This window comes from Colius striatus, chromosome 1 (genome assembly GCF_028858725.1).
Source record: "Colius striatus isolate bColStr4 chromosome 1, bColStr4.1.hap1, whole genome shotgun sequence".
Classification (NCBI taxonomy): domain Eukaryota; kingdom Metazoa; phylum Chordata; class Aves; order Coliiformes; family Coliidae; genus Colius; species Colius striatus.
Window position 1 is genome coordinate 152,781,231 of NC_084759.1, and position 116,929 is coordinate 152,898,159.

The 116,929-nt window shown below is 50.9% G+C and overlaps 7 protein-coding genes across 15 annotated transcripts; 2 read left to right on the top strand and 5 right to left on the bottom strand.

Moving 5' to 3' along the window:
* The first annotated feature begins 283 nt into the window (after nucleotides 1–283).
* On the top strand, nucleotides 284–12,093 carry PICK1 (protein interacting with PRKCA 1). 3 transcript variants are annotated; one of them, XM_061988946.1, is made up of 14 exons: nucleotides 284–352; nucleotides 873–1,002; nucleotides 1,826–1,917; nucleotides 2,823–2,934; nucleotides 3,552–3,680; nucleotides 3,804–3,870; nucleotides 4,003–4,092; nucleotides 4,523–4,576; nucleotides 4,679–4,741; nucleotides 5,310–5,443; nucleotides 6,480–6,572; nucleotides 7,553–7,603; nucleotides 10,010–10,154; nucleotides 10,390–12,093. In XM_061988946.1, exons 3-14 carry the CDS (start codon nucleotides 1,877–1,879, stop codon nucleotides 10,650–10,652), a joined length of 1,242 nt encoding a protein of 413 aa, XP_061844930.1. In that variant the 5' UTR covers nucleotides 284–352; nucleotides 873–1,002; nucleotides 1,826–1,876; the 3' UTR covers nucleotides 10,653–12,093. The 3 variants fall into 3 exon arrangements, with proteins under 3 accessions (XP_061844930.1, XP_061844929.1, XP_061844928.1); XM_061988945.1 differs by lacking the exon at nucleotides 873–1,002 and having other exon boundaries at nucleotides 285–352; XM_061988944.1 differs by lacking the exon at nucleotides 284–352 and having other exon boundaries at nucleotides 443–1,002.
* A 2,512-nt stretch (nucleotides 12,094–14,605) lies between these two features.
* Nucleotides 14,606–20,299, bottom strand: SLC16A8 (solute carrier family 16 member 8). The gene is made up of 4 exons (XM_010195655.2): nucleotides 20,071–20,299; nucleotides 19,439–19,582; nucleotides 18,008–18,871; nucleotides 14,606–15,000 (listed from the first exon to the last, which is right to left on the bottom strand). The coding sequence occupies exons 1-4, from the start codon at nucleotides 20,297–20,299 to the stop codon at nucleotides 14,606–14,608; spliced, it is 1,632 nt and encodes a 543-aa protein (XP_010193957.1).
* Nucleotides 20,300–25,934: 5,635 nt separating this feature from the next.
* On the bottom strand, nucleotides 25,935–38,902 carry BAIAP2L2 (BAR/IMD domain containing adaptor protein 2 like 2). Its single transcript, XM_061988948.1, has 15 exons — nucleotides 38,823–38,902; nucleotides 37,504–37,660; nucleotides 36,679–36,754; nucleotides 36,277–36,363; nucleotides 34,489–34,550; nucleotides 33,869–33,940; nucleotides 32,581–32,697; nucleotides 32,046–32,192; nucleotides 31,517–31,669; nucleotides 31,140–31,278; nucleotides 29,880–30,105; nucleotides 28,948–29,019; nucleotides 28,647–28,827; nucleotides 26,857–26,897; nucleotides 25,935–26,081 (listed from the first exon to the last, which is right to left on the bottom strand). Exons 1-15 carry the CDS (start codon nucleotides 38,825–38,827, stop codon nucleotides 26,006–26,008), a joined length of 1,611 nt encoding a protein of 536 aa, XP_061844932.1. The 5' UTR covers nucleotides 38,828–38,902; the 3' UTR covers nucleotides 25,935–26,005.
* Nucleotides 38,903–39,143: 241 nt separating this feature from the next.
* On the bottom strand, nucleotides 39,144–58,931 carry PLA2G6 (phospholipase A2 group VI). 5 transcript variants are annotated; one of them, XR_009820118.1, is made up of 17 exons: nucleotides 58,308–58,931; nucleotides 57,238–57,453; nucleotides 55,181–55,361; nucleotides 53,118–53,305; nucleotides 51,829–51,925; nucleotides 50,692–50,874; nucleotides 50,276–50,384; nucleotides 49,535–49,687; nucleotides 47,271–47,361; nucleotides 45,922–46,085; nucleotides 45,271–45,421; nucleotides 44,958–45,094; nucleotides 43,499–43,653; nucleotides 41,939–42,106; nucleotides 40,844–40,917; nucleotides 40,185–40,399; nucleotides 39,144–39,422 (listed from the first exon to the last, which is right to left on the bottom strand). XR_009820118.1 is itself a non-coding variant. In XM_062012436.1 (16 exons), exons 1-16 carry the CDS (start codon nucleotides 58,514–58,516, stop codon nucleotides 40,258–40,260), a joined length of 2,418 nt encoding a protein of 805 aa, XP_061868420.1. In that variant the 5' UTR covers nucleotides 58,517–58,931; the 3' UTR covers nucleotides 39,144–40,257. The 5 variants fall into 5 exon arrangements, 4 of the variants coding, with proteins under 4 accessions (XP_061868420.1, XP_061868440.1, XP_061868433.1 ...); XM_062012436.1 differs by having other exon boundaries at nucleotides 39,144–40,399; XM_062012449.1 differs by lacking the exon at nucleotides 39,144–39,422 and having other exon boundaries at nucleotides 40,309–40,399; nucleotides 40,844–40,973.
* A 463-nt stretch (nucleotides 58,932–59,394) lies between these two features.
* On the top strand, nucleotides 59,395–62,815 carry MAFF (MAF bZIP transcription factor F). 2 transcript variants are annotated; one of them, XM_062012477.1, is made up of 3 exons: nucleotides 59,395–59,503; nucleotides 60,586–60,639; nucleotides 60,725–62,815. In XM_062012477.1, exons 2-3 carry the CDS (start codon nucleotides 60,604–60,606, stop codon nucleotides 61,136–61,138), a joined length of 450 nt encoding a protein of 149 aa, XP_061868461.1. In that variant the 5' UTR covers nucleotides 59,395–59,503; nucleotides 60,586–60,603; the 3' UTR covers nucleotides 61,139–62,815. The 2 variants fall into 2 exon arrangements, with proteins under 2 accessions (XP_061868461.1, XP_061868468.1); XM_062012484.1 differs by lacking the exon at nucleotides 59,395–59,503 and adding an exon at nucleotides 59,650–60,013.
* A 1,046-nt stretch (nucleotides 62,816–63,861) lies between these two features.
* Nucleotides 63,862–94,008, bottom strand: TMEM184B (transmembrane protein 184B). Of its 2 annotated transcripts, none has more exons than XM_062012493.1 (9): nucleotides 93,817–94,008; nucleotides 80,731–80,989; nucleotides 78,119–78,284; nucleotides 74,735–74,825; nucleotides 74,108–74,183; nucleotides 71,079–71,170; nucleotides 70,619–70,788; nucleotides 69,181–69,375; nucleotides 63,862–67,218 (listed from the first exon to the last, which is right to left on the bottom strand). In XM_062012493.1, exons 2-9 carry the CDS (start codon nucleotides 80,929–80,931, stop codon nucleotides 66,977–66,979), a joined length of 1,233 nt encoding a protein of 410 aa, XP_061868477.1. In that variant the 5' UTR covers nucleotides 80,932–80,989; nucleotides 93,817–94,008; the 3' UTR covers nucleotides 63,862–66,976. The 2 variants fall into 2 exon arrangements, with proteins under 2 accessions (XP_061868477.1, XP_061868485.1); XM_062012501.1 differs by lacking the exon at nucleotides 93,817–94,008 and adding an exon at nucleotides 93,652–93,671.
* A 3,137-nt stretch (nucleotides 94,009–97,145) lies between these two features.
* Nucleotides 97,146–114,659, bottom strand: CSNK1E (casein kinase 1 epsilon). Its single transcript, XM_010207911.2, has 10 exons — nucleotides 114,576–114,659; nucleotides 108,532–108,642; nucleotides 108,221–108,369; nucleotides 107,270–107,498; nucleotides 100,713–100,883; nucleotides 99,065–99,213; nucleotides 98,378–98,570; nucleotides 98,135–98,274; nucleotides 97,721–97,786; nucleotides 97,146–97,208 (listed from the first exon to the last, which is right to left on the bottom strand). Exons 1-9 carry the CDS (start codon nucleotides 114,649–114,651, stop codon nucleotides 97,754–97,756), a joined length of 1,251 nt encoding a protein of 416 aa, XP_010206213.1. The 5' UTR covers nucleotides 114,652–114,659; the 3' UTR covers nucleotides 97,146–97,208; nucleotides 97,721–97,753.
* Between the last annotated feature and the right edge of the window lie 2,270 nt (nucleotides 114,660–116,929).

Below are 116,929 nucleotides of genomic sequence, written 5' to 3' on the forward strand. Positions count from 1 at the left end.
ACACCACGCGGGATGCACGCCCAGCGCTGCAATGAAGAATGCCCGCCTTCTAACGCTTGCAGCAAAGCGCTGCGGGGCTCCTTCATCTACCCACTCTGACGGTAACGTTGAAATCACCGAGCTGACCCCCCAGCTCCACCGCCTCGCCGCTACCAGGACGGCAGCAGCAACGAGCCGCTGCCCGCGCCGCGCCGCGGGTGCCCGTCGCCACGGCAACGCGGCGCGAGCGGAGGGGGCGGGGCCGCGCCGGGCGCTTCCGGGCGGGCGCGGGAGGTGGCGGTGACGTGTCGGCGGGCGGACGGCGCCGGGGCGGTGGGTGCGGCGGGGGCCGCGCGCCAGGCGGGCGCTTCCGGTGAGCCGCGGGGCACCCCCCCGCACCCCCACCCCTCCCTCCCTGCCCCCTCACGGCCGCCCCGGCGCCGGTTTCCGTGGGAGTGGGGGCCGGGAGCTCCTCCGCGCCTCCCGTCGCCACCCCCACGGTCCTTGATTTGGGGACACCTCCTTGCCCCCCTCCTTGTCCAGCCCCGCCGCAAACGTGCTGGTCGGTGCCCAGTGGCGCTCGCCTATGCCGGGTCGGGAGCTGGGGCTGAGGCCTCAGGCCGCCGGGAGACCCCGCCGGCGGGGCCCAGCGACGAGTTCCCCCCCACTCCGCGCTGGGCCCTCGCCCCGTGGTCCTCGGGCCCAGCCCGGTGAGAGGGCAGGGAGTGGCGGCCACGCTCGCACAGGGCAGTGGCAAAGGGCTGTGCCTGACCTGCGAGGAAGGTCACGGCACTGGGAGCTATCAGCAAAGCCCTGGCCCGTTGGTGTTGGATACATTTTGGGCTCCTCACTACATAAAGCACACTGAGGTGCTGGAGTGTGTCTGGAGACAGGCAATGGAGCTGGTGAAGGGTCTGGAGCGCAAGTCTGATGAGACATGGCTGAGGGACCTGTGCATGTTTAGCCTGGAGAAGAGGAGACTGAGAGGAGACATGGTCCCACTCTACAACTACCTGAAAAAAGGTTGTAGTGAGGTGGAGGTCAATCTCTACACTAATGAATGACGTGACATGAGGAAACAACCTCAAGTTGCACCAGGGGAGGTTTAGTTTAGAAATTAGGAAGAACTTTTTCACCGAGGGGCTTGTTAGACACTGACACAGGCTGTCCAGGGAGGTGGTGGAGTCGTCATACCATAGAGATGCATTGCTGAGGTGCTGAGGGACATGATTGAGTGATGTGCTTGGCAATGTGAGGTTAGTGAATGGACTTAATGATCTTAAAAGGTCTTTTCCAACTGTAATGATTCTAAGATTCTATGATTCTGTGTTGGTGACCATCATAATGAGATCTCATTAGTATTTACACATATCTAAATGGTGTGTCAGGAGGTTGAGACATCCCTTTCTTCTGTGGTGTCTAGCAACAGGACAAGGGGTAATAGGATGAAGCTGGAACACAAAAAGTTCCATTTAAACATAGGAAAAAATTATTTCACTGTTGAGGTGAGGGAGCCCTGGCACAGGCTGCCCAGGGAGGGTGTGGAGTCTCCTTCCTTGGAGGTCTTCAGGACCCACCTGGACATGTTCCTATGTGACCTGATCTAGGTGAACCTGCTTCTGCAGGGGGGTTGGACTAGATGATCTCTAAAGGTCCTTTCCAACCTCTACCATTCTATGGGTCTATGATTCTATGACATGATTTTCATCTTTGATACACAAAACAATGTTACATGCAAAAAAAAAAACCCAGGAAGAGGAGGTTAACAAAGATGACATGTTGATTTTCTGCAATTGTCCATCAAAGTCACTGGTTTATTGGTGTTCATTTTGTTATTTCTACCCAGGGACTTTGGAATAAGCAGTTTCAAGCCAAGAGGTTCCACTCAACCAAAACAATGTTTGCAGACTTGGACTATGATATCGAGGAAGATAAACTGTGAGTATTTTGCTTGTCTTTTCCTGGATCTTGCTAACAATAGAAACAGTCTTCATGGCCTAGACCTAATGGGAGTGGATGAATTCACCTGCTCCTGAAGAGTCAGGCGTGCTGGTCAGCTTTGCTTGCTTGCTCCCTCTGGGAACTGGGGATGAGGCATCACTGAGCTAAGGAGGACACTTTCTGTTCCTCAGCAATGACTACCCCATGTTTGTAATTGCAAAGCAGTGGTGACAGATCTTCTCTAAGTTAGTGACCTTAACCAGAGGCAAAGGTATTTATAATGGAGGAAAGATAGTAAGAGGCAAGAAGAAGTGGAGAGGAACTCTGGACTTCTTAGGTCCATAAGGAAGATAATGCAGGCGTTTCTGGAGCAAGTAAAAGATTTGATGAGATTAACAATTAATTTGACCTGGAGCACTTGTCTTGCACCTCATTTATGCTGTACAAGTTTTCCCCTCACTCCAGCATTAAGAACAAATGAGACACTCTTTAAAACATGATAGTTTTTCCTCAGTTCCTAGTGATGGATGAGGGTTTCTGTCCCCCCTCTAGTCACTGAAGCATTTATGTTGCAAAAGACCTTTAAGATTATTGTGTCCAGCCATTAAGTCAGCACTGCCACCACTGAACCATGTTTCTCAGCATCACATCTGCACATCTTTTAAGCCCCTCCGCGGATGATGACTCCACCACTTGCTTGGGCAGCCTGTGCCAGTGCTTCACAAGCTTCTTGGTGAAGAAGTTTTTCCTAATATCCAATCCAAACCTCCCCTGTTACAACTTGAGGATGTTTCCTCTTGTTCTATCCTTGCGTGGGGTCTCACGTAACCCAGAATATGAATATTGAATATGAAAAACTAATGACTCATGCTGGGTTATTCATTCCCCCTTTCTCATTCTAGGGGGATTCCCACTGTACCTGGGACAGTGACCCTAAAAAAGGATTCTCAGAACCTGATTGGCATCAGCATCGGGGGAGGAGCACAGTACTGCCCCTGTCTCTACATTGTCCAGGTGAGCATTCAAGGAGGAAAAAATAAACCATCTCTGTAAAACAGTGTTGGCCAAAGAGATGGGAATGGTAGAGAGCCCTATGGTATTTGTTTGTCCCAAAGTGGGAGATAATCGTCTCACTTTCCAGTGAGTAAGATTTCCTGACTCTAGTACCTAATGGATGTGGAAGAATTAAACAAGAGTTGAGAAATACATTAAGACTTCTGAAATGTATTAGAATTCACAGGGGAACAATGTGACATTCTCAACATCAAGAAGTCCTTTACTTCAGGAGGTACATCCTGGTGGAGGCAAGAACCTCCTGAGAGAATGAGATGATTGTCCCAACCCAGGGAGGGTGAGTTGTCTCCTTCATTGGAGGTCTTCAAAACCCACCTGGACACGTTCCTGTGCAACCTGACCTAGGTGGATCTGCTTCTGCAGGGGGATTGGACTAGATGATCTCTAATGGTCTCTTCCAACCCCTAAACATTCTATGGTTCTATGAATGACCCTGAGCAAAATCCAGCTGAGTTAAAAGGGGGGACTCTCGTGGTCCCTTTATTGTTCTTTAGCCCTGTGTTCACCTTTTTCCTCCTCTGGATTCCACACTGCCTGTGCTCTTTCTCCTCTGCCAGGTATTTGATAACACTCCAGCAGCCTTAGATGGCACCGTGGCCGCTGGTGATGAAATCACAGGGGTGAACGGGAAGTCTGTCAAAGGGAAGACCAAGGTGGAGGTGGCCAAGATGATACAGATGGTAAAGGTGAGAGGTAGGAGGGGGTCATGGGAGCTTCTGGGTCGTAGTTTACAAATAGTTGTCAGTTGCTGAAGGAAGCCACTGCTACTTGCTTCCAGCACAGCAGTTTTGGATGTGCTTTTTCTACAGGGAGAAGTGACGATTCACTACAACAAGCTGCAGGCTGACCCAAAGCAGGGCAAGTCATTGGATATCGGTAAGACTGCTTTCTTTCCCCCTAGAGTGATAAAGTGACAAGGAGTGGGGAAAGATTTTAGCTCCCAGCTAAAATCAAAGTGCTCACAGAAATAACCCTCATCCTGTTTGCCAACTCTCTTTTGGCCTTTAGTATTGAAGAAGGTGAAGCATCGACTGGTAGAGAACATGAGCTCGGGGACAGCAGATGCCCTGGGATTAAGCCGAGCCATCCTTTGCAATGGTAAGCATTGTCCAGGAGGACGTTTTCTAAAGGGAACACTCACTCTTCTTGTGCTTACCAGCTTTTTTATAGTTACTTGCATATTCCACATTATTCCTTCGTACCTCCTTCCTTCTGCTTTACCTCACTGTTGTGATTGCTTTTGCCCTTCCCGAGTGATATATCCTGTCATCTGGATCACTTCAGTGCTAGCTAAGGTCAGAGTAATCTAAAGTGTGGAGCTGCTTAGGGAATGGTGATGGGAGATGATGCCACACTGTAAAACTATTTGGCACTAATTTGAAAAGCTTCCCATGTTGGACCAGGAAACAGGTTTTAGAGGTGAGAGAAATTTGAAACAAAAATGTGAAACTGGTGTTTTTCTGGTTTTAACCGTGACCTGGATTTGGCTGATTCGAAATTCTGTGTTCTGATTCCTGTTTCTGTTTAGATGGACTAGTGAAGAGATTAGAGGAGCTGGAGAGGACTGCGGAGTTATACAAAGGTAAACTGTGTCTTCCATCGGACACCAGATGGGAGAGAAGGACATCTCCACCATTATGTTTCAGTGAAATGACTGCAATGTTTTTTCTGTCTTCCATCACAGGCTTGACAGAGCACACAAAGAGTCTTCTCAGGGCTTTCTTTGAGCTATCCCAAACACACAGAGGTAAAGAATCTTGAGTGAAGGAAGCAGAAATCTTTGACCTGCAGTTTCAGGAGTTTTAGTCAGCACTTTGAGTGATTGTCTCACTCCAGGAAAACGAAGTGTTCCTAAACTGAGCTGGGAAGGGCGTTAGTGGTCCTGGTGCTAACATGGACCCACTGAAGGAATGCCCTGCCAACCTCTCGTCTTCAAGGGAATATGTAGCCTCATTCCCCAACCAGTTGCAAGGTTATGGGAAGGAGTTACTACAGGAAAGATGGATTATAGGAAAAGAGGAGATGGGCTGAGGTTACACCGGGGGAGGTTTAGATTGGAGATTAGGAAGAACTTTTTCAGTGTCAGACACTGGCACAGGCTTCCCAGGGAGGTGGTGGAGTCCCCATCCCTGGAGATATTTAAAAGGTGCATGCATAGGGTGCTGAGGGACATGGTTTAGTGTTGGGCTTGGCAGTGTGAGGTGAGTGGTTGGACTTGATAACCTTAAAGGTCTTTTCCAACCATAATGATCGTATGATTCGTCTCTGGAATCATCCTCTTCCTTTATCTGTTTGTATTTGTTCCCCTCATGCAGCATTTGGAGACGTTTTCTCTGTGATTGGGGTTCGGGAGCCACAACCAACTGCCAGCGAAGCCTTTGTGAAGTTTGCTGACGCCCATCGCAGCATTGAGAAGTTTGGGATTCACCTTCTGAAAACTATTAAACCGGTAAAGAATTGAACCGTGCAGGTTCAGGGTCTGGAGGAGAAGCTGGAAAGGCAGAAGCCTGTAGTTGGAGGTGTGATCTTAAAGATAACTCACAGTGGGAAGAGCTATCTTTTTCTGCCTTCCTTCAGGGAGCTCTTTTCTTGAGGTTGGGACATCCCTTTTTTCTATTGTAGCTAGCAACAGGAGAAGGGGTAATGGGATGAAGCTGGAACACTTAAACATAAGAAAAAACTATTTCACTGTGAGGGTGATGGAGCCCTGGCACAGGCTGCCCAGAGGGGTTGTGGAGTCTCCTTCCTTGGAGGTCTTCAAGACCCACCTGGACATGTTCCTATGTGACCTGATCTAGGTGAACCTGCTTCTGCAGGGGGGTTGGACTAGATGATCTCTAAAGGTCCCTTCCAACCCCTACCCTTCTATGATTCTTTTCATAAAGAACCTAAGAGCAGTGAACAAGCACTTGAGTATATTCCTCTCTTTTTCTTTTGGGCATGAGGGGGTGGTTTCATCAGTGCAGTCCCTGGAACCTTTTCTCTGATGTCAGTGTCCATAATTAAAAGATGTCACTAAATTTAAAAGAGCTTAGATACGCAGTCCAGGAACAATTTGAGGATTCCAATCAATGTATCTGAGTGACAGTCTCCAGGGGATCTGTCCACTTAGTTTAACAAGGAGAAGATTAAATGCTGATTAGAGCACCTCTGTCAGTGCTGTGTTGGGTAGTGGTCCTTTGAATCGGGGATAAGGATTTCCAGGACTAGTTGAAAATGAAACAGGGTTATCTGAAAGAAGACATGTTGAGTCTAGAGGTGAGGATGCACTTCTAACGCTGGAGCCACTTGCCAGTGCCTGCCATGGATGCTCTAACTGTTTCACTTTGGAGTCAAGATCAAGTACTTTCTTTCAGGTACACTCTAGTTAAATGGAGTGAACTAGAGGCAGCCTCATGGCCCGTGCTGGGGAGAGGGTTGCACTACATGGGTTGTACTCGTGCTTTTTGGCTTTGTGTTCAGCAGCAGGTCATTTCCCCTTGCAGATGCTGACTGACTTGAATACCTATCTGAATAAAGCCATTCCTGACACAAGACTGACTATCAAGAAATACCTGGATGTCAAGTTTGAATATTTGGTGAGACACTTTCTCTTTATGTTGTTGTGGATTTTTTCTTTTAATTGGTGCTGGTTGAAATGATGTTTCATCACATCAGAGCCTGAAAGTCACGGATAGCTTATGTGATCACATATCCATCCTTCCACAGTCCGTGGGAGAGTGCATTATTTTTGACAGTTCTTTGTCTACTGCCAGATCACTCAGACACTTACTTTTAACCTAATAACTCTCACTGGTAAGAAAGGTCTCTCAGAATCCAGTTGGCTTCTACGTGACCAAATTGATTTTCTGCTTTATTTGTAAAGAGTTGCTGTGCAGCTTTCACTCTTGAACTCCCCTAAGTAGCTCTTCAGTACATATTTTTCAGGTAGTTTTGGATAGTCTGTCTTCAGCTGAATTAAGCAGCTGTCAAGTCCTATGTGTTTGCAATTAGACCATGCCTGTTTTCTTTTACTCTTCCATTCCACTCCCCCTTTGTTTTTGACACCTAAAAGAATAGGATTGTTAAGTGCATCTGGTCTGTAGCAGTAGGAATCTATTTCATTTTACCAGTTGAGACAGATATTTCGTGCAGCAGCCCTAAGGCAGGTGGTTATGTCAGCAGCTTTTCCCACGTTGGTCTTTACCCCAATTAATCTCTTTTTTCACTCCTCTTATCACCTCCTCGTGCTTTTATGGTGCTGTGTTTTCCCAAACAGTAGGTGAACACTGGATTTTTATCTTCCTAGGTTATATTTACCTGAAGTATTTGCTCCTGTAATATAAAGTCTAAGCAGCTTCTCTCTCCCCCTGTCTTTCTTTAAATAGATTTTCTTTCCACCTGGGATGTTTAATACACTCTGATCCCACTGTGCATTCCCCAATGTACCTAGCTGCAGTGCTCAGGAAAGGTTTGAAGTGGCACAACCCTTGTGCCTATGGCTGATGATGAAATTGCTTCTGACTCTTAATACTTCCTTCTTGTTTTTGCCTTTTTTTTAATTTTAAATTCTGTGAAGTCTTACTGCCTGAAGGTCAAAGAGATGGATGATGAAGAGTACAGCTGCATTGTGAGTACCAGTACCGTGGCAATGAGTAACAAGTGACAGGACAAGAGGAAACGGCCCCAAGTTCTACCAGGAGAGGGTTAGACTGGATATTAGGAATTTTTTTTTCACTGAAAGGGTTGTCAAGCACTGACACAGGCTGCCTAGGGACGTGGTGGAGTCCCCATCCCTGGCCAGTTTAAAAGACGTGCAGATGTGGTGCTGAGGGACGTGGTTTAGTGGTGGATGTGGCAGTGGCAAGTTAGTGGTTGGACTCAAATGACTTTAAAGTTCTTTTCCAACCAAAATGATGCTATGGCAACTGCATACCCCATTTCTGCAGCTTCCCTGAGAGTTCTGATTGCCAAAGCGCTCCTCTGCCTGTATGCCTCAAGCTAGCAAACACATCCCAAGAATTACATTTCTTCTTGAGAGATTAGGAACTGGAGATCCTTAAATGCTTCCTCGGAGACACTGCCAAGAACTGTCATGGATCACCAGTGCTGTGGAACAGTAGAGGGAGCAGACACCTCCTCTGCAGCTTGTTTGCTCGATGGTTGCCTGTCTCAGTGTTTAAGTAGTACTTACTGCCTTGTGTAAGGAGGATTAAGGTGTTATCTCCACAGATTCCATTAGTGTGTAGCATACAGCTTAGCATTAATTTGGGACTCGTTTCTGAGAAAGGAAGGTTTAGCTTCTCTGCGGCAAAACACACATGAAACTTGCATTTGTGGTTGAGGGAAATTCATCAAAGGATCCCTCTTAGCAGTAGGAGTTTTTGGTTAAACATAGTGATTTGAAATCAGAAGACTTCCCTCGAAATCCTGGCAACTTTCTCCAGCAAGAGTTTGCCACCCATGTTAGAGATTTACAGCTGTAATCCTTGGCTGCTCTCTTTAAGATAGCTAGCTACTGGTGTTCCCCCACCTGCTGAATTTCACTTTTGCATAACAATAAGATCTGATTTTGTCCTAGCTATCAATCTCAGAGCAGGGATTTGAATTTTTGGAGTACCCATTTCCCACTGCCAGGAAAGGAAAAAGCCTTCCTCATGCAGCATTTAATTCTATCTTTCCTACTAAATAGGAAGGAAAGAGTCCTAGTCTTTCCCAAGAGAGGGCAAGACTAGTTTTAGCACATGCAGTGTGCCATAGTCAGTAACAGGGATTTTTAGATAGGTTGTGTTTTCAGGTGCAAGAGAATAATGCTGTTTTGCTGACAGACCTAACCCCTTTCTCTCAAAACTATTTTGGGGGACAATGTATAGGTCCCTCCCACCTGGCCTGAAGCATTGTGTCTGTCCGGTTGTAGATACCAGAAGGTTCCCTGTCACAGAATCACAAAGTGAGAGGGGTTGGAAGGGCCCTTCAGAGATCATCCAATCCAAGCCCCTGCTAAAGCAGGTTCCCCTCCATCAGGTCACACAGGAATGTGTCCAGGTGGGTTTGGAAACCTCCGGAGCAGGAGACTCTCCACACCTTCCCTGGGCAGCCTGTGCTAGCGTTCCCTCACCTGAACACTAGAGAATTTTCAAGTGGAACACTGTGTGTTCCAGTTTGTGCCTATTACCCCTTGTCCTGTCACTGGAGACAACAGAAAAATGTGTCGCCCCATCCTCTCAACACCTACCCTTTAGGTACTTGTGTTGATAAGGTTCTTCCTCAGTCTTCTCCATGCTGAACAGCCCCAGTTCCCACAGCCTTTCCTCATAAGGAAGATGCTCCAGTCCTCTGATCATCTTGGTGGCCCTGTGCTGGACTCTCTCCAGCATTTCTCTGTCCCTCTTGAGTTGGGGAGCCCAGAACTGGACACAGGACTCCAGATGAGGCCTCACCAGGGCAGAGTAGAGGAGGAGAAGAACCTCTCTCAACCTGCTGGACATGCTCTTCTTAATACACCCCAGAATGCCATTGGTCTCTTTGGCCACGAGGGCACATTGCCAGGTCATGTTTTGTTTGCCACCCACCAGAACTGCCAGGTCCCTCTCCCAGCTCTACAGAGCTGCTCACTGTGCAGATAAATAATATGTCACTGCAGTCTCATCTAGGGTGAAGCTTCCAGAGGAGGGCAGAATTTTGTTGTGTGATTAATAGAAGTTGATACATCACTCAGCCCCTAGACATGTTTATTCATAGTGTCCTAATAGCTGAGAGCAGAAGCCCTTCCACTTCTCCATGCTGGGCTGAAAGGGGCCTGTCTTTTTGTGTTTGCTTGTTAGTGATACCTTCAGAATGGCCCCAGAATGTCACTGTGCCTTCAGAATGGCCCCAGTGCCTGCCACTTGATGTCGTGGCTCAGCTTTCCTCCTGTTTCCTGCACCCTGGCTGCAGATGCAGTGAGCCTGAGAGGGCTGTAATAACCCAAGGTCCGCAAATGGTGTGTCCAAGCAGTGTCATGGGAGTCCCTAAAACATGACTGTGTTTTTGGCAGGCTCTGGGTGAGCCCCTGTACCGGGTGAGCACTGGGAACTACGAGTACCGCCTTATCCTGCGTTGCCGACAGGAGGCTCGCACGCGCTTCGCCAAGATGAGGAAGGACGTGCTGGAGAAAATAGAGCTCCTGGACCAGAAACACGGTGAGCACCTCTGCTGTGGGCAGCACCTGGAGGGGTCAGGCAGGATGGGGCTTTGGCCTTCATGCTTCACTCCCCACGTCTTTGCTGAAGAACCCTTCCGTGGCTGTGCCCGGGACATCTGCCCAAGGGGGATTAATGCATAAAGACCGTATCTGTTGGTGGTGGAGGAGGCTTCGTGCTCTGCTCATGAAGGAGGTTTTTCACCTGCTTTCTTCCCAACTTGTCTCCACTACAGTGCAGGACATCGTGTTCCAGCTCCAGCGTTTTGTCTCCACGATGTCCAAGTACTACGACGACTGCTACGCCGTGCTGCGAGACGCTGACGTCTTCCCCATTGAGGTGGACCTTGCCCGCACTACTCTCAGCTGTGGGCAGAAGGACACGTACACGGACGGGGCAGAGGAAGAAGAAGAAGAAGGAGGAGGAGGAGGAGCAAGTGAGAGAGATGGTAGCGGGAAGGAAGATGCAAACGGTGAGAAGCTCATTGATGATGCCTGAATGTGTTACCGTGGCCAGAGGAAAGACTTTGCAGACTGTTACCAAGAAACCTGTATTTCACATGGTGATTCATCCTCCTGGTGATTTCTGTGTTATGTCCAGCCTGGGATTCCTCCTCTGCTTTGGGTGGGGATTGCTGGTTGGATTGGGACCAACCTCTGCTTTCCCCTCTCTTCCCTTGCTTGTTTGCCTGGATCGTCCTTTTTCTCCCAGAGACTTTTTGTCCCCAACTCAGGTACTGAGGCATGGGGACGAGAGTCCCTGCTGTGTGACTGCAGGGATGGGACGCTGCTGAGCGTCTCCTCTGATACCTGGAAGCCGCTTAAAACATCTGGACATGGTTACCAACGGTGAGAACAGCCCCTTTGTGTCCTCCCCTTGTGCTGTGGGAAAGTGTTAGCACCAGCATTGTTCTCCTCACCCCACTGCTCCCTCTCACCAAGCCTCCCATTCTCTGGCCTACTTTAAGCTTCCTTCATCTGCTCCAACTGTCCTCAGGGCTGTAAGACAGGTTTGGGTCAGAGGATCTCTCCCAGCTCTCAATCCCAGCAGGGGCTGTTGCAGTAGGCTGCTGCCATCCCACCTCGGGCATGCAGAAGTCTTTTTCCCCTGGCTGCCATCCTCCCCACAGTCTATGAGCTCCTGCACAGCTACACCCCAGGGCTAGAATCCTGTGGGAAGGAGCCCTCCCTCTCGGCAGAGAGTAGGATGGCTGTGCCAGGCAGGTGCCTGGGAGCAGCAGCACAGCTGCACACGTTTCCTTGCCATCATTCTCCTCTCTTGGGGCTCCTTGCAATGGACAGTGGCCAGAGGTGCCTCTAAAGGATGGACAGACAGTCCTGCACCCTTGTGCAGCTGAGCCTCTCTGAGAACCACAAAGGAAATAGCCTGTCCTTAAACTAAAGAGGAGAGACAGGAAGCCATCTGGGGAGAGGCAGACGTGTCCTGTGGGCAGGGGCTTTCAGATTTTCTAGTGCAAAGTGTGGATAATGGCATTGCCACCCCCTGATCTCCTCTCTTTACAACCATTTTGTGCTGCCTCTGGGCCAGCCAGCAGCAGCAGCTAATGTCTTGTTCCCCAGCACAAGGGAAGTGGGTAGTGGAAAGGGAAAACCAAGGTAAGTGAGGCTGCTTCTCTCCTTCCTTTCCCCTTTCCCTGTGGGCTGATCCCAGATCCAGATGGCACTTTCCCTTGGTGCCAGGAGTGCCGTGCCTCTCAGAGGCAAGGGTTTTGGCTGCTCTGTCGTTACATTTTAGTGGTAGTGAGAGGAGTTATTGAAGGGCATTAATTTATGATCAAGATGTTTTGATTCTTTTTGATTTGTTTTTTTGAGTTTTGTTGTCTCTGTGGGTGCCTGGAAGCCATCCATGGCCAGGCTGCCCTGGAAGATTTAAACAGACTCTGATGTGCTGACTGTTGTCTCTAATATAAAGAAAAAATGTGGCATTTTGTTTCCTGTCCTTCGTGGGTTTTCTTTAGAGATCTGTTGATTTTAATCATGAAGCATAGTTGATGGGAAGATGTGTGTCATTGTTTGTTCTTAAGGAAAAGCTCTGACAGATCAGCTCTGTCCCAAGCTGTGTTGGTCACTGCAGCACAGGCTTCCTGAGGAGGACTCTTGTAAATGCTGTAACGAGGCCAGTCCTCCACGTCACAGCAGCTTCTCAGCCTCTTGGCTTCCTCAAGCCCCCACTTGCCTCAGCCCTGCCTGGTGTCGTTTGTGCACCCCTCCAGGACCAACTTCTCCACACAGCTCAAGCTGTTGCATCACAAGCTTGAGCTGATGCTTAAGTCCCTGATCCTCTTTTAGAGCTGCTTGTTGTGCCAAAATGCAGAGCAGAGGAAACAGAGAGGAACGGAGAAAAGGCTTCATTGGGGCATCTCTCTCACCCTCTGGTGTGGAGTCTTCTGCCCTGAGGGCTTTGGTGTGCTTTGGGGAAAGGCTTTGTGGGAAATGTTGGCTTGGGATGGGGAAACAGAGGGGACCTTGTTCTAGTGACCTGCCCAGTGCTGACCACAGCAGTTGTTTTCACACTGTGAGCCTTGGGAAGTTGTGAGCTGTTTCTTGGCGGGGGTATTGGTGAATGAAGAAAACTCATCCTGAGGGACAGGGATGTTGGGGTTGCTGGAGAAAAAGCTGTGGAGCAACTTGGTGGAGCAGAGCAAAAAGAGGAAGGGATCTTACCTTGTGGGGATGGGAGAAAAGCCATCAGAACAGTGAATGAAGGCCTATGGAGCTCCATCAACCTTGCTGCTGCTTCTGATTCTCACAGAGGTTTGCATCTGGGGTTTGTTGTGCTTGGTCTGATTTGGGATGTTTCCATGTGGGTTTGAATAAGAAGCCCAAAGTCACTGCTCTGAGTGGCTCACAGTCAGAGCTGAAACAGTGGTGTTTGCCGTGGTGGAACAGGGCACAGCTCCAGGGGATTTACCTTCTCCCTTCCAATTTCCAGTTCTCACATCTGTCCTTAAACCAACAGCCCTCAGCAGCTTTATTTTGCTCACTATTTCCTGCTCCTTGCTTGGGAGCATCCAGAATCCTCTTCCTTTGCATCCCCACCCTCTCTCTGGGTTTAGATAGCTTTACAGGTCCTGGGTCTCACCCATTACCCCTGAATTTGCAGTCAGTCTGGTCTGGAATGAAACTCTTGTTTTAACAGGCCTTTGAGCTGCCTTTTCTGTAGCCCTGTGCTTAGTTTATGATCCCTCACAGGTTGCCCTGGGGCCTCTGAGGTGAAGCAGTTCAGGAAACCGGAAGAAAGGGCTTTGCCCAGGGGTGTTTATAAAAGATCCAGTCCTAAAGCAGATTAGGAGTGGTTTAAGCATGCCAGGGAAGGTTGTCCTCCCTCGATCTAGAAATCCACGGCCGCAGAGGGGATGAGGGGGTCATGTCTGCCTTACCACGTGCTCCAGCACCCTCATCACTGGCACCTGGGGGCCATGACTTGTCCTTCTGCCCTCCCTTTGAGTCCTTTACATAAGGGGGTTTTCTCTATTTAAACAAACGCACACACACACACACAGACACATGCCTGGGGCTGTTCCTCCTGAGTGAATAATCGCTTGGGACACAGTCATTTACCTGCCCTCAGATCCCCACCTGCCGCAGGGGCCAAGTTGGTGCCTTCACATGTCAGCAGGCCTCACTTCAGCCTAGATAAAGCTGGCTCGCTGCTATTCCTGCTGGCGAGGCTCTGTCTCCTGGCTGCTCACCTAAATGGCATTACCCTTTCTTAGATGGCTTCCTCTTGCTCCTCACCAACAGCCTCTAACCCTTCCTGGCACTTCTCTACTTGGAAAAGCAGCATCACGTGTCACCGCCCCAGCTTTGCCACCCACAAACGGTGCTCCAGACAGAGGTGGTGTGAGGTGAGTCCTTTGGCAGTGCCCAAGGGAGCTGTTGCAGGGAACACAGTGCCTACCCCCATGCTGGCTGCAGCAGGAGGTGGCCCGGATGATAGTTATGAATGAAACCATCTCCTAAACCTCCAGCCAGCCTGGCCCGAACCCGATGGGGAAAGTGGGGCAGAGGAGGCACTGACACCAGACCGAAGCATAGTGAATCTGATGACAAAAGAGTCTGTAATGGTTTGTGTTCTGTATTGTGACAATGCAGAGGGGAAAGGAGAGTCCTTGGCAGCCTCTTCAAAAGGCTTTCTCCAAGGCTGGTTTGGAAATGAGGAAAGAAGATTGTTAATTACTTTAGTTTTTGGTGTTTGGGCTGCTCTGAGCCTGTGTTGTACCAGCACGGGTGCAGGACGCAAGTGGATGTATCACTGGGTACGGATGTGGAAATATGTACATAAGGACTGTCTATTCTCAGACCTTTCTCTCTTGATTTCTGACACCTGCTTCTGTCTCAACTTTCTCCACCCCATATCCCACCTCCGCTCCCACGCTGCGGTGCCTGCAAACAAGGCCAGTTTCGTACAACCCCGTTCCTCCGTCCTGCCTAGAAACTGTCCCTCTCCACCGTCTGGTCGGCATTGCAGCCATCTCGTGCCAACACCTCCCCGTCCCCCTCGGGACACCCGCCTCCCTCCCCGCTCTGCTCGTCTGCCACGTGGTTGGCCTCCTCGCTGGCCGTCACCACGGCGTTGTCGGTGTTGTGGGCCGGCTGGTGGTTGTCGCTGCTGTGCTCCTCGGCTTCCTGCACGTCGGACTCTGCTTCCTCGGTGTCGCTCCCGCCGCCCGCCGAGGGGTTTCTCTCCACCGGAGCCTCCTTCTTCTTCCCTCGGTTCAGGCAGCAGTAGGTGGCCATGGCCAGGAAGAGAGCGGAGAGCACCACCTCCGAGCCCGCCAGGTAGAAAATCACCTCGTAGTTCTTGAGAGCGTCGACCAAACGGCCTGATGGTCGGAGAAGAAATGAGACAAGGAAGAATTTCTTCACTGGTCAGGTGAGGGAGAACTGGCACAGGCTGCCCAGGTGGGTTGTGGAGTCTCCTGCTCTGGGGACATTCAAACTCACCTGCATGAGTTCCTGTGTGACCTACTCTAGGTGGTCCTGCTCTGGCAGGGGGGTTGGACTAGATGATCTTTCGAGGTCCCTTCCAACCCTTAAGATTCTGTGAGACACTTGATCTCAGCCTACCTGCTCCTGCACAGGCAGCCCAGCGCAGGCAGACATCACCTGCATTTGGCCAAGGACACGCTTCTCAAGAGCAGAGCAAGAAGCCCAAATAAATACCACCCCTGCGCCAAGCAAGAGCCACACTGTGCCCCCAGGGAAAGTAACAAAGTGGGGCTGGTGTTTTCTCTTGTTTGGACAAGGGTTAATAATTGTGGCACACTGATGTTATGCTTTTGTGTTGTGGTGGACCATTTTCTTCTTGCCAAGGTGCAATGGGCTTTGATGACTTGGCTTGCCCAGTCTCAGAAATGAAGTAAAATCTGAGAGGTGTTGCTATTTCTTAAGCCACCATGGCAGGAAAACAGGCAGAGGGAATGTTGAAACGTCTCTTTGGCAGAGAAATCCCTTTGGCTGGCCCAGACCTGATGGTTTCTCTGTCAAAAGAGATGTTCTCAGCGCATCACCCGAATGCACTGGGGCTGGCAACGCAGGGAGAGATCCCAGCTCTTGGTGCTGGGGAGCCTGGGCAGTCACCCCATTATGCTCAGGATGGCGCCCACTGAACTGGGACAGGGCCATGGCGACCAGAGGCTTCATCCCAGTGCCGTGTGTTCCCGCCTGCACGTGACCGCCCCCCACCCCCGGTCCCTGCTGCTCTATGGTACATGGGCTGAAAGCAGCCCCAGGGCACGCTGAGGTGGCTCCTGGAGTTGTCAGGCAGCGCATTCCTCGGGGGGTGAATGTGCCCCTGTTCGCCCCGGCCGCATGGCGAGCGAGGGGTCTGTGTGCACTCACGCGCACGCGTGCGGCTTATCCTGTGCCAAACGCCCTCAGCCCCACGGAGCGGGAAGCAGCTCAGGAGGATTACACCAAACAAAGCCCCTTTGTTCAGCCCCCTGCTCCCAGCTCCTCTGGCTCTGCGCCGAGGGGTTTGCCTGCACGCTCCAGCTTTCCGTACCGGGGGGCTCCTACAGCAGCCGATCGCCACGGGGGAAGGTATGAACCACCATGTGGCTCTCCACAACACTGTTCCTCGGTGGCCCTGCACTGTCTGTGTCCCATTACATGTGGACACATACCAAGGCAGAGCTGAACTGAGGCAGGATGGCTAGGGGATGTCCTCCATCACCATCCACTGGTGCAATGTGCTGTTACATCTCCCTCTCCCCACCATGATCTCTCTGAAACTCCCTCCAGTACGTGTGTTTCTCAACCTCCTCTGGCCAGGGACCAACGCCTGCCCCACAGGCTGTAAGATGGGACATGAATTGTTGTTAGCATCAGGAGGTCCTTCTCTTGGCCACCAGTGTTTACCTGAGAGATGGGTGGAGTTACTGAGGGCAGGGTTTGCTCCTAAGCAGTGGTATGTGCTGGGGAAAAGGTCACTCCCACAGAGGTCTCCAGTGGTGGGCCACAGGTTGCAGCTGAAGGGAGGGAGTACAGGAAGCAGTGGAATGGTCCCTGCCCAAGGGGTTGCTCATGGTTTGCCCCCGACCCTTCCTCACAAATCACATATGCAGGAAACTGTGCTTCATCTGGAAATCATCCTTTAGAATGATTTGGCTTCCTCAGAGGTGATGAGACCCTTACAGAAACCTCTTGGGTGAAGGGTGTCTCTGCATTGAACAGGCTATTTACGGCCTGTTGGTGAGGCATGGACCTTACCAGGGACTGTGGCCTTGATAAGACTGGAAGAGAAGCTGACAGTGTCTTAATCCTCTTCAAAAATGTCACAGCAAATGCCTCAGGTGGCTTGGACAAACTGTTTCAGATTGACACCAAAATGGCTGTGCGTTGGCGTTGGGGCCAACCCAACAGCAGCAATCAAAAGGCCACAGACACTAAGAAGAAATTGAAATATCCTTACCTTGTCCCACTGAAGACTCTCAGGGTTTTTCCTGCAACACGTAGCTCACCCTACCAATAACATGTTTTTATTCACAGTGAAGGCAGAGATTTGGCTCCCAGTGTGGAAAAGGGGGAAGTGCCACTGACTGGAACTGAGGGACATTGGAAGTCCTTCCATGCTGGATAGCTCTCTCTGACTGCTACTGCTCAGGTCTCTGAGCAAACCAGAGAGAGAAATATCATTTGCTATCTTCTGCCTCTGCTCAGATGCAGCATTGTGGCGTGTGGAGTGGGAATGCAAGCTCCCACTTCAAATCTGTGTTCCGTTTTGGGCCTGTCACTACATGAAAGACATTGAGCTGCTGGAGCGTGTCTGGAGATGGGCAACGAAACTGGTGAAGGGTCTGGAGCACAAATCTGATGACACATGGCTGAGGGAGCTGGGGTTCTTTAGCCTGGAGAAGAGGAAGCTGAGGGGAAACATGGTCACTCTCTACAACTACCTGAAAGGAGGTTGTAGTGAGGTGGGGGTCAGTCTCAACTCTCGAGTAATAAATGACCGGTCAAGAGGAAATGACCTCAAGTGTCACCAGGGGAGGTTTAGATGGGACATTAGGAAGGACCTTTTCACTTGAGAGGGTTGTCAGACACTGGCCCAGGCTGCCCAGGGAGATGGTGGAGTCCCCATCCCTGGAGATATTTAAAAGCCGTGTAGCTGAGGTGCTGAAGGACATGGTTCAGTGGTGGGCTTGGCACTGTGAGGTGAATGGTTGGACTCGGTGACCTTAAAAGGCTTTTTCCAACCAAAATGATTCTGTGATTCTATCTCAGCATCCAGAGGAAATGTGATGTTGAGAAATAGTGTTTTCCTTCAAGTACTGTGCCCACGCCCAAATCCCCACAACACCATGGAGGCACCCGTGTTTAGAGACCTACCTGCGGAGGGTGGGCCGATGAGCACAGCGAAAGCCTCGATAAGCAGGACCAGCCCGATGGCGCTGGAGAACTTTTGTGAGCCGACGATGGCCATCAGCACTTCAAACTGCAGCGCCCCCACCATGCCGTAAGAGATGCCGAAGAAGACGCAGAAGATGACGAGGCCGGTGTAGTTGCTGGCCCTGGCGCTGCAGATGTCTGTCAGGCCGTTGAAGAGCATGGAGAAGCTGAAGAGGTAGGCCACGTGAGGCCGGACCCACTTCAGCCCCGCCACCATGCCGCAGGCCGGGCGGGCAAAGATGTCTATGAAGCCGATGATGGAGAGCAAGAACGCGGCCTCTGTGTCTGGGACGCCCGTGTCCTTGGCGTAGTTGACCAGCAATATTGGGGGTACGAAGAGACCCAAGACCAGGATGAACTTCGAAATGGTGTAAATGATAAACCCTCGGTTGGAAAAGATACTGAAATCCAGAAGCTTCTTTCCTTTCTTGGGCTTCTTCTTGGCTTTCTTGGCTTTCTTGGTTCCATCAGTGGTGCTGATCCCCTCCTCGGATTTGCCTCCCATGGGCAGCATCTCCTTGGCTTCGTACTTGTCCTGAGCTTTCTCCGTTTTCCGCTTCATGCCCATATCCAGAGGCCTCATGACTGCCCCACAAGTGCAGCAGTTAAGCAAGAGGCCTCCCATGATAAGGAACCCTCCTCGCCACCCGAACTTCTCCAGCAGCACTTGCCCAAGTGGCGAGAGGGAGGAAAGGAAGACGGGGCTCCCAGCAGCAGCCAGTCCATTGGCGAGAGGCCGACGCTTGTCAAAGTAGGTGCCCAGCATGATCAGTGAGGGCTGGAAGTTCAGCGCCATACCCAGACCTACATGAGGGCGAGAGCCAGCAGTGAGACATGGAGTGCAACAGCATGAGAACAGACGATCCCAAGTCCTGCAGTCCCGTGGTGGGATTCACGTGTTCCTCACAAGCCTCTGCTCCTTCATGTTGGTGGGTTGCCCCTGCAGAAGATGGGCTAAAAACAGCCTGTCTACCTGAGGAAGTCTCTGAACCAAGTCACCGTGGCAATGTTTAGACAGGACCTGTGTCTTACACAGGAGCTTTGTCTCACTCTCCTATCACTACGTACCGATGCCACCTCAGTTGCTACAACCAATGGGCATCACTTATGTTCCCACTATATACAGATGCCACCGCAGTTGCCATGATGACTCGTGTTTCTTCTACCCTCTCCCCTCACCCACAGGCCCTGCCTGTTTAGATCCAGCAGATGCATCTCCCAGAAGTGCAATGTTTGGGACTAGATGCCTCCGGTGAGCAGCTGCGAAGAGACCTGTTGCTAAATACGGCAATGCTAAGGGGGAGATACAATGTGATCTTGGCCCTTCCCCAGGTAAGTCTGTGTCCCTCCCCCAAGTCCCTGGGTTCTCACCCGTCAGGACGCCAGCCGTCAGGTAAAGCTCGATGATATTGGTGGTAAAAGATGCCAGGATCATCCCAGAGGAAGCCAGCAGCCCACCGATGAGCATCACGGGCCGGCAGCCAAACTGATTCACCATGATGCTGCATACCGGTCCTGGGAGGAAGCAGAGGAGACAGAGTAGGAGGCCAGAAGGAGACAGGACAATGGGGAAGGGGCAGCCAGCCCAAGCAGGGCATCTGGGTAGGAGGAAACACTCAGGAGGAAGAGCACTACTCAGCTGCTTAGATACACAGCTGTTGAGCCTGGCCAAGGGCTGTGGTGTGGAGATCTCCGCTTTGCCCTGTCTTCAGCCCTCCTGCTCCCTGGGAGCAAGAAGGGCTTGGTGAGATAGGGGCAGCAGGAGCAAACTCTGTGTCAGCTCTCTGAGAGGCAGCTGGGGTGACCCCTGAGGTCTCTTGGGGCAAACAGAGACATGAAATGCAGCACGCTTCTAGAAGAGGAGCAGTGGGGCAATTGTATTCTGCATGTTGGCTCATGACCAGGCCAGTGAGCATGAGAAGAGCCCATGGGCACATGGTCTGGGACCATAGCAGAGTGGGGAAGGCACAAGTTGGGAAGGGGAAAGTGTGTCCAAGCATCACCTGTCCCATAGAGCATGGCCAGCATGATGGAGGAGATCCAGGCTGTGTCACTGTAGCCCACATGGAAATCTTTCATGAGCTCTTTGAAGTAGACACTGACGGCTTTGGGGAAGGCATAGGAGAAGCCGGTGATCACAAAGCAGCCGAAGAGCACGATCCAGCCCCAGCCACCATCCGGGGGCTTCACGGGAGCTGCGAGCTGCCCTTCCTCTGGGTCAGGTCTCCCCATCGTCTAGCCTGAGGAGGGAAAGGCAGGCCAAAGGTGGTAGGGCAACAGAGAAAGAGACAGAAATCTCCAGGCGCTGCAAGAAGAGAAGAGCAGAGCAGGCAAACGTTTACTACTAGGTTTCTCTCCATGCCTGCCATCTCCAAGCGCTCTTCAAGACAAGACTGGTTCAGGGTGTGAGGTCAAGCCACATCTGAGCAGAGGTGGGAAGGTCCACCTGAGCCCGGGGCAGCCCACAGCTCCGTAACCTCTGGTCAGGTGCAGCCAAGAAGAGTCACAGCTCCCAGCTGGGACTGGAGAACTGCATCTGATGTGGTGGGGCATCAGGATCTGCAGCGCTCCACTGACTGCATGTCCAGCCTTGCCTGCAGGCTGGTGCAAGACAAGAGCCAGCACGAGCCTTTTGGCTCCCAAAATCTTTGTCTGAGCCTCTCCTGCTCTGTTCTGCTCCACCTGGGAGCCCTCCAGGACCTGCCCTGCTGCAGAAGCCATCAGTGAGGCACAGGAGATCCATTCAGCCCGCTGTGCTTTCCTCTGGGGGGCCCCGGCGCACGGTCCTCACCCTCCCTTCCCTGCCATGAGGGGACAGATTTGGGATATGGGTGAAGGGGGAGAGCACTGCAAACCGGTGGGTATTTGCATGCCAGAGAGATTAGGGCCCCGTACCTCCATGGAGGGACCGGAACAAAGCCTAAGGGGGGAGAAGGAGGGAATTAGAGGGGATATCTTGTGAGTTGCTCTCGGGGCTCTTAAGCTGCCCAGGAATTTTGCTCCAGTTGGCTGCTGTGAGTATGTTTTTCTCATTTCCCCTCTAGGCACCAGGTCTCTGCCATAAGCCCCTTCCAGCACTATTGGCCTCAATTTCTTGGTCAGATATGCTTATTTTCACACCTGCAAGATGGAGTTTGATTACAGATGCTCCCAAGTAGCGTTAGAAAGAAGGGGGTCCTGAACAGGCTGCCCAGAGGCATTGTGGAGTCTCCTTCCTTGGAGGTCAAGACCCGCCTGGACATGTTCCTGTGCGACCTGATGTAGGTTGACCTGCTTCTGCAGGGAGGTTGGACTAGATGATCTCTAAAGGTCCCTTCCAACCCTACCATTCTGTGATTCTATGATTCTCCATACCTGAGCTGGGCTTTGTTGGAATGAGTTTGTCCCATTAGGGTCCTGCTGCCAGTACTCTCCCAATGTGTGGTCCTCCCCAGCTCCCTCCGGCTGAAGGACTATGAGATGGCAGCAGTGTCCCTTGGCACCAGCAGTGGTGTGAAATGCCAGCAGTCACACACTCACTGGAGACTGTGGAGGGGACAAGGACACTCCTATGGATGGGGCACAGCGGGATAGCACCTGGGAGTTTTGGCTCTGGGTGCAATGGGGAAGACTTTGACCTAATTCCCACAGCTGCTCTTGATCTGCAAGTTAAACGAGCACAAATCCTTTAGGCAAAAGTATGGATGGCACAAGTTGGGGCAGAGCCTAGGTAAAGAGCCCTTGCTTGGCAAGAGGTGGTCCTACCCCGTGACACCCCTAAATCTTGAAGGAAAGGAGAGAGACTGGTCTTTCTCAGGCTACAAGAGGTTCACCATGCAGAGCCAAGGCAAGAAACAGAGCGGAGAGTTGCTCTGAGAGGGGTCTGCAACTGTAGTTTAGGGGATGCTGGAGAAGGGATTTGCAAGATAAGACGACCAGGTCTGCTCTAGACCCCTCAGCAAAGGACTGTCAGAAGGGACAAAATGGTCTCGGCTGGTTGATTTTGGTTGGGTGCCCGAGCCAAGGCTGATCTGTGGAGGGAAGGGTGAGGTAAGAGTCACCAGCCACCCTCATCAGCAGTACTCCTCCTTCCCTTCTTTGGGGGTTGTTCAGTGCAGCACCTGCATGTCTGCCACAGGCCCCTGCAGCAGAGCTCCCCAGACCTTCAGGACCCCATCAGCCATGAAAAAAGGGGGAGCAGGATCTGGCTCTAGCATGGGTTGGGGCAGCTCTTCTGGATGGCCATATCCTAACAGCTCTCCGTCTGAAGCACAGGAGCTACGCCAGTCTCTCTCCTAATCCCAGGTCTCAGGGACTGTGCCAACAGGCAGAGGCAACTGAGAACAGGGTGCTATAAAGATATGTTCATTGCAAGGAAGAAAAGATTAGTTATACGCTCTCCAGACACCCATACCCACCCTCTCACATCCTTTCTAACAGACAGACTGAACAGTCTCACTTAGCTTCTGCCATCACCCTCCTGCTGCTCCTCTCCCGGCTCCAACTGACAGACCAGGTACAGCTGAACAAAAGGTGACCTGCTGCAAAACCACAGCCATGTCATGCCTTGCTACTTGAAATAAGAGTGACTGCCACCAAATACACCCTGAGCCTTTTTAGCCAGGTCCCTCTCCCAGCCTCACTCTCCTCGATCTCGTCCTGCACCACGTGTGAAATCAATCAGAACACTGCAATTCATCTTCCCTCCCCCCAGCCTCCTGCTCAAGGAAATAACGTGTCCTTCTGTGGCATACTCTTCAGAGGCTTCTGTAGCATTCTGTGAACAATTAATCAACAGCATCTGATTCTGAAGAGCACGTTAGACAAATACCCATCAGTACCATTTGAGCTAGGAGCTGGATGGATATCTCTGCGGGAGCCACTTGCTCGGTGCTACAGAACCGTTCAGTAAAACATGAAAGGGCTTTTACCTGCCTGCAGCTAGAGGCTGGCTGGAGAAGAAACAGATGAGGTGAACCAGAGGAGCTCAGCTGGGGAAATGCCTCCAAGGCCAATATGTTAGAGCACAGCTCTGCTGGAGGTTTATCCCAGTTCAGAGCTGAGCTGCCTTGTTCCCAACCCTGCAGCACACAGGTGAGCTCCTCTGCTCACAGCGGTCACATCATGTACCCTGCACCTGCTTGTGGACACTCTACAGCTAGCTATTATTTCCTCCTCAGTTAAGGAGCTTTATTTGCAGGTAAAAATATATCACGTGTAAGTTCACATGCACCTAAAAGCTCATCAGCACAGGCTCCTGCCCTTCCCTATGCATCACAGGCAGGTGGGCTGGAGCAGGCACTGCACTGGAGAGAAGACTTGTGCCAGTGTGAGAAGTCACAAGCCCAAGCTGGGAGGGTGAAGGCTACAGCAGGCTCAGGTGCCGGTCCCTGGATGCACACAGAGCAACTGGTGCTGGAGGATGCCCAAGGAAAGCCCCATTGTGCCAGACAAGCTGCACCCAGGAGTGCCCACATAAACGCTAGAATGGTTCCTAGTGCTTCCACACAGTAAAGATGGGGGGTGGCACCAGCCTCCTCAACCCACAAACACCCTGGGAAAGCATTTGTTAGAGAATTTAAACGAGTGCAGGTCTGGGACAAGCTGTCTTGTTGGCAGCTGGTAGCAGGGTACAAACATCCCTCTGTGCCACTGACCTGTGCAATGAAGCGATGACCTCCTGGCCACGGGCTGAGACTTCGAGGGGGCTGAGCAGACCCCTCAGCAGCAATCCCTTCTCCCTCTGGCTGGCACTTCCCGGCTCTGGATGAGGGAACCCAGTTAGATGGTCCCGCTGGCTCTTTGCTCCATGGTCAGCCAGGCACGAGGCGATGCCTGCAGGAATCCAGTGCTCGACAAGCAGTCTCTTGTGCCCCACTCCTTCTTTTGGGGCAACTAGAGAGCTAATTCCCCTCTCAGCCTGCTTTCCTCTGGCTCCAGTGCTGCCCAGCAAAGCCACCCGTGGCCGATGTGGGGGGACACCCCACTCCTGGGACCCCTTTTCCTCCTGTGGGTGCAGCTGCCCCACGGCTCTCCCTGGGTGGATGTGGGTCAGCAGCTGCTTACGGCTGCAGGTCTGCAGAGCCCGGTGGGTGCTGAGTGGGCAGAAAGCCCTTCTCCACTTTTAAGAGGCTTTCCCAGCCAATGGGGAGGAGGTGGCTGCCTGCCGCGGCCCGAATCCACCGGTAATCCCACTGCCCGGGGGCTCCTCGCCTCTCCCCCAGCAACGAGGGGCAGGTTCGGAGGGACTGAGAGTGGGGGGCTGATGCTGCTGCTGGACCCAGCCAGGAGGGAGGGTACCAGGGAAGGGGGCAATGGAGAATGAGGGCACAGGTCCACGTTTCAGTAAGGGGCCCAGTGGGGGAAGCCCCCTGCCGCTTCCTCAGCTGCTGGCCATTAGGATGGCGAAGTGCTGGTGTGGTTGTGTGGGAAGGAAGACAAGGTGAACCAGCCACGGAATTGCCACCATCCAGGGCTCAAAGTGCTGGGTCCAGCCCATCCCCGGCAGCAAACTAGAACCCCTCCCCAAAACAGATCTCCTCCTTGGTGGCTGCCACTCAGAAGAGAGTCTGGCAGGCACAGGGGATGAGCCAGTCTCCAGTCTCATGTGAAGGGAACACTTTACTTCCAGGGAAGGGGCCTGGGCCCACCCCCCAAGTGGGGCTCTGGGGAGGGAAAGGCCTGGGTTGCAATCCCCCCTCAGCCTCCTGGCAGCGGGGAGGGGGGCCCGTGGCGGCTTTGCAGCGCTGGAAGCCGGGGTTTAATTTCTATTAATAAGGCTAATCAGCTAAAGCCCTGGCTGTCGCTCGTGCTCCCTCCCTCACCCGCACCGCCTCTCCCCGAGGGCTCTCCCAGCACACACAGGGCATCCCTGGCACTGGGGCCAGCCTGCTGGGGCCCTCACAAGCCCCAGGGGAGCGTTCTCCCCCAACCCCGAGTAGCAGCGGGGTGTCCCTGGGGCGCAGGACCCCGCAGTGGGTGAGAAGACAGCTGCCAGGCCATGTCCTTCCAGGCCCGGGCACGGCAGCTGGGAAGCAGGGGCTTGCTGCCCTCCTGTGGCAGGACAGCCCAGGGGCTGGCCAGCCCTCCTGCTGCCCTCCATGCCCACTCTGGCCCCCTGGGCTAGTGGCCGCCTCATCCACAGCCACAGCATTGCAGCCTTCAACGTCCCAAACCACGGGGAGCCATTAGAGCCTCAGTGTTGGCTGGGACGTCACATCCTCCTGCCCTTGTACTCTCTGACTGAGGTGATGGCTATGGAAGAGGTGCTCTCCATTTTATTTAGCAAAAAAACCCCCAATCTTTTCCCCAGGACAAGAGGCAAAGGAGGCACTGGGCACTGTCACCTGCCCCGGCTTGCCCCAGGGCCGTCCAGTGAGGGAAAGGGCTGCACTGTGGGTGAGGAGGGGCAGGTGCTGCTACAAGCAGACGTGGTTGCCAAAGGGGCTGAGGGCAGAAAGCTGCACACTGCAGACCCTGTCAGCTGGAGCCCCTTGCTGGAAGCCATCTTGTGGCCTTGGCCCTTTGGGGTTCGTTTTTCAGATGGCAAAGGGCGAGTGTCCTGCTCTGCCCGCAGCAGGACCAGCAAAGCTTCACCTTCATCCTCCTGCTGGCACTGTCCCATGCTGCAGATGATCTCACCCATCCATCCCTCTGCCTCTCCAGCCAGCAGCATCCCCCCCTCCCAGCCCACCAGCATCAGTGACACCAGCAACACCACACGGGGAGGGAGGACAGCAGGCAATCCAAACAGAGCATCAGGGATCTGCTGCTGGACAAAGTACGCTGGAGAGCCAGGTGAGATGGGCCCCCATGATCCAGAGGTAAGGGAAGGGAAAAGAGAGGTTATTGTCCGAGTGGCAGCACGAGGTTGCTGCCCAGCTGGGGCCACCACAGCCTGTCCCTCATCTGCCTCTCCCTTCCCTGCTGAAATCCTCCTCTGCCGTCCGCAGCCCCGCTTCATCGGATGACGGGCGCTGAGCGGTCGTTGGTGACTGTGGGACGCAGCTTGACTGTGGCAAAGGGGTTGGTGCCTCTGGAAGGGGAAAGGAAACAGGTAACCCTCAGGAAAGCTGCAAAGACCACATAGGGCTCCCACTGACCAAGCAAAGGCTGGTTAGCCCAGCCACCTCCATGCTGAGGAGGAGAGGGGGAAAGTTTGCTGGTGAGTATATTTTCACCCTCCTTTACACACACCAGGCTGCAGCTTCCCATGGGGCTCCTCCCTCAGGTTCTCCTCAGGGTTCCATAGGATGGAGAAGGGACACTAGCATAAAGCTGTCCCTTGCAGTAGCACCTAACCCCTCCAAGCCAGGAGTCAAGGATCAGAAAGAGGCCTCAGCACCACACCAGAACCATGGACACCCCAGCCCAGCTGCAAGGCAAGGAGAGCAGGGATTTACGCCATGTCTCATCTCCACAAACCTGATCCATCAGAGCTAAAAGCCATGTCCCTTACATCTCAGCCCTCTCCAAGCAGGCAGAGCTGCACAAATCATGTAGCTCCATGCTCAGACCGCAAGCTGCTATTGTGGTTCTTCCAGAATGGAAGGGAAGGAGCACACAGGTCTGGCCCTATGCTCAGGAGGCTCAGGTCCTACCTCATTTTACCAGAGGTAGGAGAGAGCCTTCCTAGTCAGCAAAGGCCATAATGGCCGACCTCTGCCTCCTGGTTTGGAGGATGGGTTTGTGCATAGCTTTCCTCCAGACACTTCCCCATTTGATAATCCAGAAGAGTAAATAACAATGGCATTGTAATAATTCCCGTCCCTGCCTGATGATACCAGGGTGGAGCTCCACACCTCACTCACCGTGGGAAGAGTTCGGGGGGCTGGTCGAATACTCCTGATTTCTGCAGTGGAAAGAAAGACGGCAGTGAGCGATCCTGGGCAGGCGATGGGGAGACAGAAGCAAGGCAGGGGACAGAACACACAAGGAGGAAGATTTCACAGAACACTTCAGGGGGTTAGGAGCCTGTGTCCTATTAACAGGGCTCTGGCTCCTTATTCATTCAAGGAAAGAAATCCCACAAACCCACCACAACAGAGAACATCCTGACTTCTGGGTGGGGTGGGGGGAGTTGTCCCAACACCACAGGTTCCCTGTTCCCCTAGGACACTTCCCTGTCTCAGGGAAGAAAGGAGATGCTTCAAATCCCCAAAGGGCCATGTCTGAAGAGCACAGCAAACAGGGACAGTCTGAGCTACGTTTCACCCTGCCAGCACAGCCAGAGATGCCCCCCTCATGTTGCCCATGCACGCTTGGCAGAGTTTATCAGTGGTGCCATCACATCCTACACCACACCACCTACTGCTTAAATGTGGACCAACCTGATGGGAGAAAGGAGGAGCCTGTGGCCCTTTTCTTGGCCAGTAGATAGGTAGTGAAGGATCAGTGACAACTGGCCAGCTTCTACAGCTGGTGTCAGACAAGGAAGCCACACATGGCTGCCCGTGTTCCAGTTGGGAAGTCAAACACACCCCCATCTGCTGCTGGCTCGACTGGAGGATGGCTTGGGCAGAAGTTTAGGGTGAGAGGGTATTTCTCTGTCATGGCATTCTAAACGTTCCACATGCTGCACTACTTGGTCCCAGGTCTATGACCCGGGACCAGATGGAAACCAGTGACTCAGAGGGGAGGGATAGGCTGCAGAGCCTGTGCCCCTCTGTGTTGTGCAGCCTGAGGCTCCCTGAAGCCACAGAGGAGGAGATGAGGGGAAAACAGAGCAATTAAATGTTACATTGTTCAGTTCCTTGAGATGTCCAGTCACCTGCAACCTCGCACTGGCCTGGAGCCAGAGACTAGAGATGAACTTTCCCACCCTCCTAAGAGGCCAAGTAAAAGCCCCACAGGCAGCACTGTCCTTCCCTTTCCCATGTCTCCCCACCTTTCACTATCCTCAGCTTTCACTTTGACTGACTTCACCAGCCAATTTCCCACAGCTGGAAGCAGTGCCAAGTGAGCCATGGGATGCTCACAGTTTGTCCTAAAGCTCTCCAAATTGGCTGTGCCCTCAGCCTTTGCCCCTAGCTTTTCCCCTACCCCAGCCGTGACTTTAACCCAACCCTTGCTTGAATTTAGAAGAGGAGCCCTATGAAACTCCTCTCCATTCTGTGAAGGGAGAAGGATGGCATCTCTGTTAGCTGGTCACCCACTCCCAGCCCAGCCTGATCACTCCATGGTCCTACTATTAGCAGCAAGAGGTGTTGCCCTGGAGCCACCAGAAATCAGGCTGGGAGGTCATGGAGAAAAGAACTGAACTGAAGGGTCCCTGGTGAGCAAAAAAGAGAGAGAAATGAGGAGGGCAGGGGCAGAAAAGCAGTCCCTCAAGGGAGCAAAGCCAGGCACTGAGGCTCTGCACATATAAGGCTGACTGTTAGAAGCCACCAGGACATGGTGGCAAGTGAGCAGACTGGGTGAGAACGGCCAGTGCTAACAAGTCTCCTTAGCTCAGGAAGTTAGGAGGGCACACACCAGCATCTGCGAGCTGTTCTTTCTCAACAGGCCAAGGCAGAAAAGGTATGCCTTGGAGGGTGAAAGTCAGCACCGCTAGGAAGATGCAGCCCGCCCCACACACACCAGCCTCCCCTCCTGCACTCACCCTGCAGACAGAGCTGCCTGTGGCGGCCACCCCACTCTGGTGACTGCTGGCACCCATCGAGAGGGAAGGTGGGCTCGGCGGAGCAGGCTGGGCAGCGGCAGGCCGGTAATTGCTGGAGGAAGGAGTGCTGGGACGGTCCAAGATGTCATCCATGCTGTGACTGCTTCTCAGTGGGAAGGACCTGAGCAAGAGGAGAAGACACAGGGGTGAGAGTCAAAGGGAAGGGAACAAGGAGCGGCGCAGGCACTGGCCACAACACGTAGCTATGGGGTGTCTCTGGAGAAAACTGCTCTGCTGTTACCTGGTGCCTGGCTCCTCCATATCTCTCACATCCTCCAGAGGCTTGACATAAGCTTCGGGGAACCAGCCGCATCTAGGGCACAGGTACAGAGAGGAGTGAGGTCCGGGCAACCGTGGCTTGCAGTTCTTCTGCTCCAGCTGCCCAGCGCTCCTGACCTCTACCCTCCCCACACATCAATCGAGCCGCTGCCACATGAGACATGGCTCCTGCACAACTTTCACCCCTTGGTGGGGCACGGGCAGTCCTTGAGCTTGAGGCTGGACTTGCTTATCTCAGAGGCTGTGTAAAATCCCTGCTCCTGGGAGCAAAGCTGGTGCAATCCAGGAAGAGACGCTCCGGCTGAGCGCGGTCATCAAAGGTCGGCACAGAAGAAGGGAGCTGTGGAAATCCCTTCTACTCAGGGCGAAGCAGCTCCACCCCAGAAACCCTCCCACAAGAAAAGAAAGGCTCTGCTTTTCCTCATCTCACACCCAGGCAGGAGCTTCCCTGTGGAGCCCGGTGCGGGGGTGCCCTGTGGAACGGGGCAGGCTTTGCACACAGGCAGTGCCACGGGCAGTAAGTAATTCAGTAAGCGCTGGGTGCAGCAGTTTCCATGTCCTGCCTGTGCCGGGAGGAGTGGTGTGAGATGAGAAATGCCAGGCCTCTCAGGTAACTCCAGCAGTTCACGGCCCTGAGCTGGCTCTCATGACAGCAGTCACTCAGCCACATAAGCAAGGAAGAGGTCACTGCATCTCTGGCTCTTCTGCCACGCTCACCCTGCCCTACCGCATCTCCTCCACGAGAGGTACAGCCAGGACTGAGGCCATGACTACATCCCAAACAGATGGCAGGAGACACACAGCCTCCAGGAGAGGAGGACAGGAGACAGTCGTGTGCTTGAGCCTCTCGAGTCCCTGCCCAACACCCCGATGTACAGTGGGGAAGCCACGTACGTGTCCGAGCCCTCCAGCTTGCCGTAGAGCCAGCCGTTCTGCGCGTCCGGCATCAGCACGGTGATGACGTCTCCGGGCTGGAAGCGCAGCAGGGTCCGGTTGGCGCCGGCCGCGTGGGCCGCGATGGCCTGCGCCCTCGTCACGCCGGCCCGCCGACGGGCCCCGCTCCCACTGCCCGCCTCGCCGAAGGAACCCGAGCGGGACACGCGGCCCGGCGGCACCAAACCTGCAGGGAGGCATCACGGGGGGGCCTGGCTCGACTCCAGCGTCCCCCTGCAAGGCACGCGCTGCCCCGGGCAACGGATTGTCCTAGAAGGGTAGACGGCCTTTGCTGGGAAAGGGTAAAACATTCATCTTGCAGGAGAAAAAGCTAGATGAAACCACTTGCTTTGCACCATGGGATCAGCCTCTTCTCTCCAGTAATGAATGACAGGGAGAGAGGAAACAGCCTCAAGACGTGCCATGGGAAGGTTAGATTGGAATTAGGAAGAACTTTTTCACTGAGAGGGTTGTTAAGCACTGGCACAGGCTGCCCAGGGAGCTGGTGGAGTCACCATCCCTGGAGGTATTTAAAGGATGAGGTGCTGAGGGACATGGTTCAGTGGTGGGTTTGCCAGTGTGAGGCGAGTGGACTCAATGATCTTAAAGGTCTTTTCCAACAGAAATGAGTCCATGATTCTGCTTCATTGTGGTTGGACTTGATGATCTTAAAGGACTTTTCCAACCAAAATGAAATGATTCTGTGTCCTCTCTGGCCAGATGTCTAGGGCATAGTCACTGCCTGCCCAATCCTGCTTCAGCAACTGAGAATCCAGGTTGTTTTCCTCTCCCCCTGCCCCTTTTAAAAAAACATAATGAAACCAAACCACTATAAGCTCAGTTTTTTCAGGAAGGAAAAGCAGGTGAGACATGAGGTAACTGGTTGGGTTTTCCAGGGCAGGGTAACATCTAATCTGGTGTCACAAAAGAAGGCACGTTGACAAAATGGCAACTCTGCTAAGAACCAGCCCTTGTGGTTCAAGGAGCCTTGAAAATTGCACATCAGCCAGGAAACTTGGCTTTGTCCTAGAAGGACCCTGCTCTGAAGGTTGTGCTCACCCCCTGCCTCATTCAGCCCTGTCTTCTCGCCGTGCCCAGGACTGCAGCTGGGGATCGGTGGTGTGACAGAGTGGTGGTCCCTCCCCAAACCCAATCCCATTCCCCAGAGAGGCCCCACCGCTGTGTACCCCCCCCAGCACTGCTCCCAGACAGGGTTCCTACTGGCTGATGGTGTCCTCCGCAGCGGCCTCCTGGGGGACTCTGGTTGAGGAGACAGTCTCATTTCCGGAGGGTCTGGAGAGAAGACGCTGGATCTACTCCCAGTCATGGAAGGAACAAAGTCCCCGAGGGGTCTCTGGGGCTGTTGGAAGGAAAGGAGCCTGAATCCACAGGAGTTTCTCTGAGAGATATCCAGTCCTTCTCAGAAAGCCAAACCCAGCACGTGCCCCCCTCACAGCCCCCACACGCGCTTCCCTTCCTCTCGGCCAGGGAAGGCCACGGGAGCTGGACAAGGCAGCAGGTACCAGGGTCGGCCATGGGCTGCCATTGCCCCGCAGCCTGGCCACCGCCAAGGCAGAGGCTGCTGGTGGGCTGCTCACCATGTCGAGGTGTGTGGGGGTGTGCCGGCCCGACGGGTATCCCTGGCCATGGGAGGCTGCCAGGAGCCCCTGCGAGTGGCTGTTGGCGGGGTTGCGGGTGGCCTCCAGCTGCTCCTTCCACCGCGGTGCCTTGGTCTGGATCATGCCCCGGGCCTGGGCAGAGAGGGAAGAGGAGGAGGTGATGGACAGGGCAGAGCAGCTACAGAGGGAGCAGAAGGCTGCTGTGCATATTAGGTTAGGGAACGGGATTCTCCCCAAATTAGGTTTGTGGGAATTGGCCCAACAGCTCCCCGGGAGTGAATTTCTCTGCAGAAGACACCCTGTGGTCCCAAAGGCCCTGCTACGAACCACCTTCCCTCTCCCATCGCTCCCACCCCCAACTAACCCCTCGTCGGCACCATCCCCAGCCCCAGCCGTGCTCTCCCAGCCTGCTGCAGCCAGACTGTACGCTACGACAAGAAGGGAACTACAGTTTTTCCTGTCCACTCCTGCATGCCCTCCCCTCCAGCCATGCCACCCAGGGCCGTACCCTGCTGTAAAACTGAAGGAGAGTGTTGTAGAGCATCTGGTGCTTTTCAGCCAGGAAGCGGTAGCGGCGTTTCTCCTCCAGCTCAGCCTCCCTCTGGCTCTCAGAGACAAACGCCTGCATCTCCGAGCGCAGGCGCATCACGTTCTCCTGGCCCACGGGGGAAGGAGGGGGAAAGGGAACGGTGTAAATCCAGCCAAGCAGGGTCACTCACCCATGGCAGGGGAAGGGTTGAAATGGGTTGTCTCCGGGCTCCCCAGTGCGCTCAAAGCGCTGAAGCAGCACAGAGGAGCTGGAGCAGAGTGCCAGCGATTAAGTCCTTGCCAAATGAGGAAAGGGTTTGGCAGGAGAGGGCACCACAGGGCAGCAGCAGCCCGTAGAAAAGTTTCCTCCTTTCCAAATAAGTCTGCTGCCTTTGGAACACCAGGGCCAACCCCTTGGCTTCTGAGGAAGGATGATGCTGCTGAGAAATCAGCGCTGGCTCCAGAGGCATCATCCAGTTCTTTTTCCAACTCCTCTTCCCGGAATCACAGCTCACCTTCATCTCCCGGACATTTTTATCTCGGGCCCTCTCCATTCTCCACAGCTCTGCCATGCACTTATCCAGGTGGGTGGCTCTGCGCTGGTACTCCAGTTCATAATGCTTCTGGCTCTCCTGCCAGGAGGAAACCAGGCTTGGTGAGGAACCAGAGACACAGCCAGGCTGTGCTGCAGGGAAGGTCCTGCTCTGATGGGTGCGTGAGCATCTGAGTCCCCCTGAAAGCAGGCTTCAGATGGACCTCTTACAAAAAGGTCTTTACCTTTCTCTTTGTTTTGAAGGTTTTGATGAACCTCAAGATCTTGGGAGCAAGAGCTGGAACTCAGCTCCCCTGGTACGAGGAGCAAGTCCCCAGTGCTCTGTCTCCCTCCGTGGCACTACTCCACCAGCATGGTCAGCTGGGCTACATCAGCATGGGACCCACAGCCATGCAGAGACTGTGGTTTGGGGAAGCTAGTAACTCTGCCAAGTCTCCATCCCATAGAAGCATTTGAATCATTGAATCATAGAATAGTAGGGGTTGGAAGGGGCCTCTGGAGATCATCCAGTCCAACCCCCTGGTTCCCATTGATCAGATCACACAGAAATATGTCCAGGCAGGTCTGGAAACCTCCAGAGCAGGAGATGCCACACCCTCCCTGGGCAGCCCAGGCCAGGGCTCCCTCACCCTCATGGGTAAGAAGTTTTTCCTTGGGTTTCAGTGGAACTTTTTGTGTTCCAGCTTATGCCCATTACCCCTCGTCCTGTCACTGGGCACTGCAGAAAAAAGTCCTCCTAACATCCACCCTTTAGGTACTTAGAAGTGTTGATGAGGCCCCCCCTCCACCTTCTCCATGCTGAACAGCCCCAGATTCCACAGCCATTTCTCATAAGAGAGATGCTCCAGTTCCCTGATCATCTTGGTGGCCCTGTGCTGGACTCTCTCCAGCAGTTCCCTGTCTCTCTTGAGCTGGAGAACCCCGAACTGGACACAGGACTCCAGATGAGGCTTCAGCAGGGCATAGCAGAGGGAAAGAAGAACCTCCCTCAACCTGCTGCCCACACTCTTCTGTCCACTACCCCAGAACGCTGAATTTGGCAGGTCCCACTGCACAAAGAGCAGCCACCTGCCCCTTTAGCCCTTCATCATTGGCCAGATTAGGGGAGGGGTTTGCTCCACGGTGGGGGAAGATAAGCTCCCCTAACTCCTGCTGAAGAATGCCAGGGAAATGGCTCAAGTGCTCAGGAAAAAGCCCTTGGGTGGCAGGGAGAGGGAAACAGGGAGGGTTGAAGAAGGGGGTTCACTCACACTGATGAACTGCACGTCCATTTTGGTGTTCTTCTCCATGTGCTGCAGCAGGTCCACGTGGAAGGTCTGAGCCTGGAAGAGGTGACAGAGTCATTACCCTCATCCCTTCCCCATATGGGGTGTTACCTGCACCGTGGCGAGGGGCAGCTCATAAAACCTGTGGAGACAGTGACTCTCTTGCCACCTGGAACCTCTCCAAGAAGCCAGAAATGGGCACATCAGGGCTCTCATGAAGCAGTCCTGCAGCCTGGGGGCCAGCACTCAGCACCTAGCCTGACCGTTAACCCTCCAGCTTCAGCACGGGCACTACCAGCGGTATGTGGAAGGGTTGTCATCCCCTCCACTCCTGTCCCATCACTGCCACCCACGGAAAGAGGGGATGGCCATCTTCAGAGACAGGCACTGCTGGTCTACTGCACACCAGCCACCGTGCTGGGAAAAGGCAGGGGCAGTCCCCTAGCCATGGAGCAGCAGCCAGGCTCTGTGCCAGGCAGCAGGGAGGGCACGGGACGCGAGAGGGCAGGAGACTGGGATCGCTGGGCAAATGCTGGCAAGCTGTGGTAAAGGAAATCCCTTTTTCCCTTGCCCCACATGCACCAGCCCTCGGGAAAACCACTCACCACGACTTCCAGATCGGAGCTCAGGAGCCTCTGCGTGTCAGACATCTGCACCAGAATCTCACCTTTGGGGAAGGAGGCGGCAGAGGGTGAGGAAATCCCGCGGCCATTTCCTGGCGCTCCCGGGGAGGCAGAGCAGCAGCATGCCGCTCGGGCTGGCAGCACAGGGGTGCAAAAGTCCAACGAGCACCGCAGCACGCTGCTCCCTGCACCCTGACACAGCCTTCCTCCCCAGGGCTCAGCTCCACCGCCACGTGCTCCAAGGGCACTGCCAACGCAGGGCTGTGCCACACCAACACTGCTACCTCCCCCGCAGGCAGCCTTCCACTGCCAGGGGCTCTGGGCTTCACTCTGCTACAAGACCCATTTCTAACCCTTCCAGACACAGGTTCTGGCTGTCCTACAGGAAAGCAGCTCCAGCACCCGCTGCTGATGCTGTGCACAGTCCCACCCCACTAGTGTTGGTATTATAAACCAGGAAAGAAAGAGACAGATGACAGGGAACAGAGGAGTAAGCTGTGTCATGCAGAGGACAACAGGAGTCTGTAGAATCAAAGAATTGTTTTGGTTGGAAAAGACCTTTAAGATCATCAGTTCCAACCACTCACCTCACACTGCCAAGCCAAACACTGGACCATGTCCCTCAGCACCTTATCTCTGCATCTTTTAAATGCCTCCAGGGATGGGGACTCCACCACCTCCCTGGGCAGCCTGTGCCAATGTCTGACAACCCTCTCACTGAAAAAGTTCTTCCTAATCTCCAATCTAAACCTCCCCTGGTGCAACTTGAAGGCATTTCCTCTTGTCCTATCACTTGTTACTGGAGAGAAGAGACTGACCCCAACTCCACTACAACCTCCTTTCAGGTATCTGTAGAGAGTGATCATGTCTCCCCCCAGCCTCCTCTTCTCCGGGCTAAACACCCCCAGCTCCCTCAGCTGCTCTTCATCAGATTTGTGCTCTCAGACCCTTCACCAGCTCCGTTGCCCATCTCTGGACACTCATCAGCACCTCAGTGTCCCTCTTGTAGTGGAGAGGCCCAGAACTGAACACAGCACTCGAGGTGCAGCCTCACCAGTACAGGGGGACAATCACTTCCCTGGTCCTGCTGGCCACACTATTTCTGACCCAAGCCAGGATGCCACTGGCCTCCTTGGCCACCTGGGCACGCTGCTGGCTCATATTCAGTTGCCTGTCGATTAACAGCCCCAGGTCCTTTTCCAGTCACTCTGCCTCAAGCCTATAGCATTGCCTGGGGTGGTTGTTGTGAAGGGATACACCTGTTGGAAGTTTTTAACTCAAATGTTTAGCAGTAGATCAGTTCTCTGAATGTATTTTCAGCTGCTGATATTAGGCTGCAGAATTATTTGTGCTGCTGAGTGTGAGCCCCTCAACTCTAAGATGCCATCTCAGCCGGCTGCAGGGTCAGGACAACACCCCATCGCCTGTTGTCAGTCTGTGCTCTCCAGCTTTTCCTTCACATCTGGCAAGGAAGAGCAAAATGGTTTCTCCAAGATTAAAAGCTTCAGCTCTTAGGGCAGGATGCCTCAGCAAGAAGCGGTTTCCATGAGAGCTCTTTTGCTGGAGGTGCATCACAGGAGCTGGGCTCAGCCACTGAACTCAGAGAGAGATAAGGCCTTGGGGATATTCCATAAATGTGACTCACTGCCTGGACAGGGCCTGGTGCTGTGAGACACCATTTAGAGCACTTTTCTAGAAAGGAACCAGCTAAGGGGGAAGGCCAAACAATGTCCCTGTGGCTCATGAGAGGACAGAGGAGGAGAGCCTTACCCAGCATGTGCGAGTTGGAGCTTTGCAGCGCTTGCTCCCCAATCTTCTCGATTGCCTTAAAATACACTTCAGCTGCTTTGGATAATGCTGTGAGGAGAGCAGAGCAGAGGAGAGGGGAGGTAAGGATCTGGCCTGCCTTCCCACCCACACCACCAAGCAGTGCACAGGACAGCCACTCCCTGGGACCTCGCTCGCCTATAGGCAAGGGCACCCCAACTCTCCCCACGTCTGCCCGCTGACAGCCGTGGCTCCTGGAGGAGGAGAGGGCTTAAGAGCAGCTCAGGACACATCAGAGGGGGACAGGCACCAGCAACCCTGTGCTGGGTGGCGGCTCAGGGGCCGCCAGGGAGGGATGCAGCAGCAGCAGGGTGCAGAGCCCCGGGTGTGTGGGCCCCATCTCACCGTGGAAGGCGCGCAGGTAGTTGTTGCCCAGGTACACCAGGTTCTCCAGCGCGGGGTTGAACTGCTCCAGGATACTCTGTGGCCAGGCAGAAGCACATTAATGCCGCCCTTCCCCATGCCCCAGAGACCTCAGCAGCCACTGCCACCACCTGAAGATGGCTTTCTCTTGAGGGCCTCATGCACTGCACACAGGGGAGTAGCTACAAGGGGATCTGAGCAGCCCAAGCCCATTGGGGTGAGGGAGGGGACACTGCTTTTTTATCCAGGCATGAACATGGCTTTTTCCTGGCCGGGATCTGCAGAGTCAGCAGCTTGCTCAGAGAAGGGATGGACTGCTTCAGGCCAGCCTCTCCACTCCTACCTGCTGCGTGGATTTAAGGTGTTTGTTGCCCACAGCAGAGAAATCCAGAGGCTGGAATAAGCCATTCCCTCTTCTGCCAGTGCTCACCACCTTGGTGGAGCACCAGTGTGCGTGGGGAAGCGTTTGTGAGACCGGGCTGCTCTTTCCAGCAAAAGGGAGAGCAGCTGACTGAGCTCCAGCTTCCCACCAGCAACAAAGGTGCGTTGTTCCTCACACTCTCCATGTCCAAACCACCCTGCTTGCCCAGTTCCCTCCCGGATTTGCCTGAAGACCCACACCAGTCACCCCTCCTGCCTGTCACCTGCTCTCAAACAGCACCCAGAGCCCCACAGGAGCTGCTGCAGCTCAGCCCAAGGATGGATCCAGCCCTGAGCCGTGTCCAAGGGAGCCTTTGGCAGAAAACAGCTCTTTCCCTCCCACCCTCACGTCTCTCCCGAGGAGCAGCCTTCGGTGTTGGCACTTACCTTATAGATGGAGATGGTGGATCTGTAGGACAGGTCCATCTCTGGAGCTTTTATCCCTCCCCCACAGGAAAGCAAACAGCAAAGGAGAGCACAAGGTGCTGTACTAGCCTGGAGGACTCTGCTTCTGCACAGCCAGCTGGATGGCAAGAGCCCGTCACTGGGGGAGAAGGAAGGAAGGAAGGAAGGACGGACAGCAGGAAGACACAGACGTGGTACAAAGGGAATGGAGCGCTGCTAGAGTTTAATAATTCACCAGCCAAGAGGCTGGAACTTGATCTCTGGAAGTAACCAGACTCTGGGGAGAGAGGAATCCTGTGACAGCCAGCGAGGGCATGTGACTACCTCCTTGCATTATTGATTGCCAGGTCGGTACCCAGCTCTCCCTGCCCGACACCTGCCGAGCCAGCCACCTGCCAGAGCAACTGCCTCAGGGCTCGCTGCCTCCAGCACTGCCACCTGCCAGAGTAACTGCCTCAGGGCTCTCTACCTCTGCTACCTGCCAGAGCAACTTCCTTGGGGCTCACTGCCTCTGCCGCTGCTCCACTCACAGAGCATCGCCAGGTGTCTCTCAGCAGGCACCTCTCAAGACAGCAGATCCCTATCAGCAAAGAGCAGCGGACAGTGGGAAAGGTAAGGAAAGCTCAGGATGGGTTTCACCTTTTCCTTGCCTGCTATTTCTCCACCCCAGGGCTCTCTGGCCCTTGGCCTCCCTCCCACCCCATCTCAGCGAGACTCCCCAAAGGCAGGCAGGAGCTTGTGTCTGAACCCCTGCTCTCCTTGCTGCGTGGAAGGAGCCTGAAGGCAACATCACCTCGAGAAGACCCTGCAGGTTGGTGCAGGCTTAGAAAAAGGGGCAGGAAGAGCGCAAAGCAGAGACAAAAAACACAGAAAGGAGCTCACATTCTCTCTATCTTGAGAGGTGGTGTGGGATTTTTTCCACAGGAAGGTAAGTCCCTCCATTAGGTAGGAAAAAGAAAACCTTTATACTAAAAGCCTCTTAATTCCACAATTTCAGGCCCAGGCTGCCCAGGGAGGGTGCGGAGTCTCCTGCTCTGGAGGTTTCCAAACCTGCCTGGACACGTTCCGGTGTGACCTGATTGAGGGGAACCTGCTTTAGCAGGGGGTTGGGCTGGATGATTTCTAGAGGCCCCTTCCAGCCCTGACCATTGTGTGATTCATGATTCTATGAACTTCATTTGTGAAAGTGAAGCAGAAGGCAGATACTATATTTTTAGCCCTACTGATGACTGTGGCCCAGCCTGCTGCCAGTACCATCCCTGCCCAGTGGGCACCAGGTCCAGCAGCCTTGCAGCAGTTACCTCATTCAGGAACCACCTGAGGATACCAAAGATAAAGCTCCATCTCCAGGCTTTTTTTTTTTCTGAGGGTATTCCTCTCTTTAGGAATCCCAAAGAATTGTCACATGGGAGCTGGTCCAAAGCCTCTCCACACACAGTTCCCGGGGCTGGCTGCAGGTCCAGGCCATTCACTCCTCACTGTACAGGTACAGTCCTGGGCCTCAAGCAGATCAATTCCTGGTTTTCTACCAGTAAGAAATTCCAAAGCTGCAAGCACAGAAGCCCTGTGGGACTCTGGAGGGTGGAGAGAGGGAAAAAGACAAACCACAGACCGCACGACAGTGGAACCAAACACAAAGCTCTCTTTATTTCATGTCGCGGTGGCAACAGCACAACGGCAGTCCACCCAGCCAAAAACAAATGAGAATGAATTCAGTTTTTCAGGCTACTCCTCCAAACACCTCCAAATAAATAGACACATTATTTCTAAACATGAAAACTTACCACAGAAACACTGAGTGGTGGAACATTCATTGTTTTCAGCAACAACAACAAAAGAAATCCAAAATGTCACAGGGTCAGTTGCTTTGGTGGGACTTATCCCAGAGCATTTCAGTTCCACTTTAAGAACAAAGAGAAACAAACTCACTACCAAGTCAAGGCTATTGTTCCTTGTCTGGAGCTTGCTGAGAGTGAAGACAGGCTTTCTCATCCCAGCCCTTGAGCAAAGAGGAGCACAGCAAGTCAGGTGGTACAAAACAGTCTCTGGGGGTGTCTGCTCTCCCCCTGGGCACAGTCTGTACCCACGCTGTCAGTCCATCTCAGAGGGGAAAAGGGAAAGTGTGATGGAACCGGTGCTCAGGAGAGGGTCCCCCTATCCTAAGGCCAGTCTCAACATTTGTGTCATAGCTACTGCAGAAAGTGGCAGTGTTTCTGCTCCCCTTCCAATGGGGCATGTTGAGGAAGGAAGAGAAACTCTTTCTCCTCCCACATTACACTCCAGAAGGCCTCAGCCCCAGTGGGCCAAGTAATCCCTGAAGCTTTACCCATCCTTGGCCTGTTCTGTGACACGGGAAGGTGCGTGGTGCTTTGTCAGTGGAGGTGCTGCCCAGCCAGGAGACAGACTCCAGCTGCTACAGCTCAGGACAGGTAGGTAGGGGCTCTGCCTTCTGGGAAGGGCTGTGTGTTCAGAGAGCAGAGCAACAAAACCCGGCACAGCACCAGGGATGGGGCTACAGCAGGAAAACAACCATCAGCATTTCACAGCTGTGTGGGAGTACACAGGTGTCTCCTGGGATACGTGTGTATGTGCACTGTTGTCTATTAAATATCATTAACTCCTCACTAGTAGTCGTAGCAGCCGTCCCTCCCCCACCTCAACACCTTGGTTAAGGGCAAATCCGAGGCACTTCAGGGGATGGATCACCACGGGGACGGACGGGAGCCTCCAGGTCAGTCACTGGCAGAGGTGTTGCACCAGCTGCTCGAACTGCTCCCGCTGCTGGTAGATGTAAAGCTGGGTGTCCCACAGAGCGTTCACCAGCACCGTGTCGTTCACCTCGTCCAGCATCACCTCCGTGTGCAGCTGAGGGCTAAGCCTGCACGCAGCAAGAGGGCACAGAAGATGGTGAGGCAGTGAGCCAGCCAAGCGTGAGGCCTGTGCCGAGCGGCTCCCGCTGCCCTGCCTGTCCCATTGCCCTTCTCCAGCAGGCTGCCGGGGCAGAGGCCTTCCCCCTCCTTCCCAACCACACTCCAGGCTGAGCCGCAGCTCAGCACCAGCACCACCAAAGGCAGGAGCCCCGGAACACACTGAGCATGAGGGAAACAGGGCGGGATGTGCATCCCCTGAGCCCCCACTGACTGCCCCCAGACACGGGGTGCATCACTTCCCACAGTGTCCTGCGTTACATGGGTCAGCAGCACAGGCTTGGGCAGGGATCGCACCAGAGGGGCCATTATTTGGGATGGCTCATGCCAGAGGCAGGTCTGAAGCAAGAGGGATAAAAACAGGTGGGTGCAGGGAGGGGAGAGGAAGCTCCTACCGGAAATAGGGGATGTCTGTCATCTCACACCAGGCCCGGGCCCGATCCACGGCGGGGCCGTCTGCGTCGGTGCACTGCGGGAGGAGCAGAGCCTCAGAGGGGCAGGCCGGGAGCAAGGGCCTGCATCCACCTCCGAGGGAAGGATGGCTTTTTAGCTGTTTATTTTCACGTAAGGACGGTGCTCCTGGCCCTTGGGACACAAGGAATTGCACCCTACAGATCCTCCATCCACCACAGCTCCGAGGGGATTCCCTTAAAGAAAGCCCCAGGATGATCTGAATCACATTCCCTCCCTGGGAACGTAGCCCTGCCCATTTCTGCCCAAGGCCAGCAGGGCCTCTGATTACTGCTGGATGGCCTCCCTGCGAGCCCTGCAGTAAGACAGCAGAAGCACGGGGACCTCTCTGGGCATTTTTTGGTTTTAGGAAGCTAAATGGAGCTAAAGCAACTGAATCAAGATGCCACCTGGAACCTCAGCTCTGATCTTTCTGGCTTTAGTACATTTGGAGCGTTTTTTTCACACACATTTCATGAGCTTCTTCCTGAAACGTGCAAGAACATATGGCTATTACACACTCCTAACCACAGCTCTAACTACTGTTACTAGTGATACTGCTTTTATTAGTGACACTTGCATTTCTCTACCATTTATCAATGTCCCCAGTGGGGATAACAAAGTCTTTCTAGGAAAAATGAATCACTGTTTTCTGAGGTGTGATTTGGGGTTCTTTTTTCATTCTTTGGCCCAGGTTGCTCAGATGATAATCAATGCTCCCTGGAGGGATACTGCGTTTCACCAACTCTTACCTACTATGAGTTCCTTAACATTCCTTAGGGTCACTGACCACCACCCTGTCCTCAGCTCCTCTCAGCTGCGAGAACCTCCCTTAGCCCTCAAAACCCCAAAGATGCAGACAAGGGCTTCAGACCTGCTGTGCTCCCACAGCCCTGAAGTCCCCCACCTCATCCACAGCTTGGGCTGCCCATGGCCGGAGCAGTTCCAAGGAAATACCATTTTCTTCCAAAAGGAAGAAGCTGAAGACTGGAAACCAGCCCCAGGTGTTTTCCCCATGCCCTCCTCCCCTCAATACTCACACAATCCACCACCATCTTGCCCAGCTCCCTGGCCCCAAAGACGGTCTTCGCCAGCTCCCAGGGGTTGGAGGGGCGGAAAACATCCACAGAGCTCACTGGGACCTGCGGGGGCTTCCCTGTTCCCAGGGACACCACCAGCCCCAACTTCCTTACTTTCTGCCTCTGACCCTGTGGACAAACACAACATTTATTCGCAAGGACTGACAAAGAAGGCTGAGCTTGTCTTTTACAGCAGTCTTGGGGAAGCTCTGAGAGTCAAGGTAAAAGGCTGAGGAACCTCTTCTCACCCTCGCCCTTTAGTTCTGCCTGGAGAAGACAGGAATAATCCACGTGACTTCAACAGTTGCACTGTTCTGTCCCTTTGAGCCCTGGCTGCAGCCAAATCCACAGGATCACCCCAAAGACCAGGTGACTGTGTAACAGTCCAGCTCTTTGGCAACACACCTCCCCTTTCCAGTAGTCAGTCATCTTTCTGAGGAACTTGCCACACCACAGAAGGCATTCATGCTTCAGCCTTGCAGAGTGCCCTGCCATCATCTTCTCCATTTATCTTACAGGGCAAAAAAGGCCCTGTAGAGCTGCATCAAGGGCCACACACAATCATCAACTGAACCATCCTTGCTTAAAGTAGCAAGGACAGGCTGATGGGGCTGCCTCCCTGTCTCACACCCTTGTCACAAGAGGTATTTCACCTCTCAGCCACCATTCCCAAAATATATACATACTTATACAACAAAATTATAGAATTGTTTTGGTTGGAAAAGTTTTTATCATCATCAACTAACCTCACACTGCCAAGCCCATCACTGAACCGTGTCCCTCAGCACCTCACCTACATGGCTTTCAAACACCTCCAGGGATGGGGACTCCACCACCTCCCTGGGCCAGTGTCTAACAACCCTCTCATTGAAAAAGTTCCTCCTAATCTCCAATCTAAACCTACCCTGGAGCAGCTTGAGCCCATTTCCTCTTGTCCTCTCATTCATTACTGGAGAGAAGAGACTGACCCCCACTTTGCCACAACCTCCTTTCAGGTAGCTGTAGACAGTGATCATGTCTCCCCTCAGCTTCCTCTTCTCCAGGCTAAACACCCCCAGTTCAATAAGACTCATAAGACTTGTCCTCCAGACCCTTCATCAGCTTCGTTGCCTGTCTCTGGACATGCTGGTCTTTGTTGTAGTGAGGGGCCCAGAACTGAACCCAGCACTCGAGGTGCAGCCTCTCCAGTGCTAACAGCAGGGGGACAATCACTTCCCTGCTCCTGCTGGCCACACTATTTCTGATCCGAGCCAGGATGCCACAGGTCTCCTTGGCCACCTGGGCACACTGCTGGCTCATGTCCAGTTGCCTGATGACCAACATCCCCATGTCCTTTTCTGCCAGACAGCTCTCCAGCCCCACATCTTACACATCACACACATCTTCCATACGCTCCCTTCTTGGCTGCTGCACTGACAACCTGTCTGCTAGAGAGGTCCCCACGCCCAAACCCTCTTCCCGTTGAAGGGAGGCTCAGCAGAACCGACAAAGCCCGGGTTACCGGCCAGGACGCGCCCTCACCTTCTTGAGGAGCGTCTTGTTGTAGTGGTGTATCTCGGCCATGGCATCGAGGGTGGGGTTGTTGGCCAGCAGCCCGCCGTCCAGGAAGCGCCCGATGGGCCTGAAGTAGGTGGGAGCGGCGCCGCTGCAGCGAGCCGCGCGCCACACCAGCTGCTCTGCGGGGACACAACGCGCACGAGCTCCCGCGGCTGCCTCCCGCCCACGGCCCCGCAACACCCTGCCCCACACACTCCTGCCTCTTCCTCCCAACGGGAGGGCTTCTGCTCAGACGCACGGGATTCTTTGGGGTGCATTAATAGACGTTTTGGCCGCTTTCTGCGTGTCCCGGGTCAAATTTGCTGTCTGCCAGCTTCCCTGCTGCTATTGTGACAGTGCACCCATTATGGTTGCAGATCTGGAGGGGGCTGTGTTTCAGTTAGGCAGCTTTTCCATCTTAATATGCTCCTGAGAGGCCAGGGAAAGGTACTGACTGTACCCCTAGCAGATCCCTTCCTCATGGACCTCAACAGCCAAAGGAGAAGGAGAGAGGAAGGAGAAAAGGGAATCATCACTAGGACCAAGCTACAAGTCAAGATCAGGGATGAGCCATTGTTGGGACACACTGATTTTCAGAGTGATGGGAGGAAGGAGAGGAAATGCAGAGTCCTGTATCTGGGAAGGAACAACCCCATGCAGCAGTACAGGCTGGGGGTTGAACTGCTGAAGAGCAGCTCTGCAGAGAGAGACCTGGGAGTCCTGATTGATAATAAGCTAAATATGAGCCAGCAATGTGCCCTCGTGGCCAAGAAGGCCAATGGCATCCTAGGATACATCAAGAAGAGTGTGGCCAGTAGGTCAAGGGAGGTTCTTCGCCCTCTCTACTCTGCCCTGCTAGGGCTTCATCTGGAGTCCTGTGTCCAGTTCTGGGCTCCTCAGCTTAAGAGGGACAGGGGAGTGCTAGAGAGAGTCCAGCGCAGGGCCACCAAGATGATCAGGGGACTGGAACATCTTTCATATGAGGAAAGGCTGCGGGAACTGGGGCTGTTTAGTCTGGAGGAGACTGGGGAAATCTTATTAACATTTACAAATATCTAAAGGGTGGGTGTCAGGAGGTTGGGACATCCCTTTTTTCTATTGTAGCTAGCAACAGGACAGGGGGTAATGGGATGAAGCTGGAACACAAAAAGTTCCACTTGAACATAAGAAAAAAAACTCTTTCACTGTTGAGGTGAGGGAGCCCTGGCACAGGCTGCCCGGGGAGGGTGTGGAGGCTCCTTCCTTGGAGGTCTTCAAGACCCACCTGGACATGTTCCTATGCGACCTGATCTAGGTGAACCTGCTTCTGCAGGCGGGTTGGACCAGATGATCTCTAAAGGTCCCTTCCAACCCCTACCATTCTATGATTCTATGAAATGTTCCATCTCTGAGAGACAGAGCCCGCCCTTATCAACCAGCTAGGCTGCTGTGTGCCAGTACTTACGCTCTGGCTGAGTGAGGGGTTTGAAAGATGCGCTTGTTTTATATTCAGTGGGGGTTTTTGTCTCCGGTACGGGGTAATTCCGGAACAGGTGGAGCTCAGCTGGCTGCCGGTCACACAGTGTCCCCGTCACCATGACCCTGGGGGAGAGGACATGACAGAGAAAGATGGACAAAAACCGCCATGCTTATGGCTTCAATACTCTGCACATCACACTCTTCCAGATCTGCTCTATGGAGAAGCTGAGCATTTCTGCTGAGAGGGGTCTGCAGCACACTCGGGACATCATCAATCACCAGCCCCAGGCAGGACTTACTTGGGTGTCTGGACATCTGTCATTTTGGTGTTTTCCCCAAATTCCTTCTTCAAGAACTCATCCAGGGGCTCTGACTCGTAGGGCCGAGAGCCCTGGAACACCATGTCCTTCATGCGGAAGTACAGGCAGCGCATGTAGTCCATGGACTTCCCTGAGGCGGGCAGGAGCAGGGGGTGGGAAGAAGGGCGAGGAAGGGCAGGTAGAACAAAGAGTACATCAGACCTGGGACTTCTCAGGACCAGCAGGAGACAAGGTGCTGGCATTCCCAAGCCCATCCCCTTCCCGAGCTGCCCGTCTCCTCTGCCCAGGCCTCAGCAGCGTGACTGGGAAGGATCAAAGAGGAAGGGCAAGCTTGGAGCAGAGCTTCCCGCTACCAGAAAGCGTGGATTGCCTTCCTGTAACACCCCCATGGGGAGAGCAGGAAGAACAGAGCATCTCCCTCTGCCACCACGTGCTTCCCGGGAAGCTGCTCAAGGCAGCTGATGGAAGAAGCAAGCACCAAGACAGGCTTGGACTCTCCTTCATGAACAAACATATCCTCCTCCTTTTTGCAGGGACTCCAAATCTCAGTCAGGACTCAGAGAGGCAGCTCCCACCCCGCACCTGCTTCCCACAGGGGCAAAAGGGGCCCGTTGTTTGCACTGCCCTCACCGTGTACAATAGCCAAGGCCAAGATCCCGCCGGTGCTGGTCCCCGCAATCCAGTCAAAAATCTCCCGGATGGGCCGGCCCGCGGCTTTCTCGATAGCCAGGAGGAGCTGGATGAGCACCAGGCCCCGGATGCCCCCTCCATCCAGGCACAGGAGGCGGTCGTGACTGGGGAGAGAGAGACACGGGTGACTGGGAGCTGTGGGACAGTTTATAAATCACCGTCAGCCACGTGGGAATGTGGACCTGGGGATGGAAAACTACGGCAGCGGCAAGCGGCCGGTGTAATCAGCGAGCAAATAAACCCAGCGGTGCTTCCTCAGCTGAAAACACAACTGGGCACAGCCAGATGAGCCTTGGCAGAGCTGGTGAGGCACCACCTGCGCTCCCAGCCATCTCTAACCTCCACACCAGAGAGGTGTTCACAAGCTGGAGAGGCACCCATGTCCCTTACTAGGCAGCAATGGGTATCGTGTCGTCAACAAAATGCTGACAGCCCCAAGACCCCGGTAGCAGTGTCTTGGTGCCAATCCTCCTACCCCTGCTCCTGGGGTAAACAGAGGTTGAGCCAGCAATGTGCCCTGGTGGCCAAGAAGGCCAATGGCATCCTGGGATGGATCAGGAAGAGTGTGGCCAGCAAGTCGAGGGAGGTTCTGCTCCCCCTCTCCTCTGCCCTGGTGAGGCCTCATCTGGAGTCCTGTGTCCAGCTCTGGGCTCCCCAGCTCAAGCGGGACACGGAACTGCTGGAGAGAGCCGAGCACTGGGCCACCAAGATGATCAGGGGACTGGAGCATCTTCCTTATGAGGAAAGGCTGCGGGAATTGGGGCTGTTTAGTCTGGAGAAGAGATTGAGGGGGAATCTCATTAATATTTATAAGTATCTAAATGGTGGGTGTCAGGAGGCTGGGGCATCTCTTTTTTCTATGGTATCTAGGAACAGGACAAGGGGTAATGGGATGAAGCTGGAACACAAAAAGTTCCATTTAAACATAGGAAAAAACTCTTTCACTGTTGAGGTGAGGGAGCCCTGGCACAGGTTGCCCAGGGAGGGTGTGGAGGCTCCTTCCTAGGAGGTCTTCAAGACCCGCCTGGACATGTTCCTATGTGACCTGATCTAGGTGACCCTGCTTCTGCAGGCGGGTTGGACTAGATGATCTCTAAAGGTCCCTTCCAATCCCTACCATTCTATGATTCTATGACAAGGTTCTGGTAAAAGCTGCTGCGTCAACAGACGTCAGATACCATCAGTTCTGAGGCTGCCATGCCCACAGGTGTGGGTGGGGAGAACTCACACGCGTGGGTTTTACCTTCAAGTTGCACAGGAGCCTGGACAGAAAGCGGTGCTCAACTTACTTTCTTCTGCCCTCACTGGGAGAGTCCAAAACATCTGGTGCCTTCAACAACTGTCCAAGTGTTGCAGAAACATACAGAAGGTCCTTGTACCCTAGAGGGCCAAGAACATCCAAAAGGAAAAGAGAAGTGAGATGCTGCTGTGCTACCTGAACCCTCAGAGACAGTGGTCAGCCAAATTATACTTGGTCAATCAGGAAACCTTCCATCATTCTTTTTCTTTCCCTCTGCCCCCAGGAAGTTTGATCAGGGCACCCAAACCTCTCACCAGCGTGGTAAGCAATTTCCATCATGATCACACAGGGACATCCAACTCCCTTCCCAACAACTATAGCTCCCTGCAGGAGACTGAAGCCATCTTACCCCCAGCCACCAGGCACCTTCCCCCCAAGCTTAAACTCTGCACCAAAGAGAGGAAACCCCATCCTTTAGAGCAGGCAGCTGGAGATGTGCTGGCAGAGACACAGGAGTTGTAGAAGCAGATGATGAGCACGGCAGGTGAGAGAGAAAGCGGAGCCTAGCACTGTGCCCACTATAAGCCATAAGAGAAAACCTAAATCTACTCCTGCAAGGTAACTTAGGCAGGAGGGCCATGGGGACAGGGTGGCTTGTCATTACCCCTTAGCTGATGTACACCCAGGCCACGCTGGGTGCAGGGCATGGATCCAGGCTAGGTGAGCAGCCAGCCTGCCAAACCAAAAGGAGAAAAAAGAGGGGGAGAAGAAGTTAAATACTTCTGCCAGCACCCAGGCTGGAATGTGGCTGCAGATGACAATGAATGTGGTGAGGAGTTTCTTCAAAGGCCAGAGTCCATGACGAACAAAGGGCCTTGCTCTGTCACTGCATCAGAGGTGAACCTGGGGGGTTGCCTTCACAAGGCTATGGTGAGAAGAAAGCCCTGGTACCACCAGCCAGTAAGACTAGTGGAGACGCACTCCAGGGCCTGGGAGGGTTTGTCCTCTAGCCCCAGAAGAGGGTCTCTGCAAAGGAAATCATCAAACTGACAGGGGAAGGGGACCACAAGTGGCTGTTATCTGCCTCCATGCCTCTAGAGCCTCCCTCAAAGCCAACTCATTCAATTCTCACTCCATAACCCCTCTCGCTGCCTCTCCCTGAGCTCTGGAGTTCCCCAGAGGAGGGAAGCCCAGCACCTGTGTTCTGGCTTCAGCTGGGACAGAGTTAATTTTCTTCCTAGGAGCTGCTAAGGGAGTGTTCTCAGCACTGGGCTGAGATCAGTTCTGATAACATGGGAATGTTTTGGTTACTTCTGCTTTTCACCCTGCCCTGCCAGTGAGGAGGCTGGGAGAGAGCATGGCCAGGACAGCTGACCCACACAAGCCACAGGGCTATTCCATGCCATATAAACTGGGAGGAGTTAGTGGGAAGGGGCAGATCACTGCTAGAGCATCAGTCAGTGGGTGGTGAGCGACTGATATTGGGCACCATTTGGTTTGGGTTTTTTTCCTGTTTTCCTTGGGTTTATTTCTCTATTTCTTTCCATCACTGTTATTACATAATATTATTATTGTTATTATGTTTTATTTTGTTTTAGTTACTAAACTGTTTTACTTTTTCTCCCCTGAATTCTCCTCCCCATCCCACCAAGGCACTGAGGTGGGGGGTGAGTGAGCAGATACGTGGTGCTCAGTTACTGGCTACAGTTAAACTACTACCACCCAAATTAGACCCAGAGGCTTATCCACACCATCTGGCCAGGACAGAGCATGAGCTAGGACACATTCATATGCCCTTAGGTACACTTTGCCTAAGCATAACATAAAATCAGTGACCAGGATTGTTTATTCTCAGGCTTCATCCCTTCTCTCTACCAGCTGCTGGCCTCTAGCACCTGTCTGCATGAGTGATGCTTCTAAGTTCCTTGTGCCCAGCACAACACTGGGAAGTCCTCAAGGCAGATTCACAAGTACCTTCCCTTCTGTAGGTGACCCAATGTATAAAGTACATGCAAGTAACCAAGTCCCATGCCTCTTCCAGAGGGGTGAGGGAATCGGCCTTCTCTTTTTACAGAACTGCATTGTGTCAGGTCTATAAAACAAATGTTTGGAGTACGAGAGTTTAGAGCACACACACAGAAAAAGCAGAGAAAAAGAGACAGGGTCCTGCAACAGCTGAATGAGGACAGAATCACCAGAAACTGAGAGACAGGAGACAGTCTCCAGAGGCACGGCCCATCTGCAGAAGAGATCTGAGACAGCACTGTGAAGCAAGAAGGGAGGAGAGCGAGGGAGGGCCAGGGAAGGCTTTACCTAAGCTGCTGGAGCTGCTCCACGTGGAAGGTTGGCCTTCCAGGAAGGAGGAGGCGGCAGATGGTGCCAGGCTTGGGGAGTCGGGGTTGGGTGGGTGGCAGCGTTCGGTCCCTACAGTTTGCAGCAGGTCTAAGAGCACTTTCCGGTTCGCACCTTCGGTGACCAAGGGGGAAGTCACAGATCAGAATCAGCGCACACCCATGCCAGGGGGAGGGCTCTGCAAATCCACAGCAGCCCTGACCCTCATCACAACCCTGGGATGCCCTGGAGAAGGGGAAAGCATGTCCAGGGCATCTCTCCCCAACCAGCAGGCAGCAGGACTCGGGCACAGTAGGGACACCCAACGCTGTGCAGCTTTGAGGGTGTGTGACACACATGCTCCTCGCCACCAAAAACCACCCGTGCCTGCTTACACTGGGGCAGCTCAGCAGCACTCAGCCATCCCCTTGTGAGCCTGCAGGGCCTGACATCCTGGCTTGAAAGAGGGGGAGTGTGTGCCAGCTTTTCCTCTTGCATCTCTGTCTCATAGAAGAGAAATTCATCACGGGCCATTAATACAAAGTGCACGCTGCTAGCTCAGGAAGCGCCTGCCCAGTGAGCCACTAGAAGCTGGGAAAGCATGTTGGAGAGGCATCACCCACACTTGGCATGTTTTCACCTCTCCCCAGGACACTGTTTTGGCCACCAAGAGGAGACAGGATGCTGGGTTCACCCTGTTAGGCTGCCAACATGCTCCCTCACCTTTGCTGCTCCTGGCTGCCAATAGCCCTGGTGTCTCCCCAAAATCATTTGGGACCTCAACATCTCCTCCAAACACGATGATGGCTTTGATCATATCCAGGTGGTCATGCTAGGGGACAAGACAGAAAGCTCAGTCAAAAGCCACACTCCCCACAGCTACAGGATTTCTCCTTCCCTTCATCCTCTTTTTATTAGCCAAAGCACCCACAAGGAATCACCCTGTGACATATCACAGAATCATAGAATCATGGCAGGGTTGGAAGGGACTTGTAGAGATCATCTAATGCAACCTCCCTGCAGAAGAAGGTCCACCTAGATCAGGTCACACAGGAACATGTCCAGGAGGGTCTTGGAAGACTGACCCTGCATTGACCCTCCAAAAAAATCCTGTCCCTCCTTCCCAGCAGAAAGCTCACCTTCATGGCCAGGTGCAGGGGCGTGTTGCCATCCTGGCCCCTGGCATTGGTGCTGGCGCCATGGGTGAGCAACACCATGGCGCAGTCGAGGCGGCCCCTCGCCACGGCGATGTGCAGAGCCTGGTCAGCCGTGCAGCTCCTCGCGTTCACCTCTGCGCCGTGCTCCAGCAGCAGCCGGGTCATCTGTGCACAAGGGCAAGAACAGAAAGAGAGACAGAGAAAGCAATAGTGAGGGCAACTGCCTGTGTGCTCAAACGAGCCAGGTCTCGCAGCAGGCAAAGCAGGGGAAGAGGCAAGACCCTTAGCCTGGACATGGCTGGTGGGTAGACGCCAATTGCACTGTTCCAGGCACTGGAGATGGCGTTCCTCTGTCTTTTAACACAGAACCAGTCAGTGGTTTCACAATCTGGCTAGAGCTTCTGGGCATTTGGGGACTTCTATGCAAGTGTAGCAACTGGCTGAGAGCAATGGAGAAAAAAAACCAGTTCCTCCTCAGGCCAAAATCCTTGCAGACTGGAGGGAGAAAGTCGCTTTTTGATCTTCTCCTTCTAAGCCAAGCAAAGTTTGTGTCTGCTCTGAAACTCCACAGGACATTTCTGAGAACAGTGTAACACTGCAGGAGGGAAAACAGCTCAACGAGCATCACTCAGGTGCTCCAGCACAGCATCTCCCACCATTGATCTGCCCAACTCTGGCAGGAGATGGACCACAACCCTCATGCCACCATCCTGTGCCTGCCTCACACTCTCTCTGAAGTTTTCAAGGCATTTATCTGCCTCCTTCTGTGAAACAGAAGAGCAACGAGAAGATAGGTCCCTTAGGGGTAACAGTGACACTCTGCCATTTGCCCAACAAAAAGGGCAAAGGGACAAGCTGGCAGTTTCATGGCCAAAGAGGACATAGTAGGGATGAGCCCGATGGTTTGTTTCACTGCAAGGCTCCACTGCTCTGTGCCCCTTGACAAACAGCACTGATCAGCACAGGGCAAAGGGGATCAAAGGCCATGCTGCTGGCTGGGCTCTGACACTCCCACGGCTCTGCACATGCACTCAGGAAAGGGAGAAGAGCAGCAGCAGGAGGGATTAACTGGGTGCTGGGTGGCAGCACAGGCCTTCACCACAGATCAGCTCCATTTACCTCTGCTTTCTTTGCCCAGTGCAGCGGAGTGGCTTCGTAGCGCGGGTCCTTGGAGCGCACCTGGCTGGCATCCGCCTCCAGGATGGCCTGGGCACACCTGGCAGGGACAGCAAGGCAAGGCATGTGGGGGGCTGCTGCCTCAGCTCAAGACCTCCAGCACCTGCCTCAGGAAGCCCTGCAGCAGCAGCAGGTTCTCTGCAACACCAGCTGCAGTTTTGGTTTGCTCTCTTTAGAATGGAAGGGCAGCACAGCATTCAGAGGAAGGAGGAGAATCCCATCCCTGTCCTGAGGTGTGAGGCAACAACCTCAGGGTGCTTCTCCAATACAGGAGCATGGCATTTCTACAAATGCCCAAGACATGAGGGGAAATTCTTCTGTTCTCTCCCTCTCTCCATGGTAAAGGGGGGATGAAACTGAAATAGTTAAGCACTTGCTGAAATGAAGGATCTGTGTACTTCCCTAAGAGTGAAAATTGACCCCTCTTGTGAAGAGACCAGTATCTAGTGCCTATAGATTGTGGGCAGGTAGAAACAAGTGTATGCTCTCCACTCTGAAACACCACCATGTACACAAGACTGAGCCCCACTGCAAACTGAGGGACCCAAGCACATTTTTGGCTCGCGAATGCATCTCAATGTCGGACAGCACTTTGCAAAAGGCTGAAAAATTAGGTAGCAGCAGCTAAGTGCTGACTCAAGAGCCCTATTTGCAGAGCTCGGACACTCTAGGAAAATTAAGCATTACAAAGCACATGCAAAGAGAATCTAATCTCTCCAGGGAACAGAAAACAGGGAGCAAATATCGTGTCTCTTTTGATTCGGTGCCAGAGTGTGTTATTAAGAGTGGAGAGTCCCTTTGGCCCATAGGAGATGGGAATAACCAAGCTTTGAAATGAAAGCTTATTAGGATCAGAGCACTCAAAGACAGAGGCAGAGCAATGACCATTACTATTTAAGCATCAGTAGATCATCTTCTCACAGTGCATCCTGAGGAAAAGCCTTTCACAAGCATTGTATTTACAAAAAAAACCCCCAGTATCTTTCTCCTGATATCTAATATTAAATAACATAGAGAGATAAAATCAGGGAGATCTTTTGTTTTCTGAAAGTGTTTCCTTCTCTTCCACACCAGCACTTCTCTGTTCTTTTGCCAACTCGGTAATTCAGCAGAGAACACAGGGCATCATCCAATAAGCAGTGTCCTGAAAGCCTCGGGCAACCCTGAGCAAGCAGAGAGGTCCCCAGACTGGAGGAAGAGCCCCTTTCTGGCAGCCCCAAGTGGTTACTTACCCCTTCTGGGAGAACTTCAGTGACACGTGGATGGGGTAGCCCAGCGTCCCCACAACACTGCAGCTGGCACGGACCTTCAGCAGAGCCTGTACCATGTCCTCTTTGCCCAGTTGACAAGCAAGATGCAGAGCAGTGAGCCCTTCGTGGCTCAGGTGGTCCAAGCCAGCAGTCGGGGTCCTGCCCAGGAGCTGAGAAGAGAAGACAATAATTAACAAGTCTTCCAGACCTGGTAAATCTCCTGAGCCCCAAAGATAGACCCTGGAGCATTGCACTCCTCAGGATGCTACAGCCTGTATACAGACACACTCCTTGTTTTCTCTGCCCCAAAGGGTTTATTGCTGCTCTTCCTCTGGCCCAGGTGCTTCTGAGCCAGTCCTCAGCTGAGAAGGGCTTGCAACACTTTGAATGACACAGCCCAGAAGACTCCCACTGCATAAGCCAAGCTCAGCCCAAACAACTAAGAGCACTGACTGAAAGCAGTAGTTTCTGCTTCTTAACAAAGCTGGTGAAGAGCCTAGAACACAAGTCTGATAAGGAGTGGCTGAGGGAGCTGGGGGTGTTCAGCCTGGAGGAGACTGAGGGGAGACATGATCACTCTCTACAACTACCTGGAGGGGTCTGTAGTAAGGTAGAACTGGTCTTTTCTCCCCAGTAGTGAATGACAGTACAAGAGGGAAAGGACTCAAGATGTACCAGGGGAGGTTTAAAATGGACATTAGGAAGAACTTTGTCACTGAGAGGGTTGTCAGACACTGGCACAGGCTGCCCAGGGAGGTGGTGGAGTCCCCATCCCTGGAGATATATAAAAGACACATAAGCTGAGGTGCTGAGGGACATGGTTTAGTGCTGGGCTTGGCAGTGTGAGGTGAGTGGTTGGATTCTGTAATCTTAAAGGTCTTTGCTAACTGAAATGGTTCTATGATTCTCTCCTGTTGCAACTCCATCTGTTACCACGGCCTGTCAGCAGGCAGGAGCTCAACCTCCCCTGCAACTCCATCATTGCTGCCAGACACTAACAGAGGCTATGCTTGAAGGAACTGTCTGATCCTCCCTATAAATTTTAGACGTGTTAGCTGCTGACTGGTTTGCTCCACACAAATACCCCACTCCTGTACTGGGGAAACCCTGCAAGCCTTGATGCACACGAGTGCAACAGGAATTTAGTTTCTTTTCTCTGGTTCAACAAGGAATCAACAGAGAAAAGAAACAAAGAGGATCAGACTCGGAAGTACTCCTGTAACAACAACTCAAGTTGCTGCCATGAAAGAGGCTATCGTTTTTAAGTCAAAGGTCCTGACAGCCTTGCTCCACAGGACATGTCATCCCTCCTCCAGCATTAGGAAAATCTGCCCATTCCATCATCAAGGAAAGCCCAGCACAGCCTGGCAAGGCAGCGGGAGAGAGCTGTCGCAACGGGTATTGGGTAAACACGAGGAGTGCAGCTGTCAGGGAGAGCAGGCCTTACACTGGGTGCTGGGGAGCTGACAGACCTGAGGAACCAAGGGGGAAGGCCACCTACACCCTTAGGAACCACACCACTCTGCCCAGCCCTTCTCAGCAATCAAGAACTCCTCTGGCTTCAGGCTGCCTCTCCCTCGGAGCCCTTGTGCAAGGCCACTCCATACAAACAACAGGTTCTGCGGCTCAGGGTGGCTCTGAACTGCCCTTCAGTCTGTGGTCAACACACACAACCCCCACGGCAGCCTAAACACACACTCCCCCACGGGAGCACTCTGCCCGGAACCACAGACCCTGCTCTGAGGAGGGACAGCCATGGGGCCTGAGGAAAGGCAGGGTGAAGCAAATAACGACGCAAATAACTGATGCAAATAACTACAAAGGATGCTTTCCAAGGACATTTGCTCAAAACTCTTGTTCTGGAGCCTGCTTACAGGAAACAGCACCAGGAAAAGGGGGAAGAGAGAGGCCAAAATCAGCCTCAAGCATTAACTTGATACAGCAGAGGGATCTTCCTCCTTCCTTGTCTGCAGCTCTCTCCCTCCCTGCAGCACAGAGAGGACCCACTCTAGTCACACCCCTCCCAGCTTGGACGCGGCTCCCACCTCGATGACATGGGGGCTGTTCCCTCGCACAGCGTAGTGGAAGACGGTCTCCCCGCTGTGGTCGGTGATGTCCACCCGCGCGTGGCACTCCAGCAGCTCCAGCAGACACTCCACGTCTCCCCGGCGGCACGCCAGGTGCAGCGGGGTGCAGCCGTCCTCGCTGTCCCTGCTGTTCACACAGCTGCAGGAGAGAAGCTGGTGTCAGGCCAGACAAGGGCTGTAAATGCAAAGGCACGCGTGGCTGCTCCTGGGAGCAGATACAAAAGAACTTGTCTAGGGTCCTGTGGCCGTTCTGGGCTCCTCAGTTCAAGAGACAGGGAACTGCTGGAGAGAATCCAGCACCGGGCCACCGAGATGATCAGGGGACTGGAACATCTTCCTTATGAGGAAAGGCTGCGGGAACTGGGGCTGTTCAGAACTAAAGAAGAAGCGACTGAGGGGCACCTCATCAACACTTAAAAGTACCTAAAGGACAGGTGTCAGGAGGATGGGGCAACACCTTTTTTCTGTAGTGTCCAGTGACAGGACAAGGGGCAATGGATATAAGCTGGAACACAAAAAGTTCCAGTGAAACACAAGGGAAAACTTTGGTGCTGGGGTGAGGGAGCCCTGGCCCAGGCTGCCCAGGGAGGGTGTGGACTCTCGTGCTGTGGAAGCTTTCAAAATCCACCCAGATGTGTTCCTGTGTGACCTGATGTAGGTGAACCTGCTTTAGCAGGGAGTTGCACTGGATGATTTCTAAAGATCCCTTCCAACCCCTGCCATTCTGTGATCCTATGGACGAATCTTCTACATCTGTGACGAGCCCAGCTGGTGCAAACCACGCAGCTCACAAAAGCCCAGCCTCCTGCCAGGGAAGGAAAAGCCACCAAACAGCCCTGCTGTGGGCCCCATCCCTGCCTCTGCCCCCCGTATGGGGGCAGCTCTCATTATCCAAAGGCAGGCAGGAGACAGTCAGCAACCTGGAGGAGGTGCTGTATCAGTCCTCCAACCCCCCTAACTCCCTGCTAGTCATCCCTGTCCTCAATGAACTTACCCATGGAATGAAGGTAAGGGCTTGTCACCAAAAACCGTTTCCAGAAAGCCACTCCTACTGTACCTCCTCTCTTGTGGTTCACAAAGACAGCCACAACCTACTCCAAAAAGCAACTCTACAAGAGTTGTAAGAATCTAACTAGTGCCTCTAGCAAAACACTTCCATCCTTTAGCCCAACCACAAGAGCTCCAGGTTTTAATGCCCACAGTAGCAGGGCAAAAGCCTGCCAATAAGCTGTCCTAGTTTCAGCTGAGACAGGGTTAATTTTCTTTCTAGTACCTGCTACAAGGCTGTGCTTTGGGTTTACATTGAAGAGAATGTTGATAACATGGGGATGTTTTGGTTATTGCTGAGCAGCGCTTGCAAGCATCAAGGCAGTTTCTGCTTTTTACACTATCCTGTCAGTGAGTGGGCTGGGGGGTAGGGAAGTAGAGGGTTGGGGGAGGCTGGTATGTACACAGAAGCTGGGAGGGAACATGGCCTGGACATCTGACCCAAACTAGCCACAGGGCCTTTCCATACCATAGACCATCGTGCCCAGTATAGAAACTGGGGGTGGTTGTCAGGGATGGGCAGACGGCTGCTCAGGCATCGGTCAGCGAGTGGTGAGCAACTGCACTGGGCATTGCTTGTCTTTTTCTTGGGTTTCGTTTCTCTTATTACTATTATTCTATTTTATTCTTCCTACTGTTATTGTATTTATTTTAACTTAGTTACTACACTTGTCCTTATCTTAACCCACGAGTTTTGATTGTCCTTTGCAATTCCCCTCCCCATCCAACGGGAGGTGTGGGGAGAGGGAGGGAGCAAGCGGCTGCGTTGCCCCCTGGGCTGGAACCACCACATAAGCTAACAGGGTGAGCCTTGGACCCCTTTTGCTACCACATCTGTCACTCTGGCAAGACACACCAAGGTCAGCACTTCTGAACTTGACCCCTGCAGCCAGCATCCCCCAGTCTATCCCAGCTTGCTGACCCCAGGCAGGTGCCCGGCCCCAGCAGCGAGCCCTCCCAGCCCTTGCCTCAGAACGTGGTTGTGTCGGAAGTTCTCACGACGGCCGATCTCCACCGCGACGTGCGCCGGGGTCCAGCTGGGGTGGTTGCGGAAGCAGTCGCTGAGCTGCTGGAGATCCTCCAGCGACAAGGGCTGGTGGGAGCTCTCGTAGAAAGGGCGCAGCTGCCCGGCGTACTGCTCGAAACGAGCCAGCGCTTCGGCTTCATTGTCCAGCTGGAAGAGCCTGAGGGAAAAGCAAACGCTGTGTTTGGTCCTGCTCAAAGGAACCAGCTCCATCCTGTGTACCTTGGAGAAACGGCTCTTCTCCAGATATTAGTGCTGATGTCACGCTCGTTCCAAGGAAAGAAGGGAGCCTACTTCATTAGCAGAGAGCATATTCTAGGTCCATTCACCTCATTAACACTTACAAGTACTTAAAAGGTGGATGTCAAGAGGATGAGGTGATGCTTTTTTTTTGTTGTCTGGAGTGACAGGACTAGGGGTAACAGGCATAAAAGTGGAGCACAAAAAGTTCCACCGAAACACAAGGAAAAACTTCTTTGGCGTTGAGGTGAGGGAGCCCTGGCACAGACTGCCCATGGAGGGTGTGGAGTCTCCTGCTCTGGAGGCTTTCAAAATCTGCCTGGACGTGTTCCTGTGTGACCTGATCTTGGTTGAACCTGCTATAGCAAGGGGGGTGAACTAGATGATTTCTAAAGATTCCTTCCATTCTACAATTCTATGGTCCTGTTTCTAAGGAACGTTAACTTTTGGGCTGAAGTATCGTGTGCTCCAGATGCTAAAGCAGCATTGAGCGTGAGTGGAAGTACAGGTACCAGCGGTTCTTTTGACCCGAGCGCCTATTTCGCAGCCACCTGCTTTTGCAACGGACTCTGTCCTGCCCTAGTCTCACAAGTTGTTTTGATGACAACTCCCCCATTAGCAAGAGCAAAGGCCTCCCCCTCCTGAGTCCCCTCACTGACTAAACGGGTCACCACACACTCACAGCCGCAAAGCACCGTGGTCCCGAGATTCCCACAGCGCAGATCTGCTGCTTTTGCACACACCAGTAGCGACTGCTGAAGGTGTGTCACTCACCGGAAAGCGACGTGGGGGCTCTGGGGATTCACCAGCAGGCAGTCCCATGACCGAGCAAGGCTGTTCTTATAGAGGGCCACCCTGCCGTCTTCCCTCAGGCAGATGTGAGCCGCATACTCTGCGGCCGGCACCTCCTTCACCCGGTAAGGATTGGTGAATATCTGGGTGACGCTATTGATGGTATTCACCAGGCGGCCAAAGAACTGCATCTTTCTGGAGCTTCAGGCGGCTTGTCCCGCGCGCCGCCCTGAGGGGCAAAAACCCGCTCACGGGCTCCGCCCGGCCCGGCCCTTCCCTCAACTCGGCGGCGCCGAGAAAGGCGAACCGAAACCCGCCGGCGTGACAACCCTGCGGTTTGCTCCCCGGCTCCTCCGGGAAGGGCACCGGGTTCTCCTCAGCGCCTCACGGCCACCGCCGACCTCTGACCCGCCCCCTCCTCGGCCTTACTCAGCGAGAAACAACTCCCCCGCCACGGCCACTCCTGGCCCCGCCTGCCAACCGCCTGGCCGCGCTGCAAGGAGCCGCCGGCCGCCGGGGGAGGCGGAGCGGGGCCCGGCGGGACGGGCGCGGGGGCCGGGGCAGGACCAGCGGGGGCGGGCGGACGGCGGGGCCCGAGCAGCTGACCGGGCTCCCGGCGTGCTCCGCGCCGCCAGCCACTCGGAGGCCACGCCCCCTGCGGGGCGGACCAATGAGCGGCGCCCGGCACGGGGAGGGGCGCTGAGGGCGGGGGCGCGGCGGCGAGCGGCGCTGCGTCACGGCCGGCGCCATGCCGGGGGCGGGCGGAACGGCGGGGGGCGCCATCTTTGTGAAGGGCGGAGGGGGGCGGGGCGCGGTGACGAACGGCCACGGTAACCCTTCTTAAAGAGGCGACGTCCCGTCGCGCCGGGGTTGGGTGAGGCCGCTCTGCTGCGGCGCAGGGCCGCGTCGGTCTGGGACTGGAGGGGGAAAAGCCCCCGACCCGTGGTGGGAGCGCGGTGCGACTCGCGGCGCGGCGCGTTGGCGGCGGCGGCTGCCGGGGCGGCGGCCGCTTTAAGAGCGGGGCCCGGCGCGCGCGGCGGCGGGAGGCGGGGTCGCGGTGACGTCACCGCATGACTGTGTTTTTATGAATGAAAAGAATCCGCGGGTGAGTAATCGCGCGCAGCGCGGCGGGAGGCGCCGCCCGACGGCCCGACCGGCAGCGGCCCCGCGGGGACCCGGTAAGCGCCCCACCGCCCGCCCGCCCGCCCGCGGCGCCGACAGCCGGACCCCTCCGGGGCCTCCCGCTCCGCATCTCCACCGCGGGGCCGCCGGGAGGGGGAGGCGGCGGCGGGGGTCCGGCGCCGGCCGGGGGCCGATCTGCCGCCGCCAAGCGCGGGGAGCGGCACCGGGAAGGGAGGCTGGGGGGAGAGTGGCCGCGCTCCGGGGCCGCCCGCGCGTCTCTCGGGAGTCCCAGCCACCGCCCCGAAGGGACCCACCGCCGGAGCCAGGGGAGCGGCGGCGGCTCCCCGGCCCGGATTGCATCAGCTTCCAGCCGCCCCGGCTCCACCTTTCCCGCCGCCCCTCTCCAGCCCCTCATCTACCGGCCCGGCCGCCCTCGCCCCCCGGGGGCTTTGCGAACGGGGAGGGGGCTCCCCGACGCGGGGAGAGCCTGCGGCCCGGCCTCCCGGCCCTCTCTCTCCCCTCCCCACCCAGGGACGGGGAGGGACCGGCCACCGGCGAGGGGACAGGCAAGTGCCGCTTCGGTGACTTTTCTTTCGGGGCTGCTGAATCACGGAGAGGCCACTTGTCGCCCGTCCACGCTGCGTGGCTGCGGCCCCGACCCTTCTCCTCCGGAGCCAGCAGACACCCGTCCGTCGGGCCGGGAGCTGGGCACGGGATGCGGTGGGGTGGCACTTCCGAGAGTCCCGGCTGAGTGGCTTCGCCAAGGTTTCGCCCCGTGGGGGCTGTTGCTTTTACTTTCCCTTCAGCCTGGGCGGACCTCACCCTGTCTTTTTCTCTTGGGGGGGAGCCGGGTCGGGGCGTTTTAGGTCCCCTGGGCACAGCAGCATCCAGACCACCGTGGGGTGGGATGAAGGAGAGATGAGAAGTCTAGCTTTCCCCCGTTATTAGTGCTTTTCGCAGTCATTATGCCTGTTCTTGTCACTACTACGTACTTTTTTTTAAAGGAGTAGGGATGAGTCACGTGGCTGGCAGCAGGACTGTGAGTGCTGGGCCCGGGGCCAGCACGGCTGGTGTCCTCTGTGCCCAGGTGAGGGGCACGGGCTGGCAGTAACTGATTTTCCTCTTGGCTGCTTGGCAGGGCCAGCGTGAGGCAAGGATGGCTGCGGATGGGCTCTCCAGCAAGGCTCTGAAGGTGAGCACTAATGGGACTAGGGGCTTGGGGACACACACACAGAGGGTTTTTGGGGGTTTCAAGTGACCATCTCTCTCTCTGTCAGGTGAAGCGGGAGCTGGGAGAGAACACACCACTGCTGTCAGATGAAGAGCTGATGGGGCTGTCAGTGCGGGAGCTCAACCACCACCTGCGAGGCCTCTCCAAGGAGGAGGTGGCGAGGCTGAAGCAGCGCCGGCGAACGCTGAAGAACCGGGGTTACGCCGCCAGTTGCCGGGTGAAGCGTGTCTGCCAGAAGGAAGAGCTACAGAAGCAGAAGATGGAGCTGGAGTGGGAGGTGGACAAGCTGGCCCGGGAGAATGCTGCCATGCGCCTGGAGCTCGACACCCTCCGTGGCAAGTACGAGGCCCTGCAGGGCTTTGCCCGCACCGTGGCCTCCCACGGGCCCTCTGCCAAGGTGGCCACCGCCAGCGTCATCACCATCGTCAAGTCCAGTGCCAACCAGGCCGCCTACTCCTAGTGCTGGCCTCTGTCCCCCGGCCGGGCACAGCCTTCCCGGGGTGTCTTCCCCCACAAATCTCCTCCCATACCCTCCCTGACCTCCTCTCTACTGGGACCCGTGCCCAGAATCCTCTTTCTCCCATCCCTTGACCTCCAGCTTGCCCACGTAGAGAGGGCTGCTGTAGCGTGGGTGCTGGGGCAGAAGACAGGACCTCACTGGTGGCTCCTGAAGCCCTGCAGCCCCTTCCCCTCATACCCAGCCCTATACCCTGCTGCAGTCCCCCTGGCTGGGCAGCCCTTGCCCTAGGAGGTGCCAGCAGGAGAGGGTGAGCCCACACAGATATCAGTGGGGAAGCATCCCATGGCTCCAAGCTGGCAGAAAACACCAGGCGCCTCTCTTTTTGGGGAGGGCGTGGGAGAGCCAAGCACAGGCAAGGCACACCCAGGAGCGTGTGCCAGGGAAGAAAAGGAAGGGAGACAGGTTTTGCAGCGAGGGGTAGAAAGGAGATGATGGAGAGAGGTGTCAGCATTGGCCCTGCAACTTGGTTGGAGCAGGGGAGGTAGCAGCGTGGCTGGAGTCTCTGTGTATGGAGATGGTGAGGGAAGGTGGCAGGTCAGAGGGGGAAGAGAAAGTAGCTGAAGGTTGTTGCCTGGTAAAGATGAGCGGGATGGGAATGTGCTGTGGCACTAGGGGAGCCCAGATGGAGGAAAAGGGTCCCTTGGAGAAGAGGAGGGCTTGGGGGATGTGAGCTGGTCAGCCCAGGCTGTTGCCTATGAAGGGGAGAATCAGTGGTGCTGTTTTATCTCTCTCCATCACACGCATCCTTCACGCCTCTTCCTGCCTACAGGACGCTCAGCCTGGCTGGCCAAGCGTCTCCAAAACAGCAGCACCAGCAGGAAGGAAGCGGAGGCAGCTGGAGCAGAGATAAACACTGTTTTGCTCAGCACAGGCCAGTTTGTACGGCCCCACCAAGCGCTCCCCAGAGCCCTACCGCCTACAAAGCTCACGGGAAGGTGCTCCTGGCCCCTGAGAATCTGGAGGCAGATAGAGGGGTGGAGGTGCAGGAGGTGGGAAGCAGGGGCGGAGAGCATCCTGGCTTCTGGGACCTGCCTGCCTGGCAGGCAGGTAGGCTCCTCCCTTTGGTTTTCCTCCAGCTTGGACACAGGTGTGGGACAGCCAGCTCTTCCGCAAGGTGAAAGGCCACAGAAGAGCTGCGTTTGCTAAATACAGGCACCATGGGGGAGGTAAGAGGAGGCAGACTCTTATTGGCATCTGCCGCTGTAGGTGACTTCCCCCAACTCCCGCCCCCTTTCTGCCCTCGCCTGGGTATTGCCACGCCAGCCACTCTCGGCTGCAGCCCCATCCCTCCCCGGAGAGGTGCCCGTCGTCGCTCGTGGAGGGGGCACCGTGGTTAGCATCCCCCCACCCCAGCTCCTCTTGGGTTTTATTTATTGCACGAACATAAGTTATTTTTCACGTCCTCTTTGCCATTCCGCCTCTCGGCACAGCCAGGATGTTGGTACAGAGCCGTACTTTATATTTTATATATGCAAATCACATTTTATCTTATATAGAGCAAAAAAAAAACTTATTTATTTTCTGACTTACGGTATGTGTCCTACCTGACTCCTCTTGTATTTTGTAGACTTTACAAATAAAGCAAGTTCTTTTTTGGTTTGTTTTTTTTTTTCCACAGCCGAGTGTGTGTTTGGTCAATTCTTGAGCTTCAGGACAGGGCTGTGTCTCAGGGAGACCGGGCTTTCTAGCTTTTGCTGCTGGATGTGGTCAAAAACGTGCCTCAAAAAGATGGGATGGGGGGACAGGTGTGTAGCCTCTTGGGGGGGAAAAAAAAGGCTCAGGAGTAAGCTAGCTTAATGCTGAATGTGACTCCCCCCCAAAGGGCTTGCTTGCAATTTGTCTGTGCTGCAGGAAAAGATGATGTTTTGAGCAAGGAAAAAAGATCCCTCTGGGCTGCCCTCAGCCCTGGTGTGGGAAGAGAGGCAGGTGCAATTGGGGCAGCTCTACCCAAAAACTTCCCTCCTGAGTGACCTCAGTGCCTGTCTCAGGCAGGGGAAGAAGGAAAGGAGGGAGCTCACATCTGTGAGTGGCAGGTGAAGTGGGGCAGGTGCTTTACCTGGAGGTGAAGCCCATCCTTCTCCCTGGGGGCAAAAGCCACCCTTCCTCAGAGTCACCAAGGTAGACACAATGAGCATGTTCCCCTGATGCCCCAGTGGGCCAGGTCCCAGCTCCCAGGGGAGTTCTGGGTTTTACATTCACCTTGAGTCTCCTTTGGAGCCATTCAAAACCCAACTGGATGAGTTCCCATGTGACCTACTCTAGGAGGTCCTGCTCTGGCAGGGAGGTTGGACTAGATGATCTTTCAAGGCTCCTTCCAACCCTTAAGATTCTGTGATTCCCCAGCCCCACCACCATTCACGGAAGAAAAGCCAGAAAGCAGCCCCCTTTTCCCCCACAGACATTCTGCACTGATCACCCAAGATCAGCGCTCAGCTCTAGTCAACGTTTCTGATAACTTTCTTTTGCTCCTGCCTTGGGCCATCGGTGATGTCTTGCCCCCAGGGCTGCTGTAGTGGTGCTTCTCCTTCAGCTCCTGTGATTTATTGCACAAACACAAACAAAGCTTTGCTCGTTAGGACTAGACACCCTTGACCCCCTAAGCCAAACCTCCCCCTCGGTTCAGAGCAGTCTCCCCGGACAGCACCACGCAGAGGCAGCTGAAGTACAATCTATATTATCTCTATATTTTTTTTATTATTTGTCATCATATTTGCTCCTTTCTGCAGAGTATAACGTCACAAAGACCAAAATAGAGAGAGCGGCTTGTCGCTGAGCTCACGTCAGTTAAACACAATAGGTACAAAACTAGGTGACTCTGTCTTATTTATCATACTTTTTTTTTCCTTTTTTTTTGCAGTCATTTATATACAAAGAACTACTCTATATGGAAAAATAATAAACAAATCCCATGGGTATGTTACATGGTAAACAAGGAAGGAAGGAAGGAGGGAGGGGGAAAGCAGGTGAGGGAGAGCAGCTCCAAGGGCCTACTCCTGGAGTTCGTTGGGGCCCTGGGCTACCACAAGCCCACAGGTGCCTTGGTCTCCTCTGCCTCAAGCTCTGGGTCTTAAGATATTTGTGCCTCCAAGCCAAAGCAGCTTCAGAGGTGGTTCTCGCTCCGGCACTTGCCTGAGCAGGAAGCTCAGCGATGATTTTGCGTGGTGTTACGAAATAGCTATGTCTATAAAATTCTAATGCATGGCTGTTGTTCGGGTGCTAGTTCTTCACCAGGCTCCTCTGAAGGCAGATAGTGCAAAAGGGTTATTACTTGAAACCACTACATAGAGGAAGCTTTGAGGATACCCAGATCCTCTGCACAGCACGTGTGCAGCGTACATTTCAGAAGAGTTCAAAAACCAGAACGCTTCTCCAGGCCTGGGTCACCTTTGAGTCCGGGGAGGGCGATCTCAGAGATCTCAGAGCTCAGCCACCCGAGACTGGGGACAGTCACCAGTTAAGTGACACTGAAACAGCATCCAGGCTTGCAAATGCAAGGAAAGGGGAAGAAGGGATCGTGTCCGTGCCCTGCTTTCCTAAGAGAGAGGGGAAGTTTAACATAAACATCTCACACTAAAGGACTATTAATCAAAGCCCTGGAAGTGTTCAAGGTTGGATGAGGCTTTGAGCACCCGGGTCTGGAGGAAGGTGTCCCTGCCCATGGCAGCGGGGCTGGGATTGGATGATCTTTAGGAGCCCTTCCAACCCAAACCTTTCTACGATTCTATGAAGACGGAAGGAAAGCCTTTTCCCTCTTCAGCCCTGGTTTTGAGACAGCTTGTGGCATGAGGAAAGGAGTTTTACACCAAGCCCACACAACCCCTGGCAGACAGCGCTCACACGGCCATTGCAGCAGCGACAGATGTAGGAAAAGCAGTAACTGCAAGGCCTTGCAGCCTGTGTGCAAATGGGAAGGGAAACCCAGCAGCAGAGAAGCTGCTGGACCCACTGACCCTGCCTCTAGCTCCTCCAGGAGTTGGCACTGTTGCTCCCACCTGCTTCACCATCCCCTAAATGCAAAAGTACAGAAAAAACACACTGTCCTTAGGCCTTTCCCCCCTCATCTTATCTCCAGAGCAGGGAGGGAAACTGCCTCTCTTCAAGTCCTTTTTGCCCCGCTCCTGACCACACGCTTCTGGCAGGGGTGCTCTTTGCTCACAGTTGCTTCTCAGAGAGTGAGTGAGTGAGCAAGTACATAGCTTAGGATACAAGACGAAAGGGAAACTCCAGGCAATAAGCCAGACTCCAGTGTTCCTGGCAGAGCAACGGGGGGCCAACCTGGAAACACACAGGTCTGCCCACGGCAGGGTAGGCATCACGGGGGAAAGGAATGGAGAAATTACAAGCCCAGAAGAACACAGCAGCTTGCTCCAGACTCTCTCATTTTGCTTCCTGCTTGGGGACAGGGGCATCTGATCTGTGACAATTTTAACCAAGAGGCATTTCCTGGTCCCTGGATAGATCTACAGAAGGGTCATTTTTTGTTGGCTCCACTAAATCCTTAGGGGCCAATACGAAACCAAACAAAAAAAAGAGGAAGCTTCTTTGCCCGTTCCTGTAGATGCTGTCTCCATCACCAATAGCACTGCAGTTGCTGCAGAGCCTGTGAGGTGGCTTGGGAAACTAAGAGGGACAATTTTAAACAGCCAGGTCATGTCAGGTGTCAAGTTTGGCCCAGAACAGCTATGGAGATAAAAAGCAAAGGAGAAATGTGCAACATCTCCTCCTGAATACTCCAACCTAAGGGCAAAACTTGTGCCACACACAGGGGAAGTCATGACCAGTACAGGGAAAGCTGCCTGCAGGTGACTAGACCCTGCTCTGGCAGCTACCTGCTGCTATCCACACCTTTAACAGGGGCAACTATGTCAGTGGGGGATAGGAAACAAGAAGGGAAAAAAAGTTTTAGTGTTTACATATCTTCCTTTCCCAAAGGGGGATGAAAAGGCTGGAGCTCTACAAACTTCCAGCACCTATCATGCCCAGGCCTCCGTCTTGTTAGCAGGGAGGCTTCTTGCCACAGGAATGCAGGAGAGAGGGGACGCCCCACTATTGTGAGACGGCAATTCCCTCCCTGCTGAGCTTCAACAGGTATCACCTTTGATGGCGAGCTGGGGACCTGCAGGGAGCAGAGGAACAGAAAGTCCTGTCCTTTTCTCCTTCGCTCACTCAAGCACAGGACTGCACAAGCAGTTGCTTCAGAGAGTGGGGGCAGACGTTCCTTACTAAGCACTCAAGGCAATGGCTCTGGAGAGCCCAAGCTCTGGTCTGGTCCTCAGGAATGCTCATCCTATCCCCATTTACCAAGGATCAGAGGGAAGTTAGTACCAGGGAGCTGAGAGAGAAACCTGTGCCTATGTTAACAACTCAGGAAGAGGAATACAAATCAGCCAGGCTGTTCAGCTGGAAAAAAAACCCCACAATATTTTTGGACACAATTCCAGGCTCTGGCCAGTCACACTCCACACCAAGTTGGGCAGGTATAGGAGGCCATAGCCCCAAACCCTAGAGCTTCACTTCAGTTAATTCCAGTCAATTGCTGCTGTAAGGAATGGGCTCGAGAATGGAGTCCTGGCCATTCCCCCACCTCCATCCACACTGCTCATCATGTCCGTATCCACAAAAGGTAACGGCAAGTGCCCACTTCTGCAATCTGCACTCTCTAGGAAGTGATATGACTTGTGTGGTTTTGCTTCAATAAATTAAAAAAAAAACAATTAAAAAACCCCCAAAAAACAATAAAAGGAGGAAAATGACAGCCTGTGCTGGCAGTTTCCCCTCCTAGAATTCATCATCAGAGCTCAGCAAGAGGGTCTTCTCGTTGTCACGGGCACCCGAGCAGCTGTGGGAGCGCGAGATAACGTGGCTGCCGTTGCGCCAGGGCGGGCCGTGCTCCAGCGTGGACTGCTGCGTGTACTGCTGGTAGGCTGGGGAGAAGTTGTGGATCGCATCTTGGACAATGTCATGGGGGTTCATGGTCTCCTTGAGGCTGCTGGAGATGCTCTTCATGGGGGCACAGCGACCTGTTGGGGTAAAACAGGGAGAGAATGAGTGAGGAATACTGCTGCCCTCCCCCCGTGCCTCCTTAATGTGAAGGTAAGGAGAACAGGGAACGTGCACTCCTAGATCCCACAGCAGTTACTTTACAGGTGTCCTTAAGCAGCTGCTGAGGAAATGCCATGCAACCAGTGTCAAGTTTTAACAGCAGTGCTCCTAAATTCAGCCACTGCTACCCAAGTGAATCCATCTCGTGTGCCAAAGGGGGGACATGCCATGAGAACAGGACATACCCACAGCGACAGCCTCCGCTACACACTACCTGTGCTGGCATGGGTGTGCAACGGAGACAGGCAGGCAGGGAGGTGCTCCTGTAGAGGGTTTCAGGAGACAAAAACTAAGGGCATTCTAAAAATATGAGGGAAATGCCATTTGCTGTTTCCACTCACTAATGAGTGAATTAGACTAATGAGTGGTATCAGAGTGCCCTCAAGAAAGAGATTATAAAGTGGAAAGCAGCGCAAAGGAGGGGAACAGGCAGGACTGGGGCAGGAGTAACCCATGGGTGGAGGGTGTCCCAGTGACACCATGAAGGAACCAACGGCTGGAGACTGTCCCACCCAAGCACTGAGCACAAGCAAGGCTGTGTGTCCTAGAAGCTGTCATTTCTCACGGCTTCTAGGTCACCTCTGCTCAGCCCTGGGGATGAGCTCCCTAAATGACCAAAGCTTATTGATCATCTGTAGCACTTATGATAGTGAAGGGAGACCAAGGTGAGAGAGCAAACTGGCTCCTTTTGAGAGTTGCACAGCTCTTTTTGGAGAGAGATTCACACCGTCCTGACAGGAATACTCCGAAACCAGGCGTTACAACACTGCCCATGGGGCTGTTTTACAACTTAATGATCTTGACAACCCTACAGCAGCTGTGTGAGGCAGTCGAGTTACAGACCTACAAAAAAGGGGAAAGAAGGGCCAGAGCAGGCAGCAGGCAGGCTGGGAATCTGGGCAGAACAGCATCCCAGTTAAAAACGAACAGAGACAAACACACAGAGCATGCGGTACCTACCGTATGGCCCATATGATGGAACAGCTGCATCAGGGACCAGTGGCCAAAGCAAGGGAGAGATAAAAGGGAGAGGAGAGAGGGACAGAGAGAAAGAGAGAGGAAATGACAAGAACTGAACAAGACCCACCACCAAATCATCCCCCATGGTACTGGCCAGAAGGTTACCCTTTCATCACCCACAGACCTCATCTACCCCAGCTGCAAACACTATCCTTCCAAACCTTCTTGGGCTGGCTGGGATGGAGAGATCACCTACACAAACATTGCCCAAGGGCTGCTGTCTTCCCACACCTCAGCACAGACTTCTCCCAGGAGGAAGGAAATCCCTGTATCTGGAGAACACCGAATGTACTTGCGTAGACTGGGCATGAGAACCCCTTTTTTTCTGAGATAACAGGAAATTCTCTTCCCCAGAATAAGAGTTCCAGCAGCCCAGTCCTCACAAAGTCACTACAGGAAGATCTTCCTCCTCCTCCTCCTCCAAGGCAAACATATTGCCAAAGCACAGGCTCATCTTCCCTAGCCAGATTCAAAACATAGCCTGTTTCAGGCCCCATCCCTCCTGCCTTCAGTCTGTTGCACAATCTGGAGCGATGGAGTTCCCCCTTTGGGGAGACAGGAAGGAGGGCAAACCCATTCTGCCAAAAGGATGCAACTTCTTGCAGCCCTCAGGCCTGCAACAAGCTCTTGTGGGTGGCATACTGGGGAACTGAAAAGGGAACAATGCAATTCAGGCAAGGTTTCTGTCCCGCAGAGCCGTTGCACAATTAATCTGCTCAGACATCACGGAGGAGGGGACGTGACGTTTTTCCAAGCACTCAGGTTGGGAGTCATGTCAGTGTGTTGGCTGCCAGAGGGACCAGCCTCCACCCAGTCTCGCTATCAGACAGACACGGCACACGTGTTGGCCTTTTTCCTACCTTGGGCATCAAGTCTCTTGTCCACATACACCTTGTATGTGAAGGCATGGCGCAGGGCCACGGCTGCAAAGAACATCTCCACGCAAATGATGAAGTCCTGATACCCAGCAGCTACGGTGCCTTCACCCACAGACACGTTGGCAGAGTGGATTTTGGGGATGGCACCACACTTTTCCAAGATGGCCAACAGCATCCCTAAACAAAGCAATAAACTCACGTAAATGTGCAGAAAACACGATCACACGCTAGCTGTGAGGAGTGGATACAGCTGTCTGTGCTGCACAGCCTGGATGCAAACCTATTTAATTAAGCAGCTACAACCACAGCAGGCTAGATGCTGCCATCTACTTTCACCTGTACAAGAGAGAAAGGAGTAATAAAGGAGACAAATATGTTTAAGCAAAGAATGTTCAGACACCGACCCTCTTCTATTCACAACTGACAGTCTGTGGCACTAGCTGCTGCAGTGCTTAATCAAGTCCAGAAGGGTAAGGAGCAGTCAGATATTTCTGTGAGCACTTCTGTGATCTCTGTACTTCCACTAGCTAGAGAAAAAAAAAAAATCGAGCTAACAGAGCTTTTCATTTGAGCATAAAGTGGTTTTGACACAGCATTACAAGAAACATGTTTCTCCCTGTCCGTATCCAGGTGGCTGAAGAATTCCAGAGAAGGCAGAAGGCGTGCGACCAGATGGCTCAAGATGATAAACTAGACAGCTTATTAGTTTGTCTGTAGACAGGAAGGACGGGCCATACTCCAACAGCCCAAATTCCACCTAAATTCCTACTCAATTAGTCTTTGAAGTAGAACTCGGTAAACCTAAGTAGGGCATTGAACAGGGAGATGCTTAGAGCCAATTAGTAAGAAGCCCTAAGCTTAGGTGGAATTTTGGCTTTCTGAATGTGCCTCTGTGTCATGTGCCACATATTCTGAACGTCCTTCAGCTCGGTGGTGCTGCTGTGGCAGCACACGCTGCATCCAGCCAGTTTGCTGCTTCGCATGAATCACAGACCTACCATTCAAATGTTATTTATAGAGCACTGAAAAAAAAATACAATTAAAAGCACTACAGATTTTTTTAGATGTGCCATTTTAATCAATAAAGTGTCAGCACACAGATAAAAAAATGGCAGCTTGTGCTTTTTGTTCCAGGAACGCGAAGGGCTCTTGGTCCAAATAGGTGATTTTGTCGGGCAAGATGCTTGTGTGCACATGTACGTGCACAGGGATAGTGAGGATTCAGGACTATAAAAAGAAAGGTGAAAACCAGCAAAACAGGTTTCCCACAGAAAAGCAATGAAAGACATATAATACAATGTTAATATTACAGAAAGACATTCTGTCTATTAATCAGCACCTGCTCGATCATAAATTCTAGTGGCCGAGTCCCTGGCAGAGAGCTCTGTGTGTCTAGCAAGGGAAGGGAAAAGCAGCTCACCTTGCCAGAAGGACAGGAAGATGACAGACTTCACCATGAAGAACTTGAGGACGGGGCTGTAGGGACTGAGCAGCTCACGTGTGGCGAAGTAGAAAAGGAAGAGGGCATACAGTGCCAGGCTGACAGAGATGTTGTAGATGATCGTCACGTAGAGGTAGCCACTGGTTACACTGAAAAGAGAAGACAGATGAATGCCTAAAATTTCAGAGTGTTCTTTTCCCTTTGCTGCTGGCTCTGGGGAGCTTTAAAACTCCACGTTCTTCCTGTCCCATTCCTTCCTGCAAATCAAGGTAGAAAAGACAGGAAACCAACAGGCTTACCCCTGCCCTCTTTTCTCAAGTGCATATCCAGCCTGTATTGTCCTCTGTCTTTTCCCACAGCCCAGCACCCACATGGACCACAGGCACAGCTGGACAGAGAAGGAACAGCTTAGGCCTGCACGCCAAACAAATGAACTTACTCAAAGTCACCATCCTGGTACTTGCCGAAGGCCTGAAGGATGACTGTGCTGATGGCCATGAGGGGCTTCACCACGCAGAACTGCAGGGTAGCCTACAGGAATGAGAGAGGAGGAATGAGAAGGCAAGAGGTGCAAGAGGCCAGGTTCCCAAAACAGCACCATGATGGAGTGTCCACTGGGTCAACTCGGCAAGGCAACACGATCCAGCCCCAACAAGGACAGTGACCCTGCCACTTCCTCATCGACTGTGGCACCCAAAAGGAGACAAAAGTGATACAGAAGCAGCATGTGTGCTATCTACTTGTCCAGAATGGGAAGAAGCACCTCTCTGCAGGTTGCTCCGAGAAGCTGCTCAGCTGCTCTCTTCCAGAGCTGTTTTTCCGTTGGCTGTGCTACAGCACACTCACGCACAGCAAGAACATGGAAAACAAACAACCCCACACTGCGCTATGGTATGGACACAGCGAGTTTAACAAAGGCACCCTGGGGAAGGGAAGCAAACTCCAATCCATAGCTGCCGTAAAACTAGGCAAGAAGAGTTCTCTGGGTAGGAGGGGAACCCAGCTCTCTGAGGAGGAACCCTGACAACTGCCACCATATTAAGACATTCTGTACACACAGCGGTATGTGTTGCCAGATATAAGTTAAGAGCTATTCTGTAGTCCCTCACATGACCTTTACTGGATCTTCCCAAAAGGCTCCACGGCTCTTGGGATCAGCTGTGTCCATTCTGCCAGTATAAATCACTGTTCCTTTTGGGACGACTCCTCTCTCAAAGCCACCCCACTCCTCCTTTTTCTGGAGGCTCTGAACTTCAAGGTGCCAAGAGAGTGGACAATTGTCACCCTAAAAACGTCACTCCCTGAAGGAGGCTGGAAGAGCCTGGGCAGGTGCTGACCTGCACACATGTGGGGAGGGCTGTGTATGGAAAGAAGGCAAAACTAAACAAGAATAATTGCTTTGGATACGATGCAATTTGTTAGTGGTCATAAGACTTCAAGGAGATTAAAAACCCCAGCACATGCCAGTTAGTGAGTCACTGTAAATATGTGAACTGGAAAAGGTCAAGCTAATTGGTAAACAACTCGTTCCTCTGAGCTTCCCTTCCGTCCAATCTGGGGATGTTTTAACCATTTCCCTGCAATCCAAACCACCACATCCTATTTTTAGTTGCTTCCCTAGAAGATACTACAGCATACGGGAAGCACATGGATGGTGTGTGACCCATCTGTGAGGGTCACCAGACACAGGCCCAGCACAGAATCTTAATCAAGACATCCTTAAGGAAACAAGCTGCTCAGATTTTACACAGCAGCCACCAGCATATCACCCAGCTGCTGGACGGCTACAGGCAACACAGGCACATTGACCGACTTGTAGCAGGCACCTGCCTGAGAACAGCCTGGGGTGGGGGTGAAGATGGAAAGAAGGTTATAATACACAGTTCCTTCAGGGTGAAAGAGTCTGGAAAGAGTAGAAAACAGGCAGGTGAGGGGTGGGGGCAACAGGAGTGTTTGAGTTGCTGAGAACATGGCAAGGTGCTCCTTCCAGCACGTTTCTATTCTTGATCCTCATGATGGTAGACATCTCACAGATCAGTTGAGATGTGCTCTATTGCCCTTTTGCATCACCCTTCCCAGGAATTTGCCTTGAAGGGCCTTACTTGGTGATCCTAGAAGTCTAGAAGTACCAGAAAGTGAATCTTGGTGTCAGAGACTTCTCACCAAGGCAACATTTAAGCTCAAGTCAGCGACAAAAGTATTTAAACATCTTTTTGCAAGACATCTCCCTCACAGCCTCCACAGCACACTTAGCAGCTTGCAAAGGGCACAACTGACAAGAAGAATTGCTACTGGACAGCAAAAACTGCTTCTATTCTTCACTGTAGTGAAAAAACTTCCCAAATAGTCAGGTGCAATCCATGTGGAGATGACCATCAGAGGCTCTGGGATCTGAGAAATAAGAGGTCTGAGAGAAATGATCTCTCCAATACTCATTCCCCTTAACAGGTGTTATGTCTGCCTACAATATATTTAAAAGGTAAAGTTAACACTAGGAGCAAAAAGAACAGGTGATGCATCGGATCAAACAAAGGGTGTACAAATGGAGCAGTGTGCTGGGAGGAGATTAAAAAATAAAGCATCAGGGAAGAAAACAGGAAAGCCGTGAGGACAGAATATATGACAGAGACAGAAGAAAGATGGAGTCGTGAAAAAAGGCCAACAGTGCTGCAGAGATTAACACTGGATATTACTGCGAAGCTGCATTGTACTTTTGATATTATTACATATTGGTGAAATACCCAAGATGGGTCATGATGTAGAGGAGAAGCCAGAGCAGATATCCCAGTGACTGGAATTACAATGACCCTTTCAAAGAACCAGACCTGCTTTCCGCTGCCTCCAGAGAAACCTCACATGTTCATTTCAGCAAGTGAGCAAAGCCTTGAAACTCACCTCATGTTTCAAGGCAGTCAGAGGTGACTGACCTGGGATGAGCAGACAAGGGCTATATTGAGGTTCACATCTCCTCTCCTCCCTCCCTCTCAACACACCAAATTCAGCACAGATACAGACACACAGTGAGCAATACTCTGTTCCTCCTACAAAGCATTGTGTCACGCTTAACCTCCATCCCCTCCTCAACTCCAAACCGCAACGGCAGCAGTGGGAATTCAGGAGGCTGTTACACAACCATGGGGTGTCTGCAACACAACACAGACATCAACTTCTTAAAGCCGGGACCTCTGCAATCCTGAGGGGGCAGAAGAAATCAGAATTTCTTCCCAGGGCTAACGTCAGATCCAGGAGATAAACTGAGGCCTTCCTGACGTGGGGTTGAGGAGAAAATGTTAAGATCATTCAAAATAAACAAAAAAATCTCCTCAGGAGTCTCCAGATGTCTCAAACCAGTATTATAACCCCCCCCCCAAAGGAGTGCTCTCAAAAGTTCAACAGCAAAAGGCTCCATTAGCAGTCCCCCACACTTCATTCACTTCTGGAGGATGGCACAGCTCCTCCAGCCCATACCTGTTTGCAGAACCTCAGGAATCCAATCGAATAGGTCTTTCCCCATAGGCAGCAAGTCCCGTATACACAGCTGGACCTGAAAGAGCCAACACAAGATGACAGAGTTCAGAAGCAAGATTTGGGCTAGATATAAGACTCCTACCCTCTTTGTCTACCTCTCTGTGGCAAAGTTGCCGGACTGGTGCTTTCTCTAACCACGATTACAGTTACAGCCATATCCTCTTTCAGACACATGTTTAAAACAACATCCTGACTCCACATTCCAATCTTGTATTTTCTTTTATCTATTTTTTTTGTAACTGAGAAGCATAGGGAGAAACAGAGACCCTAGAAAAAAGCACGTATAACCAACTGAAGAGGGATAAAATTTAAAGGAGGCGAAAGGAATAAGAAAAGAAACAAAGAGTAGGCAGGTGTCCAGAAAAGCTGTGAATCAGTCCAGCTTGCCTAAATGGACGTCATTAGTCTCATTTGTCTCAGAGCAGGGTACTGGTAAATCATCACCATCCACATTGCCTGCTTGCGGGAGGCATTTGCCACCTGACACAGTTTTTCAGGGCAGGGACAGAGGCACGGAAGATGGGCACAGGAGGAGGGTGTCATGCTGTAAGCACAATAAATACTCACTCAATTGGTTTCCCTCTGATCTCCGACATGATGGAGCTCTCCCCGCCCAAGTACTCATAGCAGAGGCTGAGAAAGTTGTATATTACAAAGGCTGCAAAGACATCAATCAGAGTGAAATGGTAACCAACTTCGAAACAGGTGCAAGGACCAAGAGTACAGGCAACAGACCAAACATGAGCAGGGACTGCTTATGCAGCATCTTTCCCTTCAAAGCACTCCAGATTATTTTCACTGCATTTATCATCCTACCTCAGCACTCACAAGACTATCTGAACTGGAGTTTGGCCAAGGTTCCAGGCCAGTTCCATGACTCATGCCAAAAGGGTCACAGGACCAGTTTAAACTGTAGTTAGTCTGTTTTACTTGGCATTTGCAAGATGCCATTCTTTACAGAGTTCCTGTGCATTATTCCAGGACATTACACTGGTACTAAATAATTTGGAAAAGTTATCTCTGATCCATCAACCATATCTTATCTCCTGTATCCAAGCTTTCAGGTGATTAACACAGTTTCTCTCTCTGAGGCTATCAGACTAGACTCATAAGAATCTGAGAAGCAGACGGGTTTTGCCAACCAGTGGCATTATCTTTCATGTCTTGTGGAGATTTCTGAAAAATGGGGTCTGGGCTTCATTTCCTCATAAAGCTGAAATTTCTGGCATACTGAATAACCTTCTCCTTGAACCATCTCTTTTCTGACTTCCCCAGAAACCTGCTACAGATGAGGAAGAGCCTTCTCAGGCTGACTGCTAATACTCTGCCCCATTTCAGTTCTCTTCAAACCTGTTTTGCTGAAACATATAAACTGGGGTGAACACAGTTGGGAGAGCTCTCACCATAACTCCAGACACGTCCCTTTTACATGGCATCCAAACCCACTTAACTATGTTATCATTGTCACTGAACCCTCACATAGCTGTGAGTTTTTTCTTAGGGCAAGGGCTGTACTCCAAAGTTTGCCACAAACAGCCTTAGGGCAAAAGGGACAGCCCAGGTAACCCTTCCTTCAACATTATTTTCCATGATAGTCTGTACCTGGAAATTCCCTGGAATGCCAACACACAAATCCTGGGTTTGGCCTTCAGCCTTGATGTAACACAAAAACAAAATAACCTGGGATAGAAACAGGAGCCTTGAGGAACTTTGAAATAAGAACAAAAGCCTAATAATGTTCAGTGCTGAAAGCTGACTTCACCAAGCAGCCAGTTATTGGATCTGAGGCCAATTATCCCATGTGGCTAAACTTCCAAAGTCAGAGAAAGACATCAACTCTTAATTCTTCTACAAGCATCCAAACTATGCCCTGGAAAAGAAGTACTCCACACTCCCCAAACGCTTGTAGTCTCAAAACATTCTATTTGTGGCTTGTAGACATGCCTAGCTGGTAAGAATGCTACAGCACATAAAAGCCAGTGGTATACCTGCCTCTCTGTCTGTAACCGGGATATTGTTATTCCATCTGTAATCCTTGTCATCAAACAAAGTTTGGTATGTTCACACAGCAATGATTTGGCAAAAGCCTTAATTAGGAAAGAAAACACCAGCCATGGAAAACTTATTTAAATAACTGTGGTAACTCCTTTGGCCTGCAATTTTCCTTCAACATAGTTGACAGCTCCCAGCACCCAGAGGAGGAAAAGCTGGGCTTTTCCTATTGTCCTCCAGTGACCCCTGCCCTGTGATGCGGTCATTACAATACCAGCTGCCCATTCCATAAGCACTAGGGAAGAGATGATATCACAGGGAGAAAACAAAACAAAAAGGGGAAAAAAAAAAAAACCCAGGAGGAGGAAATATCCGCCCCTCTGTCCCCAAAAGAAATGAGTGCTGACTACCAAAGCTCACCAAATCAGCAAAGAAACTCTTCTCCAGTTCCGATCTACCTTCATCAGATGGTGCTCACGACATCAACACAACAAAGAAATCTACTTGTGTCAATGTTGCTGACAGCCAGATTTGCATAGAAGCAGAGTCACATGAAAAAGCAACACCAAAATACACTCATCTTAACACACACTATGAAATGCAGTCCATAAATGGCCCAAGACAGCTTTCACAGGGTCTTCCCCCCTGTTCTCTGACAGAGCTCCTATTTTGCAACCTAATACTTTCCCAAAAACAAAATATGGGAAGGGAACAAAAGGACCGTTTCAAAGCGGTCCTCAGAAAAAGCGACAGAGGGAAGCTGCTGCTCGAAGGTGCTTTCAGCTCCACGTGTAGTCTTTTTAACACAGCCCTGTGTGCTGAAGTGAACTCCAGAGCACAGACTGCCATCCAAGCAGATGCTGAGATGTTTGCAAACTCCTCAAGCAAGCGAGGTCGAGTGATACTGGCTGTTGCTAGGAGAGGAGTTTCACAGAGCAGCAGGCTTCCTGCTGGACCTACCACGCACACAGGGTGGGAAAGGAGGGAAGAAAAAACCCTCAGGCTCAAAGAAAGATGCCTTCTGAATCACGTGTGCATGTTTGCCATCTGTTGTGGACCTCAGGGCATTGTCGTGGATGTGAAGAAGGGCAATGCAGAGCTCGCTAAAACAACTGCACCAGACAGTTAGGATTTAACAGGGGTACGACGATTAAAGTGTCCTCAAAAATACACTGCTAGAGTGCAGTTTCTCCGGATAGATGGGCAGAGGGCTCCTTTCTGGATAAGATCAGTAGGGAAGTTTAGATAGTATTGATTCAGAAAGTAATTGTTTCCCTCACTTAAAATGCTACTGGTATCATCTGCAGCACGCAACTGAAAACAAAGCAATCGGGAGCTCATCCTGAACATGGCATCCTGTCTCCTGCAGGACTCCAAAGCATTTTACACCTCACCAACACCAGCATATGGCAGCTATGCTACCCTGTGTGATCACACAAGTGGCCACAGGATGGGATCAAAAGTATATGTTGCTAACTGCACAAGGAAAAACAGGACAAAACAAGCGTCTGACTGCTAAGTATGTGCTGTTCCAAAAACCAGGGCATAGCCAACACTTCGCTTTAAATGCCCAGACTTTTGGCTTTACGCTTTCCTGAAGCAAAGGACCCAAGAAAATCCTGAGCTTTGTCTCCACAGAACATTGAAGGGAAGGCTCAACACATCTTGTCAGGCTCACAGGCCAGGTGAAGAAGGTCAGGTTGGATGGGGCTTTAAGCAATCTGATGTACTGAAAGATGTCCCAGCTCATGGCAGAAGCATTGTACTACTTCATCTTTCAAGGCCTTTCCTGACCCAAACCACCCTACAATTCTATGATTTTCAGTCACTGAGCAAATCATGGTCATCCATTGAGGCACACTGTACAACTTTCCCTCAGTGATGCTCCCACCAGACGCAAAAGTTCTTTCAGGGCAGAGACTTCCCACCTCCCCCGTTTTCTCTGTGACCCCTCCTTACCTTCATAGCAGTCCCGCACTGTGCCAAAGTAAACATAGTACTGGTCGTTGGTGAAGAAGAGGAGACTGAGCCATGAGTCAAAGGCGTAAATGGGCACAATGAAGAGGATTCGAACAATGTAGCGCTGTTCATTTGGGCAGCTATAGCAGCGGAGATGCATGTAGATCTGAGAGGGTGGAGAAAGGAGAGCAGGATCAGCAGGATATGGAGTGGAGAGGAGAAAGTGGAACTGGACAGTCAATTGGGCCAGGAAAAACAAACTCAGTAAATGACTTGGTTGTGTCCAGCAGCCTCAAGGTGACGAGCGCTAAAAAAAGGTCACTGTTATCATATGGCATTGATAGAGCATCCCTTAGTTTGCAGAGTCACGAGGAAAAGGTAAAGTGGAGGCATTTCTAATCCAGTTTCTCATAGGGAATTATTTTATTGTCATTATCATTACCACCTTGCCCATATTCTTTTGTTTGTACCTTTTTTTTTCTGTCAGACATAGATTGCTGCTATTCTGTTTTAAGTGCCTAAGATTCACAGCGCTGCAGGCTGCTTTTCTCTGAAGAGGGAAGGAGCATGCACTTAAGCACATGCTCATTGTAAACACTCTCACTGTCTTGGCAGTTTTGGATGTTTTCAGACTTTTACCTGAAACAACCTAGGAGAGCACTGCCAAGAGCTGATAAGCCACAGCCTGTTTGCTCAAAAAGTGCCATTCTGCACATAAGTGACAGCGCAGTCATGAAGCATCAGCCATCAAGCGAGCATCGAGCTCACACATGCTCAGAGGAACCACACAGCCACGCTGCTTGTTTTGTCTGCCTGTCTGCAGCATGCCAATCCCCTAAGTCACTGGCTGAGGGGACCACAACATCCTACTGCAACCCAACCCACTTCCACCGCTCAGTTTGTTAGCCATCATTAAACCCCACACCTAAAACACCTTTGCACAGAACAGCCACCTCCTGGGAAACGTATTGACCACAAGCGTAACCTGAAGATGAGCACCACTCCTGCAATGGTCTAATAACATGGCCAGAGCTTCAGTATGAGCTGGACATATGTTCTGTGGGTCACAGAATCAGCAGAGGGAATGTTTTCCAGAGGCAAGGTCTCTGTACAACAACCCTCACCAAGCTGCTGCCCTGGCTGCTGGGGTTAATAACAGCCAGTTCATCACATACGTGCCTCACAACTGACCAATTTTGCTGCCTGAAGAGGCACAAGCATTTGTTTGAAGCTTCACCCTGCATTTGGGGGTGCTGTGAGGATTCTCCAAGGTCTAACGAAGTACAGATTGAGGCTCTCACTTTTCCCTCATAAGGGACAGGGGATTGTCTGTTGCTCATCTCCCCCTGCCTCTTGGTCACATATGGTTGAAATCAACTGAAGGGCTCAAAATACTTGTGTTTCCTCTCCCTGTTCCATGAGGAACACACAAAAGCCTCATTTCCTGAGGAGAACAGGTTGAAAATAAACAAACAGACTTTAGGGATATTTTTTCCTTGTGACAATCCCAGTGACACACCTCACCCAGCACAGGGACAGCTGCCACCAGAGTTCAGATGACTCTAAGCTCTGCCCTTGGGATGTCACAGGAGCCCTGTGATCCGTGCGCCTAGAAGAGCACAGGAACGGCTGCTTTGCAACAGGACAATAGTGCATTTCAATTGTCAGTTTCTCCCTGGCACTGACCTCCATCGGTTTCTTCAGAGAACGGCATTAATGCCTAACTGTGCAATGCTCTACTGCAGAAGAAAGATTTCTTCCTCCTCTCAGTGGGGAATCAATTTGTGTTCTGAAACAGCACTTGCAAATGTTACCCAAGCTGGTGAAACTGCAGGTGTTACTCTTATTCATCAGTGACTAATCCATTTTTGAACTTCACTAGCCCCTGTATTCCATCAATGGGCTGTAGTTTCCTAGATCCTAGTCATCACTCTGGAATCTATGGACCAACAGGTACAAAACACAGGTTGATAAATAACAGGGCTTGTGTTTCCCCACTGGGTTTTTCAGTTCACATGACAAACGCATGAAAGAGAGGTACAGAACAGGATGCAGGGTTTGGCTTGTTCTGGCTCCTGGAACACCTGCCCCAGAAAGAGGGGAGGAGAGAAAAATGAAAATAAAACATTTCCTGCTACTCCTTTCCACAGCAGAGCTCAGCCCGTGGAATCTATTGGCATGGGAGATCAAAGGAGGTATGTACAACAACAGATGATCACGGTTGCTTAGCTAACAGCTGACACAATAACAAAATAGCTAGATTCAGCTACAAGACCTGGGAAAGGGTGGCCTGAGATAACACGTTTTTCTGCAGACATTCAAGAGCTGGCCAAATGTTTTAGACCTGGTATTTTTAAAGAGTTTGTTTCCTCCCCATTCACACTACAGAAATGGCCAAAACCTGGGCAGAAAAAGGCCTTCAAATAAAAGTTGCTACCTTAATCAGCAGAGATAATATATTAGACTCCAAAGAAGAGGTCCTGGTATCACTCCCAGAGACTGCAACCCCCCACCACACAGTTGTATCTGGCAGAGATACAGCAAGGGATCATATGTGATCTTCCATATTGAGGAAAAGCAAAGGATGAGAAGTACGCGTGACAGGGTTTTACCTGATGGCAGGTGATGAGCAAAGCTGTCCACACAAAGAAACCTGAGATGGCCTGAGCAGCGGTGGTCATAAGAAATATTGGCTGCTCCATGGCTGTGGGGCTGCCATCCTCCGGCATCCAGGAGAAGTTGAGAGCCACAGCTGGGGTGGTGGCAGCTGCCCCCAATCTGGGGGCCGCAGTGATTTCAGTCATCACCATCATGGTGCTTTTTGGTGTGAGGTCCCAGGTGCGATTGCTAGAGCCACCCGTGAGCCAAGACCTGTCAAAAGAACCAAAAAGCAATTGAACTCAGCTGAAAGGACTCAGCACAACAGTAACAGTCCTTTGCGCCTCACATGCCTTTCACCAGGCTGCTCACATGCTTTACAAGCAGGACCTGGGTAAAGTCTGCCACGGCCATCCCTCATGATAGGACAAATCATGTGGTACTCAGGACCTCTCAACCACTCCCAACACAGCCTCCCAGAGACCATGAAACCCTGCCACAGCCACTGTCACCACTCTTCTGCAATAAAACTACTTAAGAACAAGATGAATACAGCATCCACCTGAGATCAGAAGGAAGTATCTAAATTACCCATAATGGAAGATGATGCACACACTTAATAGCTCTACTTTCCACAAAAGCACTGGTGTGTCCTGAAAAGCCAGAGTCTTAGTCTAATAGTTTCACCTGGAAGGAAGCAGAATACGCAGCAGCAGGCAACATGAACATGGACCACAAAGTGTCACTGCACAGCAAGGGGGAAAGAAGAGCATCCTTATTCCTCCAGCAAGTAATCTCCACCTCTCCTACTGCCATTTTCAAAACGACACTCAGCCCAAAGCACCTTCATTGGGAGGACACGTGCTGAAAGCTCTTCTCGCTAGAAAGAAGAGCATGAAAGTGATGCTTTTGCCAATCATCAAACGGCATGGTCAACTTAGCCAGTCTGTTACTAATTCTAACTTAGCACCGTTTTTCTACATGACTGGCCAGCTGACCCATGAAAATACAGCCAGAACATAAGCATATGCAAGATTTGAAAGCAGCATGACCCTTCGTCGCTCCCTGAATGAAAAGATATTTTCTTTCAACAGAACAAATTCTTGAAGGTCTAAGATCTAAAACCACTGTTATTTTCAATTCGGTTGTAAGCAGACTATAATGTGACCTCTGGATTGGAGGAAGATAATCCACTTAAACCAAGATCACAAGCAGACAGCCATTGGCTTTATCTATTAGAAGAGCTGCTTCTGATGCGTTTGTAGTACAGACATGGTTATCAAGGGAACAGCATAATACTGCCTCCTTCTGATAACCTCCCAAATAGTTTTTGGAATATCCTTTCTGTAAAAGCACAAGACATAGCTCTCATGCAGGCCTTTAGGATCAGTACACAGAAAGGGCTTTAGAAAAGCCAACAAGCCATTGTCACAGTTTCTGTAGAAAGGCACGTTTATGGGGATAGACAGGTTTGGAATTTACTGACACAGTAGAACACCAAAGAAAACATACATCCACAGATGAACTGTTCCAGCCTTGCTTCACCTGAAGCCACAGTACAAACCAGGGAGCAGGCATCCAGCAAATGCAGAGAGCCACGAGCAAATTGTTTCCACGTACACGTTAATGTGTGCAAACAATCGCTCCAGTATGCACTTTTCCAAACCACACGCTTGCACCAGGCACTGATAGTGCTTACAACACATTCCACCTCATCTCTGCTTCTGCAGGGTGAAAACAACAAATACAAATCCTGAGAAATACCCCAGATTTGTTTAAGCAGATATTGTCTTACTATAAGGGGAGCTGCAAAACTGTTACAGTTTAATTTACAACAGAACTGTCAAACTTGGCTTTTCTTTGCTCTTTGCAGTCACTCCTTCTTTTCCAAGACATCCCCGCTCTGAGTTACAGCTTTCCATAACTGCACTGAAGAGTAACTCCTTTCCAGTAGTAACCAGTACACAAAATATAACTGTTACACATATATTACAATATCTATGCTATATCTAAAATTTGAAAAGATGAAGGCTGGATGGAGATGTCACAAGGTAGCAAGGTTTTTGTTGCTATGAGAAGAAAGGGATTTCTACCCAAGTGACTTCTGAAGAGACTTGAACACATAGCGCTGAGAGTGCTTCCCCTACGCTCACAAAGGACATAACTAAAATGAAATCAGAGCAGGTGCACCTGTGGTTAACCTAGCTCTAAATAAAGTCCAACCAGCTGCAGTCCTGCACATCCCAGTGCCCTTTGGGAGCTATTCAAGAGAGGAAGCTGCTAAGCCCTTCCTAAAGTTCACAGGGGAGAAGATCTCTGCTGCAGACCACCAGGGGCAGGAGGGACAGGACCTGAAGCTTCACACTTGAGCTAATCAAACCACACCGACAGCACAGATCCAAATGCAGCACCAGTGAAGATCTGAAAGGGAATTCCTCTGCTCTCTGCAGAAAGAAAGAAGCTGAAGGAACAAAAAGCAATTAACAAGCATTTTGATGCGACAAGGGTTATGTATTTAAAAGCAAGGACACTCCCGAGTTCAAGTTGTATCTGTAACTTTAACACTGCCCCCTTGTGATTATACAGCAATTGTCATTAATTGCATGATTATGCATCACTCTTCACCTAATCTTCCTTAATTCACATGGTCACTGAAACTAATAACCCCTGCCAGCACTGCATTCTGAAAGAAAACAGACAAACTTTCTTGATCAGGGTTCCACTTCTCCTGTCCCAAACCTGAATCCACCTCACCCACGGGCATCCCTCCGTTTCCCAGGGCTGCCTCCAAGGACAACTTTTTTATCACTTCGTATGTTTAATCATTTGGAAGCACCAGCCTGCAGTTCATTCTCCTTGCTGGTGAAACACGAAGGAACACTGTACTCCTGAATCTGCAAAACAAAGCGTGTACCTTCAAAATGATCCCTTCTAATCTTCTAAAATCCCATGCACCATTGCAACAGCAACAGGTACAAGCAGTGCACAAAGCTATTATGAAAGACTACCGCATGTAAAAAGCTGAAGCTGCAAGAGCAATTCTGTACTATGTTTGAGAATTAGACAACAGCACAGACAATTGAAGACTTAACCAGGTGAGTGGATTTCACCAGCTCACAGTCCGCTAGCTCCTCTTTTGCCTTGTTAACAAGAGCACCATGAGGATGTGCTACGGCAACTCTCTTAATAGGCCTTGTTTCTGAGATGTGTCTTCCTCACCGTGCAAGCGGACACAAGAGCAGTGTATCATTAGCCCAGCAAAGGTGGTGCATGGGAGCATACTACAGCAAATACGCTGCCTTCACAAGCTACGGGTCAAGCATCCTGGTGTAAGCAGCTCCCCTCTTACCTGACATAGTGAATATGTTTTGAGGCTTGTTTCTTGGACACCTACCTCCATCGCAGCCCACATCAGTGCTGCCACACATACCTTCCAGTTTCATCTCATGCCTGGGGAAAAAGGTCCTTTCCAACAGCCACAAAACTATTGCATATTCACCTCCATTTTCTTCCTTCTCTCACTTCACTACTCCAGCTGTGCAGCAACCTGACAATGCTTGGGCTGCTGGCTGTGATCTCCTTTCTGTGTACTCCTCCCAGCTGGCTATACTTCTTTGTTGTTTCTTGCGCATTTTAAGCTCCTTGTGACAACCATCTTTTTGTTCTCTGTCCATACAGTTCCCAGCACTGCGAGGTACCAAACCATGAGCAAGGCACTTGACATTACCATATGGCAAGTTAGGGGCATTTAGAAACCTGAATTACCAATGCAATACAAACCACACTAATCTAACGCGTAACAAATTTTGAGGGGTTCCTTACTCTTCTGCCGTATTCTGTTTTCTCTGCACATCTCTCACATCCACCTCACTGCTTCCATTTCAATTGACACTAAAGTTACTAGTACAGTTATTCTCCCTCTCTGAAGGGCCCTCCTAAATATATCACAAGAAAACGTTTCAACGCTTCTGAATGTCACTCGAAGCTTTTCCCACCTCCAGCTGACTACCTTGCTCCCCCCGGAGGTCACCTGCAACATAGCACGACCCAAACAGGACCAGGAAAATGGATAGCCAAGGAAAAGCACCCAACTTTGAAAAGTACTTCTGAATAAACACACAGGGCTTTTGGGTACAGGCTTAGGTGTATTTTAGGACTGGTGCAGGAAATTTGGACCAGCTGGTGTGATTCCTGCATGTGTGCTGCATGAGCTTTGGGTATCATGTGAGGTCTAAACTCAGCAGCCTCAAACGTGGAAAGCAGAGACGACAGCCCCATCCCCAAGGAACTGTTACATGTTCCTGCCCAGACATCATTACAAGTTACATACATTAGAGCAAGGCAGAACCTCGTACTGCTAAGGCATTAGCTTAAACACCAACACAGTACCAGCTTAAACTTATCTAACGGATCTGCTGAAAGCGCTTGGGGGGATATTAAGGTCTGCTCTCAATGCAAAGGGGAGAAAGAAAAGAAAGTAAAGCATGTGTTATTTATATCAAGATAAAAACCTAGCGTTGCAAAACACTGTCACTGAGATTCTTGATAGGGAAGGGGCTCCAGCCTGCAAAGGGACTGCAACCACAGGAAAACAGCAGCACAGTAATTCTCAATCAGGAGCAGACCGCCATTTCTGTATCTTTTAGAGGCAGAGGCCTTCTGTCTTCAACATTAACATGACAGCTTCTTCTGCCAAAAATAAACTCAGAAGAGTAAACAGAAGGGATGTGGCACAAGTGAAAAAAAACCCACAAACCCTTCATTTTTGGCTCACATAAAGGCATGGAAAATGTTACTATCGAGAAGGAGCTATTTCTACATACAGATAAACAAACATAAATACGCAAACTTCATTTCTGATGCAGGAAGTGGCGTAAAAGGAGTCAAGAAACTTGCAAGCTCGGTCCTTCAGTTCCTACTTCTGAACCCATATTCAAGCACAGAGCCTGGTAAAGGAGCAGGATGCCTGCTCCAAGGAAGACCTGCTCCGTGGTGCTGCTGGTGACTGCATGCTTGCTTTGTCCTAGTGATGGTAGGAAAAGAACCCCAAATGGCATGACTGAAGCCGCCCTCTGTCATCTGCAAACACAATCTGTGTTTTTAAAATAGATCATCTCCTCCGGGGCTAAAAGTATTTTATTTCTAAACTGCTGACAGAGCAAAGAACACCACACAAAGCTGTCCCGTGAAAGAGTCTTAACAGCTAAGCCTCCTTCTGCTGTACAAACCACGAGCCAACAAAACATGCACGACCTGGCTGCAAGGTTCTCCTGGAAAGCTACAAGGCAAGAAGCTGCTCTTCCTTAAAACCTCCTCCACACTTACCATAGTTTTAAGTACCTGTCATGTTCAACTTTGTTTCTGTTAAGATACTACAAAACCGTTTTCCATCCCCCTCTTAAATTCTTATTGCTCCAAGAATTTCTCCATTAAACTATCCATATTCTGAACCAAAAAAGACCAATGCAGAAGTGACATGTGGTGGATGATTTAAGTCTGAATTTTTCCTACGCGACCCTGCTACTGCAGGGGGGGTGGACTAGATGATTTCTAAATGTCCCTTCCAATCCTACCATTCTATGATTCTATGACATGACCAAGAGCTTTATATTAGGTGAAAGTAGGAGCTTTATGGTTTTCAGCACACCCTTTAGACTTACAAGGAGTACAAAACCACAGAACAAAGTGGTTCAAGGTTTATTTTAGACCATTTTAATTACAAGAATGCCTACAATTACCAACAGGGATCAGCTCTTTCCATTGTTCTAGGTATATATTGGAAATATAGAATTGATTTAAGGTCTTTTCAATCTCCAAAGGCATGGGCATCACCAGCTGATCTGGCAAGAGGTAGGAAAAGGAGGAGGCAGAGAGTCAGGACAAAATAAAACGCTAAGAGAGTCACTGATGGAGCTCAAATCAGTGATACAAGTAAAAGAAAATCAAATGCTTTTGAATGTATTACTACTTAAATTGCTTTTGCTCTCTGGGGTGTCATCTAGTTTACTTCACTATGAGACATGAAAAGGTCTCAACAGTGTGTTTTTAAGCTCCCCAGTAGCACTCCCAAAACTGTGATTTAAGTATGTGACCTGGCATGCAATTTTCACTAATGCAATCCATTTACATTTTACTATTCATGCTGGGCAAAGCCTCCTTCCTGCCAAGTCAGTGAAAGTCACCCCACAACACATGCTTCATATATAGGCACATGTCCATAACTCCAAACACAAGTGAGCAATACTGTGCTCAGCTAGAAGATTGGCATGCAATGTGATTTACAAAAGCACACAGTGATTGAATCTATAGTTACTGCTCTTCGTATCTGCTTAACACTCTGCACAACAAGTTCAGACCCAAATGCAGTTCTTTGCAATGTTATTTCTCCAGAGGAGTAAGCAATTCAAATGCTGAAGAGATTTTGCCTAGTCACAACAACTGTCAGTACAGTCAGTGAAACAAGAGAGAAGTGTCATTGGGACATAAAATTGGTAGCGTCAGCAAGAGTGGAACAGGAAGACCATTAACCTCAGAAGCAGAAGGTAGAGGAGTCAGGTACCCAGGAGGACCAAACCACAGGGCAAAGTACACGCTCACTAAGCCATATTCAAGAGATAATCTGATGCCTACGTACACAGAAGGGCACACCGCACACACCAACCATTTAACCTTCAACAAGGCCATGCAACTTCATTTCTCATTTTAAGGAAATTAAACTCTGAGAATACCACAGAAGTCTTCTCCACTTCCAGCTCACGTTGCCTCCACCCATTTTGCCAACCCACACAGAGTCACCCGAAGAAAGGACAGCTTCCCCTCCCCACGCACCCATTTAAAAACTCAGAATCAACAATAAAAGCCTTTTACCCTGAGCTGTGTGCTCTGCTTTCCAGAGCTTTGTTCTGCTCTATTAATTTCTGTTGTCTCGCTGTTCTCACACAGCCCTCCTCCTCTTTTTTTTTTCTCTAATGCGGACTGACCCACATTGTGACAGGTCAACGTCCAGTCCCTTTTTTGGAAGGGGACAGGAAAAAAAGGGAGAAAGAGGGAGGAGAAGGGATGTTCGAGAGCAGGACCAAGCACAGTTGGGCCAGACGCTGCATCCCTTTCCCAAATCAGTCGAGCCCTCTGCTCCCAAGGGAAAAACAAAATACAGTAAGACTACACAGATATTCTGCAACTGGCAGGGAGGAAAGAGACAACAAGAAAAAGGATGTGTTGTAAACACTCACGTCCAGCATGACAGAGGAAGTTTGCATTTCATTTTCCAAATTGTCAAGAACAAAGTCAAATCAGAACTTATTCCACTACCACTTGCATTCATCCTTCCCCACCTCCAAGTGCAAGACAGAGGAGACAATGCATTCGAAGATGCCACAGGGTGTAGAAGTTACTGTAAGAATAACCAGAAGTCAAGCTCTACAGTAGGACAAAGAGCCAGTTGCACATGAAAGGAGGTTTATTTTTTTATATTGGAGCATACTTTTCCTCATGGAATATAACATCCAGAATCTATCAGATCAGATCCATACTTAAATTTAGCAAGTAGGTGTGCCTGAAGAAGTCAGACATCTTATCACAAGCTTAGGCAACCGTGCAGCGATGCACGAGGGAGGTGGCACATCTGACCTCCCCAGCACTTGTTCTCCTGTACAAACACACAGCAGTGATGAGCACTGCAGAAGTGAAATTGGTGATTTTCAACAAAGCCCTCAAAGCAACTCACTGTGAAGCCATTCTGTTATTGCTAGAACACCTGTTCTATTTTTGTTTGTGGGTTGTTTTTAAAACCCTGGACACAAGACACTTCTGTCCTCTTGTTAATTCCCCAAAATCACTGACTCCTAATTTCCTTACTCCCGTTCAACACTCCCCCTCCACACTCCTCTCCTGCCTGTTACTTCATCAACAAAAACAATAATCCTAGCAATGCAGACTTTTAAAAGCGGAATGAGGAGCGTTGTATTCCTGGACTACTGAGAGAGTTCCTTCCCACACAAAACCATCAAGCCCTAGACACATCAGCATTACAGCTTCGCTAGTTAAAGAGTGAGTGCAGACACAACACTTCCCTTACAGAAAAGTTACCTCTGGAAGGTCAGAGGTGGAGAGGAATGCTTCAGGGAGGAAACCACTCTCACCATTGCTGGCCAAAGCACAGCAAGTAGAGACAGCATCAGAGAGGATAACCTTTCCCAGTGTCCTCCTCAGAGGGCTAGGAGTGGCTAGAAGGCGCTCAGCCTTTCCTGTCTTGGCACTGTAGCTGACCACAGAGGTTTGCAGAGAAGTGGCCAATAACTGTTAGAAGCTGACAGGTGGCAACAACTACTAGCAAAACACAGTTTGAGGGAACTATGAATTCCCTCCCCTCTATCCCAAAAGTCAGCAACAGCAGTGCATTTCCTCTATACAGAAAGGGGGACAGCAAGCACCCACCTGAGAGAGCGTGTGCTTAAAAAACCCACACAACTTCAATCTCATTTTTCCACGTTCTGTAACATGCCTAAATGGGAACTTCTATGAATAACTTGTAGCTCAAAACTCTGCTCTAAAATCAGTGTCATCACAAAGCTATTGGGACAGAGGAAAGAAAGTCTGAAAGTCAAGAGAGTTTGGAGGGGGAGAGAGGTCACTCCCAGCTCTCATGGGACAACCAGCTGCAAATAGCTTTACCCACCACTAACCAGCCAGCAAAACCCGCAAGCAGGAGACAGGATGTGGTGAGCTACAAAGAGGAGTTCACTCTCTTCTAACCTGCCTCCTCAGGTGATGGCTTGTCCACGTTCATTTTAAGTAACCTGGACAGAGGGACAGCCATTTATGTCACTGCTGCTTGGAATGTATCTGTGCTGGAGATGACCAGGCAACTGCAGGCTCCCCAGCAATCAGCTCAGCAGCCTCCAATAACACCCACGTCATACTTCACAGCCTGGGGAGGGAACAATGAGCCAGTGAGGTCAGCTTTTAAGGTATTATTTCATCTTATCTCCCTCTCAAAGCCTCATTGCTGTACTAGGTAATACGTTGCAGTCATTTTCTTTGCTGAACCAGAGACCATTTGTTACCTTTTTGCTACAGAGTTAATTGGTGGCCAGATGTATGGCACACCCAAGCAGAGAGGAATGCTCTTGGGTTGGACACAAAGAATTTGAGACTGTGACACCACCTCTCTATGCTCTTGGTCACTCTCCGTTATACAACATCCTCAAATAGATGATCCTTTCAGTACCATCAGACTCCCAGGCACTGTGACTGCAAGGTAATAATAGCAATATTACTATCCTTTCAATCCAGAGACAGACTTGAGGGTGGGGAGACAAATATACAGGTACTCCATGGGTTAAAGGACATTCAGTGATTCAGGTAGAGCACATAAGTTATTTCCCTCTTCAGATTTCCTGTATGTTGTGCCCTTGGGGACTACAAAGACCTGGTCACACCCAGACACAGCACGCACGGTTCCTGGACAGCTTGCCTATACACTGCATTTTCCCTTGACATAGTTTGCTCCATTGCCTTGCCACACATGTCACTCACACCATCACAAACAAAAACCCCATGGAAGCTGAGATGATTTTTAGAGAGCAGAGAGAACCTAGCTATAAGCAAGTACTCCCTTGCCGCTTCCTAGAGGAGGAAGATTCTTAGATGAGACTTCTGGAGTGTGGCTGCAGCTCACTGTTTTAGCTGGTAAAATTCTCTGAAAGCATGTCCAGTTGCTCTCTTTCAGAGTAGTCCATCAGGGAGAAAAAACCCCAAAACACAATCAACCCACGAGAAACCTTCTCAAAAGGGTGTCTCCAGTCCAAGCATTATCATTATGTACAGTTGTTTTAGCTAAATGTTTTAATCCATTTTATCACAGTGCAGATCTGCTTTCTGAGCCCCAAGTGTTGTGGCAAGGCGTAATGTCTTGTCAGGAAACCGCTCTTCCACCACAAGAAAGCAAATCCCAAGGAGCTTGGGAAGAAACAGCACACAACACAGACCGTTTCAAGTGAACAGATGGGCAATTCAGCTCACACCAAACCCAAACGCAACGCTCTTCTCTACAACACCTCCATCTTCCAGGGCTTCGGTGAGTGCAATCAATCACAAGCTCTGAAACAGGAAAAAGCCTCTGCTACCCCAGCCCTGGCTGTTGAATAACACGTAGCGGCTTTATTACGTGGATAGGTAACAGCAGTCATGCACTAGGAAAGCTCTACTGTACAAAGGCCATGAACAGATTTCTCTCTGAGGCTGCACTGTTTTCTTGATTCTGCAGTCAGCCCAATCTGTACACTCACCACTGCTTTATAACGTCACTTTCCTGAATTTTAGCCTCAAAACCGTGTAAAAATGAGTCACAGAAGCAGCCCTTCAGCATCAACAAGTCTAATTTGCAACTTCATATTTTACCTCAACCTTCAATACTGTGAACAATACAGCACTGGGCTCTTGAAGCAGCTGGGACCAAATAATAAACATCTCCCAAGGAATTCATTGCTCCCACCAGCCACTGCTGCAAGAGCTTAAATATACCTTTTGAGCTGCTGGAAAATAAAACAGGCACTTATGCTAGAAGGAGCAGGCAAAAGCTCATCTCCATCACGGCAAACATAAGCCAATTAAATATAGACACAAAACAGGAGGGGAGGAGGGAGGAAGGGTAAAGTTCCATCACATGGAAATGAAAAGGCTGTTGTCTTAAATCAAAACATGATTATTAGATGTCTCATTTAACTCAGCAGTAGAACTGGGTAGTGGAAGGGACTGACATTTTTAGGAGTGGAGAAAGGGGTTGCTTTAAAAGTTATTTTAATTATGAGTTGGAAAAAAACACAACCCACTCTTCCTTTATCCACAAGGAAAAAAGAACTCTAATCCTACAACTGCAAACCGCCAAAGCTCATCTCCCAGCCTGCTACCAGCAAACAAGCTGACAGAGAACCAGGCAGATTTCTAGCTGGATTCTGTCAAATCGTTAGAAAACAGCCAGCTCGGAATGTTTTCGTTATGCCAAATCAGCTAGTCACGCTCAACTTCATTTACTGAGCAGCTTGTGCATGTCTAAGAACCTTCCCCATCCTAACTGCCACGTGTCCCAAGGAGGCAGCCAAACAAAAGTACAAAAGCCGCCCCAAGTGACTGGGAGACGTGCTTCCCCGTGTCCCACATTTCCCATTCAGCACTCTGAACTGACTGTAGAAACCCGAGCAGGATACAGAGAAAATAATCTTCCTGTGCCACTCAACTAGTTAGAAACAGTGAATTTTTCCTGCAGCAACGTTTTCCTGATGATTTTACAGTAAGACCGACTCACTTCTGCTCCAGATGCAGAAGAAGCCACCTGCTGCATATGTATCACTTCAGGTTTACAGCCCAACCATAACAAAAAGGGTACTAGGGAATTAAAAACTGTTTCACTAGACCAGAGCAGATTTGAAGCCCATTTTCTCAGGCACAATGGTGAAAAAAAAAAAAACAAAACAAAAACCAAAACTGAAGTAGGCCTTTGTGGAATACCTTCACCATAAGAAAAGCTCTCAGTAAAGCCCTGTTTTTTAGTACTTAGCCAACATCCTAAAAGTATGAGGTTTGTTTTTTGGGTCTTTTTGCCCCAGAAGTACCACACAAGTACAAACCTCTACTATTAGAAACCTGAATAACACAGATATTTCTAGAGAAGTCTCCCTTTTAGGGAGACTGCTAAGCTCTTATACTCAAAGGTTACTTCCAGCCACACAAGTTCAAAAGAACAGTTAACTCCTGGGTTAGAAAAGCCAAATCTTTGTTAATAGGATTTACATTTTATTACATTTCCATCGATTGTTGTCTTCCTCTTGCACCACAGGAAATAGATATTTCTATTAATCCTGTTTGTCTTCGCTCTATTATCGATCGACGCCTTCAATTTTTCTCTTCAACAGAGGTAAACAGTCTTCCCCCTGGGGAAGCCTGTCTATGTCTTCAATAATTACTCCTGTTCAAGCTCCTTATGGGGCAAGAACAGTTTGTAGCTTTCTGTGAGCTAGAATCATCTTCAGTATTTCCTTGAGATTTCCCACTCCTCCTCCTCCCACTGCTGACAGCATCACAATGTTCCAGGCAGCTGTCATAGCTGAAATCATGTCCCTGAAATCACTCCAGTCCCTTTCCTGGATCACAATTCACCAAACCCAGTCATGCACATGTTCTTTCAAAGCCCTCCTTCCACTACATGTTGCAGTTGCCAAGGCTGAATTAGCCCTCATGGAGCAACTGATGCTTCAAGCCACTGTGAGCATCCGAACAAGACCCATCATAACTCACCTTTGATGCAGGAGCACACAGGCACAGCAAGAGCTTCCTCACACATCCACCACAGCAGCACACACACACATACCCACCGTGTCTGTCAGTCCATCCATCCCAAACCAGAGAACGCACAGCAAACACAAATCTAATCTGGTGCCCACCACCGTGGTGGGGTTCACGGTGCTTCCTCAGCCCTCCTGGGGCCAAATGCAGCCTTGCAGACTGTAACATCCACTCAATGCCACCAAGAAGCATGAGAGCACCGCGGGTGTGGGGGTTGTGTTAGGGTAATGCATGTGTGTGTCTCTGTGTGCGTGTCTGGGGAGACTGGGAGGGCTGCAGCAGGGAAACGTTGGAGGATTGTGTGGGCTGCATCAGGGGGTGAAGGGAATTGCGCGGACTGCACTGGCAGCTTGGGGGAACGTGCGGGGGTTGTGCATGGAGGGAGAATGGCGGGGGCCGCACAGAGGGGAAAGGGAGAAGGGAAGCAGCCCACCAGGGGGACGTGCTCGGGGTGCATAGGGGAATGGGGACGAGGCCTGGGGGGCCGCACCGGGGTGCGGAGGCCTCACTAGGGGGATCCTGCGGGGCCACGCCACAGGACGGGACGAGAAGGAGTTAGGGGGCAGTTAGGGGAGCAGAGATCGCGACCATACCAGGTCGACGTAGGGTGTAAGGTGAGTTCGTGGGGGTCTCACCGAGCCCCTCCGCGCGCGCCCCTCCTCTGCTGCCAGCGCGACCCCTCGGGCCCGGCCCGCGCGCCCACAGCCGCCCCCGTGCCCCCGCTCCGCGGCCACCCTGCCGCCGCCGCCACGTCTTACCTCCGGGCGGGCGGGCGGGGCTCGGCTCAGCTCGGCTCGGGTCGGCCCAGCCCGTTGGGGTGAGGAGGGGTCGGGTGGGGTCGGGTCAGGCCCTGCCCCGCTGCCCCGCGGGCGGGCGGGCGCCGGCACCGGCGCGGAGGCGCTGAGGGCCTCAGGAGCCCATGGCGACGCCGGGCCCACCCCGGCCCTCCGCGCCTGCGCACGGCCCCGCGCGCCCCGCCCCCTCCGCGCGCGGGCGGGACGGCGCGAGGAGAGGGTGACGTAACCTCTCTCCTCTTAAAGGGGCCGCGGCGCTGCAGCAGCGGGGAGTCCTCACTGCTGCCGTGGGGGCGGGAGCGGGAGCCAGGGGCTTCCAGCGCTCCAGCAGCTCTTGCCCCATACAGGGTGGGTAAAGGCAGAGCTGCACTCAAGCAGATTGCCGTCTCTCCCTCGGAGCTGTATTCCCTAAAACTCCCAGGGAAAAGATAGATGGATGCATTATACCCCTGCTCAAGCCAGAACAAAGGAATTTCAATCCAAAAAAGTTTTAAAGAAAAAAAAGCCCCAAACCAGGCCCTAAAAAGCTTTAATACAGAAGCAAACTGCTTGCAGAGAAGACCAGGTTGGCATCCTGCCTGAGACATGCTTGATGAACCTTTCCCTTGCCTCTTTAGAGAAGCACTTGCCCTCTTCTTCTGAAACACATATGAACCCATGGCTCTGCTACCCCTTGTCCCCCAAAATAGTGGTGTGTTTCCCTCCTGTCCCAAAACTGACACACAGACACATCTCCTGAGCCCTGCCAGTACCACACTGCTGTGAGGCCACACGCTCAGGGGGGAAAAGGCACGGGGGGGAAGGCGGGTGCTTGTCTTCCACAGAGGCAGCATTCCTCTTTCTTACAGAATACAAGATTTAGAAAGAAAAAAGACCAGTTTCATTCTCTATTTTGTGTGTGGTTTTGAGGGATTGTCACAGAATATAGGCAACAAGACAATACCCCATAGCCCTGAATTATCCTCCTTTTCCCTCTAATTCTTCCCTCAGCTGAGGAGGTAGAAGTCCTCCACAGCAGGCAAATGAAGGAGCAGCTCTTTCTGCTCAGCTGGCAGAGAAGAAGCTGGGAAGGAATTTGCCAAGTCACCAAGATCCATCATTTATTCCCAGCAGGTGCTTCTGGGAAAAAAAAAAAAAGAAAAGAGGAAATCAATTTCCAGAGCTTTACAGAGGCTGTGAGAAACAGGCCTCTGCTCTGGATAATGCAGAGAAGCATAACTACAAGAGAAGCAATTTAAAAACAAATCAGTATTACAATTTAGCAAATTATTGCCAGACAAGTCAGGCAACCAAAAGGAGGAGAAACCCAAACCAACCACACCAGCATAGACACCAAAGCAGCAGGTTGACACATTTGCACCAGGCACAGTGCTGTTACCAGGTTCTCGGTGCTGCTGCTCTGTTCCCTCTCCTTCCCCCTTCCTCTATGATTGAGGATAGAAGAAAGGAAGAAAACATGACCCCCAAATCGTCGCAGAACGGTCCCATCCCTTTCTCCTCCCGATGGCCAGACACATGGGGTACTGAAGGCTCAAATCCAGGAACCGAGATCCTGAATCAGATTTCACATAGCTCTCGCTGTTCCAAGGCTGCAACTGCCGAGATCAGCTCAGATTTATTTTTAGGTTCTCCAGCCCCTGTGTCTTTTTTCCAGTAATTCTGATCAAACTTGTTCCTGGAACTCAGGAACAGGTTCAGCCGCAAGACAGAGCTTCCTGTGTGTGAGATGTCGCTCCCAACACGGACGCCAGGGAAGGAAGAAGTGACAGATGCTGGCATCACTTTATCATTTTCTACTTTATTACTTCAAATTAACAACCACGATAAAGCTCAAAAAAGTCCAATATTTACACAGGAAAAAAGTACAAAATCCCCCCCAAAGTTCTTCAGGTTTTTTTTTGTTTTTTTAAATTACAAAGTAATAAAAAGTTTTGCTCTTTAATTAAAAAAAAGAGAGAGACAGTAAGAGGGGTAAATAAATTAGGAAAAAAATAGGGAGGAAAAATAAAGTGTTAAATAGAAAGGATAAAAACAAACAAAACAAAGACTAACCCCACCCTCCCCGCCCTGCCAACAACCCATCGGCTCCACACTACAGTGACAGTGTGTCTGCTACAGGCCATAGGTCGCAGTGGTGATCATTGTGATTCCAAGCCCCAAGTGCCACAAAGCAGCTTGAGTATTCCTAAATTATATTTAAAAACAACTAAAGGAGGGGGGGGAAGGGGGGGAGGGAGACGGGTGGGAGAGGGCAGGAAGGGATTGTGCATGTACGGTGGATCTTACTTGGGGTTGGCATGAGGGAAGGAGAGAGTAAGAGCCATCGCTCTGAAGGAACACCAAACTCCAGTTTCTGTGTGCCTCTCTCTCTTCTCCTCAAGTCCCACACTCTCTCCGCAGGAATTAAAACAAGATTTAATTAAAAAATAAAATAGAAAAACCACGCACAGCCAGACGAAAAAAAAAAACAAACCAACAGACCCCGCTGCAGGGATGGGAAGTGTATTTCTCCCTGTAATTCAGCCCCAGCCTTCCCATCCTCCGTGGGACCAGGTGCCTCTCCACAGAGATCCCTTGGCGCATGAGGACCGCTTGGATCAGTGAAGTCTGGCACTTCTCCCAACAGCCGAAAGAAAAACATCGCAGAGAAGCCACCCAAGGAAAGGAAGCCCGAGTCAATCGTTGCCACAATTCCCCCTCACAGCTTAAAATTCATTTAATGCTTGAGAAAATAAGTTCTGTTATCATAATCAAAAGAAAAATCAGACTTCGACCATCAAGCGTGGCTGGAATCTGATTCCCTCCTGGCCCACAAGGCTCCTGAAAAAAAAACCCCGACAACCAACCAAACAAAAAAACAAGCAAAAAATAAACCCCACACGCACCTCCCCACCATCCCCTGCCCTCAGGAAAAAAAGGAGAGCAAAGTTACAATCTGTATGGCTAGAAACCATACGAGTTGAAAATGATAATTAAGAAAAATAATAAAGCAGAAGATAACCAAGAAGAAAAGAAAGTGGAAAAAAAAACCCAAAAAGCAGGAGCAGAGAGCCAGGAGAGGGAAGCGTGGGCAGCGGCAGGGCCGGGGTGCGGCTGGGGGGGCAGCGGAGGTGTTCCCACACGGCTCCTGCCGCAGCAGCTTCTCGGAGGCGCTGGGGGCCGCGGCAGCCCTGTCTGTCGGCAGCGGCTGGTGCCAGCACGGGGGGCACGGCACGGCTCGGCTCTGCACGGCTCCACTCCTCGGCATTGGCAAAAAAGAAATTCTGTCGGGTTCTTTTTTTGTTGTTTGTCTCTTTTTTTTTTTAAGTTTTTTGTGGTTTTTATTTGTTTTTTAAAAGAAAAATACAGTGAAGACACTAGAAAGATAAATTGAGAGAGAAAAAAAAAAAGGAAGAGATGTTAGGAGAAAAGGCTCTTCCCAGCACTCCCAACTCCAACGTAAATCAGTCCTTTCTTCTACACTCCTGCCACCCCTCAGAGTTACCTTGTCTAGCTACCATTGTTTCCTCTACAAGAGGCTCTTGCTAGCTGTGCAAAGTCTCGCACATTTCACTACATGCCCAACACCCACTTCCCCAAAGCTATCAGGCTGCCAGCAAAGCATTCATTAGGAACCAATGAAATGGCTCCCCAGCTCAGCACCTTCTCCCTGCCTTCCTGAAGAAATAAAAGCTACCTTCAGCACTCAAGATAAACTATCCCTTCAAGGTTTTGGCAGCCAATCTTTCTCTACCTTCTGAAGCCAAAAACCAGCTCAAAGTAAGGCAAAGGAAATGTACCAATCCTCCCCCCCTGCCCCCAGCAACATCAAAGCCTCAACTTAATCCCTTTTGCCAGCCATTTCCTCCTCAGGGGATCCTAGGCTTACCTAAGCAAACACTGGTCCAGTGGCAATCTCTCCTCACTTCCCAAGGTGATCAAATGGCACACTTGTCTAAAAGAGAAAAGGAAGAGAAGGTAAGGGATGGAGAGGAAAAGGCACAAAGGATGCCAGAACAGAGAGACTGCACGACATTCTCCCTTCCAAGAGTTTACTGTTCCACTTCTCTGTGGTCTAGGAGACAATCGGATGAAGGCTTATTCCAAGCAAGCAGGGCTAAGACAACAGTACTGAGCACGGCCTCCAGAAAATATGCAACTGAGGAGTGAAGGTGCAACTTGATACCACTCCCCTCAGCATACTAGGTGCCTTAAGCTCACATCAGCTCCAGGAAATCAGATAAGAGTTAATATGAGGCCCTCAGTCCTTCTGAGACACTCAGGCCAAGGCCACAAAGCTCACCTGTGATGCTGAAATCCGTGACACTTCTTGCCGCCCTGTGAGGTCAGATGAGGAGACGTTGGCAGGAGCTCCTCGGTGTAACCTCATGCTGACCTTCCGCTCCCTGTCCACTCTCGAGATTGCTCTGGGGGATGTGTTTCCTGTTGGGGCAGAAAAGCATAAAGTGAGAGTTATCAGACAGTAGTGCTGGTTTTTGGCCAATAGCGAGTTGGACTCTCCCCCCAGCTCTCCCACTCCACTCACCAGACTGTTGGATTCGGGAGGTGGGGGTGGAGGCCATGGGCTCAGTGACATTGCGAAGACGGTTGGCAGTGGCTCCAGCGGGAGGGCCAGGGGGCAGCGCTCGTGTGGCTGAACCCCGGAGTTGCCCCATCCTCTCTTCTCGCTCATGCTCTCGCCGCTCCCGATCCATATCCTCGGGGTTCCGGGCTGCTCCCTGAGGAGGAGAGAAACCACCACACCACACACAGATGTGAGGCAGCCCCAGACAGAAAGCACACAGCGCTCTATCATGTCAGGAACACAGAGCTCCATCCCCAAAACACATTTTCCAGTCACCGTCTTCTAATCCACACAAAGGGCCTCATTCTGCTCCATAAAGAAACAGGGAAGAAAGCATATGGTCATAACAACCATAATCCACATCTGTGTCACCTCCAAATATAGTTCCCTCCTGAAAAAATTATGTCTATATACCTCTAGCTATAGATCTATTGATACACATACTCTGGAGATATTAATACAACAGTAGCTATATCCCCAGTTAGCACCACCCAACAACTCTTGCCTCTTTTCATTCCACTTGGTCCCTTTTCTCAAGTTGCTCAACAAGGGTAATTACAAATGGCAGGCAATTTCCAATTTTCTTCCCCCACCTCCAGGGCAGAAATCAACCCCTGTTCCTCCAACCCTTTCGTCACACACACTTACAAATTTAAGCATGTTCCAGTCAAAGACGTAGTCGTAGGAGAAGCCTTGGCGGTGGAAGAGGTTGCGGAAGAGCTGCCGCAGGTACGAGTAGTCAGGTTTATCATCAAACCTCAGCGAGCGGCAGAAGTTGAGGTATGTTGAGAACTCAGCTGGAGGGAATGGAGAACAGTTGGTTGTTGGACATCATCCAAGCACCCCCGGTCCCACTGTGGAGCTGTCACAGCCTTTCAGCAGCAGTATGCTGGACTAGGACAGTGCAAACATAGCACTGTATAATGAAAACAGAGCCTGCTGGCTGCAGTGCTTTGGCCACCAAGAAGAGCCCAGCCTTATTTTTACCAGAGGAAATGCTCACACATCTTTCTTTCTCCTGTATGCTTCTCCAGAAAAGGAGAAGATAGTAAGAGGTAGTAAGCCACAAAGCTTGCTGAAGAATGCAGGTCTTAAAGAACAGGTAAAAGTAAGCTTTGAGAAGCTCAGCTTGGGCAAGAGGATCCTAGTTCAGTAAACTGTCTTAAGCAGTGACCAGAAGTAGACAGCTACAGAGGAGAAAGACTGGGGAAAGCATGTCTGACGCTTCCAGTGACATTATCCAGCTTCCTCCTACTCTGAGTTCAGTGAACTTCCTGATCTGGATGTGGTTTCTAATTATTTGGTAAGCCTCGGTAGATCTCTCTTTCACATAGTTGTCCAATCTCTCCTTGAACTCTCTAAATATCCACCACATCTTCTGTGAAGCAGTTCTACAGATGTCATAGCTCTGTGAACCCTCACATCATTTTGTTCTGAAGCTACCAGGAACAAGCTTTGTTTCTCTTCCCATACAAGAACTGGGGCTCTCAAATAATCAGCTCGTATCCAAACTTCCAGGAGCATAAAGAGAGCATAGCCTTTCATCATCTCTCTAACCACCTCTTTTCCATGTTCCAGCAAACTCATTGCTTATATAGAAATCCCCTCACCTCTGATCACCCTCTGGCCTTTCCTGGACCTTCTTCCAGTTCTACTGGAACTTTTTCCAGTTCTTTTCTGAAATTGTGAGATGGGCCTGAGTTGCAAGTGGGCCATGGGTTTATGTACACTGATTGGGCTTCTTCACCAATCACAAAGTTTGTGCTTTCACAGAACCATCTGTTGTAACTGCAATAGCTCATTGGCAAGTGGCACTAGTCAGCTCAGAGCCTGCATATTCTGCACGTGATGTGAAGATCAAGCCTTCTACTCTCCCCTCACCTACAGTATTCCATGTTTACCTACAAAGAACTGCATTTGTCACTTCATTGTCTGGTTATTCCTGGGATTCAGCACAGTGAACCCTCATCCTCATTACTCAGAATAACGCGGGGGGGTCACTGGCGCACCTTCTCACCTCACCAGGCTGTTTCTAAGTCCCTGAAGATCCCTCTCAGCACTATCATGTCCTTAGTAACAGAAGGCTTGACTCTCCACAAAAACATCTATGTTTCCCACTTCTGAACCAGAACTGTATCACCACCCGTCTCTTATCCTTCTCATCACTGGTGTCAGCAGCACAACCTTGTCTGGAGGTACTGGGCATTACCATTCAAGACTCAAGACTCCATGGGGTTGCAGCAGGAGAGCAAGCCATGCACCAGACAAGACAGCCATCAAGACAGAGAGCACTTACAAGGGTATCCTTTGCAGAGCACCTCAATGGGCGTTGACATCTTTTTCTCACTGATCCTCTCATACTTTTGGCGCTTGGTGGCAGCCTTGAGGCCCTGCCAGGGCAGTGAGCCCAGGTTGAAATACATGAGCACATAGCCCAGGCTCTCCAGGTCATCACGGCGACTTTGTTCTGCAGGGAGAAGTTACAAAGGGGCAAGGAGTGAGCAGTGACCAAAATTGCTTTGGCAATCGTACAGCTTTGGAGGTGAATACAGAACGAAAGAAACAACCACCCTCCTCTCTTCTTTTAGTAGATTTCTATGGATAGACAAACTTGTAAGAGGCATTCCAGTACAGATTCCTGTGGGGATGCTCATGCTGCAAGAGTTTGTGTTTCTCTCCTTATACAGCCCAACCCACTTCATAAATGAATAATTACTCTGACTACCTCCTCACTTGAGCTGTTGAATTCTTGTGTGAATTAAGGCTTGTACAAGAAGTGCTGCAGTGACACTGCCTACTTTGCTCTTCCCAGTCTCAGAGGAAAGGCACCTCCACTTCTCCACCCAGGATGATACTTCACCCTGGCAATTAGTCATAGCAGAGGTAGTCACGGAAAGACAAAGCTAACAGATGTTAAGCCCAATGCAACCCTTTCAAACACATCTTCTAATTAACCCACTGTTATTCTTTCTTTACACAGGGCAGAACCGAGTAACTAGCGACCCCTTCTTGTGGTAAACAACTTTGTTGATAGTTTTAGAGAAGCCTAGCGTGTAATACTGTGGATTTCCGGATTGGTGGCATACTTGAAGCTGTGGAGGAAAGAGGCATGAATAATTTGAACAAAAGATTCCCCTCCAAATGAAGAATGACTATGTAACTGACATCACAGCCAAACCTACTGAGAGCAAAGGTTGTCCTCAGTATGCCATTCTAAGAGCCCACTTCTAGAAGCTTATTTACAAACAACGACCAAAAAAAACCCAACAAGTTTCCCAAATAAAATCACTCCACGTTAAACTTGCTCTCTGCCATTTTTAGTTGCAAGTTTGTTCAAGATGGAGTTGATGCAGAACCTCAGAAACGGAAAACATTGACTGGTTAGCTTGTGAAACTCCTCCCACCTACTACAACACACTTACAAATTAAACTATAAATTTTGCCAGAACCTCTTGCCCCTGTTCCTCTCCAATAAAACACACACTATGAAGAAAGTACTTTACATCTTGAGGAGAATAACAACTCACATAGATAACAGAGGTGCAAAAATATGGCTTGAGGGAGAACACAGGGGTGGAAGACTAAAGAGATTCATCTATTAGATTCATTCACTACCACAACACATTTTGTTGGATTCAGTGCCACATCCTAGAAAATGCTGCAGATTATATATTGGTCTGTGGATTAATTCTCAGCATCAGTTACATGCTACCACCTGCCTCATCCAAAGGCTGGTAGATTATTACACCTTACACTGCTGGCTTAACTGAACCCTGATGAAGGAGTAGCTGTAGCAGGTCATAGATCTAGATGTCCAGGTGTACTGACACAAGCTGTGGGTCACTATGGGTCACTTTTCTTCCCCTGCATGCCTCTCACAACCTCCTAGTGTTTTTGAGGACTAGGAGGCTTAGCAAATAAAAAATACTAGGGACAAAAAAAAAAAAAAAGAAAGCACCGTGGTTGCAGAAGAAAAGGAAGGTGCCATCATAACTGAGAAGAGAGAGTCTTTGGTTCAAAGCACATGAAATGCTGGAGAAACACCTTGTTCCAAAACAGAAGTAGGAGAGAAAGCAGACATGCAGATCTCCAAAGTGTCTTACTTGGAACATGCAGAAATAACAGCATTTTTTGACCTCACTAACTTACTGCCTCAAGTTGCCCACTTTAAAGGGGCTGATACTTCCTGACCTTATCAGGCTGCTGCCAAAGATAACTACTTGACTGACTGGAAGATGCTTAGATACTATGAAGGGAGAGGGAAAAATAAACTCATAGTTTTGCATTTAGCCTAAGGTTGGGATACATGTACTGTCAAAGGGCTGCAATTACACACCATGCATCCCAAATAAATAAAACTAAACAATATTTGATAATGACCTACATCCTGAGACAGAAGGCCTGTGGAAATGGGAGTCAGAATGCACATCCAGGGTCTGAAAGCACAGCTAATGAAGGTAACCTCAGTCCTGCAATTTGTCAGCCCTTGACTTATTCATGTTGTAGCTTTAAAGTCTGTAACTGTGGGTTTCCTGTCTGGAGCATGAAAGTGTCTCTCTGAGGAATAGGGAAAGGCAGGACAGGAGCCAGAAAAACATATTGAATGGACAAATCAGCCTGTTAGAAATAAATCAGGATCTTGCCTCAGAAACCTTTCTTGAAGTCCAGACTGCTTAAGGTAGACTGGACCATACATCTCCACTTGTGTGGAGCACAGCAGCTCTGAACACGTCCACTGACCCCATCCAGAGTGACAGGAGACATTCTGCGAATGTCTGTCTAGACACATGTGATTTGGGGAAGGCCAGAATTAGAGACTTGAGGTTATGGAGACTGAAGTCAGTGGGGAATGCTACATGTCCTTAGTGGAGCCAAGGAGAGGGCTTACAAAACCAAAGTGGGCAGCTCACCGGCAGTCATTACATGCATGCAAACGTGCCTTAACACAGCAATAAGATAAAGGAAAAATAACTGTAAGTAGGACATTCAGTTATTGAAATGCTGAATGATAAATGTTCCCGAAGTATAATTTCTCAGGTATGTGTGGTCACTGCAGACCACTTAATTTCAGTGAGCTACAAATTCATGGGGAGACTGGAGCACCAGCATGATGGGTCACAGCTGTCAAGCTACCTCAAAACATTGTAGCTCTCTTTCACATGTAACCCCAACTACAAGATCCTGAATTACAGGGTGGATGACCATGAAGAAACAGCAGTTCCTGTGTCTGATTTCTTTGTTTCACCTTCAGTTACTATTACACATTCCCAAGCTCTGGTTAATTTCTTTTTTGCCTGGCCTCATATACCAACAGCTAGAAGATACTAGGTAACATTAGACACCTATTAGCTAGGAAAAAAAGTTCACCTCCACACACTAGAGAAACATTGTTTAACATCACTCCTTTCCACTTTTATAGGCTTGACAATTGTTGTCCAACTCTTGCAGTATGCAAGAGATCTGACTTTCTCTTCTCAAACTGTAAAGAGAAACACAAGCGAATGTGTGCCTAGGACAAGTCAGTCCAGAAGCAAGATTATAGTCATGACCTGTGACACCACATCATGCTTCCTCTCTTCATTTTATTTCAGCTTCTCAACTCTCCTACAATAGATGAGGGACTGCTACTCTTCTAAGACACTTACCCTTTCCTCCCTAACTCATAAAATCCCTTCCAACATAAAACACAATGTCACTTTCCCTAACAACACAAGGTGCCCACTCTGCAAGCTATCTAGTGCCAGTTCCCTCCCACTCCCAGGGAGGCTCCCAGCCAGCCCACACCCTCGCTTCCTTCCCAAAACAAGGTCCTCAGAAGGAGCTGCTGACTCAGGGGTGAGTAGCAGAAGGGTGAGTTACCTGGGGAAGGCATGCTTGGGCAAAGACAAGAGACTGAGGATTGGTTGTCTTGGATGCAAGGATCGTGATCAAACTTGTTTCTTTGCAGTGTAAAGTGCCTCCTGGTCCCCAAGGACAGCTCTTTCCTCTGCCTCGATCCTATCCAAAGTAATGTTATTCCCATGCATGACTCCCTAGATATCAGCTGTCTTCACTGAGGCCAGCCCAGCTGCAAACAGTCTTAAACAAGCAATGTTTTCCCGACTACATACTCAGATCTGATTTTGCACATGCAGGGACTACACTTCCCCTTTCTCTCCCCACTGCATGGCAACAGCCTTTAAAAAACACATGAAAATCTGGAATGGGTGACGGAGGTCAAGACAAGCAGAACTTTATGCACAGCCTACACTGATGCCATGTATGATACATGTTTGGGGAGGAACTGACCCCAGTCTTCTGTAATCCAGACAGAGCTCACCAGGCTTCTTCCAAGACTGTCTCCTGGGCACCCCTGGGCATCTATTTCAGACTTTACAAGCTCCAGAGGGTGCGAGGGACTCTCATCCCCAGAGCATGTGAAAATTGACTGGAATGCGTGAAGCAAAGCCTGCACAGTCCAGTGACTCCCCCACCAGCAAGTCTCCAGCTGTGGAAACCCTCCCTGATCTCGCCTCTTACTTTTGCACCCCATCAACTGGAAAAGAATGTGTTTCCTCCAGACATTGGAATGCCCACCCCTTAGCTAGCATATTGAAATAAAAGCATTTAGTTGATTTGCTATCCCTGTCACATGAATACCTTGGCACCTGGTTCCTTCCCTCTCCTTAAACCTCATCAACGTAACATTAAGACAGAGAATTTAGTTTCTGAAGAGTAAAAATTCAGAGTGATGGTTCCCATGGTAGTGCTGCTAACTCACAAAGATTGTCTGTCATATACCCTGTGGCAAGGGCTTGAGAAACAGGAACTGGCTGCAGCCCTGACATCCCCATCCCCTTTCCTCCAGGCAAGCTATGTAACCTTTAAGCCATTCAGGGCAACTATCTGCAACATGGAGATAATACACCCAAGACCTGTTGCACAGAGTAACTCACACCCAGACTTCCCTGAAGCAAAGGGCATGAAAAGAGTGACAGCTGTGCTCAGATCGATGGCATATGCAGTTTGCCCTTGGATTAGTGTTAATTGTTTGTTCATCCTCATACACAAGCCAAGCACCAGTAGGAAAGAGCCAAGTTGGGGTGGGACGAATAATAAAAAGCCCCTCAAAAAAACCCAAACAACCCCACAAGCAGACATTCAGCCTCTCGTGATCAGTTCAGGCAGAGCAAGCACACACAAAATAATCGACAGCCATAGTAGTGAGAATAATTTTGTGCATGTCTCCTTGTGGCAGTTACCATGGCTGTAGAAATCCTGACTGAGAATTCAATGGAGAGTCAGTTATATATAAGCAGGTCAAGCCAAAATACAGAACTTTCCGAGCTGGTCTTCTATGAGAACTATTTTTACTACGTGGAAGAGGTCAGGAGATCACAACCCACTCTCAACACACAACACACCCCATTTAGATATAAATAAAGCATTTTCAGTCTGCCATTATATAGTATTAAGCAAGGAATACAGTGAGAAACTGCTTTATTTTCTGCAGGTGAATTCTTGACTTCAGATTTCTGAGAAATCAATCTGCAAGAGGGGAAAAGCTTTCCCTAGAATGAATGAGAACATGAAATCCTGCAGAAGCTGTTTGTTTAAAAGGTTTGAGTTCCTTGCTCTGAATTTCAAATTCTCAGCTTACAGATTTCAGAATAAGTTCTCCCAGATATATAAACTGAGCTGCAAGTCCAGGAGCTACTTTCCTGGGCCCACAGGTAGGAAGCTTCAGTGTTTCTGTTCTTCAGATTTGCCAGCCACTAGCAGAACTGAGTCAGCCTACTCAGAACAGACTCCACAGTAACTACAAAACTGTCATACTATGGACAGACAGTTTAGCCCAAGCTGTGGAAAAAGGCCACACAACCAAAGAGAAGTATCTGATCAGGGATCGGAAGAGAAAATTGCAAGAGGTTTTCACCTCTGTTCCTCACAGCAACCAGATATTGTGCATCAGCAGCGCAGTCCCAGAAAGAGAGGAAGGGTGACTTCAAGAGACTCACGTGCAGTGGGTACTAATCTGCACAAGGTTTTCACGAAACTTAGGATGACCACCATCACCAGTCTAAGACTTGAACTCTCAGTACTCTTTCCCAGTCTAGTTTTATTCCCACAGTGCTTGCCATGGACACTTAAGGGCAGAGCCCTGCCAACTTAAAGCTGCCTCCATCTCCCTGTGATGAATGGAACAGTGTGGTTCATAGACACACACATATTGGCCATCCATGATGACCAATACTCAAGGACAAAATCTGGAGAAGCCTCCCCGCAGCTTCAAGCACATTGTGTCCCCATCCTCAGCACTGGGTAACAGAAGTATTATCATATTGCAGTGGGCCTGTATCGTTCAGCTCTGACAACTACAGAGCAATCATTGATTAAGGCACTCAGGAGTCTACAAGAGAGGTTTCAATCGCACATATCCCTAAAGGCTCAGTGCCTGCAAACATTTCTCACATACAGAATCACAGAATGAAACTTAAGGGTTGGAAGAAACATCGAAAGATCATCTAGTCCAACCTCCCTGCAGGACCATCTAGAGTAGGTCACACAGGAACTCATCCAGGTGGGTTTTGAACATCCCCAGAGAATGAGATTCAACATCACACAAGGCAGAGTTAGGATCAGTAAAGTCAGGGAGGGTACAGTCTTGCTGTTGAAATAGGGCCCCACACATCAGTAGACGATTCAGGAGCTCAGAACATCAAAGAGCAGGTGAGGTTACACAGGTTTAACAGTTATTTACCCACCACCTCAGAACAGGTCAGCAGCAGAGACAGGCACAGAACCCAACACCCTCTTTCTGGGGACACACTACATCCCTTGGAGAGCCCCGTCAAGGGTCAACAGTGGGCTCACCAATTCCCAGGTGGGTGTTGATAGAGGCGTAACGGGCTGTGCCAGTCAGGTTCTTGTTTTCCCGGTAAGGGATGTGCTGGTGGGTCCGGGCATCTCGGTACTTCTTGGCCAAACCAAAATCGATGATGTATACTAGGTTGCCTTTTTTGCCAAGGCCCATAAGGAAGTTGTCTGGCTTCACATCCCGGTGGATGAAGTTCTTGGAATGAATGTACTCAATACGGCTGATCTGGAGAGGGGAAATGAACAAATACATCAATAAATAACAACACAAGTGAGAAGGTAACTTATCATAACTGCATCTGTTAAAAAAAGAAATGGTACCCTGTCCAGGACACTGGCCTGTCAAAGCAGAGAAAAGGGACATTTTGCAGAGAATATCAGAGATGAGAGACAAGGAAAGAGACACCCTCTGGAAGCAGGAGGATCTGGAGATGGAATTCCATCCTGCACGCCAGCCCAGTCCTCCATCAGGGGAGGTCACCATTAGTACAAGGAAGGGTTGGAAGTAAGTTCATATGGACCAAAACTTTGAGCTTCAGCACTGACACCAGTCAACTTTCAAGCTCAGCCAGGATGGGAAAGGAGATGGCCCAGAACAGCAAAAGGTCTTAAACCCAGGCCACAGGCAACTTGAGTTGAGATAGGTAACTATGTCAGACATTCATCACACAGACAAAATGTAACACTAATACAGGGTGAGCAGCATGGAAAAGAAGGAAGCCTTGAGATCAAGAAAAGCCATCGGTGCCTAGGTTCTAGGCTCCCAGCTTCATGGAGAAATAGAAACCTGGCAGCTGCTTGCTGCTAACTGAAAAAAAAAAAAAACCAGCCTGGGATATAGCAGTTCTTGAGCAGAGGGTATGAGAGGGAGGAAAAAAGAGAAAATATGAAGAGAAAAAGAAGATATGGAAAAGAAGAGTAGGCACAAGTGCTCTGGAGGAAACTCACCATCTGGTCTGCCAGGAGCAGAACTGTCTTGAGACTAAATTTGCGGGAACAGAAGTTGAAGAGATCTTCCAGGCTGGGCCCCAAGAGCTCCATCACCATCACGTTATAGTCCCCCTCTGCTCCACACCACTTAATGGAGGGAATACCCACTGGGGAAAGAGAGAGATTAAACCCATAGAACAGAGGAAAACTGCTGCAACCCCCACTGTGAATATCACACGTAACACAAAATCATTTCCTTTCTAAGGCCCTCCAGAATGATTTCCTTCTTCAGCCACTCCCCCAGCCCCATCCCTTCCTCCCCATCTCACCTCCTCCCTGCATCATCTTGTAGAACTTGCTTTCAATGTGGAGCTGGGGATGCTTGGTTTTGACACATTCCAGTTTGATGGCCACCTCTTCACCAGTCGCAATATTGGCTCCTGCATAGAAATGTGGGCGAAATGAAGATTGTGCAAGCTTCCACTGAAACAGAACACTTTTAACGAGACCCATACAGATGCCAAAACCTTAAGATTTGCCCTGAAATTTATTCTCTGTGACAGAAACAAGATTCATCCACTGCAACATCATAAAGAGCTTCTAGCACCGCCATTTGCAAACATAAGCCCAGAGGAAGGCACAGGAACAGGAAACTATCTCTGATCCTGCAGCCAGGCTAGAACAACAGTTCCTATAACATGTTGACTGCCTTGTTATCTCAAAAGGTTCCAGACTTTGGGAGGTCATCTGTATGTATTAGCAGCACCTAAAGTGAGTGGAAGTTTTAGCTATCCCTGACCATACATCTAGCCCCTGAACCCAAGCCAGGCCCCTAGGCAGCGATGTGGAGTACCTGTTCCCAAGCAAAATTACTAGTTACCTCAGGTACATCGTTTCAACAGAGCCAATTAGTTCGGGAGGAGACATTGCTAACATACCCAGGTACCTCTGGCTTCTCCACAGCCCTGACCTGCTCAATACAGAACAATTCCCAAGTCTCCAGCTTCTTGCTCTCCCGAGGGCTTGAATAATACCTTTTTCTTTTGCCAACATAAAAACATTTGCTATATCCTAAATCAGAAATGTGGAGAAATAAACTGAATCTGGTACTGAACTAAGCTACCCAGATGCCTTTGTTGAAGGTATTGATAGTTTATGATGACACAAAACTATTGCCCCACGCACTTCTTTCTGAAGAGACCTGAGCTGCCAGCCACGAAAGCCAGCACTCTGGTCCCAAAGTGCCCTGTCAAATGAGGAACAGGCTGGTCTTTATCTTGTACTAGCTGAGAGGATTCCAGATGTTTTACTTCAATCTAAAATGGAAAGAATGAAGATCTGGACACAGGTCACGGGAATGACTCTCAAGACTTGTTTCTCCCTCCCATGTCTCCCTCACACACAGAGACAAACCCTTCCTCATATCTGGAACTATTAAAAGTTGCACTCAAACACAAAACAGCGATCAGCTCTGCTCAGGAGTGGCTTACGAACACTGTCATAAAACACAGTCCTCCAGAACATGCACACCAAACATGAACTGGAGTCAAAGGTGACGTTTTGTCGATAACCCATAGATAGTTTTGGTAGGTCTGGTTAATTTGTGCCTCCTGATCCCGGTGATAAGGCTTTCAGAGTCCACAAGGACAGCTGCACATAGGTCTCTCCATCCACCCGCTTTCACACGCTGCCTCCAGAGCCAGGGACCAAAGAGAAAAAGGAAATGTTTACACAACTGGATCTCTTCTCCCCCTAGATTCTAAGGAGATTCGTTTCCTGTTGAAGAGTTCTGGCTTGTACACAAAGTTAGCCAAGAGCTGCCTGCTAGCAAAAAGACGTCATCTAGATACTACAGAGCCGGTCGAGACAGACAAGCTGCTAGGAATTTGTAAGAGAGGAACAAAAACGATCGGGGCCTAGAGGGATTGATTTACTAAGATTAAAAGAGCTAAATATGTAACATAGACAAGAGATACAACTAAGAAGGGTGGGGAGGAAGAATGGGACATGACAACAGTCTGCAAATATTTGAAGGCTGTAAACACTAAGGAGGGAGAGGAATTATTTAGGGTGCTCTGAGGGAGGGAAAGGAGGAGCAATGGGATGAATTTAATAAGGGGTGTTACTCAAGATCCAGGAGAAGAGAAAAGGAAAAAGCCATCCTGAGAGGTAGAGTCATTTGTCCAATGGTTACTTTTGGAAAGCTGCTGGCATTTTCCACTTAAAAACTGCTGGCCAGCAAAACAAGTCTGTATGTTCACTTCACCATGGGATCCTTCTTACAAGCATCAAGAGTGAAGGAGGAAAACAGTTGGAAAAGGGGCTCAGATCACAATAAGAACATGGCCCTGGACTAGTATCTACCTTTTAAATGAGTGTTCAATCACTGGCCCTCATTTAGCATGGAAACACTCAGGACATCAAAGAGATAGGACCGCTTCCTTCCCCTCTCTCTTTCTTCTGCCTTTGTGAAGGCTTTCCTACAGATCCTCTGCAGCAGCTCCCTTGTGTGTTCCCTGGGGGAATTTTCCCCTCTCCTAATCCATCTGTTGACATACAAGCAGTGAGGAGCCTTGCTGACTTTCGGCAAGAGTGGCATTAGCATTTTGAATGAACCCTGCCCCTAGAAGTCGAACAGGGGAAAGATGAATGAGTTCTCATCTCCCCATTACCCAGCGTTAAGTTTAAGAAGATGATGATGCATCCACGTATTATGCTGTCTGTCTGCAGGCAGGGAGTGTTATCTGTGAGCATGTAAAGCAGGGAAAGGAGGGGTAAACATCAAGAAAACTAGATTCTGCAAAATGTGAATATGCCATTCAAATGATCAACATAGTCCAAACACAGGTATTAGTCTCTTAGAAAAAAAGAAAGAAAACAACCCTGTGGCCTGGAACAGCAAAAGTAGGACAGATCGGATCTAATGAGGAGCTATTCTTTGCTGAGGGGTTCACCGACTACACACTTCAGCTTCACCCCCTCCCCAAACCTCCCTTACATCTTCAGGTTGCTCCCTCTATCGTTTTTTGGCTAGAGATCTGAGCAGATCAAGACCATCACAAACGAGGAGGGAATTCCAAGGGCAGAAGCCTCTCTGATCCTTTGTTCCATGCTTTAACCACCACCTTTTTTAAAGACACAAGTACAAAAGCAACAGTTCCTTGCTCCCTTTACAGACCGAAAAGCACCACGTTTCAGACAAATGCGGCAGAGCCTGCCTTAGCTTCAGCCACTCGAGAGACGTATGTAGGATTGGGGATAACTCCTAACATCCACCCCCAGTCTCGCTCCACTGTGGGGGCTGCACAAATTCAACTCATTCATCACGAGCTGTTTGAAACAGGGCCCCGGGGACAGAGGATGTCACCGGCTAAACAGGCTCTTTTCTGAGTGGCAGCCTTTGCTGCATGTCTGATACAATAAATGCTGCCTTCCCTGCACATCAGGCTACAAGAGGGCTCCAGCTCTCCCTACCGCCCGCTCCCCCTTTTGCCAGCTTGGCGCAGGAAGAATGGAGGGCTGGGAACAGATGGAAGAAGTCAGATAGGGCGAGAGAGAGTTAACAGGCCAGGAAACAAAGGGAAGGCACTCCCCTCCCAACAAGGGAGGAGCCTGCCACCAGGAACTGTCCCCAGCCAGCGCAGGTCCCAGCATGCTTTGTCTCCCCAGCTACTCTCTCACTGGACATGCATCCCAGGGTGCATCCTGGCTCCAAAATTCACACCACATTCAGCACACTGCCCTGCCTCTTGGCCAATACTTCTGATGGCCCAAATGTCTCAGCAATTCCTCTGCAAATGGGGTTTTGCTCTTCCGAATGAGCATTTTTAGAGGCAAATGGTTAGCTAAGGCCCATGCACAGCCTGATCTCATGTCCCACCTCCCCAAGCTACCATGAGGAAGAATATCATCCCAGCACATCTGTCTCCCAAGGTAGAGCACAGAAGCAAAGCGTTGTGCTTTTAGCCCCAGCCGAGGATTAACAGCAGCCCATTCTTTGTGTCTGTCCAGTAGAAATTCAAGCTTTCTTTTCACAGAAAAATCCAAAAGCAAATCCCAGAGAGCACAGCATGGAATACCCATTTGCTACAGGGTGGGAGAAGCTACTAACATCCTGAAAAGAGTGAAGCTGGGGATAAACCACACAGTCTATGCTTGCCTTCAGATACAGGCAAGGCTTGTCTGTCCCTGCTCCATCTCCACACCATTCTCAAGAGAGAGAACCACAATGAATCTGGTCTAGGAGAGAAGTCCTGGTGAAGAGCAGACCGTGAGAGGATAGCGTGAGCACAAGCACCCTCAGACGCACCCTCAGAGACTACGTGACCCATCCCTCCAGGCTGGGGAGTCACCCAGGCTCCAACAAGTCTCGCTATCACTGCTTCAAAACACGCTGGCTTGCAACTCAATGCACATCACAAGGACTTTGATAGCACATCCAAGTAACTTGGTCGAACTTAGCAGCTGCAGGCATCCTGCTGTGCTCACCATGCTAGGGCACTGGGGCTTCCTCTGCCTCTTATGGCACTCAGCTACAGGCAAGGCAGACACAAGCCCTTCACCACAGCGTGTTTTCCATACCCCTCCTTTGCACAGGTGGATCACGTGTTAGGTGGTGCAGAACGATACAGTATCATGGTGCAGAAGACAGTATCAGGTCTTTCCATTCCATACCTCTTTTTCTCCATGTGTACCCCAGATGTTTCAGAAGACTGTGACAATTTATACTGTCCCACAGACGGTCTGGAAGGCTTCAAGCCCTAGCATAGGTGGAAAATGCTGTGTCTGGGCTATCAACCCCTCAGTCCCTACCACTTGGGAATTAAAAGTGCTGCCACCCAAGACACAAACTGTCTGGAGGGCCACAGACAAATGGTATACAGGCACACACTGTAGTAAAGGCAGCACAAGGTGGAATTGGGATCCCAGATCCATTATTTATCATCTTTGTTCATGCTCTGGATAAAGGTGGCAACAAAGCCTGTGACTGATGATTCCCACAGGATATTTAATCAAGAGAGGCTGTCAACAGCAATCAAGAGAGAATAATAAAGCAAGAAGGAAGTAGAGATAAAAGCCAGAGGTAGAAAACAGAAGGTGATTTACAAACATGGAGAAAAGTAATCTCAACTAGAGGTATTCAACGAAAAGAACCCAGGGAAGGATGGGAAGATGTTGGAGAACCTAGAAGAGACCTCCTACAATACATATGACAGCATGCTAAGGCCAATTCTGCAACTCGATACAGTGCTGGTGATGGGGGAAGCCAAGGAGACCCAAAGCAGTCTATGCAGAGGCATCACGTTACGGATGACTCAAGGGTAGCCCTTCACTGCCAGGCACTGGAAATGCCACACCTCGAATGCTGTGGAGGCTCCATGCTGCTCAGCAGATGGACAAACTGGGAAAAAATGAAGGAGCACAAAGAGTGAGGAGCAACAGACATACTGGGAAGCAAAGTACAACTCATCTCAGCAAATTAACAGTCGAGGAGCGCATGACGACCACCTCTTAAGTACCCAAAGGGTGCAAACACCGAGAAGGAAGCAGGCAACCACTCTGCTGAAGGACTATAGCTAAAACAGGCAGTGGTGGGAACTATAGAACAGGTAAAGCCACAGCAGCTCTCACGGAGGGATCAATCAGGCAGTCTCATGTCTCTGGCCCCACATAGTTTGAACCAATAAAAACATCAGCATGCAAAGTATGAGGGAACCAGCATGCTGGCTTGGGAGAACTTCTCCAAGTGACCTGCCTTGGTAATAGGAAACCCAGCACTTCATGAGCTCTGTCTATTGAGTTCCCAGTTCAGGTCATTCTAGACATTAACTCTAATTCCCATTACAGATCTAACAGATCTGCACCCCAGGACTTTAACTAGGCCAGTCTCTTTGACCTGTTTTACACCACCCAGTCTCAGATCTCTCTCACAGGTACTGGACCATCTCTTCCACTACCAGTCTTCCAAAAACTTTACTCCTTCTACCCTGAGGGAACAGCCATCTCCTCCCTTTCCACCACCCACTCCTTGCAGAGTTTATACCCACACATTCCTAAGCTCAAGAAAAGGAAGCGAGAGAGCTGGAGCAGGGTGTATGACAAATGTGCCCCGAACAGTCCAAATCTAAATCAGTCTGATCAATCACCACTGTGTCTCCAATATCTGGGAGGCAAAGCTGAGCTCATCCCGCTTTCTCTGTCATCAGAAGACCGGCAGCAACTCCTAGTATTCCTTGAGGTTCTTTTTCTCTTCCCCCACCTCCAACATTACACGGTGCCCACGAATATCAACAGGAAAGACAAACAATCCCAAAACAACAATGCCACTGAGAAAAACAATCTTGCAGGTGGAAGGACAGAGACTCACACTCACCTAGGTAAATGTCTCCAAATGAACCGCTGCCAATCTTTCTGCCCAGACGGTATTTGTTCCCCACTCGAAGCTCCATGGTTAAGTTGTGCTGAGAAAAGAAGCACAGAAAGAGCAGCGTCAGAGCAGAAACAGGAAGTGAATCATGTAAGACTTCTTACAGAAGAGACCTCCCCACTTCACCCAGAGGCTGGGTACGGTTTTTAATCTTGAAATACTTCACCTTCTACACAGCCTCTATCACCTCTCTTCATTTCCTGGATGTCCAAGGACAGCACAAGCTAGAAATGCTAGAGGAACATGACCCTTTCAAGCACATTTTCCATGTTCCCATGATGGGAATGAAAAAGGATTGAAATTCCTTCCCACCATTTTGTTCAGAGACTGGGGCAGACAGGAAATCCCTCCTAAGAAGGTTTCAGTGGGTGATCACTTCACACTACTGTGAAGAGAGATGGTATGGCTCCTTGTCACCTACAGCACCTGGTGCCAGAGCAGTGCTAACCTCATGAGACAAACAGAAGGGACAGGCATAATAAACCCTGTGAGAAGGAGTGCTCCCAGACCAGCACTTTGGTGGGGGTGAAGCACAGGACCCAAGGACTTCGAGAGGCAGACAGACTGCCTGGAGTAAGCCACTTCATTGCCCCCAGGTAGAGGCCAGCACAGGGGACTGGGAGGAGACACCTCCCTAAACTGAACCCTGCAAGGCTTGCACTGACTAGGAATGCCACTTGCTTATCTCCACAAGCTTCTGCTGATGTGATCACAGCTTCCTTCCACCTACCTGAGCCTCCCTGTTGCCTACCTAGGGGTGCCAGCTGTGTTTTTAGCAGCTCAGGCCTTTCCTCATCCCTTTACCTCAGGTGATTAGCTAACCCTTTGACCTCCTGTATCTCATCAACATGCCCAGGCTTAGCCTACTCACCTTCCACAGAAAACCAACTAGGTGGAAGGACCACGGTCACAGAGTTTGTTCTCCCTGTCAACCTCAACTTCTGCTGCAAACACTTGAACCACATACAGTGCCAGCAGTTCCCCTGTTAATAGCTTCCCTTCCCTTGCCCCTTCTGTGGCCATCAACTTATTCTTCCCAAGACAGTCAACATGTCTCCTTTGAGAGGGATTTGCCACACTCCTAATTTATGCAACGCCACATGATTAGCATACAAAATGCAGAGACAGAGCCTGTTGGGGACAGGAAAGGTGAGGAATGATTCATGTTTTCACAAGTAGGTGAGAGGAACTTTCCCTTGCTGGAGCTTGGTGGGAAGGAAGCAGCACTGAAGGGAAAAAAAAGGAAGGAATGGCCTTGTGAGAAACAAGCACCAAAAAAACCAGAAAAAAAGCAATAATCATCTCAGCTACAGCATTCTGGGCATACTATAAACCCAGAGCTGCTTCTCCTACCCCAGGAGATGGGATTACAGAAAGAGGAATGGACGGGCTGCAGACACGTACAGGGAAATAATCCTATCAAGCCATTCAGAAGACATTGTGAACCCTGAAAGCAGAGCTCCAGTCACCAGAAACCACACATAAAACACTTTGAGGTGGAGTCCCCTCACCTAGTATTTACTTATGCATGTGGGTTTCTGCGTGTCTAAAGTCTACAAAACCCTGTGGCTATTTCTGACTTTCTTACTACAAGGAATGTAGGCAGTGCCTTGGGAACTGAACCAGGAGGCAGGTGTACCTGGGTGAGGGTGCAGCAAACAGACGTGATTTTTATCCGCTGCCTGCTGTTCTGTATAACCACATTAACATACATCTGACTTGCTTGCACTCCTACTTCAATAAACGATCAAAGGTCTGTGTCCCCAGGAACCCATCACACCACTGTCAGGAAGACAGCTCTCAAACCTGCTTCCTTCATGGCCATGTTTACCCAGGCCTGCAAACCCAGAGCACTTCCACTCGAGTCCAACTCCCCGCCTGGGCAAGCACACAGCTGAGCTGTGCAGAGGCCAGGCAATAGATGCCAGCAGGATCCCCTTCACACCAAGGCACATCGATTACTGCTCAGCAACACCACAGTCCCTAGCCTAAATTTGGTGTCCCCCCCTTCTGGGACAGGCAGGAGCCAGGTTAAGAAGGGTTTCTCGCATAAGGAGGCAGCAGCCCTTGCAGCTGATTAAGCAACAGGCTCCAAAGGGGAATCTAAAATATGCTCCGGGGTGAGGGGGTGGAAGCGGGAAGCAGGATAATGGAGTGAAAAATCATGGTCTCGCACAGCTGTTATTTTGCTTTATCTCCCCCCCCAACACACACACACACAAGTGTGCCTAGAAAACCTAGGTGGAGAGAGCAACAGCCTGGCTTCACGGTAAGGGGGCAGGGCACACACATCCCACCCC

Excerpts from the sequence above, each read along its gene's own strand:
- PICK1 (XM_061988946.1), top strand. The coding sequence starts at position 1,877 with ATGTTTGCAGACTTGGACTATGATATCGAGGAAGATAAACT. Across the intron at positions 2,935-3,551 it reads CCTGTCTCTACATTGTCCAG|GTATTTGATAACACTCCAGC; the intron begins GTGAGCATTCAA and ends CTCCTCTGCCAG. Across the intron at positions 4,093-4,522 it reads CCGAGCCATCCTTTGCAATG|ATGGACTAGTGAAGAGATTA; the intron begins GTAAGCATTGTC and ends GTTTCTGTTTAG.
- SLC16A8 (XM_010195655.2), bottom strand. The coding sequence starts at position 20,299 with ATGGGGAGACCTGACCCAGAGGAAGGGCAGCTCGCAGCTCCCGTGAAG. Across the intron at positions 18,872-19,438 it reads GACGGCTGGCGTCCTGACGG|GTCTGGGTATGGCGCTGAAC; the intron begins GTGAGAACCCAG and ends GCCCTCATGTAG. Across the intron at positions 15,001-18,007 it reads CATCGGCCCACCCTCCGCAG|GCCGTTTGGTCGACGCTCTC; the intron begins GTAGGTCTCTAA and ends TCCGACCATCAG.
- BAIAP2L2 (XM_061988948.1), bottom strand. Across the intron at positions 36,755-37,503 it reads CCACCATCTCCATCTATAAG|AGTATCCTGGAGCAGTTCAA; the intron begins GTAAGTGCCAAC and ends GCCTGGCCACAG. Across the intron at positions 32,698-33,868 it reads TGGACGTGCAGTTCATCAGT|GAGAGCCAGAAGCATTATGA; the intron begins GTGAGTGAACCC and ends TCCTCCTGGCAG.
- PLA2G6 (XM_062012436.1), bottom strand. The coding sequence starts at position 58,516 with ATGCAGTTCTTTGGCCGCCTGGTGAATACCATCAATAGCGTCACCCAG. Across the intron at positions 57,454-58,307 it reads AGCCCCCACGTCGCTTTCCG|GCTCTTCCAGCTGGACAATG; the intron begins GTGAGTGACACA and ends CTTTTCCCTCAG. Across the intron at positions 42,107-43,498 it reads ACAAGACGCTCCTCAAGAAG|GGTCAGAGGCAGAAAGTAAG; the intron begins GTGAGGGCGCGT and ends GTTTGTCCACAG.
- MAFF (XM_062012477.1), top strand. The coding sequence starts at position 60,604 with ATGGCTGCGGATGGGCTCTCCAGCAAGGCTCTGAAG. Across the intron at positions 60,640-60,724 it reads TCTCCAGCAAGGCTCTGAAG|GTGAAGCGGGAGCTGGGAGA; the intron begins GTGAGCACTAAT and ends TCTCTCTGTCAG.
- TMEM184B (XM_062012493.1), bottom strand. The coding sequence starts at position 80,931 with ATGATGGTGATGACTGAAATCACTGCGGCCCCCAGATTGGGGGCAGCT. Across the intron at positions 71,171-74,107 it reads TCCTGAGGTTCTGCAAACAG|GCTACCCTGCAGTTCTGCGT; the intron begins GTATGGGCTGGA and ends TCATTCCTGTAG. Across the intron at positions 67,219-69,180 it reads CAAGAGACTTGATGCCCAAG|GTCGCTGTGCCCCCATGAAG; the intron begins GTAGGAAAAAGG and ends TTACCCCAACAG.
- CSNK1E (XM_010207911.2), bottom strand. The coding sequence starts at position 114,651 with ATGGAGCTTCGAGTGGGGAACAAATACCGTCTGGGCAGAAAGATTGGC. Across the intron at positions 108,370-108,531 it reads CAAGATGATGCAGGGAGGAG|TGGGTATTCCCTCCATTAAG; the intron begins GTGAGATGGGGA and ends CTCTTTCCCCAG. Across the intron at positions 107,499-108,220 it reads TGCTCCTGGCAGACCAGATG|ATCAGCCGTATTGAGTACAT; the intron begins GTGAGTTTCCTC and ends TCCCCTCTCCAG.